We start from the raw sequence: 107015 nt of genomic DNA, 5'->3' as shown, positions 1-107015 counted from the left end.
GTATTCAAGCTGATGAACTGATAAACAAAATGTGATATGTACGTACAATGGAATATTATTCAGCTTTCAAAAGGAAGGAAATTCTGACATACACTATAACATGGATGACTCTTGATGACATTATGCTAAGTGAAATAAGTCAGCCATGAAAAGACAATTACTGTAGTATTTTACTGATATGAGGTGGGTGCCTAATGTAGCCCAATTCATAGAAGCAGAAACGTGAGTTGTGGTTGCCAGAGGCTGTGGGGAGGGAGAAGTGGGGAGGTGTTGTTTATTGGATATCACGTAGAGTTTCAGTTTTGTGACATTAAACAGTTCTTGAGTTTGATTGCATAAAAATTTAAATACATGTAATACTACTGAACTACATGCTTAAAGATGATTAAGATGGCAAATTTTATGTTATATGTATCTTGCCACAAGTAAAAGAAAGATCACCCAATATTCATGCCCTGAGACAGAAGGTATCCTTCCTTCTCCTAGGAGTAGGCCCATGTTGCTCTCTTCTGTGTAAATAGCATGCCAAGTCACCTGAACACTGAGCCAGGTGTTTGCATTAGACTTGCAGAGTCATTCATTTCTGTGTACTGGGCTCACCCTCCCACTGGACTGGAACACCGCTTAGCAGAAGCTGCTTTGCCTCCTCAATCCCCTGGCAGCCCGGCTAGTCTCCTCTCCATAAATATTTGTCACCTGCACAAAGTTAGGTGCGATGCCCACAGGGAGCCTCTTCCTCAGATGTGAAGGGCAGTGAGATTCAAGCATACAAGGCCTGACAGCCTCAGGGATCAAGGGTTATAAAAGACGCAGGTGAAGAACTAGTTCTACAGACTTTGAGAACATCACCCCGGAGGCCTTCGTGGGGGCTTAAAGACAGTGGCACCATGTCAGCCTGGGCTCGGGAGGGTTCCGATTGAGTAGATCTACACAGTACTGTCAAAAACACTAGATGGTGACTGGCAGAAGCATATACTAGAAGAATTTCCATTTGGTCTCCTTCCAAATACGTAGTAGGACATTATTGGCTTTAAGGTGTAACCAAAGGATTTACAACATTTTGGTGCATCCAGTTCACTCTAGTTTGGGGTACACAGTCTCGAAGTGGATTGCCTTTCTTAGTCCATTTGTACGGCTACAACAGAATAGCACAGACTGTGTAATTTATAAAAACCAGAAATTTTTTTTTCTTACTATTTGGGTGGTAGGGAAGTATAAGATCAGTAGATATGGTGTCTGATGAGGGCCTGGTCTCTGCTTCTAAGGTGGTGTCTTGAAGATCTCACTGTCTGGAGAGGAGAAATCCTGTGTCTTCAGATGGCAACAGAGCAGAAGACAGGTCAAACTCAATCCCCCAAGCCCTTTTTATAGCAGCATTAATCCACTCATGAGGGCGCCACCCTCGTGACCTAAACACCTCCCATTAAGTCCCACCTCCCAATATTCTTGCATTTGGGGATTAAGATTCCAACAAATGAATTTTGGGAGGGAATACATTCAAACCGTAGCGGTGATCAACTGTCAGTTATCAAGATGACCCACATATTTGCATATTTGGCATCAGTTGAATTGCTTTCTCTACAGCCATCCCCAAACTCTTAGCTTTTTATCATCATATTTTAGCATAGCTCTAGTGTTCTAAACAGTTTGCATACGTTGGGTTGAGGGATTGGTAGGGAGGAGAAGGACAGAGGTAGGAAGTGGGGAAAGGACCAAGAGGGATGGGAAGAGAAGTGGAAAATATATTGTGTGAGCCTCTAAACCAGTGGTTCTCAAACTTGAATGTGCATCAGAATCACATGGAGGGTTGTTAACATGGAAGCCAGGTGCACCTGAGTTTCTAATTCAGGTCTGGGTTGGGGCCCAAGAATTGGCAGGAGATGCCAGTGCTGTTGGTCCAGGCCCACACATTTGAGGGTCACTGCTTTAAACAACAGTAGTGAGTCTTAATCATGACTGAGCAGCAGACTCACCTGAGGAGCTTTGAAAAATCCTACTGTCCCGGCCATACTCCAGGCCGATTACAAAGAATCTCTGAAGGCAGAATCCAGGTAGTAGGACTTTTCAAAGAGTCCCAAGTGTTTCCAATGGGGCAGCAAAGCTTGAGAATCACAACTATAGGCTCTTCCTTCCGAATTTTGCAGGGCAGACCGGCAGCAACAGCATTGCTTGGGAACATCTTAGAATGCAGAATCTCAGACCCCAGCCCAAGCTGCTGAATTGGCACCTGCATCTAAACAAGCAAACATCTCAAGCCTCCATGTGCACTGGGAGCTCTGCAGAGAAATCGAGCAGTGAGAAGTAAGTCCAGCTGAGAGATATTTTGTGATGCTCACTATGGGATAAGAACCAAATATCTGTGATGGCGAGTGATGTTGAGCATTTTTTCATGTGTCTGTTGGCTGTATGAATGTCTTCTTTTGAGAAGTGTCTGTTCATATCCTTTGCCCACTTTTTGATGGGGTTGTTTTTTTCTTGTAAATTTGATTGAGTTATTTGTAGGTTCTGGATATTAGCCCTTTGTCAGATGAGTAGATTGCAAAAATTTTCTTCCATTCTGTAGGTTGCCTATTCACTCTCGTGGTAGTTTCTTTTGCTGTGCAGAAGCCATAAAAAAGGATGAGTTTGTGTCCTTTGTAGGGACATGGACGCAGCTGGAAACCATCATTCTCAGCAAAGTATTGCAAGAACAGAAAACCAAATACCGCATGTTCTCATTCACAGGTGGGAATTGACCAATGAGATCCCTTGGACACAGGAAGGGGAACATCACACACCAGGTCCTATCATGGGTGGGGGGGAAGGATAGCATTAGGAGATATACCTAATGTAAATGACGAGTTAAAGGGTGCAGCACACCCACATGGCACACGTATACATATGTAACAAACCTGCACGTTGTGCACATGTACCCTAGAACTTAAAGTATTAAAAACAAAAAACAAAAACCAAATATCTGCAGAAACCGGAAGCTTGCCGCTGGTACTGACTCACTGGAGAGTGTGTGAAAGGAACAGAGCAGGCAATAGAATATGCTCGTGACTGAATCCACATATCAATGTTGATTTTTAATATGTCCAAACATGGTTTCTTGCAATGAGCCTTTCACTTAATAAATCAAATTGAGGCTGGGCACAGTGGCTCACACCTGTGATTCCAGCACATTGAGAGGCCAAGACAGGAGGATCGCTTGAGCCCAGGAGCTAGAGACCAGCAACACAGTAAGACCCCATCTGTAAAAAAGATTAAAAAATTAGGCCGGACACAGTGGCTTATGCTTGTAATCCCAGCATTTTGGGAGGCCGAGGTGGGCACATCACCTGAGGTCAGGAGTTTGAGACCAGCCTGGCCAACATGGCGAAACCCCGTCTCTAATAAATATTAGCCAGGCGTGGTGGTGGGCACCTGTAATCCCAACTACTGGGGACTAGTGGAGAGGCTGAGGCAGGGGAATCTCTTGAACCCGGGAGGTGGAGGTTGCTGTGAGCTGAGATCGTGCCACTGTACTCTAGCCTGGAAGACAGAGCAAGACTCAGTCTCAAAAAAAAAAAAAAAAAAAAAAAAAAAAATCAGCCGGGTGTGGTGACACATGCCTGTAGTCCCAGCTGCTTGGAAGGCTTAGGTGGGGAGGATCACTTGAGCCCAGGATTTTGAGGCTGTGATTGTGCCACTGTACTCAAGCATGGTGGCAGAGTAAAACCCTGTCTCTAAAAAAGAAAAATCATAATAAAATCATATTGAGAAGAAACGCATTTTAAATCTTCATATGGATGAATTCCTTAGAGTAGTAAAACAGTCAATTTTACACTGAATGTGCTTAAAATACCGATAGCTACAATCGTTATACCTTGTAGCACCAAGAATAGCAGCTGCCTTCGTGGAGGGAAGGCCACCTGAGCAATTTCATCTGTGTAGCCCTTCATTTGGCCTCCCTGGCTCATGGCATCACCATTTTTCACATGCTGTTCGGTTCACTTTAAGGGTGATCTGAAAGTGCCAGATACGAGGTTCTGATCTTACCAAAAACAAAAACATCAGCAAACAATGACAACAACAACAAAAAAGCCAGAAGCGGCTCACATGGTGGAAAGTTACCAAAAGAGGCAAAGGATATAGCAAAGCTTAGTGATTAGGCACAGGGGCTCTAGAGCCCAGCCTTGTGGGTTCAAACCGAGGCTGTGCCACTTACTAGCTGTGTGTCCTTAGCAAGTGACTTAATCTCTCTGTACTTCATTTTCTTCATTTCTAAAGTGAGGATGACAATGATAGTCCCTACCTCGCAGGGGTTTTGAGAGGATAAAATGAGTTGTTATGTGTGAAGCTTTTAATTCTGGCCGACTATAGTTGCTATATGATACTTATTAAATGTACAGGTTAAGAAACATAAGGATTTACATTGTTTTTTACATTTTTGTTTGTTTTCATTTTTTAGAGACAAGGATCTTGCTCTGTTGTCCAGGCTGGTCTTGACCTTCTGGCCTCAAGCGATCCTCCCACTTCAGCTTATGAGTAGCTGAGGATTTATATCCTTTTGCATAGCTCAACCCCAGGAAAAACCTGAAAGATAATATCTCAAGCTCTGATGCTGTGGTTGAGTCAATTTGGTGAATAAACTTCTCTAAAGAGAATGGGACATAACTCTCAGTTGTGTAGCTGAGTAACGGGAAGTAAGACGTCATTTGGAACAATGATAAAAAGGACATAAATTAATGAAGAGGACTATTTTTTAAAAAGGAAAAAAAAAGCACTAACAGTCAATAAGTCAATAATAACCTGAATAGTTAACAATAATCAATAAGGAGTTTAGAAAAGCCCCAGTTCTAAAGAAAAGGATTGGATACATTAAATTCAGAAAAAATAGGCTTTTGTCGACTATTTACACATAACAGAATTCATATTAGAATATTATTTTTTAAATGCTCTCAACAGACGAAATGAAAACTAAAACTTCCCCCACCCCTCTTTGGTAAATGGAAGGAGATGTCCCCAGCAGCCTTATTCAGAGGGTATCCCTGGTCTCGAGGTTCTGTCTCTTGGGGCATGTGGGTCCCCCCAGCCGCACAATCCGAACATACTAGAAGCATGCACAGGAAAATAGAACCCAGGCTGTGTCCTCCACACCCAGAGCTTCCATGAAACCACAGGGAGCTGTACACAAGGATCACATCACATCCCCAAATCACACATTTCAAATGGGAAAAACAGCCTGGAGAGAAGTTTCTCCCTCCTACTTTGAAAGAAAGTTGCCTCTGGTCAATCCTTATCCACTTCTTTTGTTAGTTCCTTCTTTTCTTGGCTATCTTTTAAAGTAAAAGTCTCCTGTCCTTGACTTTCTTCTCGGTCACCACCCCCTCCCTCAAAAACCTCATTCTCATTTGCTTTTGTATCTCCAATGTAGACCTCTTTACTGAACTGCAGACTCATTGTACACAAGTGTCTACCCTTCCTCCGGCACATCTCTCAGATATCTGAAACCTATCACATCCAAAGGTGAACTCTGATCTTCTCCCCAAACCTCCCCCTTCTAAATCTCAGTGGAGAGCAACTTGAAGCTTCCAGATATCCATGCCAAAAACCTCAGAGCCCTTTCTAAGTCTCCTCTGTCACATCCAGCATTGGATCCACCAGGAAATCCTGATTCAGAAATTATCCAGAATGTGACCACGTCTCACCACCTCCGCTGCTGAACCACCCTGGTCTGTATCTTTCCTGGATTATTACACCAGCCTCCTAATCTTTTGAAAACATTACTCAGATCATGTCACTCCTCTGCTGAAAACCCTGCATGGTTCCATATTCTTTTTTTCTTTTTTTTTGAGATGGAGTTTCACTCTTGTTGCCCAGGCTGGAGTGCAATGGCGCGATCTCAGCTCACAACCTTCACCTCCCAGGTTCAAGTGATTCTCCTGCCTCAGCCTCCTGAATGGCTGGGATTACAGGCGCCCCCCACCATGTCTGGCTAATTTCTTGTATTTTTAATAGAGATGGGGTTTCACCACGGTGGACAGGCTGGTCTCAAACTCCTGACCCCGGGTGATTCACCCGCCTCAGCCTCCCAAAGTGCTAGGATTACAGGTGTGAGCCACTGTACCCAGCGGGTCCATATTTCACTCAGTAAAAATGAAAGTTCTCAGAACCTTCCATGCTCTGGTCACCCTCCTTGTTACCTCTCTGATGTCATTTCCCACAGCTCTCCCCCTCTCCTCTAGTTCTCCACCCATGCCAGCCTCCTTGGGTGTGTTCCATCCTAGGGCCTTTGCACCGCAAGTAGTCCTTTTCATTCTGGTCACCTGCATGCTCTTGACTCAGGTGACCACGTGGCTTATTTCCTCACTCCCTTACAGTCTTTGCTCAAAAATCATCTCCTCGTGAGACCTACTCTGACCACCATTTTTAAAACTGTAGTTTTCCCACTATATTCCCAATTCCCTTACCCTGCCTTACTTTTTGTTTCCCTTAGAACTTTTCATCTTCCGATACACTAAATAATTTACTCATTTACTATCTGTCTCTGCTTGCTAAACTGTAAGCACCGCCAGGTCATGGAAATTTGGCATATTTTATTCATATCGTAGTTACTCAATAAATATTTGTAGATTGAGTGAATTATTGATTGACTTGGCTCCTGGCATTAGGATTCAGCAATCCTACGGGGGCAGGGAGTCCCAACAATCCTGCTATGTCATCAGAAGGGGGTATTGCATTTAAAAGACTGAACAAGCATCCTCTTCCAGTAAGCTACACTGGGCTTTGTACCTCTGCAAGCCTATGCATTTTCCCTGCTGCCTTCTCCCTCCTGGCCCCAATGCCCACTTGCCCCATCAAGTACCTGGCCACACTGATGGTAGTCCTGGTTAAGCTCTACCTCATACCAACCTGCTCAGGCTCTGGCACTTTCTGCCACCCAATCGAACCCAAAGGTATATAATTCAATGATACAAGCTGACCTAGTATGCTGCGGCCAGTCCCTGGTCTAGCGCCAGGCTTCAGTAAATACAGGCATGTGTTTAGATCTGGTATCTTTAATTTTATATATTGTGTAATGTACATTCCCGTCACTGCCTTGGAACCAAAAGGAAAGGACAATGATACGAAACATAATGACACCTTATAGCCTAGCTCCTTCAGGGCCTCCATGAGGGCCATTTCACAGCCCTCCTATCTTTAGAATTGTAAAATGCCGGCTGGGCACAGTGGCTCACGCCTGTAATCCCAGCACTTTGGGAGGCCGAGGCAGGCAGATCACAAAGTCAGAAGTTCAAGACCAGCCTGGCCAACATGGTGAAACCCCGTCTCTACTAAAACAATACAAAAATTAGCCGGGCATGGTGGCATGTGCCTGTAATCCCAGCTACTTGGGAGGCTGAAGCAGGAGAATTGCTTTAACCCGGGAGGCGGAGGTTGCAGTGAGTCAAGATCGCACCACTGCACTCTAGCCTGGGCAACAGAGCAAGACTCAGTCTCAAAAAAAGATTAAAAAAAAAATTATAAAATGCCTATCCCTTAAAGCTGTAAGATTTGGTTGAGAAAGGTACAGATTCATTTCAGAACGAGTAGTCAGGGTGAGCCCCCACAGATTACTGAGAAAGCCATCAATCCCTGTCGTCTCAGAACCGCTGATCATCAGCCCATCTTTCTCTTTGCTCCAATTAACTCTTACTCTTTGGTTAAAACAAATAAGTTACAGGGGGAATTAAAGGAAATTCTGTATTGACAAATACATGGGGCTGAATGGCGAATATATGCTAAGTAAGAAAACATAGGTCTATTGGAAATTTAAGACTCTTTGCAGATGTTTACATAATTTATTTTTTCTTTCACTATACATACAATGATTTAAAATACGTTTTTCCACGAAAGAATAAATTATGTTTAAATAGTAAAATGACTATTGGCCTTGAGTTCTTCCAGGGAAGTCTACCAAGGTAAAAGCTAAGAAGTAACTAGAGAAGTCACATTGCTTTTGAGAACCCACGCTGTGCCAGCCACTTTCATATACATATGTCAACTTGTTAGATCTTCACAAGCACCATGAACGTTAGATGTTATACCTGTTTTACAGATATGGAAATGATGGTTTAGAGGGTGAAATAACTTGTCCAAGGTCACACAGCTAGTAAGCAGTGGAGTCAGGTTTTAAATCTGGGTAAGGCTATGCTAATACCTGGCTCATACCACACTTCTCCCCACTTGAGTCAAGGGCTACTGCAGTTGGGGAAATGACTCAGAATTAGAGATGGTGCATATGTACATTCTCTGGAATAGTTTCTGGTATTGAGTAGAGACTCAGTGCGTGTTAGTTTCTCACATCCTTTTCTCTAAGATGATTTCTGACAACACGTGAAGTCATGAAGGGGACACACATGAAGTGTGGCCTTAGATTAAAAATGTGCAGTGTAATCATAATAATACCAAATAGCCCCTACTATTTGGCAGGTGCTGTCATCACTTCAACAATCCCATGAAATATGTTCTACTTTTGTCACCCCATTTAACAGACTTGCCAAGGTTTCACATTATAGCTGGTAAATGAGAGAAATGGGACTTGAACTCAGGCAGTCTGTCTCGAGTCCAAGCCTTAACCACTATGCTATACTGCCCACTAAGTTATTAGCCTACTATAGCCTAGATACTGTGTACATATATGTGTGAGTGTGTACTCCACCCCTGAGAATTGCATTGATATGATTCACTGGGTTCATCTTACAATGCCATATCATGATTCCACAGTATGAGATTGTCCATTATCCTATTACAATGGCTTAATCAGACACATGCTCTGAGCCAAGTGGTGGAGATGCCTTCAAAACACCCAAAGGAGTTGACCAAAGCCAAAGGGATTGACTTTTGGCCCCACCACTCTTCAGCTCCAAGCACAGCGCTGGAAACATGCACAATAAGGGAAAATTGACTTTGCAATTTGAGTTGCAGATTGTACTGATGGTGTGGTTTGAAGAAATAACATGCCCTTTGAAAGTCTTATCCTGTTACACTAGACACATGAGGGTTTTCCTATTCCTATTGCAGGCAACAGGCAAAAATCGATCTTCATCGCTGAAATCTGGTTTGGAATTCATTGCTGCCTTTCTGGAATGACCCTGTTTAATTCTGTCTCCTGGGTGTGTGACCCTATGGTCTCTGCCTGCTTTGTAGATCTGTGAATAAAGCTCTTTGTAATGAGGCCACTTTTTGTGCAACAACAACAAAATGTTTCTGAGAAGGATGTTAGAGCCAGACTTTCTTTAAGCGGTGGTGTCTGGTGGTGTTTACTTTTAAAATAGTTTCTAGTGCAAGGGTGAATTGTGTCCTAGAAGAACTGTCCCAAGGAGCTCATGAACAGGAATAATGGTTTGTACCACTACTTTCTGGAAAGCAAATGGGGATTTTGATGTGAACCCAGAAAGGGGTCAGACCACATTGACATATATTTTCTGGTTTCTAGTCTTACCTCTACTGCGATTATGGACTGCATTACATAACCCTCTACCCTAAGGTCCAGCCACCCTACAGCCTTTTATCAGCTCACAGAATGGTCTCAGCACAGCATGAATCTAGATGAGGGCTTAGGGACCCGTGGGTGGCCAGACCTCAGGCTCTGGGCATCAACACCCAGACTTCCAGTTCTGCCCTAAAATAGAATTGTGATATCATTGTGAGCCAATCAAATTGCTGTCTGAGTCCAGTCCTGGATGCTCTGGGGTGGTAATCCCCAGATGATTTGATCTGTGGTATTTTCTAGTAGTCTAAATAATTTGATAATGTCATGTAACTGAAAAATATTTCTCTCGTTACGGTTTTTTTGTTTTTTTTGGTTTTTTTGTTTTTTTTTTTTGCCAGTGTAGAAAGAAGTTAGGAAAGGGGGATTAGTTTTAATTTTTTTTAGTTTCACAGTACGTATACTAAGAAAAAAAATATCTCAGTAAGTGATGCTCACTATCCACTCAATTGTCCAATCCAAAATTTTAACCGGGAGTCATTTATGTGTCCTGTCTTTCACTCGCTGCTGATGTGCAATCCATCAGTAAGTCTTGTCCGGTCAATTCCTGAATTTGACTATTTTCATCATGTCCACTGTTAGGATTCTCATTCAAGGCATATCAACCACCCCATGTCTGGACCAATGCAACAGCCCCAACGCTGATGTCCTGCTCCCCTTCTTGCCTCTCTGTCTCCACACAAAGGCCAGAGAGGTCTTTGTAAAGAACGAGTCATATTATATCACTTTCCTGCTTCAAGCTCTTTAGTGCTTTCCCTTCCCAACCAGATGAAAATTCTGATTCCTTACAATGGATGGCCTGAAAGATATTGCATAGCGCCTGATCCCTGCCTCTCTCATTGACCCCATCTCTCTCCACTCACCACTGCTTTCACAGTATTCAGGCACATTAACCTTGTGCTTGTTTCAAAGCTTTTGCATTGATGGTCACTCTGCCTGGAATGCTCTTCTTCTAGATCTTTGCACAGCTGCCTCTTCCTTATCACTCAGGTCTAACTTAAATGGCACCTCCTCAAGGAGGAAAAATGCATATCATGGCAACTTGCACACTTGTAGAATTCCTGCTCCTGTGCTCCAAGTATGAACGCCATGAGGGTTGGGACAGTGCCAGTGTTATTCCTTCCTTTATCTGCAGTGCATAGCACCATGTCTTGCTCAAAAGAGGTGTTCAGTAAATGAATGAAGTAATTCATGGATCCCAGCTAGTTTGGTTGTTTGCTGCTGGGGAAGTTCTCTAGTATGACATGTAACAGGCACTTATGAACTGTGTTACACTGTAGTCCTATGATGATAATAAAAAGCACACTGATCTTTAGTTGTTTTAAAAACTTTTACAGACAACGCACCTTCATATTTCCTCCACGGCATGGGCCATTCCCACTGCCTTGCCTTTGGTATGGTTCTGGGAAAAAATAATACCCTTCCTCATAGCATTGAGGATAGAAGATAGAGTCAGCTGACCCATAGAACATAAAATATTCACATGAGAGGGAGTCACAAAGCAGGGTCACTAAAATGTGCAGAAATAAATCACTCCTGGTACATAAGCAATTAAGGATAGAAATTTTGCAGAGCATTTTGGAAAAGCATCTGTATTAGACAGGATAGGTAGGATTGTGCTGCAGTAACAAATGACACAAAAATCTCAGGGGATGAGCGCAAGTTTGTTTTGTTTGTTGTTTTTCACACCACAGTACCTGTTCAATGTGGATTGCTAAGAGCCTTCCTGTTCATTGTAGTAACTATGGGACAGAGGCTTTATCTGAACATGGGGTTCATGTTTGTTGAAGTGGGAAAAGGGAACATGGTAAAGTATGCACTAGTTCTTAAAGATTCTGCTTAGAAATGACACTTTTCACTTTTACTCATACTTTAATGATCAAAGGAAATTGCATGATCATCCATAACTTCAAGGGATCAGGAATATATAATCATACCATGCAACTGGAAGGAGACCTGGAACTATTTGGGGGAACTGCTCTAATAATAATCTCACTATCCTGGCAATCCAACTGATTAAAAAGCTGTACTTAGGGAACTCTGAGCAGCTGCAAATCTGCAAATGTATACAGTGGATGCATACACTGGCATGGGTCATACCGATATGGCCCAACAACATGTGAAATATGGAATCATAGAAGAACTATCAAATTGGGCATTAAGAGAAGAAAAATATGGATTGAATCAGACCAGAAACTATCCTTGTTACCAGCCCATATCAACCAGGATTTTATGAGAGAATTAATCCTTGATGTTATATGCATCTACAATGGTACTCTCCTATGTATCTTTAGGAGAATTGAAAAAATAGTTTTCAGTAATTTTCTCTAACAGCTTAATTCTCACATGGAATCCTGGTTGGAGAAAGGCTGTTTGTCATACCTATGTAAGTGTTTCCACCAAATCCCTAAGTAGGAGGGTGTGGTAATTCACCAGTGAAAATTATTTGAGATTACTTTTGTGTAACAAGGCTAAAGTCATCTAGAATGAGCTATACATATTTTGTTCCTTTCACGTGGATTCCATTATCTTCCATTTTTATGCAACTTCTTATATGCTATCAATTGCTATAACCTATCAGTCTTACTTTCTAAATTTCACTCCTTTCAAATTCTTTCTGTTTCTACCAACCTATCCAAGGTATCCAACCTCTATATCCTATCTTAGTTATAACGATAGCTTTCTAACTGGCTACCCCTCATGTGCTGTCGTAACCCTCCAAACCAATTCATACACTGAAGCCAGAGTGCTTTTCAAAATTATTTCATGACACACACACAGCCAAAACTTTTTCAGTGGCTTTCCATTGACGATCAGGATCCTTAACCTGCTCTGCCAGAGCCCGGACTGTCTGACTCCAAACCTCTCAAACCTCATCTCTCACCACTCTGTCTCCTCTTCTCTGTTTGCCACACACACTGCCACTGCCCTGCCGCTGCTGCCACCTTCTTCTTTTTTGATCAGAGTAATAATGTATACTAATATGTGATTAAACAAAATCAAACAACACTGAAAAGCTTACAAATGTAAAGAGAACAGACAAGACCTCTATGTAACTACCATTCCTCCCCACCTAAGAAGCAACTTAACTTTTAGCTACTTCATATAATACTTATGGTCATATTTATATAGGATATGCTTATACTGCTACTTCACATATCCATTTTTATACATTACTTAGTTCCTGTTATTTGATGAGGGTCTGACTATTCCTCTACCATTCCCTTACCTCCTGTCCTTCAACTACTACTAATCACTACTTTATATTAAACTAAAACTTGAGTCAGGTGTGGTGGTTTATGCCTATAATCTTAGCTATTTGGGAGGCTGAGGCAGGAGGACTGCTTGAGCCCGGAAGTTTGAAGCTGCAGTGAGCCATGACTGTGCCACTGCACCCAAACCTGGGCCACAGTGAGACCCTGTCTCAAAAAAAAAATAAAAAATAAATAAACTATCACTTGAGATTTATTGTATTATGATTATGTAAGTAAAATCCACTGCAGAACCAAGTATAGTATTATGATTGTCTTTCTTGTATGGATTTTTCCTAGGGGATCTAATTGCTTTATTATATTGCTTTCTGCTCATATATTTTTTATTTTTCTAAAACTCCATCATATTGACTTTTAAGATTCTTGAAAGACCTTCTTCCCAGGACTTCCACCTTTCCATTCCAATCCTATCTGATAGTTCCTAAGGTCTGCTGCATAGGTGTCATCCTAGGTTTTTCCTTCACTTATCTCCTGGAGTAGGTTCACTTATTGCTTCCTATTTCTTTATTTACTTTGTTATTCTGTTGAATCATATTCTCAGGTAGTTCTTTTTTTGTATTTTTTTATTATAATACTTTAAGTTCTGGGATACATGTGCAGAACGTGCAGGTTTGTTACACAGGTACACACGCGCCATGGTGGTTTGCTGCACCCATCAACCCGTCATCTACATTAGGTATTTCTCCTAATACTATCGCTTTGCTTGCCCCCCACCCCATGACAGACCCTGGTGTGTGATGTTCCCCTCCCTGTGTCCATATGTTCTCATTGTTCAACTCCCACTTATGAGTGAGAACATGTGGTATTTGGTTTTCTGTTCTTGTGTTAATTTGCTGAGAATGATGGTTTCCAGCTTCATCCATGTCCCTGCAAAGGACATAAACTCATTCTTTTTTATGGTTGCATAGAATTCCATGGTGTATATGTGACACATTTTCTTTATCCAGTTGATCACTGATGGGCATTAGGATTTGGTTCCGAGGCTTTGCCACTGTGAATAGTGCTGCAATAAACATACGAGTGCATGTTTCTTTATAGTAGAATGATTTGTAATCCTTGGGTATATACCCAGTAATGGGATTGCTGGGTCAAATGGTATTTCTGGTTCTAGATCCTTGAGGAATTGCCACACTGTCTTCCATAATGGTTGAACTAATTTACACTCCCACCAATAGTGTAAAAGCATTCCTATTTCTCCACATCGTCTCCAGCATGTGTTGTTTCCTGACTTTTTAATGATCACCATTCTAACTGCTGTGAGATGGTATCTCATTGTGGTTTTGATTTGCATTTCTCTAGTGACCAGTGATGATGAGCTTCTTTTCACCTGTGTGTTGGCCCATACATGTCTTCTTTTGAAAAGTGTCTGTTCATATACTTTGCCCAGTTTTTGATGGAGTTGTTTGTTTTTTTCTTGTAAATTTGTTTAAGTTCCTTGTAGATTCTGGATATTGGCCCTTTGTCAGATGGATAGATTGCAAAAATTTTCTCCCATTCTGTAGAGTGCCTGATCACTCTGATGATAGTTTCTTTTGCTGTGCTGAAGCTCAAAAATAATGAGGAACGTTGTTTGCTTGTTTGTTTTTCTGATGTGCCTGGAGTTTGCTGGCAGCATGATATGCTCTGGCTATTTCTTTGTTGTATGAGAAAAGCACTGACTCTCTTTGATTCAGTTTCTCTCTAAGAAAGGCCAAGGTGTGATCAAGGATGTGTGTAGGGTTGGGTTAGGGGAATTAAAACATTTTGCCACTGGAGGAAAACAACAACAACAACAACACCAACTGTATTTAGACTAACTTCCTTGGAGACAGACCTGCCTTGCCCTCCCTGGGGTCCCTGCCTAGATTCTTAGTTTGGGAACTTGGGCAAATCACTTTACTTCTGTGACTCTCAATTTCTTGTTCTGTAAATGGGAACTAATGGGAGGGTGTCCTACTTAACTCCAAAGGTGTTGTGAGTAACAAATGACATAGCAAATGGGAAAGGATGATGAAAAACTGCAAAATACTGGCCATAAATATCCATGGCAGATCATCTGAAATCTGGGCTGTTAACCAATTTAGCACATAAGCTTAAGGAGGCTGAAGTAAAATGGTTCAAGCTACTTAGGTTTTATCCTCAGGAAAAAGCTGTTCCAACACCCCTAGAGGTTAGTTATTCCCCCTAGGGCAGAAGGTTTAGGAGATAGATGAAGGACAACTTGGATGCTTTTGGAAAGAGAGGTTCTGAGAATCCAGAACCTTGAACAACCTGTTTCATCAAGTTTTTTTAAGGTTATAGACTATGTTGAGTATCTAAAGAAAGCTATGTCTCCTTCCTTAGGTTGAAAAATGCATCTCTGCATATGAATGCATAATTTTCTATATAATTTTAGGATTTGAATGGGGAATGTTTCTCCCAGAACCTCTGCTTTAGAGATATAGTGCCCGGCACTATGGGGGCACTGTCCATGTTTCCTCAGAATACTTCACCAGGATGACTCCATCTGGAGCTCGGCCGAAAGGGCTGGGTCTTCCAGCCTCTTTACTCATTTTTGATCTTCTCCTCTCCACAGACAGAAAGACAGAAATTTAGCTCCAAGAAACTAGTGTTTATTGGCCCAGCTTATTCTTTGAAGGCTAAATTGCACCAGCAATTCTCTGGACATTCACTTCTCTTCCCAACCTCTTTCTCCTTCTCCTCTTCCTCCTCTGCCTCTGATTCACCTCAACTACTGCTGCTGCTTCTATCTCTCCTGCTCCACCTCCTCCTTCTTCGTTCAAAAAATATCCATTTAAAAATCATTTTACAAAATTGTATCATTAATGATAATATGCCTTAAAAGGCGTCTTAAAAAGGACATCACATAAGTAATGCAATCTCAGTGGAATCTTTTACTTTTATAGGAAAAGAATTCAGGTATTTATTATGTCCCTGCTGATGAGTGAATAGTATCACTTCATCCAAACTGCCCACCCCCTGACCCAGCATTTCGTGTTGTTGCAGAACGGCTAGTTTAGTTCCCCAGTATAAATGATTGGTTATAGGTAGACATGAACTCAGTTATCATCCATAGTATCCCACCTTTGAGGATATTTAGGGTTATAACCATTGAAGGATGAGGATCATCAGAAAAAATGAGCAAGACATAGAAGGACCAAGTGGGGGAAAAGAAACTATGACTCCAAAAATTCACAGACCATGACAATTGCAAAAAAGATGATATCAGCAAATGTGGTGATTTTTCTACAGCACTCAAATTCCTGTCCTGCATGTCAACTTAAAAGAATTTTGTCAGAAGGACATCACACAATAATCTACTCACACCCTGAGGTTTTGAAACTTTTAAAACAACAATTGAAAAAAAAATTGAATAGGGTTATATATTCCAATTAATCTGTGACCCCTCTTGATATTTTCTGATGATCAAACTGTTGACCACTTTACCACACTGTTTAAGGTCCATATTGTTTTTATATTTATTGTACATTATGTTGCTCAGGCTTAATTTATGAGCAGTTAAACAAAGGTGTTTCCTTTTTAAAGTACCTTTCTAGGTGTGGAAATGTTACTGAGTGAAAGTATAGCAAAAGGAAAACACGGTTGAACAATGTGTTTTAACAATTCTTTGAAGCTACAGACTTATTGAAGACCCTATAAAAAGCTATGGCTCCTCCCCTAAAGGGGGCACAGTGCACCTATGCATATGAACCACAATTCTGAGCATAATTTCAGGATTTGGGTGGAAAAATGTTCCTAGAGTATTCATTATTCCCCAAGCTCTGGTAGGAAGATTGTAGTTTTCTCTAACTCATGCTTGTAGTTTCTATTTTATACTCCTTCAGGTAATAATAGTCTACTGGGAAGAATCATTAAATAAACAAACCAGGTGAAGTCTAATAGGAAACAGTCACTCTACTTAAAGGAAAATGAGAGTGAGCAACCGCACCTTTCTCTATGTTTCTATTTGGCTTTTATGAAAATCTTTTGGGTGTGGGAATTCAGTGTTTATAACTGTTAGATTTTCCATCCTTTGAACTTTGTTATTTGTACAGCAGCTGTAAAAAGAGGTGAAGGCCGTAAATAGGATCTTAATCGTCCATGCAAATTATATTTCATGGCATATGTTATCGTGGCATTTCAGAAGTTTTTGTAGGAAGTATCTATCTATTTGAATTGCCTGGTAAATATGAAGATGAACAAGGAATACTACATGGACCATGATTTCCATACGCTCTGCAAGACTGTTCAAAAATCCCTACTGCCATTAACATTCATCTCCTGGAAGTGGTCTGAAAAAGATGTGGTCTGGAAGATGTTGTTTACTGTGGAAAAAAAGACTGGTTTTTTTTGTTGTTGATCTCCTACTACTGAGAAACTTCACTCATTCGATAAATGTCTCATCTAATTGTCCTAGTTAGATTTTTCTCTGAAGAAACTGATTGCCTGTATGATAATGATCACCACATATTATCTCTATATTTTTTCACATTGGTAAAGATTAAACCAACTAGCCCTATAATACTGCACTTAAAAGAATTTACAAATAAGGGAAAGATTAGTCACACGTCCATGATTTGGGCTTCCAGTTCTGTTTCTTTTTCCCTTTTCTTGCCTCTCCTTAGGGAAATGTACCTTTAAAAAGTGCCCTTATTGAAAATGAGATGGAAGCTGGGAAAAATAAATCTCAGTGAATCAGCTGTACTGATTATGGACATGGTGTCTCATGCCTGTAATCCCAGCACTTTGGGAGGCCAAGGCAGAAGTATCACTTGAGCCTAGGTGTTTGAGACCAACCTGGACAACAAAGCAAGACTCCATCTCTACCAACAAATTTTTTAAAAACATTATTAGCCAGGCATTGTGGCTCAGGTCTATAATACCAGCTGCCTGGGAGGCTGATGTGGGAGAATCGCTTGAGCCCAGGAGGTCGAGGCTGCAGTGAGCTTTGATTACTTCACTGTACTCGAGCCTGGGAAACAGTGTAAGACCTTGTCACTAAAAAAGAAAATAAAACAAAAGAAATAAAAAACCATAATGACAATAATTTAAGGGTATGTTCCTCTATCACAAAGATAGTCACCACCGCAATCATTATTGTTATTATTGTCATTACTGGAAACATTATCAACTATTACCATGTGCCAGGAACTATGTTCAGTGCTTTCTTTGCAGGCCCTAATAAACTGCACTTTTATATGAAGTGGGGGCCTTTGCACAGGCTAGTTCCTTTGCTTGGAATGCCCTTCCCTGCCCCTTTCTGATGCACACTAGCCCATCCTGCTACCCATCAGACATTACGTCCTCTGAGAAGACCACACTGTCTCCATGTCCTTCTATATCCCCTTATCTTTCTGGATTACTAAACTGCCAGCTGTGGAAGAGCAGGGACCATACGACTGTTTGCTCAATAGGCAGTATGCAGCACACAGCACACGACCTGGTACATGACACTGATAATGACAAAGATAATCATTATCTAATATCAATATATGTGGCCCATACACCATATATGCAGCCATATAGCAGGAAGTGCCACAATGAGGATTCTATTACAGTACTTTTGTGGATCCAGAGATTTAACCACTGGAATTCCACCTCCTGCCTCCTCCTCCTCTTCTGCTGCCTCCTCCTCTTCCGCATCTTACTTCCTGTCCTCTTCATCACAACAGCATAGTGCGATGTGAAAAGTGCTGGCTCTACATTCAGAGTGTCTGCGTTTGAATCCAGATAGTACGTGCAAAACACTGAAAGCTCAATATTTACTGTTTCTAGAATTGCCCTCGTCCCCACTCCCAATATGTGGGTGGGGCGGTGTCATACTAGATGTGCTGGTGTGTCATTGGAAATAGCCAGGGCCCCTTCCAATAGAATTGATGCTCCAGAGAGGCATATAACACATATGTAGAACTGGATGAAAAATGACAAACTAACAGTTTACTAAGGCCATGGGAAAAGAAAAAGATCAAAAACTAATGATGCATCTAATGGTGATGGTAGAAGGATTCTGGTTAGAGAAAGCTTCAACCAATGAGGAAAATGTGGGAGCATGTGAATGATTCTAGGTTCTAGGTTACGGTGAAACCTTGGATACACTACTCCAATAACTGGGAAATGCCGAGAGTAGTGGATGAGAGAAATAGAGGGTACCTAGAAAAAGTTCAGGAAGTTGATGGTGGATATTAGTTAAGATACGAGGTGCACTGAGACTTTATTGCAAATAGAGAGACTGATCCAAATGCTAGGTGACAAAGATAATCATTATCTAAAAGGATGGTGGATTAGGATAAAGCATGGGTTTGCTACATGTTTGTTTCTTATTTTTCTGATGAGTATTTTCAAAGGTAGATTTTGCTAATTCACTGAGTATTTTATTACCCTTGACATTTGATAAGAATTCAAAAATTTAACCAATAAAGAAGACTAAACCAGCATCAAAACCTTTCTTAAGGCCAGGTGTGGTGGCTCACACCTGTAATCCCAGCACTTTGGAGGGCCAAGGCGATCTGATCTCTTGAGGTCAGGAGTTCAGGACCAGCCTGGCCAACATGGTGAAATCCCGTCTCTACTAAAAATACAAAACTTAGCTGGGTGTGGTAGCAGGTGCCTGTAATCCTAGCTACTCAGGAGGCTGAGGCAAGAGAATCGTTTGAACCCAGGAGGCAGGGGTTGCAGTGAGCCGAGATCACACCACTGCATTCCAGCCTGGGCGATAGAGCAAGTCCTTCTCAAAAAAAAAAGAAAAAAAAAGAAACAAACCTGTCTTAAGTTTATTAAAGTAATCATGATATGACAGACTCTGAATTTAAAAGGTCAACATGAATGATAAATAAATGAGAAAATTTTATATATTTGTGCACATGTTGCAAAATAGAGAAAAATCAACATATCCTAGAAATTGGTGCTATAATTGCAGGTTTAATTTTACCAGTGGTTACATTTCTCATAGTTTCCTGTGTTGGAGTATGGCATGGGAATGAATGACCACAGAATTAGCAATTATCCTGTAATTTTAAAAGTGTGGTTGAATTTGTTTCTGTTAGCATTAAGTTTTCCACTTACATAAAAACTTACTACACAAAAGCTTTGGGGAAAATGGATCAATCTTATGTTCTCTAGTGTTAGAAGCTAGTGAAGATAATGATATCATTAAACTCAATATCCTTATGAAAAAAAGAACAGTAATGGCTGATTTGTATCTCTAAATAGCTACATTAATTAAATTCTAGTCTCTTGAAACACTGAGATTTGGGGGGGAGAATACACAAAAGTTTTTAAATGTTAATTTTGTACAATAAAACTAAGGTTCTTCTGGCCATTCTTTTTTACTTATAGCACAGGGAGACTTAAAATAAAAAGCTGGAAATTCCCAAGATATATTATTCTAGCAACAATAAGTTCATGCTTCCATAGTGTTATGTGACTTTCCCTTGATTCTAGTTCATAAGGGCAGGAAAACTGCAGTCACTTCTTTATATGTATGACTTGGCCCAGTGCAGGGCACAATAGTACCCAATGAGAATTTGCCGATGAGGGTGAATACATCTAGTGTGTTAGAATTCAAGTACTGGAACATTGACTTAGTCACTAACTACCTTGGAAAGAATGTAGGTAGGAAACCTGAATTCACTATCATAGAAAATTCTCAGCATGCCATTTTCTCACTCCAAGATTCCTGGTTTCCTTAAGCAAAGGAAAGTGGGAGTGTGCAGCATTGGAGAAGCAGGAGAACTTTGACTACACAATCTCTCTAGACCTTGGGTTCTGTCTGGAACACATTGGTCTGTTACTTTGCAGTGAAGGTGGCTGGGTGGTGGTGCCCTCCCTCTTTAAGAAGACCTCAGAGGTGAATGGGCAGCAGGCAAATGTGTTTTCTTTCTGTCTGCCTGGTCCAGGAAGATGAAGAGCAAAGGCTTTGAGAGGGGAAAATTGTCCAATTGTCCCTTATCCAAGGGAGTTAGAGAAGCCAAACAGCTTGAAAGACTAGGAGCCTCAGTAGAAGCTCTCTTACTTTAGCTATGAGGGAGGCAGAGACATTTCACTTCTCTTCCTGAGGAACAGGAAGACCCAGCCCCACAGGAGGCTGACTTGACCATTGTAACCCATTAGCCTGTTGCAGAGTTGCAGAACACAGCTAGCTCTTTAGGTACTGGGGTATTTGGCTGGTTTGAACTTGAAAATTGAAAAAAACAAAAGGATCCTCTTTTTCCTGATTCTAAAGGTAATACATAGTGATTGCAGACATTTTGTAAAATACAGCAAAATAAGCCAGGCACAGTGGCTCACACTTGTAATCCCAGCACTTTGGGACGCTGAGGCAGGTTGATCACTTGAGGTCAGGAGTTGGAGACCAGCCTGGCCCACATGGTGAAACCCCGTCTCGGCTAACAATGCAAAAATTAGCCAGGAGTAGTGGCAGGTGCCTGTGATCCCAACTACTCAGGAGGCTGAGGCAGGAGAATCGCTTGAACCTGGGAGGTGGAGGTTGCAGGGAGCTTAGATCACGCCACTGCACTCTAGCCTGGGCAACAAGAACAAAACTTCATCTCAAAAAACAAAAAAATTACAGAAGAATATAAATCAGATAAGAATTACTTGGTGTGGAATCATCCAGAAATTATAACCTATTTCATTTTGGAAATTTTCTTCTTTTTTAAATAAAGTAATGAATAAGTACTTAAAATGGATGGGATCATAATATACATATTGTTTGTAACCTTATAGTTTCTCTCTTAGTATATTGTGAGCACTGACCCATATCATTACATGATTTTTAATAATTCCACAAAGTAGGCATATAAATCACAACTCTATTTTGGGTTATTTACATTGTTTACAGCTTTGGAATTAAAAATAATGCAATGGGCAGTGGCTGGCAAGATGGTCAAATAGGAACAGCTCTGGTCCGCAGCTCCCAGTGAGATCAACGCAGAAGGCGGGTGAATTCTGCATTTCCAACTGAGGTACCCGGCTCATCTCATTGGGACTGGTTAGATAGTGGAGTGTAGCCCATGGAGGGTGATAAAGGAGATATCACCACTGATCCCACAGAAATACAAACTACCATTAGAGAATACTATAAACACCTCTATACAAATAAACTAGAAAATTTAGAAGAAGTAGATAAATTCCTGGACACATACACCCTTCCAAGACTAAATCAGGAAGCAGTCAAATCTCTGAATAGATCAATAACAAGTTCTGAAATTGAGGCAGAAATTAATAGCTACCAACCAAAAAAAAGCCCAGGACCAGACGGATTCCCAGCCAAATTCTACCAGAGGTACAAAGAGAAGCTGGTACCATTCCTTCTGAAACTATTCCAAACAATTGAAAAAGAAGGAATCCTCCCTACCACATTTTATGAGGCCAGCGTCATCCTGGTACCAAAACCTGGCAGAGACACAACAAAAAAAGAAAATTCCAGGCCAATATCCCTGATGTACATTGAGGTGAAAATCCTCAATAAAATACTGGCAAACTGAATCCAGCAGCACATCAAAAACTTATCCACCACGATCAAGTTGGCTTCATCCCTGAGATGCAAGTCTGGTTCAACATATGCAAGTCAATAAACGTAATCCATCACATAAACAGAACCAATGACAAAAAACACATGATTTTCTCAATAGATGCACAAAAGGCCTTCAATAAAATTCAACACCCCCTTATGCCAAAAACTCTCAATAAACTAGGTATTGATGGAACATATCTCAAATAATAAGAGCATTTTATGACAACCCACAGCCAATATCATACTGAATGGGCAAAGGCTGGATGCATTCCCTTTGAAAACTGGTACAAGACAATGATACCCTCTCTCACCACTCCTATTCAACATAGCATTGGAAGTTCTGGCCAGGGCAATCAGGCAAGAGAAAGAAATAAAGGGTATTCAAATAGGAAGAGAGGAAGTCAAATTGCTTCTGTTTGCAGAGACATGATTGTATATTTAGAAAACCCCATCGTCTCAGCGCAAAAACTCCATAAGCTGATAAGCAACTTTAGCAAAGTGTCAGGATACAAAATCAATGTGCAAAAATCACAAGCATTAATATACACCAATAATAGACAAACAGAGTTCCAAATCATGAGTGAACTCCCATTCCCAATTGCTACAAAGAGAATAAAATACCCAGGAATACAGCTTACAAGGGATGTAAAGGACCTCTTCAAGGAGAACTACAAACCGCTGCTCAAGGTAATAAAAGAGGGCACAAACAAATGGAAAAACATTCTATGCTCATGGATAGGAAGAATCAATATCGTGAAAATGGCCATACTGCCCAAAGTAATTTATAGATTCAATGCTATCCCCATCAAACTACTGCTGACTTTCTTCACAGAAGTAGAAAAAACTACTTTAAATATCATATGGAACCAAAAAAGGAGCTCATATAGCCAAAACAATCCTAAGCAAAAAGAGCAAAGATGGAGGCAACACCCTACGTGACCTCAAACTATACTACAATGCTTCAGTAACCAAAACAGCATGGTACTGGTACCAAAACAGATATATAGACCAATGGAACAGAGCAGAGGCCTCAGAAATAACACCACACATCTACAACCATGTGATCTTTGACAAACCTGACAAAAACAAGCAATGGGGAAATAATTCTCTATTTAATAAATGATGTTGGGAAAACTGCTTAGTCATATGCAGAAAACTGAAACTGGACCCCTTCCTTACACCTTATAAAAAAACTAACTCAAGATGGATTAAGGGCTTAAATGTAACAACTGAAACCATAAAAACCCTAGAAGAAAACCTAGGCTACACCATTCAGAACATAGGCATGGGCAAAGACTTCATGACTAATACACCAAAAGCAATGGCAACAATAGCCAAAATTGACAAATGGGATCTAATTAAACTAAAGGGCTTCCACACAGCAAAATAAACTACCATCAGAGTGAACAGATAACCTACAGAATGGGAGAAATTTTTGCAATCTATCCATCTGACAAAGGGCTAATTTCCAGAATCTACAAAGAACTTAAACAAATTTACAAGGAAAAAAACAAACAATCCCATCAAAAAGTGGGCAAAGGATATGAACAGATACTTTTCAAAAGAAGACATGTATGCGGCCAACAAAACATATGAAGAGAAGTTCAACATCACTGGTCATTAGAGAAATTCAAATCAAAACCACCATGAGATACCATCTCACGCCAGTTAGAATGCCGATCATTAAGAAATCAGGAAACAACAGATGCTGGAGAGGATGTGGAGAAATAGGAATGCTTTTATACTGTTGATAGCAGTGTAAATTAGTTCAACCATTATGGAAGACAGTGTGGCGATTCCTCAATGATCTAGAACTAGAAATACCAGTTGACCCAGCAATCCCATTACTGGGCATATACCCAAAGGATTATATATCATTCTAATATAAAGACACATGCATACGTATGTTTATTGCAGCACTGTTCACAATAGCAAAGACTTGGAACCAACTCAAATGCTCATCAATGATAGACTGAATAAAGAAAATTGGCACATGTACACCATGGAATACTATGCAGCCATAGAAAAGGGAATTCATGTCCTTTGCAGGGACATGGATGAAGGTAGAAACCATCATTTTCAGCAAACTAACACAAGAACAGAAAACCAAACACTCCATGTTCTCACTTATAAGTGGAAGTTGAACAATGAGAACATATGGACACAGGGAGGGGAACATCACACAAGGCAGCCTGTCATGGGTTGGGGGGCTAGGGGAGGGATAGAATTAGGAGAAATACCTAATGTAGATGACAAGTTGCTGGATGCAGCAAACCACTATGACACGTGTATACCTATGTAACAAACCTGCACGTTCTGCACATGTATCCCAGAACTTAAAGTATATATATAAAAAAAGGCAATGATAAACCTCTTTGTCACCAAACTTTTGTGCATATTTCTGAATATTTCCTTTTGATACATTTTCTATAGTAATCACATTTTTTAAAATTTATAGACATGACAAAAATGTTCTTAAAAGATCTTTAAAAAATTGTTTTTTAAAATGCCACTGACTACACATTCACAGATGCAGACACACAATAGAAAAGATTCAATAAATTTAAGAATACCCCAGGCCTCCCTCAAATCTTTAATGGCAGAATCTCCCACTTTTAACCTTCCTGTGCAGTCACCAGTGAATTGTGACCAGACATGTCTGAGAAAGACACCTCATTTAAAAAAGCATCACCCCGGGTGAGGTTACCCTGCAGTGGGGAATTCGTGATTTAGTGAGAATAATGAAGTAAAGTCCAATTTGATAAAACCTCTCAGTCCTTCCTTCACTTTCTCTGCCTTAGGGGAAGAAAAAAGAAAGCCAATTTTCAGACCTGATTTACTGACATTTTCCACAGTCTGGCTTTATGCTCATTTCCTCTCAGCCTGGTTGGCACTACTGGAGTCCTTCATTTTAAACTTCCCAGTCCTGCCTTTCACTCGGGATGGAAAAAGATCTCAACAGCTGTCCTTGCATTGTCTCAGTAAAGGTTTTGCAGATTTTAAGAGCCGTGAAGAATTTAGCAAATTGTCAGCTTTTAAATTCCACTCATGTCATTAGGCACGTGGAGTACTGAACAGGCTTCGAAATTAAAAGAAAACAGATTTTATTTTGGTAACCAGTAAGCCTTCCACAAGCCTTGAATGAACTCCACGGGGAGAACCTGTCTCATGTGACTGCTTCCCAAGCTGCCCTGATGTAACCACACTGAGGCAGCAGCTTGGGGACCCAGAATGGTGGCAATGGGGAGGGAAGAACGGACAGAAACTGAACAGTATTAACACTCCAAAGGAATCTCAGTGCTGAGCCCATTGGTTCATCCATGCTCAGCTGGGATCAGGTCTGTAGCTAAGGCTGAGGTGGAGCAAAACCAAGATGGTGGAGATGTTGGCAAAATGGAATAAAATCAAGATGGTGGAGATGCTGATAAATGGAGCAAAATCAAGATGGTGGAGATGTTGATCTTCTAGCCATTCTCCATATTTATCGTACTTTAGTAGCTTTATTTTTCTCATATGCTCATGGATTTTTAAAATATACCTGCATTATCAAGAGTTTCTTCCCAGAAAGAATCTGATAGATTCATTATCTCCACACTTTAGCCTTTAGCAGAAGTCAGAGATTGATAAACTGGCAGGGCAGGTGAGGATGGCTCGCCTCCAAAATGCTACCAGTCATAAGGGGCTCCGTTTCTTCTTGTAAGGAGAGTAACAATGGCTCTTTCTATTCCACCATTCTTGGAGAACAGTAATTTGTTGGAGAAAATGAAATGGAGTTTGTAAGTGAATGTGCATTTCAAGTTATAAACTAAAAAATAAAACTCTAGTACCAAATAAGGGTTTTCTGTGTATGTTTAAAGTCAAGAATAGTGGTGGTATCATAACAATAATCCGAATTGATCAGCAGATATACTTTTTCTCTTCTTTTGCTCTCCTCTACTGGGTGTCCTTGAATTCTGCTTCTTTGAGCAATGGTGTTCACTCATCTGGATTAGCATCTGGATTTTGGAACTTATATTCCACTATTGCTATTTGTTTTTACAGTTTTCAATTCAGCTCCTACTTAAGTTACTCAACGTCACTACCATAGTTGATCTGTAATACTGAGAGCATGCACTCTCCATGAGTTAAAAAACAATGTCCTTGTCCTTGAAACATATATTAATCCATAGGTACTAGAACAGTTGCTGTGAACTGCAGTTCAATAAGCAAGGAGGTTAGAACATCGTAACTGATGGAGAAAACTCATTTATTAAACATCTTCAACCCTGCCATTCCAGGTTGGTTGCAAGAATGCTGGGAAGGGAAGCTCAGGGAAAGGAATCCAGAAGTTCAGCACGCAGCACTGGTGTGGGTCAGGCACAGCCAACTGCTGAAGGTGCGTTTTGTGTCCAAGCTGGGAGGTTTACTAGGGTATGCCTGTTGAAGATGGTGGGTAGCCTGGTTGGAGCCTAGAGTCAAGAATGTCAATGGGTTGGACTTTCTGATGAGTTATAGTATCATGTCCCAAGAGAGCTAGATTTTCACAAACTCATTTCCTCAAATTCAAGGTTTTAGAGAGTTTCTCTCCATGGCCAAGAGGAAATGAAAAGAATTAACTATGAAATAGTGATTCTGTCAGTCTTAGGGCTACTGCTATAAAACTTTCTGGCCATGTGGGAGGAGCTTGTTTCTCTGGTCTGATGTGGCCTGGTGTCACTCTCAGCATTGATGTCACTCCTGGCCAGGTGTGCACTGTCTGCTTGGGTATCGAGTCATGGTCTGAAGTTCATCTTCATTGATCATCTCACAGTGAAGTTAATTATTTCTGAGACTCTGAAGTCATGGTCTGTTGTGAGTTCAATTGGGATGAACCTAGAATCATTAAAAAATGAGGCGGTTACTTTCTTCCTGCACTCTGGAGAGTGATTTTCAAACACTCCTTAGCAGTAGACTCTTTTGGCCAAACACAACTTTCTGCAGAATTCCAATAAGGAAAATAGGTAGTAGATGTTCTCTGGTACCCCTGGTGTCCAAACCACAGACTTTACCCCAAGACACAGCATGAAGCCTGCTCAGGAAGAGATGCCACTAACCAAAGTGGAAAAATCCTCTGCAAATTTGTACGGGAACAGAACCTGCTTGCACTGTGGTAGCACATGGAAAGAACCTGGCGACACTGAGGAATGTCATAGGAAGCAATTCTATGAAGCTTATTTCTGTGTTTACTGCAGGGATGTTGTCAAGGATGTGGTTGATGACATTCCACAGTGTTTCCTTTATGATGATCTGCTGAAGAAATTTTTCTCTCCCCTCAGGATGACGATTAACCACATTTCTCCTGAGCAACTGGGCAGCTGACATCTTGTAGGTACTGTAAATTGTGGCCTGTCCCTATGTGTACCTATAGGGCAGGGTTCTCAAACCTTACTGCACACTGGAGTCATCTAGGGAGGTATTTAAATGCCAGTTTCCAGGCTTACTCCAGACTAATTGCATCAGAATCTCAAGAGGGGGATTGGCATTTTTAAAGTTTTCTGGGTGACCCAATGTGTAGCCAGTTTTGAAAAAAACAAAAAAAGATTTATTTAATCAGGGAGCCTCTGAAGACACCAGTTTCTGTTGAATATATCTTTTAAAAAAAAAAAATGAGGGGAAATCCATGCATATGTATATATACATACTAGCTTATGATTATTAAATAAATGGTTAAAAATAATTGTCTTCTTTTAGAGTAAAATTCAATGATTCTTACAGCTTCCTCCTGTAGTAATGTGCTACTTAGGATTTTCCAAGAAGTGGACACCAAGTTGGAATTAGATGTGCAAGAAATTGACCAACAAGATGCCTGGGAGGGAAAATAGAGAGGAAGCTAGGAAGGGCTGTTACAGCTGACAGTGCCAGCTGTTGGTCTGACCTTTGGGAGGGAGAGAATGAAGGAATAAGGGGTGGGTGAAGAGTCCTAACTTGACTGCAGTTGTAGGTAAGCCTGGCAAGGCTGATGGGGAGCCTTGAGTGAAAGTCACCAGTCAGAGAAGCTTGAGGCTCCCAGGGACAGGCCAGACTTAGGACCCTGCCGTTGTCTCAGCTATTGATGGGGAGCAACCGAGCGAGGGTGGCGTGGGGGTGTGGGAGCTGGCCTTGTGCTAAGGCAATGGTGGATTTCAGAGCATAGCACTCAGGGCCAGCAATCCATGTGCTGTAGTTGTAGATCTGAGAAGTATGTTTTTCTGGCAGCCACAGTACATCACCTGAATTCCTTTCCCGCCCTGATTCTTCCCATCATTTGTGTTTAGAAATAGCAAAGGATTGTGAGGAATGAGGATGTGTGACAGGAGGATGAAAGAAAGCAGCAGGGTCAGGAGAGTGGCAAATGGGGCTCTGTGAAGGTGGCTGCAGGGCAGTAGATGGAGAATTAGTCCTGGTTCAGCAAGAGATCAAAGAGAAAGAGGCAGGGGAGAGGAGTGAGTAAAAAATTTGGAGCAGGAGTGAAAAGGACTGCTGGTTAGACCTTAGCAGAGACAGATAAAAGTGTGGGTGTTACTTGCTAATAAGAAATAGATGCATATTTTCACCTAGGGGTGGCTACCTCACCCCATCCAGCAAGGCACATTTCAGCTTTAATATGAAGAAAGACACGTGATTTCTTTAGCATAGTGGTTTTCTTCCCTGGTCTTATGTTAGAATCATTTGGAGATCTTAAATATGCAAATATCTGAAACTTTAACAGAATAATTAAATGAGAATTTTTGAGGGCAAGTGCAGATATCAGCATTTTTTAAAAGCACCTCTGGTGGTGCCAACGTGCAGCTCAAGTTTAGCTGCTTTACCAAATGGGTCTAAAAACTATTAACAGAGCCTGTGAAGGACCCGTGAAGAAAATGTGCATTTATTCACATAGATCTCTGAGAATAATTCAAGGGCACATGCATTGCATAAGATGCTTCAAAGTGCTAAGATTTTTAAACATTTAAATCATCCATGAAAACTGTGTTTTCAGCCTGACTCTCCCTGTTTGCATCAAAGACCATGATAAAAACATTATCTGCTCTGCCACGTCAAAACTGTGGATAGAACCGCTTCCCATTCCCTCTCACACATTTCTTTTGGAGGCAGAGTGAAAAGGGGTTTCCATTCTTAATAGGGCAAAACAGATCTGAAGCAAGAATGTACAGGCCCACTACACACACTGCAGAAGGCAATTCCTGGCTGAGGGTCCACTTCAACAATCATGCCTTAAATACTTACCCTGTGCTTGAGGGACACTGAAGCAGATATGTGGTAGGACAGGATGACTTACTGGTACTCTTAGGACACCCAGACCCAGCTCTGCTTGAGAATGGGGAGGTCTGAAAATAGAGATCCTAAAAAGGTGGGGCCTTCATAGTGGAAAGAGGAACGCCATATAGATAGACATGAACCACCCAGGAGGCAGTTGTACATTGACTGAAGGACTAGTGGCGATGTGTGGTCATTTCGTTTTCAGTATAAATCAGCAGTCATTAATTAATGAAGAACCTCTTACGTGCGAAACACTGCAGGATGCTATGGAAATTTGTCTCACCTACTTTTTCAGAGTTCCCGGGTGCTGGCTTCTCCTTCTCCCGGAAATGTTTCTGTGGTAGGCAGAATAATGGTTCCCACCTCACAAATGTCCTAATCCTCTAAGCCTGTGACTGAGTTTCACTATGTGGCAAAAGGAACTTTGCAGATGGGATTCAGTTAAAGACTCTGAGATGGGCTTATTTAGGCAGGCTCAGTCTAATCACCTGTGTCCTTAAAAAAGGAAAACCTGACTGGGCACGGTGGCTCATGCCTGTAATCCCAGTGCTTTGGGAGGCCAAGGAGGGCAGATCACCTGAGGTTGGGAGTTCGACACCAGCCTGACCAACATGGAGAAACCCTGTCTCTACTAAAAATACAAAATTAGCTGGGTGTGGTGGCACATGCCTATAATTCCAGCTACTCGGGAGGCTGAGGCAGGAGAATCACTTGAACCTGGGAGGTGGAGTTTGCAGTGAACCAAGACCACGCCATTGCCCTTCAGCATGGGCAACAGGAACGAAACTCGTCTCAAAAAAAGAAGGAAAATCCTTCCTGGTTATAGTCAGAGAGGGGAATGTGACCAGGGAGGCAGATCAGAGAGGTGGCAGTGTGACCGGCCATGGCTGGCTTTGAAGGAAGGAGTCATGAGCCAAGAAGTGCAGGCAGTTCCTAGAAGCTGAAAAAAGCCAAATCCTTCCATGGAGTTTCCAGAAAGGAACGCAGTCCTCTTGACACCTTGTCTTTAGTCCGGTGAGACCTATCTCAAATCTGACCTACAAAACCGTAAGGTAACAAGTGTATGTTGTGATAGGCCACTAAGTTTCTGGTAATGTGTTACAGTAGCAACAGGAAACATGTATAGTCCCTGAAGGATCTCAAATCCATTTGTAGCAAGAAGAGACATGCTGCTTAATTTCTTTAGGTTTTATTTTTAAAACTTTTGATTTTGAGATAATTATAGAATCACAGAAGAGTTGCACAATCAGAACAGAGTTTCCATATACCCTTCATGCAGTTTTCTATAACGTTAACATCATACCTACTAGTAAATTGATCCGTATTAAGAAATTAGTACTGATTCAATACACTTACCTGAACGATAGACTTTATTCATATTTTTCCAGATTTTCCACCAAAAGTCTTTTCTCTTTTTCTGTCCCAGGATCCCCCTTGGCATTTAATTGTCTATCTCCTTAGTTTCCTTCAATCCATGGTAGTTTCTCAGACTTCCGTTGTCTTTCAGAGGCTTCACACTTCTGAAGACTACTGCTGTTTGGTAAAATGTTCCTTGGTTTGGGTTTGTCTGGAATTTTCTCATGATTAGATTGAAGTCATGTATTATTGGGGAGATATCACAGAGGACGTGTATCTTTCTCAATGCATCCCCAGAGGTACCTGATGTTGACTTGTCTTATTACTAACCGTGTTAACCTTGATCACATGACTACAGGTTTTTCCAATGTAAAATTTCCATCTCTCCCTTTAAAATTACTCTGTGTATATTTTGGAAGATATGCTTTGAGGCTATACAAATATCCTGTTTCTCCTTAAACATTTGCTCACTTATTTTATCATCCGTTAACAAATCTCGTCCTCAGCAATTTCCACTGTGCTGTAATTGTGGGGACTTTCTAGTTCCCTTATTCCTTCTACATTTACTAGTGGGAGTCTGTAAAGAAAAGTTATTTCTTCTCTGCCTTTTATTTATTCAGTTATCATTTGTATCAGTATAGAGTCAAGGATATTTATGTTATCCTTTGGGTTATGATCTAATGCTATCATTGTTTTGTGGCTCTGTTTTGCATTTGGCCATTGGAAGTTCTTTCAGGTAGGTTTCTGTGCCCTTTCAATATGTCCTTGTCCCCCCTCCCTCCTTGCCTTTTATTTATTTATTTATTTATTTATTTTGAGTACTGCTCATTTTGTATTTTCCCTGAGCATCAGATGTGCTCATTACTACTGGGGTGTCACTGCTTACAGGCCCTCCCAGCAGACAAAACTCGAGATATATGTATGTTTACTAACCCAATCCCCCTCACACATATTATATATGTGTATATATGTATATCTGCATCTATCTATGCATATATATATATTTTAAAAATCAACTCACACTGATTTTTCCAACTTCAATCCCATACCACAAGGTTCATTTTAACCTTCTTTTTGTTTATTTCAAATTGTTGTCTCCAATTTTGAGAAGCCTGGCTCTCATTATCTATAATATGTTTACTTATTAGCTCATCCCTATTGTGCTTACAAAATTGTTTCAGAGTTGTGAAACCACCTCCCTGTGAAGAACAAATTTACCAACTAGACTGTAGTGTTTGTGTGCAGTTCTTTTCATGTTTAGCCTAACAGACTCCAGTCAAAATACTTTTAAAAAGATACTTAGGTTAATTGCTTTATTCCCAATTGCTTGTTTTTAAAATCTTCATTCTTGCAACTTTTTAGTATTTTAAAATGTGAGATGAATTGTAATTCATTCACTTTCAAGTGCTCAGCTTGAAAACATCTTTTTGAGTAGGAATAGTGCTTTTGCATCTACTCTAATTTTGTCTCAGAGAACGGAGTTGGAAAGCTGTGGCTTTAATGCTTTGACATCCAATCCCTTTGGCCTTGTTGGGGGGCATTCCTTATGTAATATCAATTTAATAAATCACTGTGCAGCACTTATCAATCCTGGATAGCGCTGGCAATTCCAACCTTCCATGGTTATTTGCCACATGTGTGTTTCTCACTCTTCCAGCTGGCTTACAAGCTTCCTGAAGGTCCTGAAAGAACTAATTCAGTCTTTCCACCCTTTTGGCAGACTACCTTGGCCACAACAGATGCTCAAATAGCTCCTTCATCTTTATCTATGGTCAATCTAAGTACAAGACTATTATAGTGTGTGTTGAATTTTCTGTTACAAAAAAGAGACAATCTCTTCTTCCACCCAGAACACTCTTGCCTGTGTCTCTTCCTGTTCACCTCTTGCCTAGCTGACATTTCTGGTAGGTTTAGATTGAGCTGAAGTATTCTTGGACTTTTCTCTCCCCTCCACTGTCATTAGGAGCTCTTTTTCTCTTCCATCAAATGTGGGCAGATGTAGAAAAAATCTGGATAAACCTTCTAGAGAGAACATATGGCTCTGTGGGGTAATTGTTGGTTTTCTGACCCATCTTCCTAAGGAGGTAATTGACTCATTGAGTGCTGGCCCTGGGTGTTCTTCACCTTAGTATCCCCATGCAGACGGTTGTAGCAAGTGGATGCCCAGCAGGTGCCCACTGAACAAGTGAGTAAATATGAGTGGTAAGAGGAGTCCCATTGCAGATGCACTAACATGTGTAGTCATCTTGTGTTGGGAGGACTCTCAAAGACTGGTGAGCATTTGCAGACAAAACCTAAGTGCACAGCTGTCTAACTTATGGGCATAGGACTCATTGGAACCAAAAAATAATTGAGAAGAGAAATAATATTTATCAAGTAGCTGTTATGTGACAAAAATTAATAGATACTTTTCATGTATCACCTCATTTTAACCTTCAACAATCTAAGTCAAGTGACTTTCTGTCATCACGTAGAAGAGAAACATCTAGTGTTGGGGGATAGGTGGTTTATAACTTGGCTACTCTTTTCCCCAGCTCTTACATTATGACACCACATTTCAACCCATCTCCCTCTTCTTGGTAAAGTCAACATGCTTCCTACCACATCATGTTATTTAGACGGAAAAAAATGCATTGAATTAATCTGTTAAAATACTAGACATGAATATCAAAGAACTTTATTTTATAAAATATAATAATGATTATTCAAAATGAACACAAAGCCTTACATTGAGGTCAAGCTGCTTTTCATTAGCAAAGTATTCAGAGGCAAAATCTATCATTGCCAATACTACTCTTGACAAGTCTGCTAAATGGTGATTGAAATCCTTGAACTAGGTTTACAGGATAAAACTTGGAAAGCTCAAAACTGGCAGGCACTTAGATATCCTGTATAATCACCAGAAGTTTTTTGTTTTGAATATATGTCCTGTCATTTTCCTGAAGGTTCAAACAGCCAAGAGGTCATGGTACTGTTGATTTCCATACAAGAATCCAACAGAGCAAAGACTTCCCTTTGATTTCAATGGTCTCATGCATTGGATTGGAAAGCTGGATATCAACTCATTAAAATGTCATGCAATGTTTATGGGTCTAAACTCGGCTCCATGAGACTTGGCAGGGAGTGATGAGGAGTTATTTTTATTTACTTATTTATCTATATTTTTATTGATATGTAATAAAATACATATTTTCAGGATACATGTGATAAATTGACACATGTGTATAATCAAATCAGGGCAATTGGGATATCCATCAACTTAAATATTTATCTTTTCTTTATGCTAGGAGCATTTTAATTGTTCTTTTCTAACTTGTCTGAAATGTATGATAGCTTAATGTTAACTATAGTCCCTTTACAGATCTATTCAAATACCAAGTCTTATTTCTTCTGTTTACCTTTATGTATCCATTAATCAAGAGGAGTTTTTTTTTTTTTAATGCCCCAATTTTTTCAAATAGACTCTTCATAGACCACAGTTTCTGTTCTACAAATTATTATGATTAGAGTGGGGAAATTTGTTACAGTTCAAAATTTTCTCCAAATATTGTGTTGCAACTAGTTTTGCTTTCTAGCCAATTTTATGCTCTTGGGAAGCAAGTTATCAGCAAACACATCTTCAAATGAAACACGAACTTTCACTTCCCCATGGAAGATCACTCTTCCACTTCAGAGGACACTCACTGCCTCCAGAGTTAGACATGTGAGGGGTCAAGTCAATACTTTCCAAGTACGGCATTCCATTCAACAATGTGTAATTCTACTTTAATAAATAAAGCTGTTTAAAATGTTTACCAGTATTACATCCTTGTGACAAACAACTTTCTTACTCAGAGAAAACAATAATTGATAGTAAATGAGGAAGTGGAAAATGATTTAAATCATTTATTGGATGAGGAATGTAAACAAATAAAACAGACAGAAAAATGGTTAGCTGTTATTTGAAAGCCATCTTTACTGCAGCCAGTCTACCTAAAGAATCATGTCTGAAGTGATAAATTTTAGTAGTTTTTATTTAAGGAATGAAGAAAAAAACCCTTGGCTTTCTTTCCCCTTTACTCATGCTTATACAAAATGAGAGACTGAAAATCTACAAAATAATTTAAATATAAAAGAAAATTATGAGGCTACCTTTTTGTAAAAGATATGCACATGAAAAATAAAAATCCACCCTTTGAACTGACAAGTAATTTTAATAGCTTGTTGAAGCTAAAGTCTTACAGCTGTGCTTGAGAAGCCTTTTTTTCTATTCTTTTTTTTTTTCTCATGCAAATAAAACCAAGAAAAACATACAGCCATGCAAACCTTACCTCAGACAAGTCTGAGAATGTATTATTTCTCAGAACTCAGTTGGACTTATGGTTATTTAGTGTGGATTCTGCTCTTAGAAGATAAATATAGGAAATAATTTCAAAAGGATAACACTTTTGCTTAAAACAAACAATTTTCTGGCTGTCCCTTTCTCTTACCATGCCGTGGCCCTAGACTTTGCTATTCTCATTTCTAGCTCTTTTTTCTTCTTCTGCACTTCAGCTCTAGGCCCTAAGTGGGTGCTGAGTATGCCATACGTCCTCAATACACTTTTTGGTATGAATTCTTGAGTTCTGGGGCTCCGTATAGGGATGTGTAATAAAAGCCTCCTTTTTGCATCAGACAAAAGTTGCTCTGCTATTTCTTAGATTTTCTCCTGGCATAAGCCAGGCCTCCATTGCAAGGCATTAGATCTCTTCAAGTCACCCGTATATATATTATGGTATATTACTTAAACACCAGAGCAGTACACTAGAGTAACCACTCAGGGACTGTGATGGACACACTAGAGCTAAGTCAGACCCCAGCCAAACAAACTCAGAACCATCTTCCACTTTCTCATTAGAGGTGGCAGGAGATTACACTGGAGAGCTTAACTCTTAATATGGAACTGGAAAAAAAGAGTTGCAGGAAGCACGTTTTCCCCAAGCCCTCTTCCATGCTCCCATATACATCACATGCATGTGTACACATGCACACACATGTAAATATCAGGTGTTTATACACTATAAACAGGCTTGCAGTCAACTGTTATCGGAAAGAGCTTTAGTTAAATGGAATGCTGTTTTCTTGTAGCTGTCACCTGATTATCTTCCTTCTTCCCCTGGGGTGCAGCAGCCCTAAAGAAATATCTGCCATTATCCGAAGCCAGGTATCTCTTTGGTCAGCATGTTTGCAGATTTGTCTCTCGTGGACTGAATCACAGAAATATCAGGTTCAGCCTGCTTTTCATACGACCAGTAGCAGGTGGAGTCAGGAATATCAGATTGGAGATACCATATACCAGGCTTCAGCTGGACTTGGCACATGGGCTCAGTAAGGCTTCAGTGGAACTGGGGTTCAATAGGCAGAGACTGACCAAGGCGGACCCACTGGCAGGGCCAGCAGCATCATATGGATTGTGGGTTGCTCAGAAACAAGAGTTAAGACCTGATAAGAGAATGAGGCACATTGGAGCTGAGGCTAGAGTAGGAACACAGAAGTTACTGTGGCAGAAACCAAGGCCTGGTTCTAAGGAGGCCCTACAGATCTCAAGTTGACTTTTGCTGTTTTTCCCACCCAGCATCCACTCTCTCTTCTTGTGATTACAGCACTCTGATTCTATTAGACCCACACCTCCCTCACTATTCTACGTGTGGTTCCAGAGAAGTCGACTTTTCCCTATAGTCCAGGGTGAAGTTGGGCTAAGCCAGTCATTGCATTCCATCCCCCAGCCCCTGGGATTTGTTCAGGGATGGGTACAGGACCCAAATAAGGCCAACCAGGGGCCAATGACACTGAATTCCAGAATGACTATTTGAGTAGATAGGAAAGTGGACTCAGTATCTTTGGCTGGACCCAAAACCCAAAAAGATGTAAGGGCTGAATCTGGTGCCACTATCTTATTACCATGTGTACTCTCTATTCGATAGTCCTTGATTCCAAGGACTATGAAGAAAAATGGATCGAAGTCTTGAAGGAGTCGTCAACCAGTCATTGAAAACATTGGTTTCCAGTGGTCACTGAAAGCCTCTGAGACTTCTGCATCTCACGTATTCTTTAGTCCACTGCAAGTACCACCACGTGGCTGGATTTTTATTGTTTAGACTGTCTGTGGTTTGTGAAGTATAACCTAGTGAATTTCTCTGGATTTTCCAGATTGTCTCATACCCTTTGTCTTAGTGCTTTCTGACCTGGTGTTTTCTGCTGTTTCCTACTCTTACTGGTTGAGAGCACATAGGCATGTGCCCCTTTGGCAGCGGTTTCATATAAAAGCTTACCCAGTATTAAGGAAACAGGTACCTCTCTGCAGATCCATGTACACTTCAACCCAGGCTAGGAAATAGCTGAGCACTGCTGAGTCCCGTCACACTTGACTCAGGTACTTATAGAAAGAAACCAGGGCTGAGACCCTACGGCCTCAGTGTGGTGGTTCTGAAAGCCCTGGTCATGGGGTATTAGGTGATAGATCAGATTTGTGTCCATGATCTTCTTTCCTGTACCATGGACAGTGTGGGAACTGCCCTCCCACTATGAAGGGCTGGGAGAAGGGCAGTGTTTTTGCTGTGGTATCAGTGGGTCAAGTCACAGCGGGCTGGAGCTGAGATAAGGTAGGATGTTGGCCAAAAAAGTCAGGGAGGCAGTAGTGAGGGTGGACAGATTTATTGGCCGAAGTGAGGCCATGGGTTTGCTATCAGATGGACGCCCTGACAGGACATGGAGGCTCTTTACACAAAAATCAAGTCCAGGGAGTGAATAGCACAGATCAGGCTTGAATAGCAAGGGAAATTAGGGTTGGAGAAGCAGCAGAAACAGAGCAAGATCAGAAGCAGAACTGGGATGAGCCCCCATGAGTGGACTTATTACTTTGGCAGGACACTGAAGACAACTGCAGATGTGTATTTTCCCTTAGCCTATTTCTGGGCATTGTTCTAGCTTTAGAGGGGTAAGACTCTGCATCTTTCTGAATCTCTTTTTCCCCCACAAAAAACTGTGGGTGCTGGTTAATATTTTCTAACTAGACCCCTACAGAGCTAATAAGGGAAGTCTGGCTCCTCTAGGTGCTGGAGAGGAAGCAGGTTCTTCCAAAGTCTGGAATTCCCAGTGGATTCTTCCTATCTACACCTACTTAATCTTGGAATGTGAGTTCTTGAAAGCTTGGTGGGTTTTATTTAAGCCTCAAGTGTTGCTGTCAGAGAAATCACTTTTATTGCTTTGTTTTCTCAGATAACAGGACTTTTTTTTAAGAACATGAAATTTCTCACTGGCCATTGCTATTTGAGTGTTTTAAGCAATAATATAATGTATATAATGCTACACATATTTTAGAATTTGTATCCCTCCTACTTACAATAGAGTTTGAGGTAACCTGAAAAATAAACATTCATAAACTGAGACTATTGAAATTGAAAAAGAAAATTACAAACTATGTAGAAGGAGAAAACCAAATAGGTTACATTATCTGATATTTCTAAATAAACCAGGTCCTTGGGAGATACAATCTTTTTCCTGGTACTAAAAGGAACATATTGTGTATGTATGTCCTAACACAAGGAGCACAGAACAGCTTAGATAATATCTTCAATAGCAGTTTCAGAAATGATGGAATAGTGTTCATGAGTACAAGCTTTGATGGCAAGTTGTATAGGTTCAAATCCCAGCTATGCTAATTTCCAGTTGTATGTCTAGAGAAGTTGCTTAATTTCCCTAGGTGTCAGTTCTTTAATTTGTAAAATGGAGACAATAGTAGAACCACTTTCATTTCATCTTGGGAAGATTAAATATATAAAGATATTAAAATAGTTTGTGGCACATGGTGTTTGCCCATCAATAAATGTTACTGTTCTTGCTGTTTCTTGTGTGAATCCTCAATACAGATGAAGGTTCAACAAAGGTCTAGTTCGAGAATTGCCCAAGGGCCTCTAGAGATGAGTTTAGAGGCTCTAGGCTAACTATGTTTCATATTCCTCCTCATCCTTCAACTTTTGGGGGAACTTCTTTTAGAATCCCTGGCCTCCCCTTTCCCACAGACAAATTGTCTGCACCTCGTGCCCTCCCTGCCACCTTCCTGGTCTTGGACTCCCTGTAGCAGTGTTTGACTTGTGCTTCCTGATGTCAGGGATTCCTGTTCTGTTGTTCTTTTTACCCTTCCCTTCTTTTATACCTTGTGAAAATTAGCCTTTCCCAAGTACTGACCTCTCAGGAAACTGACAAATAAACATAATAAACTAATTTAAGCCAAGGTGTTTTGTGATCGTTAATCTTGTGTGTCAACTTGGCCAGGTTATGGTTTCCAGTTGTTTGGTGAAACACCGGTTTAGATGTTGCTGTGAAAGTATTTTTCAGATGGGATTAACAGTTAAATCAGTATACTTTGAGTAAAGCAGATCACTCAGTAAAGTGATCTGCTTTGAGTGATCTGCTCCATACATGGGTGGGCCTCATTCAATCAGTTGAAGGCCTTGAGAGAAAAGACTGAGGTTCTCCCACAGAAGGGGAGGAAGAAGGAAGGAAATTCTGCCTCCAGACTGTCTTTTGACTCAAGACTACATGGCCAACTCCTGCTGGAATTCCTAGCCTGCTTGTGTGCCCTGTGAATTTCTGACTTGCCAGTTCCCACAATTACATAAACCAATTTTATAAAGGAACCTTCATACACACACACACACACACACACACATCCTATTGGTTCTGTTTCTCTGGAGTCCCCTGACTAATACAGCATTAATACTTAACATGGCTAAATGTCTTATTTTCTTTGGTTGACATTTGCATTTTAATAAGATCTCAGCTTTAAAAACTGAGTGATGTTAACATTTCTGAACACCATCAGAGAGCCAGTTAAGAGTGGAGGGGTGCTTCCTAGTGACTTTGAAATCACTTCATATAAGCAGTGGTCTATTCATGAGATGGCCCTGGGCTGGTTCCTATTTGGATTTATTTCCTTCTCCCTTGAAGCTGTGCATGGTACACGCAGAAATAACTTTAGCTATTGGTGCATACCACACACATTTCTTTTAGTCTGGGTTAATGTTTGGGAATCACATATAAATAAAAATAGCCTTTGTGTTGCTCTGTGCATCTGCTTTGAGTGTTGGTATAATTCACCTATTCATCATAAACATAACAGCAAGGTAAACATGAATCATTGTTTCCTTAAGAGTCTGAAAGGAAACAAAATCAAATTTTTCTCTGAAACTTCCTGGAAGAAAGCCAATCTTCTACCCATTACATTAGGGCAGAAAAATCAATCAGTCTAAAGTCAAAGTCTTTTTCTTTTTTAGCTATTCATGTGAAAGACTGTCATCAATAAATCCTCCAGAGTCATCATGGTTCTTACAAGGGTAGTAATATTGCATCCTTTCAGAAATGAGAGGACAATGATAACGGAAGGCAAGGTGGACTTTGGAAAAGAAATGAGCTCCACCTGAAATGTGATAAAATACCAAATGGTTTTGGTTTCTACAATGCAGACCACTATTAGGGGCATTTTTTTTCTCTGCATGAAAATCTTGAAAATTTGTATTCATTGATAGAACATAGTTACTATATTTCTTTTTTATTGTGACTGTTTTGACAATCACTTATTCTCATCCATTCGCACTCACTCGCCTGTTCTTTTTTCTGATTTTTTGTCTGCCTCGTGAGATCATGGATACCATAAATTGCAAGAAGCAGAGGTTGTGATTCCATATCTTGCAATAGAAACAGAGCATCCAGGCAATATTCTCTATGACAATGAGGAAGGAAGTCTGCAACAGAAGAACAATGGCAGAAATTTTAAGAAAAGTTTACTGCCTGGGACTATGACTCACCTTTTGGGAGAAAATGTGACCCTTTGTGAGAGCTGGTTGAGAGCTCACTTTCCTGGGAGGAGTCGGGAGAAGGGGAGCATCAGCTGACATAGAGGCGAAGGAGGCACCCAACAAGAAAAGCATAGAAGGACCAGGGATTTGGGATCGGGTCTTCCTCGTGATTCCAAGGGCTGGCATAAGATATTGCCAAGTGAAGGAAGCAAAGTAGAGCCAGCAAAGGAAGGTGAACTGTTGTTTCATTAGAAATAATATGTTGGGATAATTATACAAAGTACTAATTAGTAAATTTCTCTCCAACCTCAACACTCCAAAAATCCCTGTACTTATATCCTGAAGGCCTCTTCTTCCCCAAGCTGGAAGACACAGTCACTCATTAGTCACCCACTGTCACAGGAGTAACAGAGACTACAAACATTGGACAGGATGTAAGTGAGGGTCAAGCATCTGGATGCAGACGCATGAGAGAGGATGCAAGTCTTCCCAGCTCTCATGGACTTTGCGACAGATGCACGGAGTGAGGTAGGGGAGCAGACGAGGGAGGACAGTGCGGAATGCCACCATCTGTAGCAAGGCACTTCCTTGGCAAGAGCTGAGAGCTTGGCAGATGATGAGTAGCCACTGACTGGTCATTCTTGCTGCTGTCTTGTGGACAATTTCCATTCTGTGACTCAGTTACTCATAAGGCTGATGTGAAGGTGGGGACCTGTGCAGTGACAAGATGAGTCTAGACTAGGGTTGCTAGACTCTGGCAATATTGATATTTTAAGCTGGATGATTGTTTGTGGGGGGCTGACCTGTGCACTGTAGGATGTTTAGTAACATCTCTGAACTCTATCTACTAGATACTCTATCAGCAGCACCATCACCCTAGTTATAACAACCCCAAATGTTTCCAGACATCACCAAATGTCCCCTGGGAGGAAAAATTGCCCCAGCTGGGAACCACTGGTCTAGACTAAACTAGCTTAAAGTCTCCCACTGAGTCAGGATAGCAGTGAATAGACTGGTCCATTACAATAATCACTACATCTCTTAATTATATATATATACATAAAATATCCTAAACACCTCTCAAATCTATCTTCTGTGCTCTGTCTCCAACACTGAGTTTGGAGCAGTCTAAGTTTTAGGCCTCTTTAGCCTGGACAACTGCTGCCTCCTAATGGGTCTCCTATATTCCCCCCTCTGCTATAGTTTGGATGTTTGTCTCCCTAAACCTCATGTTGAAAGTTGATCCCCAGTGTTGGAGGTGGGGCCTAATGGGAGGTGTTTGAGTCGGGGAAGTGAACCCCTCATGAGTAGGTTAACGCCTTCTGTGGAGTGGGTATGAGTGAGCTCTTATTAGTTCCCATGAAAACCGGTTGTCAAAAAAAAAAAAAAAAGCCTGGAATTTCCCCCCACCCCCAACGCTTGCTTCCTCTCTTCCAATGTGATCTCTGCACACGCTGGCTCCCATAACTTTCTGTCATGAGTGGAAGCATCTGCATCCAGACGCTTGACTCAAGCTTATGTCCTGTCCATGAGTGGTCCTCCGGGTGCAGATGCCCAATCTTGAACTTTTCTAGACAACAGAATCTTGAGCCAAAGAAACCTTTTTTCTCTATAAATTCCCTAGCCTCAGATATTGCTTCATGGCAACACTAAATGCATTAAGGCACCCTCTGAAAACCTATTCTCCACACTGAAGCCACCGTGATCTTTTAAAACATGTCTGTCTTGTGCTTAAAGCCCTTTGGGCCTTCCTATTTTCTTAAGATGAAGACAGAGTCCTCTGCTGCCTGGCATGGCCCTGTGTGGTCAAGCCGCTCTGCGTCCTCCTCTCCTCCCATTACTCCCTTGTCTTTTGGGCCCCAACAACCTTGCTCCACTTTCATTCTTCCAGTGTGCTGTGATCCATCCAGCCACATGGCCTGCACACATGCCATTCCTCTATCTGAGACTTTGTCCCACTTGTAGTGATACGTGCTTCTGGTGTTCATCTGTCAGCTCAAGCATCACTTCCTAGGGAGAGAGTTCTCTGACCACACAGAAAGAATCAGGCTCCGCCTGCTAAATGCACTGGTATCATCACGGAGGGCTCCTTTGTAGCACTTGTCACAGTCATGGTTTTACACTAGTGGGTAATTATGTAATTAACGTCTATCTCCTCTGGGTTGTAAGATGTAGAAGGCTAGTATTAACTGACTTCCTCCCTCCTTCTCTTCATCTTCTTTCCTTCTTTCCTTTTCTCTTCAGTTTTTATGGATACGTGGCCACCCAGGGCTCTCTAAAATATGACATCCATTTTTTCAGTTATTGATCATTCAACCAGCCTTTCCTTCTCTACCAACTGTAAGCTGTTCCCCAGCCCCTCCACTTTTCTGTGGAGAAGAAATCTTTTGAAGGACTTTTCTTTGTTTCCTTCTTTTTCTTTCTTTCTTTCTTTTTTTTTTTTTGATGACCTCTCGCTCCGTTGCCCAGTCTGGAGTATAGTGTCACAATCTCGGCTCACTACAACCTCCGCCTCCCAGGTTCAAGCGATTCTCCTGCCTCAACCTTCCGAGTAGCTGGGATTACAGGTGTCCATCACCATGCCTGGCTAATTTTTGTATTTTTAGTAGAGACGGGGTTTCACCTTGTTGGTCAGGCTGGTCTCGAACTCCCGACCTCGTGATCTGCCCGTCTGGGCCTCCCAGAGTGCTGGGATTACAGGCATGAGCCACCGCGCCTGGCTGAAGGACTTTTCATTACGGTCTTTTGAATGAAAGCTGCTGGCAAGATGTGCTGGAAGCTCTCTTTGTGGATCCCTCCAAGGTAAGAAAAAAAGTCCCAGTCTTTAGTTCAAAGGATAGGCAGTCCTAAACCTTCCAATCACATCTCAGCCACAGCAGTGCTGCTCAGGGCCCTAGCATGCATAATTGGTGATTTTTTAAAAATCAGATGGTGGCAGTTAAGTAAAATCTAATTCATGATTTTTTTTTTTTTTTTTTTTTTCAGACAAACTGTACTTTAGCAGAACTTTTCACAGTAGGCAAGAAAAAAAACCAGTTAATGGTAACGGCTGATAGTGGTATTTCTGATGGGTCGTGAACTTGTCTGGCTCCTCAGTTTCTGGTTTGTGGTTCTATCCCAAGTCTGTAATGACATATAAAATAATAGACCACTTCTCCTGGTCATTCCTCCTCATTGCAAATCACATTTCTCGAGACAACACATGGCATTTACAGGATGTAAATGTGTCAGTACAGATGTGCATCATTCAATAGATTGCTACTGATTTAAGAACTCACACCTCATGTTCAACTGAAGCCTGTTTCTGCCGACAGCTCCACTTTAAACAAACTCTCCTTGTTTCCATTTTGTCTACCCTCCATCTCAGCCCCTGCAGGCTGTTGAAATTCACTATTTATTTCCATATAAATGCTTCAGAACGTGTTATACACCAAGGAGTAATGAAGCCTTGAGCTTTTCCAGTCTTGACGAGACAGTGATGGGAATGTAGAGCTCATAATCATACTGCAGAAACAATAATGGGAATTTATTACAGATTTCTATAGGTTATATGACACTTTTCACATCCATTATTGCATCCCAATGACACCTGTGGGATGCAGAGAGAAAATTCAAGGCCCCAGGCATAGATGGAAGAGGTGTTCTTCTCCACTGGAAATTCCCTTTTACTTGGATTTCTAGTGTAAACTCCTGGGGCCACATTCTTGTTTGCTTTGCAAACTCAAGGAGAAATACTCACTGAGAAATTCACAGAGGAGCTAGATGGGGGATTTAGCTGTTGTCCTAGTAACTGGCTTAAACTCCATGATTGCAGAGACTGCATCTGTTTTGTTCAACCCCGTATTCCTAGAGCCCAGCAGAGTGCTTAGCATTTAATGTTCTCAGAAAATATCTGTTTATCTTCTGTATGTGTGGAAAGTAAACACAACATGGAGATGGCTGGGAAACCTCCCATGTAGACGGGAAGTAAGAGAAAATGTGGAAAATGAGGGAGAGTGGCAACAGGTGAGCTTACATTATTTTCTTTCATAATATTCCTTATTCAGTTATCTTTCCCAGGCTGTCTTTAAGACACCTTCTTAAAGGGATTGCTTCTTAAGGAATTGCTATTATTTCCATTGTTCACAGCTGGAGACGAAAGAACATAAAATCTGAGTTTCCTTGAGTGATGCAGTGAGTCTATTTAATCCTTTCTCTGTTTCAAAATATTTTTGCTTTTTTTTGACCTTAATTAGGCACACATCTGTCTAACATTGTTGGAAAGTTCTGTTAGACAGGGACAAAAACCATGCTACTGAAAACATGGTAGTCTAGACTAGTGAAACCTACAGGAGTGATTAGTTCCCAGTTTGTATGAACAAATTCAGTTTCTCTTTTGACCTTCCATGACACTGGAAGCCTTAGTCCTGTTGGAAGAATTTTCCTGGTGCTTGGGGATGGAAGTTTACCCATCTTTGTTTTCTCTTCTCCACTAGTATATAGTAGACATCATCAAAGGAATATGTTATAAACACTTTCTTAAGAAAGGGAGATGTCCATTAAGCACTGATTGGATGCCCTGCCCTATAAGATGTAAGGAACAGGAAATGCATGGTCCACTTTTTGCAGCTCAAATGTGGTGACAAAGCTAACAAGCTGGGTAAGGACAGTATATTACACAATAAAAAGACTGGCTTCTGATTCTCCTCTGAGGTTCAGGGCCTTGACAACTGCCTGCCACTCAGGCTTATATTTGCCACTCCCTGCTTCTATCTCTTTTCTAATTCCCAGGCTATGTCATGGTGCTAAAGCTACAAAATCACATTACAAAACACACATACACAAGCAATTCCGTGGCTACTCATGATCTAATAGAACCACTCCACTGATTTTTTGAGTCTGAACCACTTGCTGCTAATTTGCAATTTAACATCAGTCAGAACACTAACCTTGTTGTCCTTTTTTTTTTTTTTTTTGTAACATTTGCCACTTGAAGATGTTCTTACTCATGCCACACAATATAGGTCTAGGAGATTTAGGGAGATACAAAGAACAAGAAACAAGTCCTGTTTCTATTCCCAGAAGAAATTCAAATGCACTTAGAGTTGCTCCCGTATTTCATTGAATCTGCATCAAATCTGCATCAGTATTGCTTGTTAACTGCAGACTTATTGTATACGCCCTGAAAAAACCACAACACGCAGCCAATTAAACTGTGGCACAAATGCTGTTTCTTTTTTTTAGAAAAAAAAAATGAGATTCTACAGTACATATTGTTGTATTTATTTTTATTTTTTTAGAAATGGGGGTCTCACTGTGTTGCCCAGGCTGGCTTCAGACTCCCGGCTCGAGGGATTCTTCCCACTTACAAGGCATGGTGGTACATGGGACCACAGGCATGAGTCACCATGCCAGGCCACAATGGTGTTTCTCACAATAATTTTAATACATATTTTGATTTCAGAGATGTTAAAATATGAAAAAAAAATCAACAAAACATGCATGTTCATTTCACCCATTGTTAGAGCCAGTAATATGGGCATTCCCAATGAAAGCTACATTTCATGCTTTACAAAGTAGGCATTGTCAATGATACCAACTAGTATTTCAGAAGCACTCTGTTTTATCGCAATTATCACGTGAATTCTGAAAGAACGGAAAGCTTGGACCTTCTGACAGCTGTTTTCCCGAGTGTGGATGGACACGGTCTAATGCTCAGCATTTCACTTACGTTACAGTTTTATTCTGCTTCCATGAGCCCATTTATTTGTTTTAAATCCAGCATTCTTTCTATGAGAATTTCTTTTAAAATAATAGCCACTCTTTGGTGCCGTCCACAAATAACCAGCCTTGCACGCTTGCTGCTGACTCGGCACTGCCAGTTAAACAGCCTGTTTCCCAGGGCTGTTGGGGTTCCTTCCGTTCCACTTGAGGGATGCTAGGGCTGAGTGGGCCAGGATGTTGCAACCCTAACTGGCTTTGGAGGTACAAGCTTATCAATCAGGCTGCTGTCAGTCTCTGTTTAAAGGTGCAGTGAGGTTGATATTCTCCAAGGGAAAAATAGGAAAGTGTGGCTTGTTTCCTTTTTTCATTTTATAATAGGAAACTTTGCTTGGTGAAGAATAGTTACATTCAAAACTGTGAGAGGTGAGTTAGCCCCTGGGATCACTTTCATCAGGAATGGTGACGGAATTTTGATGGTTTGCTTACTTCTCAATCAGCCTGACTTTCGCCTGGGAGCAAGGCATAGGAGCTGTCAGGACAGAGGGGCCGGATGGAGAACGCTCTACGTTCCTCTGTCAATTTGTGTAACAGTAGCTATTATTTGCGGCAGGCTTACTGTGTGCCAAGCACTGTTCTAAGCAATTCACAAGCTTGAGCCACTTATTTCTGATAACACATACAATAGGTGGGTAATAGTACTAGCCTCATCTCACTGATAAGGAAACTGAGTGTTATGTGTTGCGTTGTGTCTCCTTAAAACTCATATATTAGAGTCCTAACTCCTAGCACCCAAGGATATGACTATATTTGAAGATAGGGTTTTTACAGAGATAATCAAGTTAAAATGGGGTCATTGGGGTAGGCCCTAATCCAGTTAACTGGTGTCCTTATAAGAAGGGAAAATTTGGACACAGGCCTGCAGGAATAATTAACGTTAAGATGGTCATCTATAAGCCAAGAAGAGAGGCCTGGAACAGTTCCTTCCCTCACAGCCCTCAGATGAAACTTCCCTGCCGACAGGGGGTTTCTTCTAGCTTCTGGACTAACTAGGAAGGAACTCTCAGACTTCTAGCTTCCAGAACTGTAAGACAGTCAGTTTATGTTGTTTAAGCCACCTGGGTTGTAGCACTTTGTTACAGCAGCCTAAGTAAACTAATCTACTAAAGTTATGAACTGACACAAGAACCTAGGTGTCTGAGTCTGGAGCGTGTGCTCAATTTGACACCACTCTCTGCATTCCTGACTGAGTTGGAATGAAATCTCTTCCTAGGCTTCATGCTCCATGAAAATGGATGAGTCCATCTGTGTGAGGTGCATGGTTCCTATACATTTTCAATATCGCACGGTAACCGGTTGTCTGCCGTGTTACATTGTTGGTAAAATATCAGTTATATTATTATTCCCAACAGAGAAGCCAGGGCCAAATTGACCATGTACATTTGTCCTACAATCTGAAGACCCACACTGGCTCAGCACCAGAAACAGACTTCAGGGATGCTATTGTCCAGGTCAGCCTCTGGATCTGATGATTAGGGTCCCTATGACCTATGACTAGGGTGCACTTTTTAAGGCATTTAAAGTCTCCTTAAACTATATCTCTGATCATGTCATTCAATGCTCAAAGACTTAGATGGCCATCCATGTCCTTGACATGCAGAATAAAGTTGTTAGTCCTTTATCCAGCATTCGAGACCTCCTTATACAGCATTGGCTAGGCCTTTGTTGTCAGTCTTTGCTAGAATATCCATGCCTTTTCTCCCCACATGTGCACAAGGGAAGGCATGCACACACTCAGACCCATTCTGGGCTCACAGCCGTGCTGGCCTACCCCTGTTAGTCCAGGATTCACCATGTATTTCTCACACCTCGCCTCTGGCTCTAGATATTTTCTTGAGCTTAAACTTCTTCCTTTTCGTTTTTCATCTGAAGACATTCTACTCACTTGCACAGTCCAGTTCAAACCTCACAATCCCCAGACATTTCTCCCATCTCTTCATTTGAGTTATTTCCCCTCTAACTCAAAGTCTCAGGACCTGTTTCCCAGCCAGATTTCCAATGCACACAGTTATGACTCTTAGCCCCATGAGCTCTTGGAAGGCTCAGCCTTTGTCTTTTCAATTTTTGTGTCCTGCACAGTATTTAGCATGGCCTTCTTCATACAGTGGATACTCCATGAACTGTTGTTGGACTTAATGCACTATCTAGGTCACCCCAATGAAGGCTTCCAAGCAGTCTCCAGAAAGTTCACCAGCCTTCAGAGATGAAAAGTGGAGACTGGGAGCCTCACCCTTCACTTTCATTTTAAGCAGAGCCAGCTCATAAAGACAGAATCACTCTTTCTCATGTTTTTCCTGGAAGACAAAGTGTGGGCATATGATCACCAAGTGTGCTTTGTGGTCTCAGTTTCACTGCCTGCTAGCTTATAAGGTTTTATTTTGTTTCTAGACTTAACTACTTTGAACTCCAGGAGGAATATTACAGCATGCCCTGGCAATAACTCCTTTACCTTCAGTCAGGTAACAAAATGACAGCTCAGATAGCATGGTGGCCCCAAACAGAAACAATATTCAAGATCAAATTGGAAACTTCATATGGTCAAAGTTTACTGCATTTCTCTAGATTGCTTTCTTCTTAAGAAATGTGAAAGTAGCACCAAAGCAATATACTTCCCAGCTTATGGGCCTCACTGAGCCTCTCTGTCCAGTTTAAAACTGCTCTTGAGCCTTGTGTCTTGATCGTGATAACAACAGCTTCATTAGCAGCATGATCCAAATCCTATGTCCCTTTGCCATGTGATAATTCATTTTGAATTTGATAGAAATTGTTCAGCCCTAAATGACAGCTGGGTGTAATTGTTTAGTCTTAACCTGGAGTCATTTGCCTGGGAACGAATCCCGGCTCCAGTACTTACTAGATCTTAGGGATCCGATATGTGACTTAACTTTCTGGACTTCAGTTTCGTTATCCATAAACTGGGGGCATTTATTTATTTTAAACAAAGGACTGGTGTATAAAACTGTTATGTAAATTAATTGGCCAATACATGTAAAATGCGTTGACTAGGACCCTGGACATAGTAATTGTTGGATTTGTTAAATGTTACTATTTTAAAGTGATCTCTTCACTGAAAAAAGGGAATGGCGGAGAGTTCTATTGGCTTTGTTGTGAACTCTACCTCTAATTCCTTTCCCTCTGCTTCCTTTCTTTTTCTTTTCAGAACGTGTTGGAAATTATAAGCAAACATGTAAGTGATGTATGTATATTTAGTTTCATAGACAACCTCAGTGTTACTTTCTGGCATTCTTCCAAAGTATCTTACAAGTTATCAATCTTGCCAGCACAGAGTGTGTTTTCTGACCACTTCCCCTTTGCAATTAAGGACTGTGACCACTCGCTTACGCACAGACTGAGACCAGCAGCCTTAACCCCAAAGGAGGTCAGAAACTCCCAGCTCTCCCCGCCAAGGGGGCTAGCTGAGAACCCGATACTGTGTGTTTCAAGGCTGTGGCTAAGACTGTGACCATAGGAACTGGGAACACCCACCAACACCCTGTTTCCCCCAGCCCCACTTCCTTCGCTTCAATGCCATTAAGCATGGTTGCAGCGCCTTCGTGAATGTTTTGAGTAGAGTTAGGTTTCTGGTGTTTATTGTTGAATTGCTAAAGATTTGGAGAGAAGACAAACAGACATACAAAGAAGCAGATGGCAAACACCCCTGGACAGACTAGCACTATGAGCAGACACGCTCAGGATGACCCAGGGTGCTGCAGAGAGGTCCGGGAAGGTCTGGGTTCTCATCAGAACCTCAGGATTTGGTCAGTTGCTCTGCAAATAAAACCTGCCTTAGACATCCAGCAAAGAGGCTTTATTTGCATAGGAAATTTGCCAGTCTGGCCTCCAAGATAGTAGGTCACAGTGAGGGTGGTGGTGAGTTTTCCTGTTTACTGTCTACCTTTGTGGACACATCGAATGTGGGGGCTGAAAGGGGTCAGCAAGGGCTGTCTCCTCTCCTGTTTTCAGGTTTGGTGTCTCAGTGCAACCCAGTGCTTTGCCTCTCTGGTTGTGCTCTGTCTCAGTGCTCCTCAATAACATGTGAAGTGTAGAGAAGTAAAAGAAATGCACAAAGGTTTCTCTTCTGAAGGTGTGGGAGGGCATGGGAGTGGGGCTGGTTAGGCTGATGATAGAAAGGTCAGATTGCATTGTGTCGTCCACAGGCTTTCCAGCTGGGCAGGAAGGCTTCCCCCGCTGACTGCATCATGGCACTTCTTGTACATACTCACTTACCCACAGAAACTAAATTCCACGTGGGTAGAAGCCGTGCCTATGCTGTTGGCTACTGCACACCTAGCATCACCACAGTGCCTGGCACTATCAGACTCTTCCCGCCTATTTGTTGAAATGTCTACAAATAGACTAAATACATATCAATTGGAATGGTCTTGATTTAAAATATATTGAGCCTTTGCATCTACATTTGTGTTTGCCAGAACAATCATGCTGGCTTGGGGTTTTATCAACATGGTCGTTGCATCTGTTTTCCCTTTTCTGTGGTGGAAGCAGGGACAGTGGCCCTTCAAGAGCTGGGAAGAAGATAGATTTGAGAACAGCATGTCCAGGCGTCTGTGATTTCCTGCGAAAATGGACTCCGAACGCTCTTCCCTCCTATTTGTGGAGTCTTATCACATGCAGCCTTCTCCATCCAGGATTGATTGTAATTCCTTGAGATCCTGGAATCCCATCTCTCCTTGGGGAGAAGTTAAAAGTTTAAAGAAACTGAAGTTACTGGATCTGCTGAGGAGGAAGTTGAATGGCCCACTTTAAGATGATAAAAGTTTACATTCTTTTGAAGATTGTGTTGGCTGCAAGACTATAAATTATAGCTTAACATAGGAATCAAGAGCCTTACGATTTTACCTTTTCATCGAGTAATTCTTCGAGGAATATAGCCTAAGGATAACATATGGAAATCAGCGAAAGATCCATACCCAGTAAAATTCATCACATTGTTACATATGCGAGCCAAAAGTGGGAAACAAGTTTAATGTCCAACAATGGGCAATGGCTGAGAAAATTATGGGGTACAGCTATTAAAGTGGGTAGTAGGACATTTTGTTGTGGCTCTTTTGATACCATGAATGTTTTCTGTCCCTAAAGAACAAACCACTGAATTTCTAAGTCAAAAAAAAAAAAAAAAAGAGTAATGTGTTTAATTCTTGCTGGTCTCTGGAACCCTAATTCTTTCTAGTTTTGACTCTAACCCCCAGGAGCGTTGGGGATTGGGTGGGTTTTAGAGATAGGATGAGGCCATCTACCTTTCTCATAATTTGAGATTTAGAATAAAAAGTTTAGTAATTTATTCTTAGTGCCACCAAATAACTGTGGATGTTAAAAGAAATATGACAACCAAAAACAGAGTCAAACTCTTACTTATGAAGATTCTATTTATTGATGATAAAATATATTTGTTGATGATATTGAGATAACTTATTGAGAAATACTTATGAGATAACTTACTGAGAAATACTTATAACATCAAATAAAAGCAAGACACACATGTGCATACATTTACATAAATATACACAGGTATCATATACTCAGTTATTAACATTGATTTTCACCAGTAAGTGATTATGAATAATTATTACTTTCTTCTTAATATTTTTATATTTTTTCATAGATATACACTGATTTCACATTAAAGTAAAATTTTATGTTATACTTACATTAAATATAACATTGTATTAAATTAAAATTATAAAAACATTAAGATTATAGCATGATGGAGTTTGGCTAACTATAAAGAAAAACTTATTGATGGAAAATCAGAAAGTATTTAATACTGTACTTGAAATGAGCTCCTCAGGTAAAATATGTGGCTGCTTCTTCCTTGAGAGTTATGGAGAAAGAAAGCCAATTTTTCTCCCTGAAAGGTTAATGAATGTGAGGGCTGGGCAACCCTGGACCACAGGACACCTCTTGTGTTCTAAACACCTGTTAAATGATGGTGACCCAGGAAGGTCGGCTTAGTGCTGCAGCCAGAAATGGGTCACTGTCTTGCTGGGCCATGTTTTTCTTTCTTTCTTTTTTTTTTTTTTTTGACAAATGCTTTGCCAGTGAGGAGGCTCAAACACCTGTCCCAGGATATTTATTATAATGCCCTCTCTTAGTAAGTTTCCTACTTTTCACCTTCCTTAATAAGTTCCCTCCTTGTTATCACCTTCCTCCATTCAGGTCCCCTTTCGGTATAACCCCCATTACAGATGGTGGAACCCTGAGTGGTGGGGTTGATTTACTTCTCCCCACTGTTTCCTGTATGTTGTATTGTACTGGTGCATGAGTCATGCTAATGAAGTAAATGATAGTTTTAGTTGACAAAACCAGAAGAAGCCTAAGCTTGGCTCTGACCCTTGTTCTTGAACCGTGAGGTCCATTTTTCTCAGGGATATAGATCCAGACCAGGGTAGGCATCAGAACAAGGCAGAAGAGTCCTCTGTGGTCTTCAGTAGCCTTTGGGGTTCTCCAAATATGACTAACTGTCTAATAGAATGGCTGTAATATGGCCATCCTGAATGGTAAAAGGAATCACCTACTTGTGATGGGCAATAAACACATCTCATCTTTCAAGTAAAATGAAAGGCAATACACCTTTCATTTCATTAATAAGTTTGATTATTTGGGGGCAGTACACAGAAAAAAAATATTTTATGGAGCAGTTACTTTGTTCCCAGAGATCCTGACAAAACTACTACTGGGACTAGAAGAATCTGATAAGAGTTACTATTCATGGCAGCCTGGGTTTTCCTAGGGCCAACCTTGAACGAATTGACTTGGACTTGGGGAATCCTTCAGAGCTTCCCTGGCCCCCCTGGGGGCAGACTGGATCCTAGAGCTCTTTCCTGGACTAATTCATTCTGGGAAATGGGAGAGAAGAAAGAAAAGGGAGAGGAGTATCAAGTAAATTGACACAACTTATTTGTGACATTTAGGACAAAGGAGTCCAGGAAGGAAAAATAGCTCCAACCTAGGTCAGAGAAGTTCCCTGTGTTCCTCCTGGCTCTTTATTCAAGACAGTAAAAGAGGATCCCAAGCAAAGAGGTCCTATCCCTACTAAGAAGTCTGTGGCTTCACGGAGATGGAATGAGAAAAAGTCTGTATTTGTTTGCTAGGGCTGCTGTAACAAAGTACCAGGGACCGGGTAGCTTAAACAACAGAAACTTATGTTCTCACAGTCTTGGAGACCACAAGTCTAAAGTCAAGGTATTGACAGAGTTGGCTTATCCTTAAAGCCATTGGGGAATGATCTGTTCCAGGGGCTCCTCTTGACTTGTGAATGGCTGTCATTTCCCTGTGTCTTCACACTGTCTTCCCTCTGTATGTGGCTGTATTCAGATTTTCTCTTTGTATCAGGACAGTCATCAGATTAGATCCCAACCTAATTACCTCATTTTAACTTAAATACCTCTCTAATGACCCTGTCTCCAAATATGTCACATTCTGGGGTACTGAGGGCTAGGACTTCAACACAGGAGGGTTTTTTTGTGGGGGCTAGGGGGAAGAGGTGCAAAATTCAGCCCATTGACAAAGCCCATTTATTTCAGACTATTGTAAACTCTGACGCAGGAGTATCTTCTAATCTTTAGTGCCTATAGGTCTGAGGTCTTCAATCCTTTTCACCAGTAGGACAGCAGTGGTAAAACTCAGCCAGCAAACACTGCATGCAAGACTTCGCTCTTACAGCAAGTACTGAATGAACCATGTACTCAATGCCAGCCTAGTTGGACCTGCTGTCCTTCTAAATGGAGCAATTGCAGAAAAAGCAAAATTCTATGGTGAATCCAAACAGTCTGAAACCATGAAGCTGGGTAGTCTGGCTATGTGGTGGAGCCCATTCATTGTGGTGTGTCCTGATCATGTTTATTTGTCTAAACTCTTCTTGGTGTTGCCAAACTGCCCTCCTTGGACATTAAATAACAGAAAAGTGAGAAGCCATGCAGTTGTAGTCATCTGTGACTGCAGGTCTAAGGTGAGGAGGCCCAGCCAGACTAATAGGAAGATCTGGGACACAGGGAGCCATGCTGTGTCTCACTGGGATGGGGCCCTACAAGCCCCAGGCTCCATGGGGCACAGTTTTGGTGTGACTGGTGGGGTCCCTAGGGCCAACTGCCATCTCCTTTATCATCAGCCAAAAGTTGTGCAGGTTAAACTGATGGATTGGGGGAGGGGAATGGGTGATGAGGAGAGGGAAACACTCTCGAGTCCTTTCCTAAATGCCTTTTTCTGCCCCAGACTGTGGTAAAATAGAGCAGAGACCAGCTGGCCAGCCTTGTTTGTTTAAGTTGTTGACTAATCTCTGAGTTCATGTGCTGAGCTGGTTCATGAAGTTCTTGAACTTTTATTATCCTTGGACTTCTGACACAATGAGAATGAAATAAGAAACTGCTACTATATTTAAAAGCAGCCTATAAGATTGAGTGAATTAAATGTTTGACTTTGCATCCAAAGATTCAAGGAATTAAAAAAAGTTGTATAATATTCACTGAGAGTTACACTGAGCCAGGCACTTATTTGAAATATAATGCTTTAAATGGAAAATGCTCATAAGCAAAAGTAAATAAGAGATTCTAAAAAGTGGATATAGATCTGAGCCTCTCCATTGTGGCAGCCACATTTCAGGTGTCCATAGCCACACATGGCTAATGGCTGCCATATTGGACAGTACAGAGAGAGAACATTCTCATCATTGCAGAATGTTCTAGTGAATACAGATAATGAACAATAAATATGGACTCATATAGAATATTTTTTATTTCAAAACATTTTGCAAACTGCAGTTTATGACACCTGGAAGGGCCAGTTAAGACTGCTAGTTTATATGTCAGGACTGGAAATAACCTTAAAGATTACTGAGATTAGCTACCCACCCAATGATTAATCCACTCTACAACTTCCCAACCAAGCCTCTGTCCATGTTGGGCTTGTAAATTCCAACAATAGACATTTACCTTCAAAGGCAGTAGATTTTATCTGAACTTTTGTAGTCCAAGATGGTTAGTATAATTCAGTACGTGGTTCTTAGAAATGCTAATTTTTCTTTGAAAATATTAAGAAATTTTATATTCTTATAAATGCCTTTAGAGATGAGTCATACAATTTCCATAAACATTGTGTATAGAAAGGGTAAATGTCAAATGTAGGTGTAAATGTCCACAATAAAATGAGGTTATGCAGTCTGCCCACTTGTCCTGTGGTGTCCTTAAGTATGTTAATAATAATAACATAAAAGAGTTTAGGCATATTAACATGCTAACAGACGACTTACTATGAACAATGACCTTATGTATTTCTCAATAATTTTTTTCTCAGAAAAATTTTACAATAGAAAAATAAGTAAATGTTCTAGATAAAAGATTAATCTTACCTTTTATAACACACATCTTGAGAGAATTATAACCAATCACAGTAGAAATATTTAAATATTATCTTTCTTTTTTTTCTTTTCTTTTCCTTTCTTTCTGTTTTTTTTTCTTTTTTCTTTTTTTTTTTTTTTTTTTTTTTTGAGACGGAGTCTCGCTCTGTCGCCCAGGCTGGAGTGCAGTGGCGCGATCTCGGCTCACTGCAAGCTCCGCCTCCTGGGTTCACGCCATTCTCCTGCCTCAGCCTCCCGAGTAACTGGGACTACAGGCGCCCACAACCGCGCCCGGCTAATTTTTTGTATTTTTAGTAGAGACGGGGTTTCACCGTGGTCTCGATCTCCTGACCTTGTGATCCGCCCGCCTCGGCCTCCCAAAGTGCTGGGATTACAGGCGTGAGCCACCGCGCCCGGCCCTTTTTTTTTTTTTTTTTTTTTTTTTTTGAGACGGTGTCTTGCTCTGTCACCCAGGCTGGACTGTAATGGCACATCTTGGCTCACTGCAGCCTCTGCCTTCTGGGTTCATGTGATTCTCCTGCCTCAGCCTCCCAAGTAGCTGGGATTACAGGCATACACCACCACACTGGGCCACTTTTTGTATTTTTAATACAGACAGAATTTCACCATGTTAGCAAGGCTGGTCTCGAACTCCTGACCTCAAGTGATCCACCTACCTCAGCCTCTCAAAGTGCTGGGATTACAGGCATGAGCTACCACGCCCGACCGTATTTTCATAGAATGCCTCTACTTGAGTAAACAGGGTATGCTGATGTACTCCGACTTTTCCTCAAGGTCTTGCCAAGGTCGGCACCATGGGCCTGAATGGGACCATCGCCCTGCTGAGGGGCCCCTGCTGGGCGAGCCTGCAGCTGTCCTATTGTGTGCTCCTTGTTTCCTGTGGGATTCTTCTGGCTCCTCCCCAGCTTTCACCTATCATTTCTAACAGCCAGTGGCTGTCCTTTACTATAGGGGATGTCTAGCCTGTGCTTCGATTTTTCTCTCTTTGCATATACACTGGATTTGTTTTCAAAGATAAGAGTCAGAATGATTACTCAAGATTCATCATGCTGCCACTAAGGAAAGTGCACGGACTTTGTGACAGTGCTTTTCCTCGGTGCCCTTCCTCCTACTTACGGGGCTGACTGACGTTGATGGAAATCTGACGGGCTGAATAATGATGCTGTGTAGTAGTCATTGTAACAACAACAACAAAATCATAATAGTAAAAAGAAGAATGGTGAGAACAACAACATGCATATATTAAGCACTGTTCTAAGGATCTGGTATAGATTGATTCATATTATACTTAACCCCATAAGTACTGAATCAGACCATGGCACCACTTAAGTGTACCAGCACTGGGACCCTGTAACCACTCCCATTGAGTGTTTTGTCTTTCAAATGATGAAACTAAGGCACAGAAATATCAACCAGCCAGTAAGTGGCAGATCCTGGAATGAATCACAGGACATGTGGGCTCAGAGTCCCTCTTTTTAGCCACTTTGGCTTAGGATAGATTTCTAAAGCTTTCATTCTGTAATGGAGCATAAATATATTCATGTGTAAGACAATCACTTATTTCTATTCTCTTATTTTGCAGGGGGTGACTTTGGTAAAACCTGTGTACAGTTTCATGAGAGGGAGCTTGTTATAACAGAGAGATACGTAAGATCTCCACTCAGACAGAGCTGATATGACATTGGTCCAGGCATTCAGTCCTTCTTAACAAAGCTCCATCTGGATATCTCAGTTTTTACTCTTTTTCTTCTGCCTTTCCTAGAAGGCTGGCAGTACCTTGTTTGCATGTGATACATGTGTATTGTTGTGAGGATGTCTGCCCCAGTGGGTATGTCTGATATGTGTTTGTTCAGAAACCTTACCGTATCCATGTTTGCATCTGTATTACTGCTTCGATATTTTCAGATTCAGGAGGATCCACTGTATTCAACAACACTAATAAAGAGCCTACTACGTGCAGGCATTTTGCTAGGTGATGAGAGTGCAAATGATGAATAATACAGATTCTGTATCTTCAAGGCTTTTATAATCTACTAGAGAAGACACTCATATAGTTAAAGTCACTGTAATGAGGAAAGTGATAGGATAAGGTGAATGATAGGCCGGACGCAGTGGCTCACATCTATAATTCCAGCAATTTGGGAGGCCAAGTTGGGCAGATTGCTTGAGGCCAGGAGTTCAAGACCAGCCTGGCCAACATGCTGAAACTCCGTCTCTACTAAAAATACAAAAATTAGCCAGGCATGGTGGCACACGCCTGTAGTCTCAGCTACTTGTGAGGCTGAGGCACAAGAATTGCTTGAGCCTGGGAGGTGGATGTTGAAGTGAGCCAAGATTGTACCACTGCATTCCAGCCTGGGTAATGTCTCAAAAAGGTAAAATAAAACAAATAAAAAATAAAGGTGAGTGAGGAGCAAGAGAGGAAGGTCTCTTAGAAAATTCTGGGAATTTGGGAACAGCAGGAAGGAGATATCCTCTGGGCTGAGGTTTGAAGGTTGAAGAGGGTTGTCAATGAAACAAACAGAAGCAGGAAAGGCCTCACCAGCATCTCAGATACTATGAGTGTGAAGTGGAGCTTGGCTAACCTGCTCTTCCTCCAGACAGTTTCATTTCAGCAAGTGGCACCAATTCAGTTGCCAAAGACAGAAACCTGTGTGGCATCTTTGACTCCTTCCTCTTCCTCACCTTGCCATGGCCAGTCAGTCACCAAACTCGATGGACTCCACTTGGAAGGACTCCACTCCTAAGTGCCTCTGAGACCCATTGCCTCTCTCCACCCCTTCTGCCACCAGCATGCTCAGTCCTGGCCTGGATGTGGCCCGTGGTCTAGTGACCGGCTCTCTGAGTCCAGACTTGCTCTGCCCGTCTCTTTCTACCACCCTCCCTCAAACCTATTCTCCACATTGCAGTCAAAGCACATTCTAAATTACACAACAGACATGTCACTTTCCTGCGAAAAAAAACTTTCAATGACTCTCCATTGCTCCCGAATAAAATTCAAATTTTTATTGTGAGTGACAAAAGCTTTGTGACTCAATCCCTGCTTGTTTTCTAGTCTCATTTTTCACTATTCTTCCTTCCACTCTGATCAAGCTACACGAAACTTCTTTCAGTTCCTTGAATACATCCTGTTTTGCTTCTTGGCTTTTATATGTGTGTCTTCCCACTTTGCTTGGATAACTGACTCATCCCACAAGCCTCATCTTAAATATGGCTTCCTCCAAAAAGTCTTTTCTGGACTCCCAAGTCTAGGTTAAGAACTTCTCTCATGTGCTCCCAGGACACATTTTACTTACTAATTACACTTTATGGTGAGCGCCTGTTTGCTTGTGGATCAGCATGTTAAAATGGAAACTAAATCCTAGGTGGCAAAAACTCCCATATTTCAAAGAAAGATACCTGTAGAGAAGGAATCTGGAAACCAAGTTAAGGATATACATCATTGAGGTTGAAGTAATCAAGCCATAGTTTGTTTAGAGAATCTGTGAGAGGGGCTTTGAGACAAGCAGTTGGAGAGGTTGATATTTGTTGTGAAGTTTCAGGTAACAAAGAGCCTGGGATTTGTCTCACATCTAAGAAGACTGAAAGCAAATGGTGTGGCTGAGGCTGCCTCCCTGGTGGCAGAGCTAAGACCAAGCTGCACGCAGTGAAAACAAACTGTTTACGCTGACAACAAGGCAGAATGTGTACCAGGGATGTGACGTGCGCAACCAGGAAGGGGATAGTCTGAGGATCATTTTTAAAGGGACCCCATCCAAGAAGGTTTCTAGCCAGAGGCAGGCTGTAGCCAGAAAAAAAGAATGAGAGGTACTATTAGTTGCAGAAATTGAGGGGAGAATTGTAAACAGTCAGCTAGGGAGAGGGAGTTTCAGTCAGATGTTTCCAGTGGGAAAATCGTTAAGAAAACACGAAAGAGTCCCATGAATGAAATAATTCACTCTGAACATTTTACCAAGCTCAGAGAGCACCAACCCAGGTTATAACTTTACTAGTCAAATAAGACCCCTCCAGCTCCATCCCACCCACAGCAGGCTCCCCTTCCCATAGTAAAGTTTCCAGACTGAAAGTTCTGAATTGAGGGAGGGAAGAAGATTTAACTTGAAATTGAATCAAAGCTTTTATTATTAACTTGGACCTCTTCTTTTAATTTTTGAAATGAGTGTGTTCTCAGGACTAAAAGTGACCAGAGGACTTTTTATTATTTAAGTAAGAACAAAGAAATTAGGCTGGATGTGGTGGCTCACCAGCACTTTAGGAGACTGAGATGGGTGGATTACTTTAGGTCAAGAGTTCGAGACCAGCCTTGCCAACATGGTAAAACCTTGTCTCTACTAAAAATACAAATACAAAAATTAGCCGGGTGTGGTGGTGGACACGTGTCAGACCAGCTACTTGGGTGACTGAGGCTTGAACCCAGGAAGCAGAGGTTGCAGCGAGCTGAGATCGTCGTGAGCTGAGATCGTGCCATTGCACTCCAGCCTAGGCAACAGAGCAAAAACTCCATCTCAAAAAAAAAAAAAAAAAGAACAAAGAAATTATGAAACCTACCTGAGATTTCCAGCCAGAGGGAAAAAATATGGACTACTTGTTAGTTTTAAGGTTTTTTTCTTTGTCTTTGGGTTTTAGCAGTTTGATTATGGTGTGGCTAGGTGTAGATTTCTTTGTACATACCCACTTTGTGATTTTCTGACATTTTAAGTCAATGAGTTAATGTCTTTAATCAGTTTGGAAAGTTCTCACCACAATATACTTCTATGTTCCTTCTGTTGCATTTTTTTCCTGACCTTCTGGAACTCCAGTTACACATATGTTAGATCATTTCATAATGTCCTACATATTTCTCATGTTTTCTTCTGTTTAACTTTCTAATTATTTTTCCTCTGTTTTAGAAGTTTTCTATTGAATTGGCTTTGAATTCACTAATTTTTTTTGTTATCCAGTCTGTTATTGAGTCTAGTTAATTCTTAATTTTAGATATTTTATTTTTTTGTTCTAGACTATCCACATGCTTATTTTTAAAAACATACCATTTCTTTGTTGCAATTCTCTCTCTCTTCATCCATTTTGTTTACCTTTGCCTCTGTTTTCTTCACTGCATGTATAAGAATTGTTAAAAATTATTGTAGGCTGGGTGCAGTGGCTCACACCTGTAATCCCAGCACTTTGGGAGGCCGAGGCAGGCGGACCACCTAAGGTCAGGAGTTCGAGACCAGCCTGACCAATAATGGAGAAACCTCGTCTCTACTAAAAATACAAAATAGCCAGGCATGGTGGCACATGCCTACAATCCCACCTACTCGGGAGGCTGAGGCAGGAGAATTGCTTGAACCCAGAAGGTGAAGGTTGTGGTAAGCCGAGATGGCACCATTGCACTTCAACCTAAGCAACAAGAGCGAAACTTCGTTTCAAAAACAACTATATATATATTGCCTACTATTTCCAATATTTGGGTCATCTGTTGGTCTGTTTTTAATTGGATGTGTTTTCCCTCTTCATTATGAACCATGCATTTCAGCTTCTTGTCATGTCATGTGATTTTGAAAATTGTATACCAAGCACTGTATATAAAAGAACTAATGTAGATATTATTTTGCAGCTAAGGTGAGGACTTCAATCCAATCAGAAACTGAGCTGGGTTGTAGCTTTAAGTAGTTTCAGTGCAACTCTTGTTTCAAATATCCTGAAGGATTTTTGTGTGTGTTCTTATTTTGTTCTCTTTTTCTGGCAAGGTTCTCTCATACACTGGAAGATCTCTCTCTACCTTCCCAACCCAGTTCCCCAGCCACTTTGCCCAGTACTCAACAAAAAGTCTGTGGGAGAAGAAGACCAGTAATTGGAGAAAATAGTTGGGCATTTGTAGATTTTAATCTGTTACATTAGCTCCAGTAAAATCTCCCTGCCTACAGCAAACTCAACACTACACCTGTGTTTATGCTTGACATATGTTCCCAGGGAGGAAAGGGACCGTTAATCTTTCTTACCTAGAAAATAATGTTCATGTGAAATTCCGTCCCTTTAGATTTTTTCTTTTTGCATTATCAGCTCATCGATAACTTTAAATATATATATATATATATATATATATATATATATATATATATATATATACACTAAAGAAAAAATATATATATTTTTTGTAGTGTATCTGGGTGGCTTTGTCTAGTTGTTATTGTTATGGTAATGCCGTGGTCTGCTGAGATCTTCCATGTAATAAATAAAGCAGTTTACTGAATGGTTTTAAACTAAACTCTCACTGAAGGGAGGAAATAATATGCTTTATTTTCTCTTTGCATCTATTAGGTTCTATTCTTTCAATGTTTCTACAACATTTGCCTTAGAGTGTGAGCTTTGTAGGCATGACAATTATCTATTTTATTCAGCATTATATTTCATGCCTACCAGAGTACCAGCCTCATGGTTGGTATGCAGTACATGTTTGTTAAATGACTACATTATTAGCATGAACAAAGAAATAGAGGTTTGAAATGAATAGTATGACATACAAGAAAACTACAAGTTATTCTTTATGTTTTAAAACTAGAAATTTAAGTGCAAGGCAGTGAGGAATGTTAAGGCTAAAGACAGAGATGGGAAAAAAATTAAGGAAGAGTTTGTAAAGAGCCTGGACTTTATCTTAAGTGTTGGTAGGCTGCTGAGTGGTTTCAAGAGGGGAAGTTATACATACAGTTGTTCATGAAAAATAGATCAATCTGGAAGATGGGTTTAAGTGAGAGGAGACTGCTGGAAGGATGAAAGGGAAGCCATTTTAGTACTTAGGCAGGAAATGATGAGAGGCTCGTTTACAGACAAGAAGAAGGGAACAAGCACTCTGGGAATGTGGCAGCATAGGCTTATTCCTTGACACCCTCCCACTCCCATCTCAATAACACAGACAGTATGTGGGGATGCGAAGTCTACCTGAGGCTTTAGGACCTAAGGAGACAGTATAGGAACAGAAGAGCACAGGCCAACTTCTGGACAAAATTATTTACAACAATGAGCAGACCTAAGTATTAGTAGATTTGGGGAAGTCTGAAAAGAGAATCAATCCCATAGCTTATTGAGAGACTATAATCACTTGGCCAGGTGATCCCTATGCATCCCGAGAGACATATGGAATCTACTTGAAATTTCCAGCCCTGAGAGAGCCCCAGTCCTTCTTAAGCTGCCATCCTGGTGAGGAAGCACCTTCCTTACCCCTCACTTCATGAATGTCTACCATTGCCTAAGACCCTTCTAATAATCTGACATACCAGAAGCAATGGGGACCGACACCATTGGACATTGGTAGGAAAAGAAAGGTCAGGTATCACCCAAAGGGTCTCAGGAGCTTGCAAGAGGGACTTGAGTCAAATAAACTCAGCAGCTTGTTGACCGAGAAGGTTTGGTAAAGAAACAGGTGAATTTATAAATGATTGTAAGGAGAATTATTGAGGAGGTACAAGAAGCTATTGTGAAAGACCAATTGAAGAGAAAAAAGGATTTCTTGAAATAAAATTTAATTTTGGACTTTAAAATCCAACAGATCACCTTAGTAATAGGACAGAAACTGCTGAAAAATTGAACATAGATCTAGATCAAATGAAGGAACATACTCAGGATGAAAACATAAACAAAGGCCAGGCACGGAAGCTCTTGCCTGGAATCTCAGCACTTCGTGAGGCCGAGGTAAACAGATACTTGAGGTAAGGAGTTGAAGACCAGCCTGGGCAACAGAGCGAAACTCCATCTCTACTAAAAATACAAAAATTAGCCGGGCATGGTGGTACATGCCTGTAATCCCAGCTACTCAGGTGGCTGAGGCAGGAGAATTGCTTGAAACCAGGAGGCAGATGTTGCAGTGAGCCGAGATCACGCCACTGCACTCCAGCCTGGGTGACAGAAAAGACTCCGTCTCAAAAATAAATAAATAAATACATAAATAAAATGAAACAGCAAGTTAAACAATGTACTATGGAAGACCTAATATGGTAAAAATAAGGGTTTCAAAGAAGAAATTATTAAAAAACTTATTTTCTGAGGAAAACTCAGACAGATTCTGGCAACATTTAGGAAATGAATACAATAAGACCCTTTGATATTATTTAATTATGTTTTCAGAAACAGCGACAATCTTTCTAATTAATTTTTGTATTTCCCAAAAGTTTATTTAAAAGCTGTAATACTTTAGATTAATTTTATTTTAGGAATAAGTCTGAGATAATATTAATGAATTAAAAACCTATCATACAGAGTTGCTTTCTAGTAAGTAAGAGATAAAATTACTCTAAATATTTCTAGCATTGTGCATAGAAGAGATAAACAGTTATGGACAGGTTTACTTCCTTTCTACATGACCAAGATTTTTTTCCTCTCTCACCTCCCATACAGTTTTCCGTGATGTCTGATAATTTACCATTAAAAATGCACTCCTTTAGGGGTGAGAGCTAAAAATAAAATCCTAAGCCTCCAAGCAACCGAATAGGCCCTGTTTGGCCAAGGGGACCTCAGAGAAACCTTAAAATAATAATAATAAAAAGACCCACCTGAGTTCCCGACCATGATGGGATGGTAGGTCAGACGCCTCATTATATTCCCTTCCTTTGCTGTTTAGACACAACAGCTGACAGCATTAATGTTAAAACAGAGATCATAAGAGTGACAGAATAGACTGTTTATGGCAATAAGATACCAAATTGTAAACAAGACCTATGGCCATGCCAGGCAAGGGTTAAGTCGCACACTTTGCACTTAACTGTGTTCTAATTCCCACAGGGTTTCTTCTCCCTCTTTCTCCAGCAGCTAAACAACACTGGCTTTGAGATCAATGATGTTGAAGCAGTTACAGCTCCCCAGCATCAGACACTGAATAACTGAGCCCCCACCTGTTACACAAGCCACAGTGACAGCTTTGATTGGACAAGAGACTGATTTCTGTAATTTTCTCCTGATAAGAGACCACCAACCATGGACTGGTTCTGGCTGGTTAAAAGGATGCACATTTGAGCGCCTTCCTGTCCCTTCTTCAACTAATTGTATACATTTAAATGTTAAATCTCCATCCCAATGGAACTTGGGACGCAGGTAACATGCATGTTTGCCTGTCATGCATGCTCACGCCCTTTCATGAATATTCATAGCTCTTCCTATGTCCTGTTGACTATGTATACTTTGCCAACCCCTTCAGCTTAAATTCCTGTGTTACTCTTCCCTCTGTTGAAGGGCTTGCTTTAGGTTTTTTCCAGTGACAGGCTGCCCTTCCTGCCTGCAAGTTGTAATTCCATTCTTAGGAAATAAAACTCACCTTTCTAAATTTATAAATTGTGTGATTTAAGGTAACAAGGGTAAGGTAGTACATTTCCAGAAGACTGCCAATATAAAATTTTAATTCAATTGCCCATGGACACAGTCAATGTTAATTTGTTATCACTTATTAGTTAATTTGTTAGCTGAAGGGAATGTAATAAGACCAAGTTGCTTGTAAAGGGTAATGGGTAAGCTGGATTAGATTATTAGGGAGGCCAGTCTTATGTGAGAGGTTTCACTGGGTTTTCAGTGGGCAGCCTATGAGCCCAGACCTGAAATCAGAAGAGGCGGGAACAGAGAAAAAAGGAAGAAGAGTGATCAAAGGACAGATGGTAAGTACCAAAGACAAAGCCCACCAGTTTCATAAAGTTGCTCAGGCTGACCCCATTTCCAGGGTAAGATATTTTCACATACTTATTACTTATGATTATATACATTTTAAAAATTGTTATTAGCATGAGGGGCTGCATATATATTTTGTAATACCCACACTTATAAATTAGTTGTAACTGGCTTCAGATTTAGCAAGTATATTATACAGGGTCCTGGCAGGAAATAGGTGGCAAATCCAAAGGATTTAACTGAAAAGATTTTAATTTGAAGAGTCGCGGTCAGGGTTAAGCACATTAACAAGGGATGGTAAGGAACCCAGGGGCCAGCAAAAGTGGGATGGCTTTCCCACACTGCAGTAGGTTGATTAATGCCCTCCGCCACCAAGGAATCCATATCCTAAGTCCCAGACTCTCTGAATATGTTACCTTACATCGCAAAATGGACTTTGCATATGTAATTGTATACATATGCATATGTATACGATTAGGTCTTTAGACCCTAGTATTATTACAAGACTCTCACTGTACTTGGACTTTGCAAGTACAATGCAAATGTGGGGAGTCAGAGAAAGCTCTTAGGCAAAGATAATGATTTGAATTACTCCCAGAGTAACCACCACCCAGAGAGAAAGTGGCCAGAAGCTATCCTAAGCTTTTTATTTTTATTTTTATGTAAAATAAAATTAACTATTTAATGTAAAAGTTAAGGATCTGGAGATGCAGAGATGATCCTGGATAGTCTGGGAGGGCCCAATGTAATCACAAGGGTTCTTAATATAAGAGGAAGATATTAACCAGGCGCGGTGGCTCACGCCTGTAATCCCAGCACTTTGTGAGGCTGAGGTGGGTGGACTGTGAGGTCAGGAGATGGAGACCATCCTGGCTAACACAGTGAAACCCTGTCTCTACTAAAAATACAAAAAATTAGGCGGGCCTGGTGGCGGGCACCTGTAATCCCAGCTACTCAGGAGGCTGAGGCAGGAGAATGGTGTGAACCCCAGAGGCGGAGCTTGCAGTGAGCCGAGATCTTGCCACTGCACTCCGGCCTGGGTGACAGAGTGAGATTCTGTCTCAAAAAAATAAAAATTAAAAAAAAAAAGAGGGAGATATTAGAGTCAGAGAGAAGTTGTGAGGACAGAATCAGAGGTCAGAGACTGGAGTAATGAGGTTTGGAGATGAAGGAACCAAGGAATTTAGGTGACCTCTAGAAGCTGGATCCTCTCTGGAGTTCAGCAAAGTGAAAAGTGTGTCATGATAATAATGAATGACTTCCTTTTTCATTTTCATTCATACAGTGAAGTTTTCTAGAGGCTGCATGATGTACAATATTGTAGCAGAGTGAGTGCAGGACTGAATGTGACTCTATCAGGCCAATAGCAGAGATGTGAAAAAATGTAAAACAGTGACACGTTTCTCCCTACTTATTTTTTGAAAATCTGTTTTTTAAAATAAAATAATTTTATAAAAGTATTATGAGTCAGTTATAAAATTATATTAACATTATGTTAACATGCTAATATGGTAAAATTTTCTGCTTGGATTTTGATTACACCGAATATTTATAAATATAACTCACACAAATAAAAGCTCTTTGTTGTTCTCAATAATTTTGAAGAATGTAAAAAGTTTGAAAATTGCTGACCTAGCAAATGACTGATCATGAACAGCTAGTATTTGTACCTGCCCAGCAGTGCGGCAATTCCTCATCCTTCTCATAGCTGCACTTTAATTTTCCTTTGACAAATATCTCTGCCTCCTCTCAGTCCATGACATGAGGTTCACATGGGGTTAACTTAATTCCCTGGCTCAAGGGAAAGGCACTTAATTCAGACTTGTATCCAGCCATTCCTGAAGCTAGACTTAGCCCTAGTTTTCCATAACATGAACCAATCCATTTTCACATGAGTCCAAAAGAATTCTATGTTAATACACTAAGGTAGTAGGAAATAGAGTTTGAGAAATGTTGATCTAAACATTGTGTTATTTATAGTGGAGTATTGACATAAACTTTGAATCTTCAATTATGTTCTGGGGTCTTGGCATCTCTTAATACCTATTAGCTTACAAGGCTTTCACTTAACTATTTTATTTAACTATTTTGTTCACATTAACTATTTTATAATTTTGATAAAGAATTGATTAATATATTGTTAAAATAAATATATTAATGAATGTATGATAAATAAGACAGACATGCAATTGGGAAGACATGTTAATAATACAATCACTCTCAGCTTAGGATAGCTTCTGGCCACTTTCTCTCTGGGTGGTGGTTACTCTGGGAGTAGTTCAAAACATTATCTTTGCCTAAGAGCTTTCTCTGACTCCCCACATTTGCATTGTACTTGCAAAGTCCAAGTACAGTGAGAGTCTTGTAATAATACTAGGGTCTAAAGACCTAATTGTATACATTTAAATGTTAAATCTAACATTTTTAATCTCCAGTCTAAAGACCCTAGTATCATTATAAGATTCTCATTGGACTTGCACTTTGCCTTCAAAGTACTAATCACGGTTTTGTTAGTGATTTGTGTGATGATTTGTTGAATCTTTTTTTTTTCCCCACTAGGGTGTAAGCCCCATGTTCTATCTTGATCACCACGTTTCTAGGATCCAGCCCAGTGCTGGCATATAGGGGTTCTCTCTGACATATCTGTAGAATAAAATGAAGAAATGCGTGAGTGACATGACAGGAGAATTTAAGGGTGCCATGGGAGCATAAAACAGAGGGAGCCACCTGGGTTAGGAGACCTGAGAAAGACTTCTAGAGAAGCAACATTTGAGCTGAGTAAGGAAAGACAAGTGGGAGAGTCCTCCAGGTGTAGGAGTTGGAGAGAGGAGTACTCCAGTTAAGGGTAAGCATTTGAAGCTGATATAGAAAAGGAGTCTTGAGCCAACTTGTGAAGGAACATTAGATTTTTTTTTTTATCTTTTTTTTTTTTAATTTTTGAGACAGAATCTTGCTCTGTCTCCCAGGCTGGAGTGCAGTGGCATGATCATGGATCACTGCAGCTTTGACCTCCTAGGCTCAAGCGATCCACCTGTCTCAGCCTACTGAGTAACTGGGACCACAGATGTGCACCAAAATGCCTGGCTAATTTGTTCATTTTTTGTAAAGATAGAGTCTCCCTGTGTTCCCCAGGCTATTCTCAAACTCCTGGGCTCCAGTGATCCTATGCCTCGGCCACCCAAAGCATTGGGATTATAGAAGTGAGCCACTGCGCCTGGCCTATTGACAGTTTCTAATTTCCAGAGTTTCGACTTTATACCAACAACTCTTAGAAGCCATTAAAGAATTGCAGGTATGGAAATGACATATACTTTTTTTTTTTTTTAGAAGAAAATCCTGATCAGTATGCACAGAATTCTTCAGAAGGCAAGTGTGATTCATTCAGATAAGATGTAGTGTGGCTTAGACTGGGAGACTGGCAGAGGCTTTGAAGATTCTTTTGCTCAAATTTTATTCAGCAAGTATTTACTGTGCACCTACTATAGCAGGCAACAACATTTTAGGAAATGGTGAATGTTATAGAGGTGAATAATACAGCAGGAGTCCTTGAACATATGGAGTTTACCTATTAATTGGAGAGTGAATGTTGACAAAGGAATAAGTAAATACATGGGCAAGAAAAATACATTACCTGTGAAAGAGCAGCAGGTAGACTGACAGTGGAGTATCTAATACAGTCTATGGAAGCCAGAATATAGTAGGATGACATTTTTGGAGTTCTAGTAGAAATGTCATATGAAGAACTCTGTAGGAATGTAACATATGGTCCCATATATGAAGCTCCTGGGTCAAGCACACCTGAACATGATTTGAGGGACTTTCTTGCAACCTGAGGATCAAGATGTCAAGGAATTAAAAAGATGTATAAAACATTGTATAAAAACCCATTAAAAAGAATGGAAGACACTATAGTAAAGTCATTGTGGGTTTAGCTGTTATAACACATTTTTAAAATCTTTGATCCCAATAAATATTTATAAGAAAGAAGAAATACGGAATTATTTCCTGAGTCAAGGAGGGAGGAGAGAATGAGGAAAAAGAGGAGGAGGAGGAGGAAGAGAAGAAGACAATAAACCTACTTCCCAAAGTTAACAAACAAAAACTAGGAAGAGGCCAAAGACTACAAGTAGTAGAAGATTAACATCAATTGTTTGTATGTTTGAGTTTGAAAATTTTTTGTCCCTTCTCCACCAAGCTAGATACACATATAAATGCTAAAGGCATTTTTGAATTTGAATAGATCATTTTCTTTGTATGGGTGACTTTAAAAAAAAATCCAACCTGGTCACTCTTCTTTAACATTTACTGAGGTCTAAGTGTTCAATTTAGAACACATGCTTTAATAACTCGGAGACCTGTCATTTGTCACAAATGTTGCCTAGAGAAGTACTCATTAGCGAATTAGGCAGAAAGAGGATGCAAAATAAAAAGGCATAGTAGTCCCTTGATATCCATGGAAGGCTGGTTCCAGGACACCATCAAACCCCTGCCCGCAAATACCAAAATCCATGGATGTTCAAGTTTCTTAACATATCATGGCATAGTATTTGCTTTTAACCCACAGACATCCTCCCATATACTTGAAATTATCTGTAGATTTTTATAATACTTACTACAATGTAAATGCTATGTAACTAGTTGTGAATCATTTAGGAAATGATCACAAGAAAAAAAGTCTACACGTTTAGTCCAGACACAGCCATCCTTTTTTTTTTTTTTCCAAATATTTTTGATCCATGGCTCACTGAACCCACAGATGTAGAACCCATGGATACTGTGGGATGACAGTATTAATAAAAAAGTGGAAACATCCTAAGTTTCATGGGTGTTTAAATTGGTCAGCAACCTACTTCTGAAGTATCAGAATTTTGTGAGCAATGTTAATATTTTTGTTTTCTCACTAAGGGCCACAGTTCTGAATAGAGGTTTTTAAAAAGTCCTAGCAAGGTTTCTTTAGCAATGAAACTAACATTTAACTATATTATCAGCTTCGTGTTACATCTCTTTCCTGACGGTTGGGTGAGCCCTCCTCGGATGCTTGCTTCTGGCTACACACCCCTTTACCCTTTTCTCTGCACCGTTTTCACCTTTATAAAGTCAGAATTAGTGTCTATGGGCTCTCTACTGCCACATTCAAGACCTGCCTCACTCAGCATCACGATCAAGATGCAGAAATAGGGATATGGGAAGGGGATTCTGGAATTTTCGAAGTCTTCGAAAATACTTTGAGAAACTTTATTTGGAAGCACTTTGGGGGACGAGGTTGGACAGGAAGGGTCTTCAGAAACCATCAAATTCAACTTTCTAAATCCTAGGGAGGAAACCGAGACTCCAGGATGTGAACTGCAGGAGGAATGTCTGAGGTGCAATCCTTATCCTTTAGCAAAGGTCTCCTCTGCGTCTTCCTTAGGCCATCTCTTGGACCTCCAGAAAGACAGCTGAGAATGGCAGGCGGAGTCTGGAACCACTGGAGTCGCCCCCAGCCTCCTCCTCGGAGGGCCCCCACGAAGGAGGCCCTTCAGTGACAGTGATTGAGAGAGGGAGGGCGAAAGGAAGGAAGGCGAGCCAGAGGTGGGAGTGGAAGAGGCAGCCTCGCCTGGGGCTGATTGGCTCCCGAGGCCAGCGCTCTCCAAGCGGTTTATAAGAGTTGGGGCTGCCGGGCGCCCTGCCCGCTTGCCCGCGCGCCCCAGGAGCCAAAGCCGGGCTCCAAGTCGGCGCCCCACGTCGAGGCTCCGCCGCAGCCTCCGGAGTTGGCCGCAGACAAGAAGGGGAGGGAGCAGGAGAGGGAGGAGAACGCCGGAGCCAGAGGGCCGAGCGCCATGCGCCGCGCCAGCAGAGACTACACCAAGTACCTGCGTGGCTCGGAGGAGATGGGCGGCGGCCCCGGAGCCCCGCACGAGGGCCCCCTGCACACCCCGCCGCCGCCTGCGCCGCATCAGCCCCCCGCCGCCTCCCGCTCCATGTTCGTGGCCCTCCTTGGGCTGGGGCTGGGCCAGGTCGTCTGCAGCGTCGCCCTGTTCCTCTACTTCAGAGCGCAGGTGAGTGGCCACATTCCCATGGGCGCGCGGCCGGGAGCGCCCTTCTCCTTCCCCTGCACTTGAAAACTGAGTCCGGCCGCGGGGCTGGGCTCCCCAGAGCTTGCATATTCAGGAGGGGGAAAGTGACTCTGAGAGAGGGGGTGTCGAGTTTGGGGACAACTTGGCGCGGGGCTGTCGGGCACACTCTGCTCTCTCTGGGCGCACTCTGCTCTCTCTCCGCGCACGCACCCCAGCTCCGCGGTGCGCCGAGAGCAGGCTCCCCTGGCCAGACGATGGGTTTGAATCTCACCTCGTCCCCAGGCTGGGAAACAACACTGGCTTCTCACCTCTTCTGGTAGTGATTGCATGCTTTTTCTCCCTGTCATTTCTCACTTGAAGTTAAGAATCAACTTCTGTTCATGTAGGAAAAAAATTTAGCGCCTTCACTTGGGCATCTACCTTTCTCTTCCCACCCACCACCCGGCGGATTTCGGTGCCTGCGCCTGGCTGCTCTGCAGGTGTGCTGGGGCCCCAGGGCTGGAGGGCTGCGCAGAGCGGGAGGTCGCGGTGCTCGTGCCCAGGTCGCCCAGTGGGTGGGCAGAATGACACGGCGCGACCAGAGAGGCGCGGGCTCGGCATGGGGGCTCTGCGGCTGTGGCGCTGTCCTGTGGGGGTGAAGGAAGAAGGACAGCCCCACGTGCCTGTCAGGGAGGTGGGCGGAGGAAGGAAGCGAGGTGTGTGTGATGGCACGGTGTTACTACAGTCTAGCAAATAACCAACCTTCGAAAAGATGAAGAGGTTTTTTGCACGACGGCTAGGAACTGCAGGGAGATAGTAGGAAGGAAGGGGTAAATTTGTAATATTATGCTTTCTGGTGGTTTATGCTCTTGTGTTTTCTTGGAAATTGCAGTGCAGTTGGTTGGATTCATTCAAATATTCTTGTCTGGTGCTGTGAACTCTTTCTCAGAGGAAGTGGGGGGCTGACTGTGCATTTTTTTTTTTATGGGAAAAGAAAGTTGGGTTTGGACTACATTCGTTTTCAGATTCAAAGGTGATTACTAAACCAAACGGGATGCATCAAAACATGGCATTGCTTGGATTGTATGGTTTTTTGACATGTGCCAATGTCTCGAACTCCGTTACTTTTAATCATAGGCTTTTTGTTAAGAATTCATTATCCGCTAGTTTGCATTTTCTAGAACTAGTGTGATTACCTACTAAAAGTAGAAATGCAATGAGCCACACTTAAGAAAATCTGCATTAAATATAATCTACCCATTGAGAGTTTTTTTCTAAAAAGACAACTTTTGAGTGATTTACTTGCAACACAGATAACACAAATCTATGTGAAAGTGACTAAACGTCTTTCTTTCATTGGAGTGTGTTGCAATAAGAATGGTTTACCCATTTTCCCATCCAGCATTTTGTTAATAATCATCCCATTTAGTGCTTGTGCATGGAATGCCAGCGTTGTGCATGGCACCATCACATGCCATGGAATGAATTAAGAATCATTTATTCAACACTCAGTGTCCACTTACTATGGGCATGGAGCCGAGGGGCCTAATAAAACCATTAAAATTCTTAGTCAAACAAAAGAGCAACATTCAGAAAAGGGATCAAAGAGGCACTAGTTCTCCACTGTCTATCTTTTCTAACACCTTAGGGATATGGCATTTTCATTGCCATAACAGTGAAGAGTGTCCAATGTTGAAAGAGCAGTCAGAAATGAAGGAGTTCTAGGAACCATGAACAGCTTGACTTGGCAGGAGCTGTGGAAATCGGTGGCATGGCTATGTAGGAAAGAGTGACCTGCTGGGCTCTTGTTAGAGTTGTTCAGCTTTTCCCTAGGAATTCTCGGTGGTCCCCGCGGGCTGAGGAGTCGGGGCTTTCAGTGATCTCCCATCATCATTTAGCAGTCTTGATGCTGTATGGATAAATAGTGAAACACTCAGAACTCTTTTTCAAAGTAAACATGTGAGTTAGTAAGTCTAGCCAGAAAATATTCCTTTGGAGAAGTTAATATCATCAGACTTCTGGGTACGGTTTTCTTAAATACCATGAAGATTCGGTTCCTTTGACTTGTGCAAAATAATTTAGCCATTACTCCGAACCCAATTTTGTACTGCATTTTAAAAAGGTCATCTCCTTCAGTAAAGAAAAAATATTAGTAACAATGTGTTCATATGAATATACCGCTAGATCTGGATGCATTTTACTGGCTATTGTGTCTACAATTGTTACCCAAAGGAGTCCTAATCATTTTGAGATACATTCTGAAATAGTTACAGATAAAACTGCTATGGTGTCTGGAATTTGTTTCAAAATAATTTCTGGTTGCTTACAGATGAAAAAAGATTTGCCATACATTGGTAATAGCTGAAGCACTGATGGGTGCATTGGGGTTCACTCTGTAATTCTTTCCCGTTTTATATGTGTTAGATACCTTCTTTGAAAGTCCTAGCTAAGAGAATAGTCTCCATATGACCTGCCACTGATTTAACATTTTCACTCATGTCGGCTCTTTTGGATTGGAACTTGGTACCAAATAAATCATAGTAGTTTTATGATTCCCACTAAAGTTGTGAATCAACTATTTGGGGTTTCTAAATGCATTTGAATGAGAACAAAGTATCTAGTAACATGTTTGTAGTTTACAGTTAAAAATGAGGAATTAGTTTTATTGTTTTTGTTTAAAGGTGGAGAAAAGAAGGTATACAAATCCTCAAGGAAAAGCAGTTTGAGTTTTTAAATGCATTTAGAAGAATGCCGAGAATAGTGTAAAAATTACAGTGGCTATTTAAAAAGTTTTGTTTTCTTAAATGTGTGAATAGATAAAATTGAATCAGCCTCCTAAATGTTTGCAGATTGCGTGTGCCTCGATGTTAAAAAATATATATCTACTTGATCCAGTGTAGCTTGGCTTTTCCCCCACCACCCTGCCAAAGAGAAAATAGTGTGTGGCTTCTGCTATATATTTACCACATAGTATTCATACTTTGGTTTACAAAGAAAAAAAAAACCCTTTCAAAAAGTTGCTCTGTGTGTGTGTGTGTGTGTGTGTGTGTGTGTGTGTGTGTGTGTGTGTCTTTAACATCCGTATAACCATATTCAAAGCTTAGGGTTTAGCTATAAAGATAAGCTTTTCAGAAAACTCAAGATCTTGTGCTCTTTTAACTTCTTCCCTCGATCCCCCAATATGCACAAACCAACCTCCCTAGTTGTTTGTTAGCTAGGACAGCAGTCACTACTGAAAATCTGATGTAGAGGTGTGCACTGCCTGTTTGAAAACACAGATAACGAAGTAGCACAAACGTCAAGCATCCTGCCTCATTTAACCCTACAAATGATTAAGTTTCAAGGAAGTTAAAAGAAAATGAGGCAGTTTATTTCATAGGCACCACGTTATCTGACAAATGCATTTTAACAGTCCATTTTAAGTAAGATATTCAAGATTCACTTCATGTTTTTAGACATGTCTAAGTACAATGAATTCATTTGCTACTCAGTTTACTGTGACTTTTGGTTGAATTTCTGCATTCCTCAATGACGTGTAAGTTCCATAAAGACAGGGACTGCTTGCTTTGCACACCACCTTATTTTTTTTGTTGTTGTTGTTGAGACGGAGTCTTGCTCTGTCGCCTAGGCTGGAGTGCTGTGGCTGGATCTCAGCTCACTGCAAGCTCCGCCTCCCGGGTTTACGCCATTCTCCTGCCTCAGCCTCCCAAGTAGCTGGGACTACAGGTGCCCGCCACCTCGCCCGGCTAGTTTTTTGTATTTTTTTAGTAGAGACAGGGTTTCACTGTGTTTGCCAGGATGGTCTCGATCTCCTGACCTCGTGATCCGCCCGTCTCGGCCTCCCAAAGTGCTGGGATTACAGGCTTGAGCCACCGCGCCCGGCCTACCACCTTATTCGTAGCATCTAGCCCAGTGCCTTGTATGTCTAATTTACTGCAAAGTCTTTTCTAATAATTTGCAACACTACAGATATGTCTGTTTCTGATTGTAATATGCAGATTATCAGATTAGTAGTTAAAAGAGTATACTTTTTCAATCATGCAGTCCTCCAACCAGACTAATGTGTGCCAATAGATAAGTTGTTGGGTAGGTGATACATTCGTTCAGTCAGTTTGTGGGCATTTGCTGAGGGTCCAGCATCCGTCTGGCTCCCTCCCTGCTCTGCAGTTCCTTCAGCTTAGAGACCCTCATTTACCTGTGTGTGTGGCTGGCCTTGCACCCTGAACCTCTCCTCCTCCCTCTTCTCCTAGTATCCATTTGCAGGAAAGGAGAGCTGCAAGGGCACTGGAATGAGAAAGACATGTGGTTGTGGGTTAAAAATAAATTTCTAATGTGTGATCCTTGAGTAAACAAAATAAATGAGTATATTAAAAGCAATTATGCCATGCATTCTTGATTTCTTTTGGGAAAAAACAATGGATGGGGTTTTATACATATTTTAGCTCTAATGCTGCCTTCCAAAACAGTGGTTCTCAATTGCACATTTGAAGTATTTGGGAAGAGGTTCAATGATTGGACCCTACCCTTAGGGATGTTGATGAAATTGGCCAGTGAGGGTTGGGATAGGAGTGAGATGGGATCTGGATGTGGGCATTTTTTTTAACAGAAAGGGGACAAAATCTTTGCATTGTACTTATTTGCATCAAATCAGTAACCGTGATTAACTGTTGGAGTATCTTTGTACTAATTGATGTCACTTGTGAAACAATTTTAAAATTGGTATCCAGGGAACTTTGGAATTGTTTTAATAGTAGAAAATCTATATTTTCAAGCATGACTTCTTAAACTGTAATGTGTGTAAGAATCACCTGGGATCTAGTTAAAATGCATATTCCCAGGCAGTATGCCAGGGTGAAGCCTGAAATTCTACATTTCTAGCAAGCCCTCAGTGAGCCCATGATGCTACTGAATGGACTACCCTGAGCATCAAGAATATAGGGGCCAGGCGCAGTGGCTCATGCCTGTAATCCCAGCACTTTGGGAGGCCAAGGCGGGAGGATTGCTTAAGCCTAGGAGTTCAAGACAAGCCTGGGCAACATAGCAAGACCCCATCTCTACCAAGAAAAAAAAAAAGAAAGAAAGAAATTAGCCAATTAGCCAAGCATGGTGGCCTGCACCTGTAGTCGCAGCTACTTGGAAGCCTGAGGAAGGAGGATTGCTTGAGCCCACGGATTTCAAGGCTGAAGTGAGCTATGATTATGCCACTGCACTCCAGCCTGGGTGGGGGTGACAGAGCAAGACCCTGTCTCCAAAAAAAAGAAAAGAAAAAGAGAAAGAAAAAGAATAAAGGGGACTGCTGCTTCTGTTAGGCAGCTCTTAGCTTGTTGGCAGGACTCCAGATTAACCAAGTTTAGGGTCCCCAGGCATTTCCCCACTAAGGCCACATTATTGCTTTGGCTCAGCAGTTTTCTGGTGGTGTGTCAATTCAGGCCTTTGCATGATTCTTCTTTCCTGAGGTCTAAACCCAGTGACCCTTCATATCAGTTGCCTAGGCTTTTCTGGTCTTGTGGGATACACACTGGCATAAGTAAGCCTTTTTTTGCGAAGTGTGTGATTGAAAACTTTCCTTGTATAAAAATTCACATATTATGACTTGTATTAATTATTCTAAAGAATATAGGAAAAATAAATACAGATTGTACACAGTTTTGCTTCACGGTGGTGTCTCTTCCGTGATGATTATAGATAGTCCTTATATGTGCAAGACTGGAAGAATAAAATTTGTATTCGTGAGTGTACATTTGTTAAAAGGCTATCATTTTGGCCAGGCGCGGTGGCTCACGCCTGTAATCTGCCTTGGAGGCCAAGGCAGGAGGATCACGAGGTCATGAGATTGAGACCATCCTGGCTAACAGGGTGAAACCCCATCTCTACTAAAAATACAAAAAAATTAACTGGGCGTGGTGGCGGGTGCCTGTAGTCCCAGCTACTTGGGAGGCTGAGGCAGGAGAATGGTGTGAACTCGGGAGATGGAGCTTGCAGTGAGCTGAGATGGTGCCATTGCACTCCAGCCTGGGTGACAGAGTGAGACTCCATCTCAAAAAAAAAAAAAAAAAAAAAAAAAAAGGCTGTCATTTCATTTTGAGAATCTCAGATATGGATAGGCTCTTTTTAGTTTATTTCTAACGGTTGGTTAATAAACTAACACATCATTCCGATTACTTTTTAAAAGAGAGAAAGAGAGACTTGTCATTAATTTGACTGAGCTTTGTAAACTTACGTAGCTTTTCTTTTTCGCCTAGTTTGTGCCAGCTAATAAGAGAATACAGATGAAGTACCTTGAATATTTAACAAACCAAGAGGACAAATTAAATTCTCATTATTAAAACAGGTGATAGCTAATTATTGCCACCCTTTACTTGGCAATTGAAACCGCTGCAAAGGCTTGGAAGGAGCAGGCTGACAATTTTAAAGAGTAGTCATTAAAGATATTCTAATGCTGGACACCTATTCTTAACAGGCAATCAGCTAATTACTCAATGAGTATATTTTGGGTGGAACAATTCCTTACATGACAGGAATCTTAGCATCCCTCCAGCACACATCTCTAATATCTGCTCATGCAGCCCCCCCACCCTAATGTGATGACACCAGATATCACCTGCACCCGTTCCCGAACACCCCCTGACAGGTATACCATTCCGGCTTGAGAAACACTGATGAGAGAGTCAACAAAAAAGAGAGATTACACGTCTGACTTCGAGTTTTGTTTAGAGGTAAAAAATGGATTTTTCTCTCCCTTCTTTGGCTGATTAAGGAAAAAAGACCAGGCAAACATGGTGGTTCAAGATGATGTTGATTTCACCTGTTTTAGGTAGGCTTCATGCTTTGCATTTCAAAGTGGGCCTCATAATCCCAGCTAGCATGTTGCATCTAGTTGATTTAAAGACAAAAAGCTTCCTCTCCCTACAGTGATCACATGTGATTTCCTTGGTGCCCCTCCCCTCTATGAACACTTTCATGTTGTCAGACAATTTGACAATTTCCCCCATGAATCACGCACATACACTTCTGTCATTGTTAAAAGCCCACCGCAGGACTAACGGTGCCTTGTCCTGTGGATGACAGTCAGCTACTCATTCAAATGAATTAGAAGTCATGTTTTCACATCTTGAGGGTCATTGTATTAACTATTGATTGTTGGGGACATAAAGACTCTTGCAAGTATGAATTTTTTGTTCTGAAGTCACACTTCATTAAATAGCAGGATGATTCGTGATAAGCACTCTAACCTCCTTACTGTTTCTCCTCCCCAGATGGATCCTAATAGAATATCAGAAGATAGCACTCACTGCATTTATAGAATTTTGAGACTCCATGAAAATGCAGATTTTCAAGACACAACTCTGGAGAGTCAAGATACAAAATTAATACCTGATTCATGTAGGAGAATTAAACAGGCCTTTCAAGGAGCTGTGCAAAAGGTAAGTCCACACTGAGGCTGATAAGTCAAGGGCCCTTGCTGACTCTACCAATACTGAAAATTAAAACTGGCTAAGTGCTGTTGACTTTGTTCTTTTTATTCTAATAATTTGTAAAAGAGCTACAGGGAATGCTTTAAAGAGATTAGCGGAATTCTTTTGAAGTTGGTAGTGATTGATTATGGCAACCAGGGACATTCATGCAAATATTATTTTCTTTCTTTTCTTTTTTCTTTTAAAGAGGAGGGATTTAAATTCCCGCTTGGAAGAGAGACTAAGGTGGCTGTGGCCTGTCTGTGAGTCAGTTTGCTAGTTTGAATTCCCTGACTTAGAAACCATCCGCTCAGTTCACAGAACTTTCTGGTAGCTGTTTCCTTTCTGTTTGGCTTCATAATGGCAGGACCCCCTATCGCACATCTGTTGATCCAGGGCTCTGATGAGAAGCAGTTGTAACTCTTGGTCCTTTGCTGTCATCTGCGGTGAAGTAGGGAGAGCAGGAAGCAATGTGAGATGGAGATTCTGTGTCCGTGTTCTCATTTTCTGGGAGAGCTGAGTGACAAGAGAAGAGCTAGGGACAGAGCAGACCAATGACTTCTCTTATACCGACAGCACCAGTTGGGAGACACTGTAATAACTGCCAGTTTTACTTTCCTGGACAAAACCACCTGAGAATTCTGCAGCCGGAGAATTATTTTACTCACTGACTCCACCAAAACCCAGATAGAACACAAACAGTGACCCCAGTGGAAAACCTGTGTGTGCGTTACATACCTGCATGCATGCATGCATCCATTTACACATCCCAGCCTCTATCTAGCAACTCCCTGGGTCTCTGGTCATTCCAGAGTAACTCTTGAAGTTCTCAAAGCCCTTACCTCTAAATTTAATTTTAATTTAGTTTATTTTTTTAGAAATCCACACGTAGTAATATAATTATTTAAAAAGAGGACATGTGTCAGAGGTAGAGGTAGGAAGATATAGCTATTTTATAAAGCCAGCTAACAAAGGTGAACGTCTGTAATACCATCAGAAGTAGAGGTAGGAAGATATAGCTATTTTATAAAGCCAGCTAACAAAGGTGAACGTCTGTAATACCATCAGAAGTAGAGGTAGGAAGATATAGCTATTTTATAAAGCCAGCTAACAAAGGTGAACGTCTGTAATACCATCAGAGGTAGAGGTAGGAAGATATAGCTATTTTATAAAGCCAGCTAACAAAGGTGAACGTCTGTAATACCCTGGAAGTTGAGATTTGCTGTATTTTATTGAATCTAAGATACCAATTTTCAGCCTACTTTGTTATTTCATGCATCACTAAGAAAGAAGAAACTGTTGATTAAAAAACTTAAACATGATCATCATAGGTTCTAGTTGCATAGAATGCATGAAGTACCTCTTAGTTTAATGTGTCTATAAGAAAACACATTGCTTATGAAAATTACTTTTTCCTTATAATTAGTGTGTAGGTGCTTGACTTTATGCAGAGTAGATGTATATGTTTAAACTCAGTGATCCTTAATCTTACAGTATAATTTTTGAGCTATAGCAACAGCAATTCTGTTAATCTATTCATTTTTATTGTTCTGTTTTACATTTTGTTTTCATTCGTTTGCTTTTTATCCCATTTGTGAAGCTTATCTCTTAAATACTGAGTAATCTGTCTATAAACAACCTATTGACATGCACTAGGGGCAATCTGCTAGTTCAAAATGGCATTTCATATTAAGGTAATTCTGATTAGGCAAAAGATTGTGTCCTAATGTTCTATTTAGATTGACCCATGTTGTAACTCCTCAAAATGACGAGATAAACTTTTTATTTCAGTGGTGTGCTGGTTCTTGAAAGTTACCCTTTGAGTTTCTTATGGAGGAATAAATATGGAAAATCAGCCAAGTTAATTCTGAAAATAAATAATATTATGAACGAGGGCAGGCGTGGTGGCTCACACTTGTAATCCCAGCACTTTGGGAGGCCCAGATGGGAGGATCACGTGAGTCCACGAGTTTGAGAACATGCTGGTCAACATAGTGAGATCTCCATCTCTACAAAAAGTTAAAAAAACATTAGCTGGGCATGGCAACCTGTGCCTGTGGTTCCAACTACTCAGGAGACTGAAGTGGGAGGACAGCTTGGGCCTGGGACCTGGATGCTGCAGTGAGCTGCGGTTGCACCAGTGCACTCCAGCCTGGCAGCCTGGGTGACGTAGCAAGACCCCGAAAAAAAAAAAAAAAAAGAAAAGAAAGAAAGAAAGGAAGGAAGGAAAGAAGGAAGGAAGGAAGGAAAAAGATGATTAACATTATGAGACTGCAAGAATGGTTCAATCCCAACGGGTTAAAGGAAAAAAATATATTATCATCTTATAGATCCTGAAAAGTGATTGACAAAATTTTGCACTATTTCTGATGTTTAAAATCCATTAGAAAACAGAACTGGATGAATTCCTGATGTTACTATGAATGTCTCAAACTAAAAGTTACCTAGTGATTAAACGTAAGAGCATGTTTCTTAAAGTCAGGAACACGACGAAGATGCCCACTGTCCTTACATTATTTAATGTCGTTCTGAAGGTGCCAGCTAATGTAATTACACAAGAGAATGAAATAAGAAAATATATAGAGAGAAAAGAGGGCAGAATTTGCATGTGATATGATTATATACTTAGGAAAATTCCAAAGAAGCTGAATTGCTACAAGCAGAATAAAATAAATCAGTTTGTAAAAATTAATAAGTAATAATCACTAGCTGTCCTTATTTCAAATAACTAGAAAACATAAATGAAAGATTTCATTCATAATTTTTTAAATGCTCTAAAAATAAACGTAACAAGAAATGTACAAGGTTTACAGGAATAAAACTAGAAACCACTACAGAGGCATTTAAAATACGATTGGATAATGTAAAGACATAACTATGCACAGTCATCATAATTTTTGCAGTATAACTTGGGCCAAGGATAGCAGACAAATCCATGGAAGAGAACAAATGGCTTACTGTGTGTCTCTCTGTGTGTGAATGTATGTGTGTGTATAATTTAATATAATACAACATTACTTTAAATAAGTGAACATCTTCTGAATTCTTAAAAAACATATTGTTTATCCTTTTTTAAAAGTTATAGTAATTTCTCTTGTCCTAAGTAAAAATAAATCCCAGATTGAGAGAGTACTTGGTAGCCAATTGTTGTTCACTGGCAATAGTGTCCATTAACACTTAGTGTGGCTTCAGTGAACTTTTCTACCACCTCCTCCCTCATCAGAACATCGTCCCACTTCCTTTGAGATTTCTAAGTGACTCAGGCAGTATGAAAAGCAATTTGTGTATAAAGGTGTTACTGAGCAATAATGGCTGAATTTTCACTAGTTTAGGATCCTTTTGGAGACATGATGCCTCATTCCAAATGAGTAACACTCATAATGAGAGATTCACTACTTGGCAAACCATAAGGAGAAAATTGGTGGTCAGGCGAGAATAATCAGCTGCACTTATTAAGGGCACATAGTCTTAATTATACTGATAGGTTACTATGACTCATAGGATGAGTAGAACTTTATTTCATCAATTTCACATTTGCTTTTGTTTTGTTATAGGATCTTAGCCTTTTTGCATAGGTAATAATATCAGACACAGGTAATCCTTTTTAAAGAATTATAAATTAAAGCTGTTATACCAATGTGTGTTTGAAGGTAGAAGATGCCATTTCTTCCCCCAAGACAAGATGTTTAGGAAAGAGACGAGTCTTATTTATACCTTATCATTAGAATCAACCAATGTTCATTAAGTGCGTTTAATGTGCTCGGCACCTTGCCATGTCTTTCCCTATATCCAAGGATTTACCCTTCCCTTACTCTATTCAAATAATGATTTGTCAAATGTGTTGTCCTTCAATGAGGATTATCGGTTAATGTGACATTCTACACATCTTGCCAAAATAATCAGATTTCTCATTTCTCTTGCCAATGCTAAAAATAGGATGGATGCATTAGGCATTCTTAAGTCAGTTTGTACCTTAGTTTTATTTCTAATACAGATATTGAGTGAACCCTTAAAACAAAATTACATGTGTGGCTGCAATCATTATTGAGAGATCAACCCCTCCAGTGGTAACAGATACCAGACATAAGCACAATATCACATTATATGTGTGCGAAAGTGGTGTTTACCCAGAATGTCTTTGGTCAGACTTGTAATGCTGTTTTTTTCCCCATTTTTGTTTGTGGCTGGGTTTTCTTGGCTTCCCCCAACCCCTTTAGCACAGAACTCTGAAAGCCTCTTAGTGATCCAACCCTACCAACCACAATTTATAAAGTCTATCATAACAGTCTATGACAATAAAGAAAACACTAGTGCAAATATGGTGTCTGATTTATAAAGTGATTCTTGTTTCCAGTTTTGGCAGCCTCCCTGCTTCTGCCAGCCGGGGGGTGAGGAAGGAATGAGCTCAGATCCAAACGAGGACTCCCAGCATGGCAGAGAGGACACTCATACCATAGACCCCTGGCCAGACTGGGTGGAAAGCCAGCTGTGACTGCACTTGACTTTAGTGTGCTGGCTTGTTCATTTCACATCGGGTACCTGTTTGCAGATGCCTTCCTGAAACTTACTTGCAGAGGTATTTGAAAGAATAATGTGCAGGAGAAAGGTCGATAAACAAATAGCACAAATCACTTTCTTCTCCAAAATGGGATGTTCAGTGCATTCAAGATTGTCTCCTGGGATGTGGGAAAGAAGCATAGGGACTTTCTGTATATGTATTTTTTAATATTAGCTTTTAAAAGCTGTGCTTTAGTAAATATTTTGTAATGTACAAATATACGGGCATGATTTTATTTAATATTTAAATAAATAAATATGTACGTTTGAGAGCATGAAAACTTCTTTCCCTATTGGAGCTGCACAGTCGGCCATTTTTGAAGATCATGGAGTGAAGCTGCAAGCTCCATCAGGACAAGGGCCACAGCCATTTCACACACATCTGAATACATCACTCTTAATTTATTCTCAGGAATGAACGGAGAAAAGCATGAACAAATGATCAATAACTTATTGAACTCTGTAAACTAATATTTTACATCAACCAACTCATAAAGCCATTCAGAAGGTTATGAGCCTGGTTCTCGTTTATACGATGCTGTCTTACCAGTCCTACAATTGATGATTGAGAATATGATAGCCTGAGGCAATAGTGCTTCAGTAGAACAATAACACAGGTTTATTTTTGCTAGAAGTTACCTCCAGCTGGCCCTCTCACATCAGTCACATTTTCATCAGGCTTCTTTGCCCTGCATAGCCTGCTATGTAGAGGGGGGCTTAAAATGTGAACTAAAAACGTGATTCTGGCTCCATATATGAGTTGAATTTTATAAAACTCTCTAACTTCCCTCCAGAATATGAAAAGCCAATGGTATTGTAATGACTGCCGATAAGTTATCTTGTTGTCATATCCTCGACCAACCATTTCCTGGAGTATAAGTCTTTGAGTCTCTAAAGACTTAACTGGAGAACAGAAAGTAAGACCAGGGAGCCATAATTATTCAACAATTCATTTTTACCTGAAATTATTTTTTTATTCCCTGGGAATCAGGTACATATTTGGCCTCATCTTCAGAATTCATAATGTAGAATTCAGAATTCACAGTATCCTCCAATATGAAGATTAACGTACTCAAAGATTTGTAGCACTTTGATCCTCAGTGAAATACTCGCTGTTATTTGCTATAGTCTGAACTGGGTAACAAAGAGACCCATCCATTCTGTGAACTAACTAAGAAGCTTTTTCTCTCTCACATAACAATCCAGACATGAGTCATCCAGGACCAGTAGGGATGCGCCTCTGTCCTCAACATGAACCTTCCATCTCTGTTTCCAAGTTGGCTTCTCCATTTGCTGTTATTTCTAGATAGGGGAAGGGTAAAAGAAAACTGAAGACAGTACCTGGGAGTAGCGACATCACTTCTAGCAGCGTCGTATCGGCTGGAAGTTACTCATAAACCACATCTTGCTGCAAGGGAGGCTGGACAAGGTAGTCTCTAACTGAGCAGCCATTTGTCCACAAAGCTTGAGGAAGGGAGTTGCCTATAACTAATAGGCAAAAAGGAGTGGAAGGAGATGAGGGGACAATGAACAGTCTCTGACATTCACTAGACCCCATTTAGGTAGGAAGGTGGGCTTATCATATGAGCAAGAGTTAACTCTGAGAATACATAAGTCTACTAAAAATGTTAATGGTCAAGACTGTATTTCCAAAAGGTAAAAATACTTTGGGATTATTTAGATTGTGAGAGGGAGAGAAATTTGAAAGTGGATTCAACAGCATTCATCTTTTTGAGGAAGTTTTAAAGGTCTGTTTAGAGATTGCATCTGTGATTATTGAGTAAACCTGGATTGTCACCTGCACAGCTTTTGCTAGGTTTTGTAGATTAAAAAGAGCGTTAATTAAAAACTAGCAAGTTCATCAGTTAAGTGATTATGTTTTCTACATATGGGAAACAGATCCCCTTGAATTGCAATCTTCATTATTAAAGGAGCCCATTCTTATTTTAAGCTAAAGTAAATAAGAAATCAATTGAAATTTAGGTCGATTGTAACTGCTTGTGTAATTGTAATCATTGAAGTTGGTATATGCCACTATTTCTCATTTGCCTATTAGTTAAAAAAAGAGGGGAGGGATTAAACCCCATTCATTGCCTCTTTGCCTTTGTATACAAGAGTATGTGTCTGAAGAAAGTTTCTCATAAACCCACAAGGGTACTTGGGTTTTGGAGCACTCATGTTCCCAAGTCAAGATGTTAGTCATAGTCATGTAGTGGTTTTCCAATAGGATTTCATCTCTGTTTGCCATAATAGTTTTGGAAACTGCAATTCAACCCCAATCACATTTAGCGTTTATAAAAACTGTCTTTATGGGAAAGCTGAAGTAAGACCACAGAGTTTTCCTACAAAACCAAGGCCATCTATTGCCTTTAGCTCAACAATAAGTTATTGGCTTTGTACTCAACTTCAGGGGAGACCCAGGGAAGAAGGTAGGAAGCAGGAGGGTTTGCAAGAGGAAAATAACAGGTGAGTGATGTCAGAGGTGGGCTTTTCTTTATGCTACAAGTATCTCAGGATGGAAGAAAAGATATTCTGCATGGCATCTTCAAAGAAACAGAGAGCTGGAAGGACATGCCTGAAAGAGGAGCCTTCATTATGTGGCCTGGGATCTTGGGCTAACATTCCAGAAGTGGATGAAACTGAGGGTCCTTGGTTGGAGAGCATGACGACAAGGGATAGATTGGATTGTTCTACCAGCAGCGGCAGGAGAGGTACAGCCTGTGTAATTGAAGAGCAGGATGTGCCTTAGAGCAGTGTTTCCAAACCTGCTGGATCTTAAGATTCAGTTGGGGCCCTTGTTTTAAAAAGAGAAGAGAAAAGGCCTCCAGATCTATCAGTGGGGACTCTGATTTGGTAGTTCAGGGGTAGACTCTGTGATTTCTTCACAGCATCGTAGGAAGAGGTGAGAGGCACTGGTGGACAGGGAAGCCATGGTGAATGAAGTGACTGTATTTGAGAAGGAGGGTGAAGCCTGTGGTATAGAAGAGGTGGGTCCCGGAAATTGTCAAGAGCTGTCTGTTTCTGAGATAACCAGACAACAAACGCTTGCTCGAACCTTTACAAGTTCAGGGTGTGAGGGAGTTCCATTCTCACTTAGCTTCCACATCACTAGGCTGCTACACCTGTCCTCAGTCTTTGCCCTTCAAGAACACTAGGTAGTGGCAGTGGTGGCAGTTGTAGTACCAGTAAAAATAATCATTATAATGATAAACCAGAAGGCTCATATGCATCAAAAAGTTTGAAAGCACTCAGAACTCTTCTTCTCAGTGCCCATGGCTGCTTCTTATTTCATCTAGTCTTTCATGGTGAATGACAATACCGTTATCTCCACCACCCCAAACTGGAAGTCAGAAGATGGTCTTATCCTTTTACTCATCCACTCTTCACCTCTCCCGGCTCCTGTGCATTCTACCGACTTACAAAACCTTCAAATATTGTCTCTACTCTGCTCACTGTGGTGGTCACATGTACAGAGTTCATCATCCTCTCTTTCCTGGGTCCTTGCACCTGGCCACCCCATCCTGGTCTCACTGCCGCTGGTCCATCCTTTCTATAGCCGAAGGACTTCTAAAATGCACATCTGAACAGGTCATTTCTTTTCCTGCTTAAAGCATCCTTCAGTAGATCGCTGTGGTTGTTGGGATGAAGTCTGAGCTGCTGAACGTTTAACAAAAAGTCTTCTGTATTCTGGAAAGCCTCGTTCCAGCCCCTGCCTCATCAGGCTTGTTACCTTGAGTGCTCCATGTCATCCCCTCCATCGCAACTTGTACTCCACGGTCTCACCACACTATGGTGCTGAATTCTCCTGACCTAGCCGTACCCTTTCACCTCTCCGCCTCTCTGCTGTAATCAGCAAGTGCAGAGAGGGCAGAGGGCATGTCTGTCCTGCGAACAGTGTCCTCAGAAACCCACAGGACGCCTGACTCTTAGCCTCCATCAGTAAACTTTGTTGAATGGATGAATAAATGAATGATGAGCCTTTGCGCATAGTCCTTTGTATGCCATTTCATGCCCTTCTTTGTGTAGTCGGTTTTGTAATTGTCTGTTAAAATCCAACTCAGGCATTACTTCCTGGAGAAGGAGCCCACGGATGCCCGCCCACCCACCTGTGGGGTTAGGTGGCCCTCCTGGACACACACAGGGCTTCTAGTAACAGCAGTAACCACACGGACCTGGGGTGGGCTGGTTCACTTGAATGTGAGCTTCCCAAGGACAGGGTCTGTGTGATGTTTCCTTTCTATATTTCCAGCCCCAGTGGCAAGCACATAGTTGGTGCTCAATGAAAGTTTAAAGAACAAGTTTAATGAACACGCAAGTGACCTGTGCGCTCTGTGCACTTGGAGTGCTCAGGTGGCGAGTTATTTAATATTGCCAGAAGCTAGCCAGCCATGTGATCAATCCACAGGATTCTTAAGGGGCTGGAGGTCACTCGCAAGCTCAGTGTTTTCCTGCTTCTTGGAGAGGAGAGTGCTTTTCCTCTTTGGAGCGTGAACACGTGAGGGACCTTGGGGTTGGGGGTGCATCTTCACTGGCAGCCTTGGCGCTTTGCTTCCTGGCCTCATGGATCTAAAGCAGCTGGCCTGGTACCTCTGACCCCCTTTGCGTCTCATTCTTAGAGAGAAGTCTGTGAGAGCAAAGTCTTTCCCAGAAGAGATGAGGCTTTATCAACGTAGAAAGCACTGCCAAGGTAGGGTGGCATTATTTTTCAAATGGCAGAGGAAAACAGAGACATGGTAAATAGCACAATTAGTCCAAGATGCCACACTGCAGTTACTCTGCCAAACTTTTAGATGACACTTTTTAAACAATAGTATAGTGTAAGACATTTGAAAATTGGACTCTTTATGGAGACTGATATTGCTGTCATAAGACTACTTTATGAAAACCCAAGGGGACCTTTAGCTGTAGCAGAAGCTTCCTCATTTAAACCATGAAGGTTAAACAATAAAAACTAATTTTCTATTCCCAGCATACCCATCGCACTCCCAGGAAAAGCATCCGTCTGCTTTATGAAAACAAGGACACACTATTCTTTAGCCCTTTGGTAGGTAGAGGACATGAGCTGTTTGCAAAAACGTGTCTCTTCCAGTTAGCAGACTCCTTTTGGAAGAAATGATCCACCAGTGACTGTATGTAGGGTTTGGGGAGGAGGCCAACTCACATATTGGTAAAGTGTTTCACTGAGGATTTTCATAGATGGACATGGGATGGTGGCCGGTGATTCAGTAGGAGCTGGAGCATTAGGAGGCTGAGTGCAGTGGTAGTGGTGGTGCGGAGTGTGTAGAATTCATGCTGAGAAGACTTTGGCTTTGGGAGAATTTGATTAGTCAGTACTTTTTATATTAAAAATAAAGAATTATAGGGGTCAGAATGTGAAGTTACAAATTTAAGATGAGGATGGCTTTTACCTTCAGGATGAGTGGGGTTTATACCCTACCTGCCTTCTCTCCTCCTGTCTGCCTGCTGGGCCACTGGACCCCTCGTCCACCTCATGATTTTCCCCCTGTCTCCGGGGAGGGTGAGGACCTGTGCTCTCACCTCCCGCAGTGCTCCTGTCCTCTCCCTTCCTGGTGTCATATAGGGCTCTGCTCTAAGGAACCTAGACTGAGAAGGGCAACCAACCATGATCTTTTATAACATGTATTTAGGCAACAGAGAACTCAATGAATCCTGCTCTTAAAGTTCCTTGCTTTGGGTGTTTTTGCACTATGGACTCTTCATAAGGAACCTGTGGTCACCAGCTCCATCCAGGTGCATATACGTGTTCCCCCAGATCCTGTGGATTACAAGGTCAGTGTGAGCTTTAGGGGAGGGAGGAAAGCAAGAGGCTGAGGCAGCGATACTAAAGCCTATCTCATTAGCTATTGCACAACACCTGGCGGCTACTCTTTCTGTGCCTTGTTAGCCAAGAATGCCATGGAGATAAGAGCTTTGCAATTAAGGATGAGATATTGATGAAACACTGGCTAAGGCATCTTTCCAAGGGAGCAGCGTGTGCAAAAGTCTGCATGTACAGGAGGGTGGGGTTCTTGCAGGTGGAACTAACAGTAATTTCATGTGGCTGGAACCTATGGCATCCCAGAGCACCCTTCCAGGTGGTGAGGTTTGGGGATATAGGGGAGGAATAGTAGGGGGGTTGGCAGTGGTCACCAGACTAAGTGAAAAATTAATGTTTTTCTCTACACTCTCATAACCCGTCTGACACCAACTCTGTGGAGTTTGCCCTCACACGAAGCAGTTCTCCAACTCTTCAGACACTAACTGGGCGTTCTGCAATTCAATGATGACACTAACTCTTGGGAGGTAACACAGCCCCAGCAGGTTAAAGCCTCAGCCCCACAAGACTGCCCCACTTCAGATGCCAGTCACAAGTGCCAGGTTGATGCCTGTATTTCGGACCAGCCAGCTACAAATTGGAGGTTCCCATGACCTCCTACTCAGGTTTGGTAGTATTCGTGAATGGCTGACAGAACTCAGGCAAGCACCTGACTTACTATGACTGGGTTATTATAAAGGATACCATCAGGATCCACCCAATGGAAGAGATGCTTAGGGCCAGGTATGGGGATGGGGAGGGTCATGGAGCATCCACGCCTCTCAGGGCATGCCACTCCTTCAACACCTGGACATGTTCACCTGCTAGGAAGGCAGTGGTACCCTGGCTGAAGCCCATTGTTGAGAGGTTTTATAGAGGCTTCGTTACATAGACATAATTTATTGAATCATTGGCCATTGGTGGTTAACGTCAACCGGGAGGTCAGGAAGTCAAAGGGTGTGATATGATTTGGCTCTGTGTCTCCACCCACATCTTACCTCAAATTGTAATTCCTATAATCCCCACGTGTCAAGGGCAGGACCAGGTAGAGGTAATTGGATCACGGGGGGTGGTTCCCCCATGCTGTTCTCATGGTAGTGAGTCTCATGAGATCTAATGGCTTTCTAAGCATCTGGCATTTCCCCTGCTTGCACTCACTCTGTCCTGCCACCCTGTGATGAAGGTATCTGCTTCTCCTTTGTCTGCTTCTCCTTTGCCTTCCACCATGACTGTAGGTTTCCTGAGGCTTCCCCAGCCATGCGGAACTGTGAGTCAATTAAAACTCGTTCCTTTATAAATTACCCAGTCTCGGCCAGTTCTTTATAGCAGTGTGAAAACAGACTAATACAGGCTAGGACTGAAAGGTCCGATCTTCTGATCACATGACTGGTCCCTCCGGAAATCAGAACCCATTCTCCAAGGGTCACATCATTAGCATAAACTAAGGTAAGGTTGGAAGGGGCTGATTATGAATAACAAAGGATGCTTCTATGACACCTGTCATGCAGGAAATTCCAAAGGCTTCAGGACCTCTGTGCCAGGAACCTGGGATGAAGACAAATTGCGTATTTCTTATTATATTACAATATTACACAGGCCTAGTTATACAGGGCCTTCTAAGCCCTGGTAAGGAACGTGGACTTGTACCTGAAGTCTAGAAGCAGCCCCTGGAGGATTTTAAGAAGGGATGTATCCTTTAGGATGCACTCTCTAACCGCAGTGGATCAGCTTGAGGAGGGCAGGAGACAGGAAGAGGGGGTAGGAAGCTATTATGGTAGTCCTAATGAGAGGTGATGAAAACTTGAAGGAAGGCAGTGGTACCCAGGTTGGAGAGGAGGGAATGGATTTCCTAGCTCTTTACAAGGTGGAAATCTGCAGGACTTCTCTGCAGGAATTGGAAACTGGCTATTCATTTTCAGAAATAACCCATGTGTGGCATTCATGTGCTAACTCGGCTGATGAATGCACTATTCTTGTAACTAGGTTGGAGAAGAATTACATGAAGGGTATCATTAAGATGTTAAAATGAATGCATTACATATGTTAACAAGTGTATGAACCCTGTATTATATCTGGCAAACGGGGTGTTAAATCCTTGTTCAACCAGCCAGATGCCTCTGCAGCTGCTGCTGGTATTGCAGAGGGAGGCAGCCACCTGAGACCCCAGCTATGAGCTGGTGCCAGTGATTTCCAAAGCATCTGGCTGTACAAATTCCTTCTTCTATGCTCTGATTGACAGGTACCACATGGATCACACAATTCACATCACAACGCACAGGTGAGATTTTCAGTCTGATAAGCTCAGACTCCAGCAACGTCATTGACCTTTTCAGAATATCTTTGCAGCTGAGAATGTTCTCAGTTGGAGCTGAAATCTATTTATATTATTATTATTATTATTATTATTATTATTATTATTATTATTTTTGAGATGGAGTCTCACTCTATTGCCCAGGCTGGAGTGCAGCAGTGTGATCTCAGCTCACTGCAACCTCTGCCTCCTGGGCTCAAGCGATCTCAAGCCTCAGCCTCCCGAGTAGCTGGGATTACTGGCGCCTGCCACCATGCCCAGCTAATTTAAAAAATATTTTTAGTAGAGATGAGGCTTTGCTGTATTGGCCAGGCTGGTCTCAAACTCCTGGCCTGAGGTTGATCCTTCTGCCTTGGCCTCCCAAAGTGCTCGGATTACAGGTGTGAGCCCCTCCTCCAGGTCTATTTATATTATTTTGTAAGTTGGAAAAAAAAAAAAAAAAAAACAAACTGTAGTCAAACAATCTTAAAAACAATTTAATAACATTCTCTCCTGAATTGGAATGTTATCAAAGTCTTGTTTAGGGCAGTTATTCAGCTGAATTTACAAAGAGGGGCAGGCACATCCTTTGCTGTAAATGTTTAAATTGCCTGGAGCAAAATTCCCATAACTACTTAAAGGAGTTGAAAATACTCGTGTTTATATTTATTCTTACACAGTACCATCTCTCCTAAGTGGCCCTAGTTTGTTGAGATTGAGCCAGCTCTGAGATATCTCCCTCCTCCTTAAGTTTGGCAAATATCCTAAAACGTTTGAAAAGATGTTTAAAAGATCTGAAGGAAGCTGATCTCAATGGACCAGAGACAAAGTCTGCACAGCCAGGCTCCTGGGAATTGCACTTCTTGGATGCTGAGTTCAGGAGAGGCAGTACTAGAGACCACAGTTACACAATCACATTGATCTTTTGTGTACTTTGTTTCCTGGAGAAGAAATTGTGTAATCCCAGCATTTTTTTATGCGTCAAATAAAAGTTGAAATTTTAAAAAAAATCACATTGGTTGTTTTCCTGTCTGTTTAAATGTACTCTGACAGCAAAGATGAAAAGTTAATGCAGTCTAAATAGAAAAATACCACAATGAGAAGATTTTAAAAAAATATTGTGAAATGTCCTCATCTCTATTGTTTTTAGACATTGGAGTTTCAAATCTGCAAAGACTGACTGCGGCGATGTCCCAGGCTTGTCAATGTGGGACAATGTCCACTAGGTGGCAGTATGTCAGAAGGTTTCTTTTATCCTTGAATGGGCAGAGATTTCTTTGGTTGCTCTCTCTGGTAGTTTTTTTTTTTTGTTTTTTGGTTTTTTTTTTTGTCTTGTTTTGAAGGGTTAAGTAAAGCTATCATAATTCACTTGTTTAAAATTGCTCTTATCTAAAAATGCATAAATTCATTGCAAGGCCTACTTGTTACAGGGTGACCATGAATAAGTTTATTCATTCCTGTGAATTTTCTTGGTAACTTATTGTAAGTAATGATCCTAATTGTCATGGTTGCTTATAGAAACCACGGGGCAATTCTTTCTGCCCTTTGCATGTAACAGATGATGAATATGCTGTATCCTGAGAAGGTAGATCACAAATCCTCCTGGGGAGCTGGACATGGTGCTCATTAGCCAAGAGAAGAACTTAGGGTGCCCTTTGCCCAGCTTCCTCAGCCTGGGAACTGTTTCTGGCTTCTGCTCCAGGCTGTTTGTTGCTGAAGTTACCTGTACTTCTCTACACAAATCTACAGGCATTCTGATGGCATGGGTAACATGTGGTTGTGTTGGATGTTTATTCAGAGTGTTAACTAACTGGTTTTTGTTAATTTACAGCTGGCTTAAAATAAGATAAAACATGCATACATTTTTTAAAAGATCTCTTTCATGTGAATAATTTGTTCAGAAGAAAGGAGTCGGGATGTTCTTTTGTAGTGTTTTCCCAAAATTAGATTATCAGAACTTTCTGAATTCAAAGAAACCGGCAGTGCCGTCTGAATGATAAGATTTTGGAATAAAGAACTATAGAAATTTTAAAACACTCTAATTAATCTGACAGATGTAGAGGACTAATGTGGATGAAAAGAAATGTAAATGCAAAGCTTAGAAAATAAATGGGATTGTCAACTGGGGTGAAGTTTTGGGTTCTTAAGAAGGACTCCTATAATCCTGAAAATGAAAAATATTAGGGGGCCATCAAAAGGTCTGTGCTTGGCATGTGTGTAGCAAAGTCTCTGATCTTTGAGAAGATGGCAACACGGAATGGCTCCTGCTCTGTGGAGTGGACTCGAGAGGGTCATGTTTGGAGATGCAATGTCCCTTATCCACGTCCTGCATGTCTTAGTCTTGGGGGTTCATCAGCCATAAACCTGGGTTGGCCGGTTCTGAGCCAGTTGTTTTCTGAAGCCCCTGGAAATTCTGAGATCATGTTTTCTGATGTCCCGGCTCCTTTTTGTCAGATCCCAGGATCCCCCGATGCCAGTCAAGGTGAGCCACCTTTTCAGAGTTACTGCTTCAGGGAGGGAATCGCGCTAAGGATTCCTGGGCAGACTAGTGGTATTTTGTCCCAGCTTTCATGAGTGTGTTTTATGATGATACCTTGTAAAAGGATATGGGTGTATAGATCCAGAGACCAAAGTCAAGTCTCAGCTTTATTAGGTGAAGCCTTATTGTCTCTCTGCCTCTATTTCTTAGTCTGAAAAGTGAGGTTAGTAGTAGTTATGGTTTTCCAGCCTCTGATTCTAATAAAAATAAAATATGGTAACAAGGAAAATACTTTGCTGTCTACAAATGTAAGAGGTTATTAAATTTTCAATATGTGGAATATATATGCAAGTCGTGAGACTACAGTAAACCCTTAACTGAGATGTCACCAAACAACTATTCATGGGAACACTTAATTAGTAACAACGTTTCTCAGCACCTGCTACATCTTAGTATCATCTGGGAGCATCTTTAAAAAACTCCCAAGTCACTGTCAGACGAATTGGGTTCGTTTTCCTGGCTGAGGTTGGGGTCAGGGTATGGGTATCTTCTAAACTGCCTAGGTGTTTCTGGAATGTATCAAGTACTACCTACAAAACTTCGGTTACAATCTCAAGGCCAGAAGATAGCCTAAAAGTGTAGTCTTAGAAGAATGTTATTTTTTATGATTGACATATGTGCACATAGATAACAATGGTTTTAGAGCTCAAAAAGCTGGGGTGCAGATACAGACACTGGGAATACTTTCTTTGTACCTTGAGGTTATAGACACGTCATGTGCTCTCTTTTTGACTCTGAAACTTACCTATAAGGTTTCTGAGGGGAATTGCAATCCTTCGACACCCAAAAGATATAAAATGAGAGCATCATTACCTCATGGGTCTCTAGCTAGAGTTTTAATTCATCCTGGATCATGAAGCCTTTTTTTCTTTTCTTTTCTTTTCTTTTTTTTTTTTTTAAAGCAGATATTGAAAGTGCACCTGAGAGGTGCTGCTGGTTACTGAATTTTCTTGAAACAAAATGGATCTGTAGCAACTCTGACCTAGAAGTTTCTGATTAAATGGGAAAGAAAAGTTCATTCCCGGGTAGAAGAGGACAAACTTTCCCTGTCCCTTGAATCTGTGGCTTGAATCTGCTGCTGCTTTGGCCTGGGTCTCAAGCTTCCAGAAAATCTCCAGTCTGTGCCTCCGTGACTCTTTTAGGATGTGAAAGGGATTGTCATTCTTAGATGAGGCCCCAGGCCAGCAATGTCAGCTCACTGGTGCTGAATGCAAATTCTCAGGCCCCACCCCAAATCTACTGGATCACAAACTCGGGCTGGTCCCAGCAGCCTGTTTTAACATGCCCTCCAGGAGGTGGTGGTGCAATGCATACGTGCTCAAGTTTGAGGACCACTGAGCTAGGACAAAGACGCTTTTCCTGTTTTTCTTTTTCTTTTTTTTTTTTTTTTTTTTTTTTTTTTTTAGACTGGGTGTTGCTCTGTCACCCAGGCTGGAGTGCAGTGGCACATCACAGTTCACTTCAGCCTCTACCTCCTGGGCTCAAGCAATCCTCCTGCGTCAGCCCCCTGAGGAGCACAGGTGCATGTCGCCATACCCAGCTAATTTTTAAAAATTGATTTTTATAGAGAGGGGGTCTCCATATGTTGCCCAGGCTGGTCGCAAACTCCTAGGCTCAAGCGATCCTCACACCTCGACCTCTCAAAGTAGTAGGATTACAGGCATGAGCCATCATGCCTTGCCTGGCTTTCTTGATTATAGGTGTGTTTGTATAGAAAAATCACAGAACAGGTATTTGTAGATATATGCCAGACTTAGTTCTGCTTCCTTCTCCCCTTCCCTGTCTCTCCTCTGATGGAAAGGCAGATCAGAGCTAGAGTGAAAATGAGGGGTAGCGTTAAATCTCAGAATTACTCTGTCACCAAGGTTCCTCTTCCAATCTGTAAGAGCCAGTAATCGAGTAAAGATATATTGTGTATATATAACCATATAAAGATATACACAATGTTTAAAGATACGCTGTATATCCAGCTCTGCTGGCACCAAAGTGAAGAAGAGATGAGCAGAGGAAGGTCTATTCCCTAAGGCCACCCATCCACCTGCGTGACAAGAGCTGGGTAGAAAGAAGAAACCGCTATTAAGGCACGTCCCTGTTGCACGTCAGATCCCTCCACACACTTCGACGCTTCCATTGCACTTGCACCTGCTGCAACAAGAAAATGCCCGGAAGCCACTAAACAAGTGGCAGCATTGGAAGGATAAGGGGCCCAATGGCTGGGAAACTGCGGATGGGAGAAAGACAGCACAATTATACTCACATTTGCAGCAGGTAGTAGAGCACCATGAGCAGCTTACTAATGAGATTTTCCTATAGCCTTAAGGGAGAAAATAAAAACCTGCAGAAAGAAAGAAAAAAAAAAAAAGACACACTATGTATAAGTCTGTCGTGAAGGCAGGGGAGACAAAACCAGGAAATTCTAGAAATTGGGCACCATTGAGGTCTTGAGGAAATCTTGGAAAACTGGAGGTCGACATGAGTGGGGAAGAAAACGAGGCCTGGTAAGGGCCACTCAACCCAAAAGGGGCCACCGTGTGCCTAAATACCCGCCCTACACACGGTGCTCCCAGAGCTGTGCAGTGCAGTGCCTGGGTCTAAGCAAAAGCAGAAGGTGGCTTTGGGTGAGTCCTAGGGTTTCTTTTGAAGTGTCAGCCACACTGTGACTTTAGAACTTCAGAACAGATCAGTGAAGACAGCTGTGCTGTCTCCTCCGATGGTCATTAAAAACAATGTAGATTCTTGTCTCTCTCTCAGACGTTTGGAAGCAGAAAGAAGAATAAATGTTATCTTATCTCCAGAATCCTTCCAGCTAATAACAATTGAAATTATGTTATTGCCTCTATCTATCTATCTATCTATCTATCTATCTATCTATCTATCTATCCATCCTCTATCTCAAAGCACTCCTCTCTAGACAGTTAAAGAACTTAAGCTGCGTGGCCTGTCTTTCAAACATCGTGGGGAGAATGGTTAGCCTGAATAGTTATTCCAGTAATAGGGGAAATTAGGAATCTCTCTGGAGTGTTTTGTTTTTTTTTTTTCAGTATCCATATAATAGATATCTCTTTTGTTTTTTGTTTTTGTTTTGAGATGGAGTCTCACTCTGTCACCTAGGCTGGATTACAGTGGTGTGCTTTCAGCTCACTACAACCTCCCCCCGCCCCACCTCCTGGTTCAATCAATTCCCCTGCCTCAGCCTCCTGAGTAGCTGGGATTATAGGCACCCACTATCACACCTGGCTAATTTTTGTATTTTTAGTAGAGACGGGGTTCCACCATGTTGGCCCAGCTGATCTTGAACTCCTGACCTCAAGTGGTCTGCCCATCCCAGTCTCCCAAAGTGCTGGGATGATAGATATATAATAGACATCTAAATTTACCAGGCACTATGCTAAGTGCCTACACACATTATCTCCTTTAGTCTTCACAAGCACCCTGTGATGGGGTGCTGTTAATATCCTCTGTTTATGCAGGGACTTGAACCAAGGCGAAAGCCTGAGCTTTCATCCCCTCTACCTTACTCTTGCCCTAAGATGTGACATTTTAATGTCAGCTAATGGCTCGATACAGGTGGTTATGTGGTTACCTATTTCATCTTTTATTCTCAGGATTCAAATTGAGATATGCAATTACCTGTATTCTTTATGTTTTTTCTTTTTTCTGGCTTGTGCTTCTAACCCTCTATTTGTGGCAATATTTTAAGTTAATTATTGGTACTCTAAAGGCTCTTAGACTTCCATATAGTGCTTTAAGTACACTGTAACTTTAAAGTAAAAAATTAACCACTGGGAGCTAAGCATCCTTCTCTTTCCTGTGGGCTGAGCTTCAGTATTATAACAGAAATTCACTAATGAAATAGACATAAAAAGAGCCTTCCAGAAGATTTAAGAGGGTCATATATTCTGTGTAATTGTTATTTTCTTAGTTAACTTCATCTCCATTTGTGTACCTGCTGCAGATTTTTAATTATGTTTAATTATGCAATGGTTTATAATCTACATCATCTTTTATTTCCTCTTACTGCCCAAAGTATTTTGTTTGAAGTTGGGTATGGTCTCAAACATGTCAACACCAATTCTTTGGGGTGAACTGCCGTTGATAGCCACCTGGTACACATAGGAATTTCACTGCCAATGCTATTATGGCACCTTTGGAAGGAAAAGAGGGTGAATTTGTTGCATATATAACAGCCCTGAATTCTTATTGCTTTACAGAAAGAATGATTTTACAAATAAAATTACTTTTCCTTTTTATTTCAGGAATTACAACATATCGTTGGATCACAGCACATCAGAGCGGAGAAAGGTAAGCATGGATCCATATGTATGTATGAAATGCCACAGGGTCACTACTCTTTCGGCTATAATAATACGGTTTCTCTCATCTCCAGCGATGGTGGATGGTTCATGGTTGGATCTGGCCAAGAGGAGCAAGCTTGAAGCTCAGCCTTTTGCTCATCTCACTATTAATGCCACCGACATCCCAACTGGTAAGCTCCATTTGCATCCAGCCTGAAAAATATTTTAAGAGTCATTTATCAGCCCATTTCAATACTGAAACCTGTTTTTAGTCTGTCACTGAATTTTTGAGAGCCCTTACTTCAAAGCCAAAGGAAAGACCATTCATCTTCAGGTGATGACTCACATCCCGGAAACCGTGATTCTCAAAAATGTCAGAATGGACATCATCACCCCATTCATTTTCAGATCATCAGAATGGATGCTTATTTTAAGTGTCTTGTCAGCTGAGAGCCTGTAACCTGGAAGGGCCATCCTTTGTTATGCTCATCTGTACTTTCCCAAGCTAAAGTTGACACAGCCCTGCTGCTGACCTCAGAGGTGAATGAATTCATCAGGTAGTCACATACTCAGCTATCTCCTGCAGACGTCCAGGGAGGACACTTTAGATCCCTGTTAAGTTCCTTAAGAGACAGTAACCCTCTAGAAAATGAGATCTCCTCCCCCTTCTCCAAGAGCTTATCATTTTCTCTGAGTAAATGTTTAGCTCAATGGACTAGAGACCTGATTATCTTGAAAATGAGGAAACCTGGAGCTCTCTGCCTACAGCTACCCTAATACACCAGTTATTCCATCACACAACCCCCACTGGTTACTTCGCCATGGGCTAGATAGCTATCAAAAATATAACAAAGAACGTTATGATAGAGTGACGATTGAACATTCTTGTTATCATCATGCCACTAATGGAACACTTGAAGATCTTAAAGGGAGATCTTGAAATGTCCTCGCTGGCACTCTGCAGGAGATGGCTGAGTCTGTGACTACCCGATGAACTCTTCCACCTGTCAATCAGGCATTTTCCCTTCCTCGTTACCTCTCGTCCTTACTGCAATCCTGCAAGGTAGGGATTATCACGCAGATTTTGCAGACAGGGAAACCGAATGATACATAGTTTGTCATTTGTTCCCAGTTCATGATGATGGTAGGATTAGAAGTTGAATTCCCGTCCCGTGGATTGCTAAGTCCGTGCTTTCCATGCTTTCTATTATCACATAAGCAGGCCACAAGGTATTTGTGGTCAGTTGGCTTGGCCAGAGGGAAAGAATTCAAAGCCCTTATGTTTCTCTTTTTCTGTGAGAAGTAGATTCATGTAACGTCTAATAACAGGGGTGCTAAAATCTGACTGCCTGGGTTTGAGGCTCCATTGTACTGGCTCTGTGACCTTGTACAATTCATTGGAATCACTTACGCTTCAGCTTCATCACGTCTGAAATGGGGATAATGATGGCATCTGCCTCAAGGGGCAGCTATGAAGATGAAATGATGTAGAGTCCTAACATTCTTGTGTGGACAAACAGCCAAGTAAGCACTTGTGAGTGTGACTTGTTATTTTTGAGTTTAATTAAGTAATTATACATACTCCACCTTTTTCCTGCAAATAATTTAAGGCAAGTCTTTCTTGGAGTTAAAGAAAGAAAGTTCAAGTTTTGCTGAATTATTTGGAAAACTTTATTACGGCATGGATAAAGGAGGGCTTTTTCCTGACCAAAGACACAGACGGGAGAAACCAATTCTTTGGCTTTTAGAGGATTTTCCAAATGACCTCTCCTGTCCCAGACACTTGTTTCATAAACAGTGTTTTCTCTCTGTGTGTCTATGCATGTCTTGTGATGGAGTTACACTAATTTTCTCCGAGTGGAAAACTGTTTTGCATGTTAGCAAAGGCAATCAAATAAATATGGATGCATATGTATTAATTTCTCTGAGTGGAAAACTATTTTGCATGTTAGCAAAGGCAATCTGATTAATACGAATGCATCAGCTGTGTGTGCTATTAATGTATTATCTTGTATCTTTTCTGTTCCCTTTAAATGGCATATGATAAATATTGCATTAGACTGTGTGCCAAAGTCTGTTTGGCAATAGCAAGGGTGTTTTAGTTATCAAACTCTCTCTGCAGGCACCTAGCATCAAATCGTTGCCAAAAACACAAGGCAAAACTCCTGGTTATTTTCTGACAGTTACTGAGTTTGTGACTGAGTGAAATGAGTTAGTGTATACTTCTGTTTAAGAAAATAGAATCTGTGGCTCTGGCTGGACCCACAATTCCTTGAGTCCATTTATTACCCAGTTTTGGCCAGTACTGGAGGTTTCAGAGGAAGTGGCTTTAAATTTGCATGTTCATTTTGGGGCTCTGTTTTATACTTATTTACACAAGTAAAATCAGAATCTGCTCTGCCTTATATGGACTGATACCACTTGCATTTTCAAAATGTCTTAGATGAAAATACGTTGGGAAGTAGTTCATGAGGTCAGAATACATGGCTTTCTTTAGGAGGATACTCAGGCTAAATATTTGCAGAGACCTCTCCTGCAGCACTTAGCAGGAGGGTCTGAAGTGTAGGGCAGGGGAGGCTGGGAAAGCTGGCAGGCTGGAGTCAGAGGTTGTCGGTGTGCCTCAGTCGTGAAAATCCAGGTTTCCATGCAAGGCCCGCCATGTGATCACTGCCTACTTTTCTCATGTGTTTTCCTGGCGTTGTCTGTTTCTGAGTCCTCTCTTCACACTGACTGGCTCTGGTGCTTTTCACCCATATGTGCCGTGCATATTCCATTCTTTGCTCAGTTTCCCTCACTGACAATACCCTCCCTTTTCTCAGCCCATCCAAGTCTGACCCAAGGCCCCACTGTCCTCTGGCTTCTCTGTCCCCTTCCTGAGCTGAACTCTCCTGCTTGCCATGAATTCCTGCAGCTTTCACTTGGCAGTTGCATATAACTGAATGTCAGCCATGTGCTATGCAGCATGCAGAAGTGAAAATGCATTTTTATATGCTTATTTTCTATTTTCTCTACTATTAGTAGTAAGTGTCATTAGGGTACAGTTGGTTGATATAATTCTTAATTACGGACGGAGTGACTGTCCCTAGAAAGCACCACATACATATTGTGTGACTGATCAAAAGCATAAACCAGTGAATGTATGAGTAAGTCAGTGCACAAAAATAGAGAGATGTTTAGTGGGAAATAAGGGCACTTCTTCCACATGACTTACCTAACAATGGGAGTGGTAATCGGTCAAGGTTCCTGTCTTCTCCCGCCTCTCTATTTCATATTCTTTCCTTGCCTTCCTAGGCCATGTCTTGCTCTAACGCTAGCTGATTCAACCCATTGAGAGGGTAGACTTCTCTTCTGTTAAGAGATAACTACAAGAAAAAATCACTGATTGAACAATGAATTGACTACAAGAGTGGGATAAGAATGAGGGCAGCATGGGATAACTTGAGATGGGAAGCATCTTGAATTTCATGGGTTTTGTCAATGGATTCAAGGAATTGCTTTTACTAGTGTTCATGAGGGGCGTGATGATCATGCTCACTCATTTGGGACCAGATGATGGTATTTGTATCTGGGGTGCTTTAATCTGGGATGACCTGAAATAAGACCTCCAATGAAAAAGAAGTGTGTCTATTGTGGTGAGCCCAGGAGGCAAGAGGGCCTGTGATGACCCCGCTCCAGATAGGTTGTGGAGTTCAGGAAATACCGTGTTTCTGGACAGACAGATTGGAACCATTGAATTCTTGGTCTTCTCATGATGGGTTGCCCCACCATCGGATGGCCCTTGCTGCAATTTTTCTCCCAAGTGTTGAAAGAACTACCTATTTGGTTCCTGCAGCCTAGTTTTGAGGGTCCCAGATCACATCCCAGGCTCCCAGTTCTTTAGAGATAAAATAGTAGAACATTCTCTAACTTGTGGGTCTCTAGAGAAGGATGTAGATGTTCAAGGTCCCCCAAACCAGACTAGGCTGGGAATGTAACTAGTGTGTGTTTCCTTTTTTTCATTTGTTTTGTTTGTTTGTTTGTTTTTTGAGACAGAGTCTTGCTCTGTCTCCCAGGCTGGAGTGCCGTAGTGCGATCTCGGCTCACTGCAACCTCTACCTCCTGGATTCAAGTAATTCTCTTGCCTCAGCCTCCCTAGTAGCTGGGATTACAGATGCCCGCCACCACACCCAGCTAATTTTTTGTATTTTTAGTAGAGATGGGGTTTCACCATGTTGACCAGGCTGGTCTTGAACTCCTGACCTCGTGATCCACCTGCCTCGGCCTCCCGAAGCGCTGGGATTACAGGCGTGAGCCACCATGCCCAGCCATGTGTTTCTTTTTCTCTATGAGGCTCTCGTAAGGATTCACTCTAACCAGAGAGTTGTCAGTTTTGATGGATCTCTGGAATCCACTGTAAGTCTTCATCTCTGGGGGCTGATTTATCTCCCTCAGCATCTCAGGTACTAAGTTGTGGGTGGGTGTGACAGGCAGTGATGAACTTCTCGTGGCTGCAGGAACTCTCTCAACTCCAGTCTGAGACTCAACTCTGTTTTGTTTTGCTGATTTCAAACTGTTGACCACCTTAGTTTAGTGTAAGTATTTACAAAATCCTCTGGAGCAAAAATGTATTTTTGTACTTTCCACAGTATTACAACTTTCCCACTATTAGTTACCAGCTTTTCCAGTTGAATAATACTGTCCACATCAATACAAATGTTTGATTAATTGGGTTTACCATAGAGGTATTGCCAATTTTTAATGACCCAGGAAATACACCAAGGAAAATACACCAAGGACCCGAAATATGAAAAGCACTGGATACACTGCTGGTTTCGAAGGTTCTTTAGAAATGTTTTACTGCACAGAAGCTGTAGCAAGAGGACCAGGTGCCACCTCATTTCAGGGGTGAGTAGGGCTAAATGAGAATTCTGGTCAGTCAGGAGAAGCTTTACAGACCTTTGGTCAGAAGGATTGTGTGAAGTTGTTAAGCTAGGGAGTGCAATGCTAAGAATATGTTCTTTTTGAGCTTCTCTGGGGTTAGCTTTTTAGTTATGCAAGCCAAGGAGGGAGACATTTGGGCTACTGGAGGTGAAGAAAATAGATTATGAGAATTGAGTTTAGATGTCTGACCTTTCAGCCAAAGTTACTGTGACCCAGTTTTTCATCTCCTACTTTCCCTCTTCATGAATTAGAAGAGAAGGTTGAGACTTGTGACATATGGAAATTGTCTTCCTATCCTAGTTTCTTGCTTTCCTGTCTCAGTTGCCTTTGGCGAATCTCTCCCTTCAACCTGGAATGACCTTTCTGCTCTCGTCTGTGTGGCTGAATCCCATTTCTCTTAAGTTCTCAGACTTAGCAGCAACTCCACAAAGGCATTCTTTACCCTTCTGGGTGGAAAGTTGTTCTTGTCTCTCCCTCCTTTGAGCTCCCACAGGAGTTACTGAACCTTGCCTATTGGTACTTATGCCTTACTTCTGTTGTGAACACATATCATACTTACCCCGGTGCACTATAGGCGCCTTGAGGGCAGGAAAAATGGGTTTTCGTTTTCGTACCCTCTACCATGCCTAATAGAAGCACCAAGTACATCTGAATGTATTCCCCCCTTCTAGAAGGGAAATCCCAAGAAGTTATTCTCCCTTTGGAATAATGACTGCTATGCTATTTTTTTCTCCCTAACCTCATAGAATTGTGAAGACGTCCTTCTCTTTTAAGGACTGACTTTTAAATCATATGCGTCTCTTCTCCACAGGTTCCCATAAAGTGAGTCTGTCCTCTTGGTACCATGATCGGGGTTGGGCCAAGATCTCCAACATGACTTTTAGCAATGGAAAACTAATAGTTAATCAGGATGGCTTTTATTACCTGTATGCCAACATTTGCTTTCGACATCATGAAACTTCGGGAGACCTAGCTACAGAGTATCTTCAGCTAATGGTGTACGTCACTAAAACCAGCATCAAAATCCCAAGTTCTCATACCCTGATGAAAGGAGGAAGCACCAAATATTGGTCAGGGAATTCTGAATTCCATTTTTATTCTATAAATGTTGGTGGATTTTTTAAGTTACGGTCTGGGGAGGAAATCAGCGTCGAGGTCTCCAACCCCTCCCTACTGGATCCGGATCAGGATGCAACGTACTTTGGGGCTTTTAAAGTTCGCGATATAGATTGAGCCCCAGTTTTTGGAGTGTTATGTATTTCCTGGATGTTCGGAAACATTTTTTTAAACAAGCCAAGAAAGATGTATATAGGTGTGTGAGACTACTAAGAGGCATGGCCCCAGCGGTTCAAGACTCAGTATCCATGCTCTTGACCTTGTAGAGAACACGCATATTTACAGCCAGTGGGAGATGTTAGACTCATGGTGTGTTACACAATGGTTTTTAAATTTTGTAATGAATTCCTAGAATTAAACCAGATTGGAGCAATTACGGATTGACCTTATGAGAAACTGCATGTGGGCTACGGGAGGGGTTAGTCCCTGGTCATGTGCCCCTACGCAGCTGAAATGGAGAGGGTGTCATCTGGCACAATTGAAGGAGCATCTGAACGGGTAAATTCTTTTGAATTGTTACATCATGCTGGAACCTGCAAAAAATACTTTTTCTAATGAGGAGAGAAAATATATGTATTTTTATATAATATCTAAAGTTATATTTCAGATGTAATGTTTTCTTTGCAAAGTATTGTAAATTATATTTGTGCTATAGTATTTGATTCAAAATATTTAAAAATGTCTTGCTGTTGACATATTTAATGTTTTAAATGTACAGACATATTTAACTGGTGCACTTTGTAAATCCCCTGGGGAAAACTTGCAGCTAAGGAGGGAAAAAAAAAAAAATGTTGTTTCCTAATATCAAATGCAGTATATTTCTTCATTCCTTTTAAGTTAATAGATTTTTCAGACTTGTCAAGCCTGTGCAAAAAAATTAAAATGGATGCCTTGAATAATAAGCAGGATGTTGGCCACCAGGTGCCTTTCAAATTTAGAAACTGATTGACTTTAGAAAGCTGACATTGCCAAAAAGGATACATAATGGGCTACTGAAATCTGTCAAGAGTATTTACGTAATTGTTGAACAGGTGTTTTTCTACAAGTGCTGCAAATTGTACATTTGTTGTTTTTTCAAAATAGAAAAGTTATTAGTGGTTTATCAGCAAAAAATCCAATTTTAACTTAGTAAATGTTATTTTATACTGTACAATAAAAACATTGCCTTTGAATGTTAATTTTTTGGTACAAAAATAAATGTATATGAAAACCTGCCTTGTGATTTTGTACTTCTCCTTCATGTCTCTTTTGCTGTGTGATCCTATTATTTTCAATATGGTAATGTGGCTTCTATCTCTTTCTAAAGGTTACTGGGAGAAATGCAGATTTAATTAAAAATTAGAAGCAGATTCAATTAAATTAATGATCCTTGGAATTTGAAAAGTAATTTGCAAGGAATTTGTATGCAAGGATATACCCAGATAGAAAATGGAGGCTTCTTCACTCAAAAAAGCCAAAATTTATATGATGTTGATATTGTGAGAAAAATACGGTGCTTAGTATAAGTTCATAATGTCTTAAAGAATAACTGTGCATGTTGTGCACATGTACCCTAGAACTTAAAGTATAATTTTAAAAATAGTAAGAAAATGCACACACACACAAAAGAATAACGGACCTGGAGGAACATCTGAACATTTTATACCTTACTATGGTAAGTAAGGAAGAATTAACAGTGTCCTGGACTCTTGTTCTCATGGAAATTTATACAGGAAAGCTGTCTGACCCAGGTTGGCTACTTATGTGGGAGAGATATAAGAAAATGAGCAGCTTGGGAGGCTTAGATTACACCGTAATCTAAGGCACTTTTCATTTATGGATAAATGTTTTTAGATGACTGTGACAGGATAGAAGGAGAGAAGAAACAGCAGATGTTACAAAGAAGAAACTGTAAAATTCACACAGCAGAGCTACAATGGTGGAACTCAATCATTGGCCAAAATAGACCTACTATTTAAAAACCATCAGTACGTCTAAGGTCAGTTGGTACAAAATACAACTTCTGTGTTGCATGTCCCAGTTGCTGAGCCTTAGTTTAAGGAAAAAAGAATTTTGATAAGCAATCAGAGAGTTTCTCCACTCTCCGTGGGCACTGTTTTCTTATGTAGAGTGCCTCATTAGCTACCCTGGCTCTCATGATACGATCCTGTTACGGTACTCACAGGTTCACGTGTCCACTGCACAGTAACAGTCCAAGTAGCAGATAGCAGAATTTGCGGCAGAGAAAGAGTTTAATGATCTCAGGGCACCAAGTAAGGGGATGGAAGGGGACTCGGATTCATCTGCCCCGAGGAGTTCTGGGCTGAGGTTTTTAAGCAGATCAGGGAGGGTGAGGGGTTAGAAAATTGGGGTCATTGACTGGCTGGGGTAAGAGGGATGAAATCATCAGGATGTGGAAACTGCATTCCTCGGTGAGGGAGCTTCTCATGGGGTCCTCTTCAGACCAGCTGGCGTCAGCAGTTTTACTGATATGCAGGATCTGAAAGAATGTCTCAAAGGGAAAACTTCACATTTTGTGATGTTCAAGCTGTTATCTCTGGAGTATTTA

At 41.2% G+C, this 107015-nt stretch overlaps 1 protein-coding gene across 2 annotated transcripts; it reads left to right on the top strand.

The window, feature by feature from the left end:
* Positions 1 to 1265: 1265 nt before the first annotated feature.
* LOC105491723 (TNF superfamily member 11) lies at positions 1266 to 105684 on the top strand. Of its 2 annotated transcripts, XM_011758371.3 has the most exons (6): positions 1266 to 1339; positions 2145 to 2301; positions 78738 to 78905; positions 98393 to 98438; positions 98524 to 98622; positions 104163 to 105683. In XM_011758371.3, exons 3-6 carry the CDS (start codon positions 78738 to 78740, stop codon positions 104582 to 104584), a joined length of 735 nt encoding a protein of 244 aa, XP_011756673.1. In that variant the 5' UTR covers positions 1266 to 1339; positions 2145 to 2301; the 3' UTR covers positions 104585 to 105683. The 2 variants fall into 2 exon arrangements, with proteins under 2 accessions (XP_011756673.1, XP_011756672.1); XM_011758370.3 differs by lacking the exons at positions 1266 to 1339; positions 2145 to 2301 and adding an exon at positions 71113 to 71484 and having other exon boundaries at positions 104163 to 105684.
* The last annotated feature ends 1331 nt before the right edge of the window (positions 105685 to 107015 follow it).

The sequence above is a fragment of the Macaca nemestrina genome, chromosome 16 (assembly GCF_043159975.1).
Source record: "Macaca nemestrina isolate mMacNem1 chromosome 16, mMacNem.hap1, whole genome shotgun sequence".
NCBI lineage: Eukaryota > Metazoa > Chordata > Mammalia > Primates > Cercopithecidae > Macaca > Macaca nemestrina.
This window is presented reverse-complemented; position numbering and strand designations above follow the sequence as displayed.

Excerpts from the sequence above, each read along its gene's own strand:
- LOC105491723 (XM_011758370.3), top strand. The coding sequence starts at position 71,266 with ATGCGCCGCGCCAGCAGAGACTACACCAAGTACCTGCGTGGCTCGGAG. Across the intron at positions 71,485-78,737 it reads TCCTCTACTTCAGAGCGCAG|ATGGATCCTAATAGAATATC; the intron begins GTGAGTGGCCAC and ends TCTCCTCCCCAG. Across the intron at positions 98,439-98,523 it reads GCACATCAGAGCGGAGAAAG|CGATGGTGGATGGTTCATGG; the intron begins GTAAGCATGGAT and ends TCTCATCTCCAG.